At 42.5% G+C, this 144,179-nt stretch overlaps 1 protein-coding gene across 1 annotated transcript; it reads left to right on the top strand.

Annotated features, from left to right (window-relative positions):
* The first annotated feature begins 62,320 nt into the window (after window positions 1-62,320).
* Window positions 62,321-125,991, top strand: znf469 (zinc finger protein 469). Its single transcript, XM_079567065.1, has 2 exons — window positions 62,321-62,511; window positions 113,505-125,991. Exon 2 carries the CDS (start codon window positions 113,656-113,658, stop codon window positions 124,804-124,806), a length of 11,151 nt encoding a protein of 3,716 aa, XP_079423191.1. The 5' UTR covers window positions 62,321-62,511; window positions 113,505-113,655; the 3' UTR covers window positions 124,807-125,991.
* The last annotated feature ends 18,188 nt before the right edge of the window (window positions 125,992-144,179 follow it).

Raw genomic sequence — 144,179 nt, 5'->3', positions numbered from 1 at the left:
TGAACCCGGTGGCCTGGCCATTTTGTGACTGCTAAGTAATCCCAGTCCTGGTGAAAGTGGCTGATTCAAATGACATTAGCCCCGTTTAATCTAATTTTCAGCCGTTTGTTGAGGTTTGACTCAGGGTATGTGGAAAAGAAAATATTTGAAGTGATAACAGGTAGCTTGCTGTCTCTCCTCATTTTTCACTTAAATCTCACTGTGGGAAGAGCCAAGACACACAAGCATCCACCGCTCTGACTTTGACAGATAGAGAATTGCTCTTTAATGCACTAGTTAGGTTTGGCATATTTTAAATTTTCTTATCAAATAAAAAAGGTTTCACACACTGCCATATGGATGTGCATTGCATCGAAAAGTGTTCTCTAAATGCTATGCAAGAGGATGTCAGTTTATGAATCATGGTCATTTTAGCTCTTCCAGGGTGGAAACATTTACTTTTTAGAGCTTTTAAGCATGTCACAATGTTGTTCCTGTGTGACCGCAGCAGGAGCTTGGTTCGCACAGTAAGTCAGATCTGTTCCCAGAGCATGTTGGTCTCCGCCAGGGCTGCCCTTTGTCACCGGTTCTGTTCATTATCTTTATGGACAGACTTTCTAGGCGCAGCCAGGGGCTTGAGGGTGTCCGGTTTGGGAACCTTAGGATCTCATCTCTGCTGTTTGCAGATGATGCTGTTCTGTTAGCTTCAACAAATCAGGACCTTCAGCGTGCACTGGGGCGGTTTGCAGCCAAGTGAGAAGCGGCCGGGATGTGGATCAGCACCTCCAAATCCGAGGCCATGGTTTTCCACCAGAAAAAGGTGTTTTTTTTCAGGTCGGTGGAGAGTCCTTGCCTCAAGTGGAGGAGTTCAAGTATCTTGGGGTCGTGTTCACGAGTGAGGGACGGATGGAGATCGACAGACGGATCAGTGCGGCGTCAGCAGTGATACGGTCGCTGTTTCCGACTGTTGTTGTGAAGAGGGAGCTGAGTCTGGGGGCAAAGCTCTCGATATATCGATCGATCTACATTCCTTCCCTCACCTATGGTCATGAGATCTGGTTAATGACCGAAAGGACAAGATCGCAGATACAGGCGGCCGAAATGAGTTTCCTTCGCAGGGTGGCTGTGCGCACCCTTAGAGATCAGGCAAGGAGTTCAGTTACCTGGGAGGGGCTCGGAGTAGAGTTGCTGCTCCTTCACGTCAAAAGGAGCAGCTGAGGTGGCTCGGACATCTGTTTCAGATGCCTCCTGGCATGTGCTGTTGGGAGGAGGCCTTGTGGAAGACCCAGGAGCTGGAGGAGGTGTGCGTGTATCGGGCATCTCTACTGAAACTCCACGACTCGGCCCCGGATAAAGTGGAAGAAAGTGGATGGATGGATGGATGGATGAACAATGTTGTTCCCTTGTCAAAAACTTACACAACTGGAGTTGTGTTTTGAGCAATTTGCTCATGCTTGAGTAATCTTTGAATTTTCCCTGGTGCCCTGCCTAGCACCACGGCGGTAGAAGTAGGCAAATTCCAAATAATTATGGAGCTATTGTCGTAACTGATGAAAGGGAGTGTGGAAAATGGATATTACAAATACGATTTTGAAACTTTGCAACATGTGCTGTATATTATTACAAAAGCAACCGGTAGAATTGTGTCTGTGCTGTCAAGATTATTGTTGATTTATTGTAATGTGCAGTGCTAGAATAATGTATAACTTGGTTGAGGTTAGGTCCTTCCAGCTCCCACACTCTCATCTGAGGCGTGATGTGGTGAAATTGCACATTAGTGGCAGGAGGTCAGGTTTGTTATTTCAGCATGGATCGGCCTGGTGTTTCTGAGCTCCCCCTGATGTCTTTTATATAGTGCCGACAGCTCACCCTGGTTAGACCCTGGTTTTACAAGCGCCCAAGGCACCAGGACTTAACCCCACCTGAGCCACTAACCCCTGGCCCCAGGCTGTGATGCCCCACACACACACACACACACACACACGCATGCACACACACACACGCACACACATACACACATACACACATACACATATCGACCCCCGAGGGGCTGCCTATTCTCATCCTGAAGTACATTTCATGAGCCTGATCGCGGATGTTTAGAGTAGTGGACTCATATCTAACTAAGAGCATCACAGCTCGAAGGTCCCGGGTTCGATTCCCACCTGGACGGGGCCTGTCTGTGTGGAGTTTGCCTATTCTCCCCGTGTCTGCGTAGGTTAGTGGTAAAAACATGTGCAATAGGTGAATCCTCCAGCCAGGTGTTTCTGACCACCAGCCTGGCTCCACATCATGGAGATGGGTCATGAGCGCCAGCCCATGCTGGCAGCTCACTGCTCCTACAGGTCGCTCAGCGGCATTGAGAATGGGTCAAATGCAGAGAACATATTTTTCTGCAGAGATTAATAAAGTGATTTTCCTGGGCAAATAAATGAAATACACATTCTCAGTTCTTTCTTTGGATAAAAGTTCAAATGGAATAAATAATAAGATAAGATCTCAAACCTTGCCATAAAGCATTTCTGTGTATTTCTGACATTTTAACAGGAGGCTATAGAAAGATGACTCTGTCACAGTTCTTTTATTTTGAACAGTCTAGTTAGTGCTTTGTAAAATTTGAAGTGTATTGTATTTTCTTATTTTTATTTATTAATAGAGGGATGTTGACATGTAACACATTGCAATATTTAAAACCAAGGCTAATTTGCTTTGTCTGCCCCTATAGAAGCCTCTTCTCTTTAATTATATTAGGTATCTAATATGACTAGGATTTATTTATTGACATGTTTATTTTAACGTGGACAGTGCACATTGTTCACCATTCATTTATTGCTTAATAGTTAAGAAATGCCACACAAACCCCATTATTCTATGTTTTGTTTTTTCCTGCGAGTGAAACAAATGCAAAACAATGACTTACCGGACAGTTTTTCCTATACATTTTATAAACACCCTTTAAAGACATCCTCCCAGCTAAGACATGCTCATCACCTTTATGCACCTCATTGCGTTACCTCTCATGCACGAAATTCGTATCCCATAATAGTCATGGTTGCAAATTTGGGCCGCAGCTGTTTATTATACAGTGCAGAGAATGAGGCCGAGGTGGTAGTTGTGTGCTTGGCTTTGAGGTGGCCGCTGAAGCGCTGGAGTTGTGGGTGGGCTCGGCAGATTGTCGCGTTCGGCAGATGGTAATTTGGGGCTGAGTCTGTGGTTAGTATCGGGGTGAGGATGTAAGTTATGGCGGCTGTTGGTTTGGAGACGGGGAGGAAGTGAGCGGTGCATTACGGTAGCACTAGAAACCTCTTCCAGTTTATGGCTTTTTGCTTTTGTCTGGGTCAGTGTGTACAGTAGTGTGTGCGGCATGTGTCACATATAGTAGGAGTTATACCTTCTAAGTGGCTGCTGAAATCAAGTACCAGTCCTATAACAACAACAGCAATGTGTAAAATGGATGTTAACATTGCCAGAGCACATGGCTAATCTACATAATAAATGAGGTTTGTGGGCAGTCAGTTAAATACAAATGAAGAAGAATCTTTTCCTTTCATTATTTGATATAGCTCTGCTCCACAATCCACGTTTAAAGGCTGCTCTGTACGCTAAAGGTTCAATTAAGGGCCTATCTCACCGCAGGAGAGTTGCATCACCTCTGATTGTGCACATACAAAGGGCCTATCTCACTGGCCTGGAGACTAGTTGGAGACTGGAGTTGCTGCTGGTCACAGAGATAAGGCGAGTCTCCAGATTCTCTCGATGAAAACAAACATGTTTGATTTCAGCTGAGACTTTTTCAAGTCTCTGCATGGTCTCCGAGAGCTTTCCACAAGCAGTTGTGGCAACGTTGCAAACACTGTTTGTTGTCCTCAACCTGTGACGTTTCTGTGACATCCCTGCAATGTATCTGAAACTGCATGGAGTCTTGAAAAAGTCTGTGCAGGGTCCGCTGAAATCATATCAATTTGTTTTCACTGAGACTCCCTGGAGACTCGCCTCCCCTTATCTCCAGGGGACGTCTCTGTGACTAGTGGCAACTAGAGTCTCCAACTAGTCTCCAGGCCGGTGAGATAGGCTGTTTAGCCATAAAGTAATGTCACACACACAAATTACTGAAGTGTCATGAATTGTTGAGTGGACAAACGCTGGTATACAGATTCCTGGTCAGCAATGCAGAGAATAGGTAAAATAGATTGTCTGGCTGCCTGATAGACTAGATATGTATTGATATGTAGGTTTGAGAGGAACAGGTGTGGAAATACAGTACTGAATGTATGCTTCATTGCTTCTACTGTATGTGAGCAATCTTCCGTTGGCTAACACTGAAGTACATTGTATTTACTATGCAGATTATGCATTGCACAGTACTTCATTCTCGAGAGTTTACATCAGAAAATTGAAACGCTTGCTTGTCTATTTTCACATTTCCTAGTGTCCTAACCAGGATAGGTAGTTGGTACAGTAGCAGGCATGAATGGTTTGGGTGCAGGAAGTCCCCCCTCTCACCCCTGAAGAGCGTTACAGTGTTTGAAGTTAAACAAAAAAAAAGTGGATGCGTATCCTCAGGAAGTGGCTGGTTCCTCGAAATCTATGCGCACACATGATTACGCGGCCCATCTATGTGTGCTCATGTGCTGCTCGGCTTACTACTGCCAGGCCTATACTTAAAGCGCACGAGCCCGGAGGGGGGTAAATAAAGAGGGCTTAGGGTTGAAATGAAGTGCTCAAAGCCCAGAGGTGTTTTTCTCCCTTCTCCCTGACTCTATAAATGAGCAGTAGATTAGGTGCTAACAAGGAGCACTTCATTGATTTTGGATAGCTACGCTTGTGCCGGAGCAGTAGTGGTTTCGGAGTCCTCGGGGTCGTATTAGATGTAATAATTTAAAGTGAATGTGAACCTGGCCAAGCATACTGAAAAGTCATGAATTTAATATAGTATAAAGAATGGTCTGAAGCACAAAAATTATATTGCATATGACACTTATAACAGGTAAAAATAGTGGCGACCCCGGCTGGGTTATCGTCAGGGCAACCCAGACTTCAACTTATTCTGACATCTGAAACAGGGCAAATATGGAAGTGGCCATGGTCCCTGTACATTTATGGGAAAGAGGATAATTAGATATCTTGTAAAAGTGCACAATAATTATGTGACTTTTGATACAGCAGTATAACGATTGACTGAGACTGTGGGGGTGTAAAGCTTGGCATTAGCATTCTCGTAATGACACATGCCGAGGAATCCCACGGCCTTCCCTCTCCAAACTCTCCCTACTCTGGCTGCCGATCTGCTCACTGAGGGGGCGTGGACGCACTCCCCGCTCGGCCCCAGTCTAGACTCTCTAACTACCCTGTTGTGGAACGCTTCATCAACCACGGCCCATGCAGCGGTGGGGAAAAAAAGGAAATCGTGAGGATAGAGGTCAAGCTGAAGGGAAAGTAGATAAACAAAACTTGTACCCGATTTTTTTTGTTTACAAACAACGGAAGAGCGACCGCTAACAACCCCATGCATGTTGGGGTTTCTTTACTGTCTTTTGGTTGCCCAGCCTTCTTAAAAATAAAGAAATAAAGCCATCACTTGCAATATCCCATTACATAGACTCTGCAACTATAGCTTTTTGATAGGATGTATTTATGCCTAACATAGATACTGAGTTTACTGTGAAGAAACAAAATGTGCCCTAAATATCTATCTTGGATTCATTATTGATTCACTGTACGAATTGAAAATAGGGATCCATGTGGTTTTGGGAATGATGGAAGTGCTGAAATGGTCAAGATGGTTCTTCAAGAGGACATTACTTTGAAACAAGCAGCAAATCATTTTATTCTCTCCGAGTCAGAGCGCCAGCCCTTTCAGCAGATGAGTTGATAAATATTCACTCGGCCACTTGCCAGTCACTCCGGCTCTCGTTCCCTTTTCAAATGTCTTTTCTTGGAGCTCTCATTCCAGCTTTTGGATATGTTTCAAACCCGTGATCCAATGCTTGAGTGATAAAATAAATGTATAAAGTCTAAAGTTTGAAACCACATCAGAAAGTTTCAAATACACATGCACTTAATCGTCAGGATATTTCATGTGTGATGTGTTTGAATGGGATTGGATGGATTATATGGATATCCTATAATAAGGCATTACTTCATGGCTCTTGAGTGACCTTGGAGGACCCTTTTACATGTCTTATTTCATGCATGACTTACCCAAGGATAGTAAAGATCTAGGACCAGGGATATGGGGTATAAATGGCCAACCTACAAACTACTGGATGAGCTATTGGCACCCTTTTCTGCTGCTGTTTTTCCTTAAGCATCTGATTAATGTATTAGTTATAATGCTTGTATTAACTTTCCATAATCATTGAATCTTTGAACTGCTGCTACATCAAATAAACATTGATAGTGCCCTGATAGCCAGTGCTTTACAAATGTGCATACCAATGTTCTCTGCGCTTATGCTCATGGTCATTCATAAAAAAAAAAAAACCTTTTCACTTACATTAAAAGGAACACTGATGACAGCTGACATTTTCCGTGGCTCTGAATGTCCGTAATGCATTTACTGTGTGTGTTGTCATTCAGGAAAGAACTACTCATCCTTGTGTGCCTTTGGAGATTCATCTGTTTAGTTATTTATCCGGCAGACACAGATCTTTGGCCTTTACTGTCTGCTGCTGAATGTGCCCTCTCAGCTGTTCAAAAGGACACTGTCTCCGGCCTTGGTTCTGGCCTTCTCACTCATGAGAACAGCTACTTGATGGATAGTGTTTTGAGTGTCAACCATGTGGTACAACAAAGCAAAATGTTTCAAGTTGTGTTTGGTTTGAGTAATTGCTGTTTTTACAGCTGTTCAGATGACCAACTAACAGCCAAGTATATTTATTATTAAAGCCCTTCTTATCATCTTTAATGTCCTACAACAATTTCACTGTCAAACTTTGCAAGCCATGTAGACAGTAGCAGAAGAACTTATTAAATCCATTCCTCCGTTTACACGCTCCGTTTTGATGGACACCATTCTTAACTGTCTGGACTTTTTACCCTGGAAAGACAAAGACAAATGAATTTGCTGTGATGAAAATTGGTGCCTAAACCCTTGTAGACAAAGTTTTTAATGATGCAATGAATAGAATTATAAAACGAAGTATCTATAAGACAGTGAACAGAATTAGAAGGAGAAGCTGAGGAGGCTCATGGTGCAGAGTTCTCCTGCATTGAAACAGCAGTGACATGGGGTGAGAGAGAGCGTCTATAGGAATGGCTTGAGAAATGATTGGTTGAGACACAAGGATGATGTGGTTAGCACTCTCACGTCACTGCAAGATGGTCCTGTGATCACTCTCTAGGCCTCTTGAGGAGTCTATGTTGTGTCATTTTAAAACAAATAGGTATCCTTGACCCATCCCACCTAAAGATCAGGTCAGCGACTGCTTCTCAAAAGTTGCACAAAGCGGCATCAAAGGATTGGTCAAATGGAGAAGTGTACCTTAGTCTTAATGTTACTCCATTTACAGCCTTCATGGTGTAATCTTGAAGATTCCCTGAGCCGTCCCAGACTGGTCCTGGTGAGTCAGATTCAGACTTTTTCCTTATTCATCAATACTAAGTTGTGACTACACTGTGGTTGTGTTGTACAGATGTTGCAGAGTGTGATTCATCATTGATCTCGGTCCTCGGTGGACAATGCGCTTGATTGGACAGACGAGGTGGGGGTCTCAGGTACAGCTGTTGTGTGGGTGGAAACAGCCTTTGCCAGGACCCACATGTTTTTGTGCTTGTTTATTTACCCAGCCTGTGACAAAATCTCCTTCTTTCATCTGCTGACTACATTGGTTTATTTGCTCATTTCTTTTCCACTTCTCTGTGTAACTTGAGAAGGCTTTTTAGATTTTTTGGAACATACATATAAAGAATTGCATGGACTCCAGAGGCCGTTGGTTACAGCAGTTGTTATTTCACTGAAACACGACGTAACACGTGCAACAGAGTCCGGACATCTTTGGAGCACATTGGCTTCATCTTCTGTACTGTACAGCGTGTTGTACAAGATACTTGCAGGGGTATCGTCAATGATTTTTCTCAGGTGGCACTTGGGTCAAGATTTGCGTATCCCTGTTTTTAAAACGTATTACCAGATTCCTTCCCTATTGGTGCCTTCATTGACAGATATCTGTTGCCTGTATTTTGTTAGCATTCATCCATCCATCCATCCATCCATCCATCCATCCATCCATCTATCCATCCATCCATCCATCCATCCATCCATCCATTTTCTTCCACTTTTCCATTTTCCACCATAGCACCATACCCTTTTGGCTCCTCCTGCAGGTGGTGGGTCCATGGAAGAACAGCCTCATGATTCAAACCGGGCCTGTTGGTCTCTCATAAGGGGTTTCTGAACCGCTCTTTGTCTGACCTGTCACCTAGGACCTGTTTGCCATGGGAGACCCTACCAGGGGCACGAAGCCCCCAACAACAGAGCTCCCAGGATCATTCGGGTGCTCAAACCCCTCCAGCACGTTAAGGTGGCGGTTCCAGGAGGGGTTTTTCATAAGCAGTACTAATTTTTGTTCATAATCGCTAAGTCGATTTATTTGCAGTTCTAAAAATATTTAGCATGATGTGAAAGTTCTGCTTACCTTTTCTGTTTTGGTTCACAAAACCAACTTTCAAGAAACTAAATAAGCGCCACACTTCGGGTTGAAGTAATACAGACTGTCAAAATCCCAGCAAATGTTTCCAATGAAGTCCAACTTTGAAATGAGTTGCCCACATGTAGTGAGACAAAGTTGGTACAACTTGTGTGTGTCTCAGTATGCAACATAAGGAAACCCAGATTTTAGTGCCCGTTTAAACTAGAGAGAGAGAGCATGCAATAAAGCCCCAAGGACAACCTCTCAGGAGCAGTGAGGCCCTTTTACAGATCTGAACGAAGGTCTTAGTGAGGTTTAGGATTAGCCCTTTGTGCATGTTGTAGCTTTTACCCAAACTGAAAACAAAGCCAAATCTTTTTTTTAAACAATGGCAGAAGGATGTTGATCACCTGCATGACTGGCCAAAGCACCAGTGACTCATCTCTCTGCTCTTGCTTGTAATCTCAGATGAAGACTAATGCCCAGTTCGACGTCTTAATCAAGCTTTGTGCATACTCGACAATCATGTATAGTGAGTGTTGCCTTACACATCCAGATAAGACCAGATTTCCTAAGAAATAGGAGTATAATATATAATCAAATATATAATCAAGCGTTAAAACCATGACGAACCGAGGTCAGTGTAACAGAATGGAGTGTTCCCATGAAATGAGTCATCCGTACAGCTGCATCTTGTATTTTTTCATCTCGCCTCTCGCGCCTGGACCCTGAACTCTGGCGATTTCCTGTTGCACTGTTTGGATTGAGTCGATTTGGCCTCTAGAATACGTCCGCGCTCCAGCCGGGATAGCCCTTCTGGATTCAGATGTTTACCCTAACACTCCGACATGCTGGGGTGGTCCCTCGCCATAGAATTAATGACCTTACCCTGCTATCGCTCAGCTGTGTGTATATTCACTCAAACAACACACAAAAGTGCATCCCGTGGGATTTTTTCTTTTTTTTACTCGTAAGATTCAAAAATGACCCAAAATTGCTTCTAAGTATGAGCTGCATTTGGAAGTGTGGTGCTCTACCTTCCACTGTGAAGGTTATAATTCAAATCAAGCTTTCCTGGAATGTGATACAATATGTGGCACAGATGTTCGCCGCGGCTCAAACATACAAACCCATTTCTTATGTCTCACTGTGCGTTAGTGTTTGGCTTGGATTTCAGAGAACACAGGCGGAGCTCTTTGGCCATTTGATGATTGAACTCTTTGTGCTGTTGGATATTTATTATTGTGAAGGTTATGTTGTATAGCTTTGTCTGTACGTCATTTACCAGAATCAGTTCAATCGGTTTGAACGACTGTGCTAAAGTCAAAAGTCATAATGCAGGCTTTAAAGAGGACATACCACATAAACCTGAAACTTTTGTCCTTGCTTTAACATTTCATCAAAAACTTACTTGTGGTAGTAGAGTATTTCTCTCCATTCATCCAGTTTTCTGTGATCATCTTTTGGTTGTTTCTTCTTCTATTGCTGAAGCTCTGATCAATATTTCCTGCATTTAAACTATCACTGAACCTAAGCAGTTACCAAAATTATAATATGTCCACTTTAAAGCGAAGAATGAAGAAATCAAATCTTTGAGCAGTATAGCATTGATTCAGAAATTCTTTTTTGTTTTGTTTTATTTGCTTGATGACCTCTCTGACATCACCAGTTCCAGAGAAACCTAAAAAGGGAACTAAATCAAAACTTGAACTCCCGAAAGTACCACTTTATGACACCTGTGCCCCCCCGGATGTGCCGTTGTTTGAGAGAGCCATGCTATTGTATCTGCTGGGTGCTTCTGCCTGCCCTGTGTTTGTTCAGGCTGGGTTAAACACACTGTCTGTGGATGGTGCTGTCTTGCATTTTTCTGGGCCTTTGAAGTCCTTTTCTCCGGCTCTTCTTCTTTTATTCTTTTAACTCCCCTCAGGTTGGAGCCACATGTGGAATAGTGCGCTGCTTTGAAAATGTGTATGGTAGGTTAAGCCTCTGTCTGCCCAGATCCATGTGAAATATGCCAGAGTTTGGGTCCTCACTGTCCACTCAAACAAATGTTTAGACAAACAATAATTTATTAATATCGTTGTCTCAACGGGCTGCTCTACTTGGGAGGGCCGACTTTACGGGTTGGTTGGTTTGTTAAACAGTTTCTTAAGTTAAAGCTGTAATGTTTGGAGTGCGCTCCATTCCACTGTTTTGCATGTGTTAACAGTGGCACGAATAAGGAGTCAGTAAGTCGAGCCTGTAATGTCATTGACATTTGGGGGGAGTCTCACTTTCCTTTTCTATGTAGTAGCTCATACTAATTCTTTATGGTAGCACTCAGAATTAATTATATAGATCGTTTTGAAATGAGACCACAATAAAGTGACTAAATATCAAAACTGCATTAAATGTATCTATTATTCTATTGTTAAGTTTTGCCTCAAGTTCATAAATGCATTGGTAACAAAGCAGTCAGGCATGTTTACATTGTAATATCTATAGGTTCATTGGTGTCGACAAGTGAAATTGAGCTGAACATGACAGAAACGTGGCTGCTAATCTGTGCCCATGGCCTCTCCAATTGATTGCCGAAGCACAATCACACTTTTACATGTATACAGGCAAAAGGAGTGATGGGATTTGAAACACCAGCCTTCCTGCTATAGGACTTGCTCATTGCCAGGGCATGGTTATCATGTTTAAAGGGACTAGATGCAAGCTGGTCATGTTTATACTCACTACTGCCACCTCAGGTCTTACGTGTAACGGCAGGTTCTCTATGAGGCTCGTGCATGACGGCACTTCGGACCTGAATTAACACCTTTTTGAGTTACAGTGCAGGATGTTAGAGGCATCCTGCACTGATGCCTCTAACATCCTGAATGAGGTCTGGTCTCATTCTGCACATTAGGACATTGCTGACTAATATCCGATACTGAACCGATGCTAGTTTTGGCTCTCAGCATTACTTTTACCACCTATATCTGAGTGAATATGGGCATATCATTGCATATCATTGGAAAGCTAAGAACCAGGAGAAATCAATCACTGAGTTAGTTTCAACCTCATTTTTGCTCGCCTCGCTAAGCATGCTAACGAAAACTAGTCAAGGCTGGGACAGAAACATAAAAATACTGAAGTAGCCTAATGAAATAAAATCGACCACTAGGTTCGTTTTGAGCGCATAGGGAGCGGCGGCACAGCTCATTGCTTAGGACAAGTAGTTTGTGTGTTTATGTTTTTACATTTTTCTACTGCATATTCGTATCAGGTCAAATCAGATCAGTTCTCCCGTGTACGATAGTGATCAGAAGGGGGGGTTGGTACTGAAACTGCTCCAAGAAAGTCAGATCAAAGGGTTTCTGTTGTGCGAAAACGCCTGTTATCACAAACCTCAACTCCATCCTCTGCCCTCTCTGACTCCTCTCGGTGCTGTCCGCTCGGCTTAAATGCCTCGCACATTTTTTAATGACATTTTCCAGCTCTCCTGTCCTCAGCAGTATTAGCAGTGGATTAGGCGGAGATCTGTTTTTCATGAGTGAGTTCTATTTTTTCAGAGGGTGAATCCAGGCCTTTAGAGAGAAAACACAATCAGACTAATAAACAATAAAAGAATTCGCAGCAGGAAGTCAGCGTTATGTCATGCTTTTTATTCCCATGTTCAATTGAGAGTGGAAAAGCTCTCCCAGATCAAAGGCAATCACAAAAAAATCTGAAAAAAGGAAAAACAAATCGTTCCGTCTTTGCAAAACAACCTCTGCAGTGGTTTTCCAGACCACAGGCTGATGTTCAAGAAGCGTGTTCGAACACAGATCCATTTCCTTTTCTCTTTTGGTTTTAGGTAACGATCGCCTTTGATTTCTCGGCCCGTTGGCATGAAGAGGCATCAATGGTAAGTCGATTAGATGCATTCTCACACTGTTCAGAGTAAATATAGTCCTCTTTCAGCTTTTAAAGTACTGATCCTTTAAAGTACATTCCTTTATCATATTCAGAATCAATTCAATCAATATAGATCCATCCTAATGCACCCACCTCGACATGAAGCTTCATTCATCTCACCTCTTGTCTTTGATTTGTTTATAAGAGTCTGCTTTTATTACATTTGCAGACTCAAACTAGTTCTGTTCTTTTTACATCTGTTCTTTTTAAACCCAGCACAGTGTCACAATAATCCACATGAATGTGCAAAACGTTGTCAGTATTCTCTAAATGCTAAAAAGATGTAAACATTTTTTTTGAAATGACGACAAATGTACACAGCACTTGTCAAAAGTCAAGTTGTTAGTATCGGCTTTTTTCTTTATTTTCCACACTATTTACATTGTGTGATTCTCATTGAAGACATTAAACTATGAATGAACACATGGGATTATGTAGGAAACAAAAAAAGGGTGAAATATTAAATTATGTTTTTTATATTTGAAATTCTTCAAAATTGTCACCCTTTATTCTTGGCATTTCCTGAATGAGCTTCATAAGGTCGACGCCTGAAACGGTTTTCAACAGTCTGTGCGGACAACGCCTCATTAAAGCTCATTGAGAAAATGTCAAAAGTGTGCAAAGCAGTAATCAAAGCAAAAAGCAGCTATTTCGTAGATTTTTTTTTTTTTTTAACATACGGTAGTTCATTATTCATCAAGTGAGAATCTACAATGTAAATAGTCTTAAAATAAAAAGGAAAAACCAAAACATAAAAAAGTGGGTGTGTTATTCATGTTTGACATGTTATTGGCACACATTAGCCAACAAAGGTGTAGAAGTTTCCCTGTAATCCCTGTACACAGAGCGCTTTTATCTGAAATTGACATTTTTATTAGGCACAGTTTTATATGCAAATTCTGCTACTGATTGTCCAATAATAGTGCTCCTGTTACTGCAGTGCGCCGCATGTCACTGTACAATGGCATTGGTTAAGAGTTGCCCACAATGATGAATTGTGCGATGCGTCCTGTGTTTCAGTCGACTTAAGTGAACCTTCTAGCTCTTTAAAGTGGCTTGGCATTAATGAGGTGACAGGGCGGCCTTTAGTGAATATCACCACTAATGAAACAGGTCATTGGAAAACAAATTTAGACAGACCATAAACAACTTTTTATACTTTACTATGAAGTGAATAGCACAGAGGACGCTGACTTGTCTCCTCCCTGGAATTTGACGTAAACATATAATGGTGTGTCTGTCTGTGCCGGTGACACCCACGGGCGACCGCAGCGGATAATGCATGGTTCACACTTGGCCACTCTGTGCATGGGTGAAATAAATCTTGTGTTTTTCTGAGCTGACCATCACGTTCCCAGGAAAAGGACAACAGTCCTTCAAATGACACCGTTGTAGACTTCCGATTACAGGCCTGTCACAGAGAGCGGGCGAGGAAGGGAGAGAGAGAGAGGGGAGGGAGGGAGAACCGCTGGGAGTGCGGCCTGCTGTGTTGGTCTGGCTTTGTTTTTTGCACCGCACGTCAGATCAGCATTTAGAACACAGCAAAGAAGGAAATTCCGCACGACTTGAAATAACTTGAATTCCAAACATAGATTTTGATTTATATAGTTCTTGTATCTTCATTTTCAGTGTTTAAATGATAAATCATCATACTAGTAGAGCCCGACCCTATGGTGGAGGTCACACTATGTGGAGCGATAACTTCGATGTGATAACACCAATGGTTGACCTACGAGTGACACCTTTATCTGTATTACGAGTCTCATTAGTTATTACCAAAGCAACAACTATCGGTCAAATGAAGACATGTGACTAATGAGTCCGCCGGAGATCGCCATTTCAGCTGTGTGTGTTGATTGATTTGGAGAGAAAGAAATCATTGTGCTCCACATCTGAGATCCAGGCTAATTGGCGTCCTTTGCTAATTGGTTCAACCTGCCCTCACTGGCATCTTTTCTACCTAGAAAACCAGAAACATAGGTTGGTCCGAATTGCACTCCGCATCCCACTAAGAAGAACACGGACAATGACGTCTCCCCTCCACAATGTCGCGCGCTCCTTGGCCGATTGTGCCGTCACAATTTTTTGACCGATTCGTCCTGAAGTGCACATAAAAAACAGAAATACATTCACAAGTCCAATATGTAAACAATTAAAGGTTAGTGAAGCACGATCATCATCATCATCAGTTTTTGTGTCACAAGTTTTGACGTAATATGTATATTCTGTTTAATTCTACATGAACACACTCAAATCAGTGGTTTACAAGTGGTATGGCTTTGGGACCCACCCATTACTCCATAGGATGACAAGCCACCACCCAAATAAAAAAGTAATTTGGCACATATTATATAAAATATTGGATTTTCCACAAAACAACAAGCAGTAGACATGCCTTTAAGACTGAATTTATGATCAAAACAACCCAATAACATCCATTTTTAACAAACTCCAGTAGTGTTTCCGTGCAGTTTCAGAAGGAAAATATTGAAAAGAAACCCACTGAAAATGGTCGTTGAGAATCAGTGATTTAAACAATATCAAACATGATGTTAACAAGCGCTTTTGAATTTGATATTCTATAACAAAGTTCTTCTTAAATAACCTCTTCAACTACCTTATCCTCCTTACTAATCTGTGTTCTATTGAGGCAGATTATTCCACGCAAATTTTTGGTAATGACTGCATAACTGCTTAATTATGTACAGTAATAAGGATGCAGGTACCATTGTACTACTAATGCATTATACACCACTGAACAAAGGACAATAATGTACTTTAAATATCCCATAAAGTGGGGCACCACCTCATGACATCAGCTCGTGCAACAGAGGGTTTTGAACTCAGGTTTTCCCATGAAGGAACAACGTGCAACATTTAATAGGACTTCTTTATTGTTTTTGGTTCAAAGTCCTGTCTGGGAAAACATTGCGCACAGTTCCAGTGGCTATACATTGAAAACAAAAACAGGCCGTTCTGGTGCTATAGTACAATAGCCTCTTTTTTTCCCCTCTTGTGGCCTGTGTGAAGGTTCATCTTGGCTTCTTGACCGAAAGTGTGATAATTTTAGCCCGGCCTCTCTCACATGGTCTGGAGCTGGGACGGCATTTGGAAATAAACGTGGAATTTAGCTTAATTGTAGTTTACAGATTTAGGAGGGGCTGCGTTCTCTCCTTTATATTCCTGCGTAAATAGAGAGGGCGCGCAGGCCACCGACATGAGGTTTCAAAGCCACAAGAGAAGCAGAGAGCACTGGGGACACGGTGCCAGTAAGGCCATTCTGTGAGGGACTGATCTGGGACAGTTTCTTGGTTATGTCATAAGCTCATTTCAACACAGAGATAATATAGTAGTGAGATGCAATGGCAATTTCAAATCCTATGTAAATAAATACTTTCTTGATTCCCCCTTTGTAATATTCAATAATCAAATACCATATTTTCTGGACTATAAGTCGCGCTTTTCATTGTTTGGCTGGGGTGCAACTTATACTCAGGTGCGACCTACAGTATATATCAAAATATATAATTTCACGTTTGTTATTTTCATACTAACAGCCGCTAGAGGGCGCTCTGCTACACCTGTAAGGTTGTACAATGAGATATAAAGCACTTACTTACTTATTGCTGCACTAATGACAATGTTAAAAACGGTAAAGTTTGGAGTGAGTGAGAAACTTGTAGGGGACTGGCGAAAAGTTGAGATTACTCTTATTGCAATGAAGAAAACGTGGGCTACTAGCTAGATGGCCACATATCTCAGTATGTAAAAATGGTGGCCTATTCCTTTAAACATGTTTTGGCTGGTGCAACTTATAGTCAAGAAAACACGGTATATGTTTTTTACAATTACTACCTCTTGTACATAATATGACCTCCATGTCCCATTTGTCTAGCTGCTGTTTTCAATAACTCTTCAAGCGTGTTCACAAGTGGAGTCAGTAACCTTACTACACCTCACACGAGCGGAGCAGGTTGGAGTGGCAGGTGAGTGGCAGGCAAACGGGGCGGGTGCGGAGGGCCAGACCTGAGGGGCGCAGCCGAGCTTCAAGAGCGGACATGTACGAAAACGATGCCTCCCTTTACATTTTTACTTTTTTCCATGGAAGAAGGAATAGGGTGTGGAATGGATGTAATGAATGACCTATCCTTTTAACTAGGTCAGAAAGTATAAATCGTTGAATATAGCAATAACCCATTCCTGAGTGAACATTTAAACATATACAGGCTTTTTAAAATCATTTTGGACAACTTTTAGCTGCGCAATTCATGTTTTTGTCACAGAAAAGTCTGTGTATGTGAAAAACGTAAACTCATCATTAAGAGCCTGTACAGTAATACGGTAGACCTGCTCCATTCAAGGCTTGGTCTCACCGTGAATCTAAAGCTGTTATTTGGACATAAATCTTGCTTTCTAATATAGCCTCTAACTATAAACAAAGCTCAGCCTGAGCCCCAGGGTTGACCCTTGCATATACTGCCCTTTATGTCACCCTGGTCATTATTCACGGCAAAAAAGATAAGCCATGCATGCTACTCTTTTTACGTGTGAAGGGTTAAGCCCCAGTCATAAACTCAAACAGGTAAATTATATGTCACTGAAATTATAGAGTTTTGAAGCTTTCATTTTACGAACTGCACGATGACCACAATGAGTGAGATGCACAGAATTCAGACTCAACATTACGGCAGTGGCTGTGGCTGTTTGTTGTTCAGTTATTGGTAAATATAATCGAATTACTTTTTTGTGATATTTTACTAATTCTCCTTTAAGTTTGTGCCAGAACATTTTTTTTCTTCTTTGATGGAGGCACAGCGGCTCAAATTGTGCTCTTCCCAGTTAGCCCCACAATCCGATCTACACACTGCAGCCGTTGGTATCCAGACAGTGTTGTTTTTGGCAGCCCTTTTAGTCTTTGTCTTTTGGACAAAAATGCTTGTTTAGACACATGTTAGTAATTTCTAAATGTGATAGTTGTAGTCACGTTTTAGTCAGAAGAAAACTCAAAAAGTCAAGTTGCAGTCTTATTAGTTTCATTATAAAAAGTAATTACGTATTAGTATTTAAACTAATTTCGATAAGTGTTGGAAATTGGGGTGAAGGTTGACAAGCTGTACTAACCTTTTCATAGTAAATAATAATAAGCTCTTGGATTTATATAGCTTTTGATGAACAGATTACACCACAATAGGCACTGGCAGAAGTGTCATTTCCCAAAAGCGCCCACTCTCCTCGTCCTCTGATCATCGCTTCAGATTTTTTTTTAATCAACAGTGCCCTCTGCACATTTGTTCATCAACAGGCTTTCTGGGTTCATACTCTGCGGTATTTAAAACTGTCCTGAGAAAAGATAAAGTCCCTCCATGGAGGACGTATCAGCACTGATTGTAGCGGTGCACAGGGGGAAAGAGGGGCGCAGCCTGCAGCATGTGAGCCCACGTGAGCTGACAGGGTCTCTCGGTGTCACATGTACCGAGTGTGTTCTCCCGCTCCGCACACAACAGCCAATACAACCACTCTGTAATGTCTCCTCTTTGTCAAGCACACCACTGATGATAAAGCGGAAATCTCACTCTCCAGCCTTAACAAAAACGGAAATAAAAATGGTGTGACTAGCTCAACCCTTTCTGCCCCTCTCTGCAGTATTAGTTACCTGACCTTGACCTGTCTCTTCTCTTCTTGCTGGGCTGTCAGTCACCTCCTATGACGTGATCTCACGGATAGCATCTCACCGCAGGCTGGGGCTTGTCCTTCTAGCCATCCTTCTTTATAAATCACTTTTTTTACCCATGCACTTTCCCTGCTAGCTGCGAGCTAAATGATATCACCACATTAGGAAGGCAGAATCAGGCCGAGAGATGTGCATAGCCGTCTTCCACTTTTCCACTGCGCTGACAAATGCACTGCGGGAAACGATGCTTACCTTCTGTCGACCTTTCAGTGGGCTGTGATCTTGTGACAGATCATCAATATAAGAATTTCACAGTTACTAGGTTTACTTGTTACATCGATGTACTGTACCATGTTCTGTACTGTTGCTGGGATTACATGGAAACACATTTTATTTATGCGCACAAAAACAACTGCATTAAGCCATTTCTAAACTCATTAAACTACTGGTAGCTTTTTCTGCAAGCAAGTAGAACATTTTGCAGTGTTAACATTTTTATATGATTTCAATATTGAAGCATTTAGCAGTTTAACAATCCAGACAGTGCGCTGCGGGATGTCTTAAGGGTTAGGTCCTCTCCATGGATGCTGGCTCCGGAGTTGAGAGATTGAGCTCCATGCGGATTCTGACAGATTTAGACAGTGTCAGTCCTGTGCACTTCTGAGGTTGTGACCTCTGTGCCATTACATAAGACCAGATGTGGGCATGGCGCCTCTGCTCATCTGGAGCATGTGGGGCGTTGAAACAGCGCAGCAGGCTTTGATCCGCGGTCTCCTCACAGCGAGCTCCTCCAGGCTGGGTGCACTGAGCTGGATCTCCTTTAGACAGGAATGAGTCGAGTAAGAAATTATTAAAACATGATGCCATAGAAAGGAGCAGTAGCAGCTACCCAGTGAATGGGTATTTTAATGGGGGCATGAATATAAGCCCCTTATGAGAGACCAACAGGCCCGGTTAGAACCGTGAGGACGCCCTTCTGTGAACCCACCACCTGCAGGAGGAGCCATAGGGGGCTGGTGCAATGTGATTCCCATGACATAAGCATAAAAACGCATTAAGTCAGCCAAGTCAATGCAAAGACATATTCCCTATAACCAGTGCATTCCCCCAATTTTTAGTTTTTCAGGGTAAAAGATGCAGAAAATATTTAGGAGGATCTGGCTAAAAATGTATCTGATATAATGGTGTTTAATGAGAGTGTTCCTGCAAATGTTTTGGCCTGTTCCCCGAATCCATCACATCAGACCAAAAGTGTTCCTGAAAATACAAATTTACAAATGAAGTACTGCCTATAACCTTAATCCTAACCGTTTTATTGCCTTAATGTTTGGTGCAGCCCTGTGAGACAACTTCTGTTGTGATATTGGGCTATACAAAACCATTAAACTTAAACTTAAACCGTAAGTATAGTGAATTTTGCTTAAGGCGTCTTATTGAGAATCATTTAAATAAATGTTGCAGAAAAGGGTAGAGAGAACGTCATTTCCTGTGGAGATGTGGAGCTCCACTGCCCACGTGACTGTCCATCGGCAGCATTCAGACCCTCTTGATTTGTTCAGTAGAAACGGAAAGCGGCACTCTTAGCTAACGTTAGCATATGTAGCATGAAGCTAACATTAGATTCCTGGTTCGCATTGTCTGGTTTATGTATTTATGGGCTGTTGAACCACTTTGCTCCTGTCTATGCCTCAGCATCTTTACTTAGTAGAAAAAAATTATCATAATTTGGCATTTGTTAAAGTTATGGTGGAGAATGTTAGAAAGTTCAGTTTTGTCCCTTTATTTTTGTTTCCTCCTCTGGCTGCTTCGAACATGACCATATATGGGTATGGGCAAATCCAAAGATGCCGTCTGTGTCTATAGGTGTCTTTCCCAAAGTCTACATTAGCTACATTCATTTTGTAATTTTATTAAGTGCACAGTCATGGAGGTCGCGTTTGTTCCATCATCAGTATAGATTTCCCCAAAAGTCCCGAAAATCTTCTTGCCTGGAGACTGGTTATGCACATTATGTTAATATAGGAGGAAGCGATGTGAGCGTCTCAAGTTAAGCTGCTATCAACACCAGCCTCCTTTGATCCAAGCCACAACAACAACAACATCAGGGAATGGCAAGGTCTTGCTAATGAGCCTTGAATGACACAGTGACCCTCAGTCTCTCCTCATTTCACGACAATAGGTCATTTTGAAAGCCGACACTTGGCTCGGGTAAACAACAGGCCAGGGCTGATGTGTTGAAGCCTGAAGAAGAACACTGATGACGTTTTTGGATGAGAGACAAAACATCTTTTCGAAACAGCCCTGTCGATGGCAATAAAACCCATTCTGATTCATTCCAGATCATTTCTTAAGTTTTCCTCTAAACATTGAGATAGTAGCCAATGAACAAATCTTAATGTGAGGGAACTACCTTTTGACCCAAAGCTACTGCTGCCCCCAAATGAATAAATGGACCAATAAAATAGTGATACGTTTTTATAGTCTAATTTGTAAAATGCCGTCTTTTCAAGCTTTGTAACTCCGTGTGATTCTCTCACGTTGAAGAGACGTGCGCCTTCACGTGCCTGCTGCTTGACAAAGTGCACACTTTATGTTTTAGTGATCACTGCAGCCTCAAGGCAGCCTTTAAACACAGGCCATTTATGTGATGCACTTAGTTGAGTTGAAAGATGTTTACTCTAAGTATTTGTTTGTATGGCCTAATAAATAAAGTAGTAAACCCTGCACTGCCTCATAGCTCCCTGCAAATGTCTGTTAAATGCAAAGCAAAGTATCACAAATGACTAACCATACCATTATTATAAAATAGCAATATTTCATTGAACTTAAACAGATCAGACAAAAGGATGGATGGAAATTAGCCTTGAGCTAAATCCAGCATATTTGCAGCACTAGTTGTCTGTTAATTAATATGCACTGTCCCATTCAAATAAATTAATAAATGAAATGAAATGAGAGTGTGGTGCAATGAATAGTTTATTGAATTCATTGCCACTTGGACCCCGACAGGTTCAGACGGTGATGAAGCAGCTGACGGAGGACAATGAATTTGCAGCCAGAGGGGTAGTAACCAGCCTGAGGGGTGTTTGCAAGCCTGAGGCGTAGTAACTGGCCCGAGCGGTGGTATCCTGCCAGAGAAGCTGTGTGCTTATATTCATGACCTCCTCTGGCACAAGAAAACAGGGGCAAAGTAGAGGTGATGGAGAGACTGAGAACATTGACGGCTCTGTTGCTGCAGAATTAATTGTAACCATTTCATGCATAAACGAAAGATTAACAACAGCTATGCATTGATTGAATATGAAATTATGAGGACAGAACGTGTGTGTGCGTGAGAGGTTTGTGTAACGTGACTTCTATGGCCAACATTAGGGAAGAAAGAAGGTTCCAAATCTGTTTCTATGGCCCCTGCAACTCCCACCAAACACAGTATCTATTTTGCGCCATCATACATAAAGAAAGGAGTGGACAAGGACGGCTGGTATCAATGGGCTAGGTCAGGGGTCGGCAACCTTTAACACCGAAAGAGCCATTTGATCCGGTTTCCACGGAAAAGAAAACACTGGGAGCCGCAAATACTTTTTGACATCTAATGCTGGGTTTACACATAACGACGACAAGTCACGAATGCCACGAATCCACATTCGTGGCACAGGATCACGGATGTGGGTGATTCGGGGTAGAGGTTTCACGCGCCGCCGCGAACTGTTGCGACCTGTTACTGCGTGTTACGATTAATGGCACGAATTATTACGCACGGTCACGAATATGCGCCCGCACTGCTGCGCGCTGCTGCGCGCTGCTGCGAGCTGCTGCGCGCTGTTGCGTTCTGCTGCGAGTTATTGGGAATTGTCGCGTTCTGTCAAAAATCTGTCAAGAATTGGGCGAATGTGGACAAGATCGCTGCCGCGCACACCGGGTTGGAGGCGGAGCAGAGAGATCTCGCTCCGCCGTGCGCCCCTGACTCGTTGGGCTCTCGCCAAATCGGGTTAAACAAAAAGCAAATACACCAGCTCCGGCCTGTCAATATACTGGAGAATAGCAATAGTTTTTCAGTCTATGGGACAGCCACACCAGTTCAACCCCGCTCCTGTCAACGTGTAACACGGGCAAACGCATCAACAAACGCACGCGCTTCATGTCAGATAAGTCCGTGCAACAGCCGCACAATTTGGGCTGACTTTACTTCACAGAAAAGCATAAAAACACTACACTCACTGTGCACCTGATCTTCTGAGGATCCGTCGAACTCGCTGCTCTTAAACCTCTTTATCCATGATTCTCACTCGTCTGGTCAGTCCTCAGCTCCAGCTGAAAAAACTTTATAATCCACAAAAACAGGCCTGTCTCCACCTGCCCCGCGCCCACCGCCGTTTGTTTTACATGTTTAAGGTTGTAAATAAGCCTTAACTTCTCCATGGTGTAGCTGCTGGAACCACGCGCTGTTGTTTTGGTGCGAGGGAGATGCATTCAGGGACCGCGGGAAAGACGCTTCTTACTGTCCCTTTTTCCCCACAAACGCGGGGAAAATCGGGACAAATATACAACAGTGGGGTTCTCCAGCGGGGGGGCAATAGGGGTGGCAGGGACTGGCTCCCAAACATCAGGAGGAACGACCGCAGGAGGAGGAAAAGGCAGCGTTTTGGCGGGTATACCGGCTTTCACGAGTATGACGTTTATTTTGAGCGACGAAAAACAATAAAATATATTTATTCTAACATGTCAAGAACACAATAATCTTCCAATTTAGTAATTAACTATTCACTAAAATATTAAAGAACTAACACAAATAAAACACACTTCAATTAAATATTTAGTGTTTTTTTTTTTTTTGCAATTTATTTTCCCAAGCCACTCAGAGCCGCAGTGTAAGGATGAAAGAGCCGCATGCGGCTCCGGAGCCGCGGGTTGCCGACCCCTGGGCTAGGTGAAAGAATATGTTGCAGTTTTCATTTATTTTTGTTAATTTTATATCACAACTAATTGCCTAATGTCACTGCTGTGTATAATCGTTGTAGATCACGATTTTTACCATAGATGGCAGTGCCGCTGGTCCCGCCTCCAGCACATACACACACACATACACTTGGCTCTGGACCCTATCACAGAGCACGCACACCACGCTGAAGACTCCTCATTGGTTACTTTCACTTATGTTGCACGCGCTCTCTGCAAACACTGAGACAGTAGCTAATAAAGCCGGTGGATTATACAAATATTCTTGATTAAGTGAGGAAGCTGCCGCGTGTTTATGGAGTACAGAGGACGTGATGCTCCTCAGCGCTGCGGGTGAGTCCATGTTACACCACAGTTCACATCTGTCCGGGTTCTGTGCTGTTGTTAACTTTAGCAGGACATAAACAGCTCTTTCATGCTCTCATATCATTGTGCTGAGGGAAACTGTTAGGCAATCTGCTGTTTGACTGCCATCTATTAAGTAAACCTTTGCCTTGTTGTTGGTCTGATGCTCTGGGATAAGAAAAATATATATTTTTTTCACTGGCATCTTTGTGTTCAGCTTTTACCTTTTTTTTGCCAAATACAATCAATAATTTATACCGTTTGGACCGTGGATCTGCCTGTTGTGTGTCTGCGCACATGTGATCCGGGGGCACACGCAGAGCAGTGAAATACGGTGCTGGCTGCGCTGTGCTGCTCCGGTCAGGACTCTCACACAGGAGGTTAGCCTGGCTCACTCTTGTTTTGGATAATTGTACGCTGCTGAGCTCTGTGGTCCTCTCCCTGTCTCCCTGTGGCTGTCTCATCCGTCCTCTGTGCCACAGCCACTCAACACTACGGAGGGCCATGCACAAAGAAAGGTGTCTCTCTGCTTAAGTGAAAACGGTACGGCTGCAGAATCAATTTCCTTCAGTGGGACAATAAAGGTACTTGGACTTTTCTCGTCACAGATCTTGCAGTAGTTGACTCTGGGCCCGTAAGCCCCGCTCCTCCTTAGGGTCACTCATCGTACATTTTTTATTACCACTACAGCTGCCCCGTGGAATTCCCTTATCTGTCAGGGAATACGGGGGCTCATGTGCTTTTGACATTATCAGCAGATTCATGTCACTCCATTCTTGTGCAGACTTCTTTGATCCTAAGATGGAAAACTAAGAAAATAGGCTTTGTTCTCCGGCTAATGACTGCTGTTTTGAAATACATGTGTTCGACATGGCTCTTCCCCGTGTTACTCTGACAGACTGTTGGCTACTGTCTCCTGTAAACAAATATGCATGATGATTAATGGACAGCCTTCCTCGAAAGAAAGGTATGAGCTTCAGGGAAAGGTGTGCGAGACGGGCAGCGTGAACTATTGTAATGTCTGAGGCGTTGAAGTAGAAGTTGTGTCATATAAATTTGAATAAATGGACAAGAGTAGGCTCGATGTGGGAAAAAGCAAGTTTGTTGGGCTATGCTTCAACTTCCAGCATTAGATCAGGGTTTCCGCCGGGGATTGAAAAGCATTAAAAGTCAATAAAAAGCATTAAATTGGATTCAAACAGGCATTAAATCTAAATTTCTTACAAAAAATATATTTTTTCCTGAGAGACAGAACCCACAACAATGACATTGCTCAACGGTTTTTACTGCACGCATTTGTCAAATTCATACAATTCAGCTGCAGATGCTCAAAAGTTTCCCGTTGTGTCCAATTTGGTTATTTCCCCGTGTTCCCCTGGTTGATTGAATGTTGACATATTTCATTGTTACGAAATTACATATATCAAGATGTTTTGCATTTGTGGCATTAAAATATAGGCATTAAAGCCTTAATAACTTAATAAATCTTTTTTGTAGTCCCTGTGGGGGTAATACAAGTGTTTATGGAATGATTGGAGGGTCTTTCATCTCCCCCGGTGTCTCTGGCCAGAAAACCATGTTTGCAACTTGACTGCCACCGGACCGGAGCAACCAATACACACTAATAGAATCACGAAGAAGAAGCTAGCATGCTAACGGGCAAAGCTAACTGTGGGCTAGCGTCACTTTAAACAGTATTTACAGCCAAGTTTGAGTGAAAAAAATGATTTCCATTGTATAATTGGATGTACAATTTCCCTCTCTCCCTTCGCCTTTTCTGTCAGCGTAGTATTTACTCTCAACGACAATTAATAAGTTAAAAAATCGTAACTTGCTACGACACCTGCAGTTGCGCTTATGACCTCCAGGGGCAAGAGTTACTTAGTACTGCTTTAAAATGGCATTGACCTCATACATACACACTTTTGTTTATTTATTTGTTTGATTCGGTCTGCCTTCTGGAATAATAACATGCCTTTCTTTCTCTGGATTCCAAGGAGCAGCCTGCATCAACCTGCTCACCTGTCTCCCCCGGCTGTGTGCGCTGCAGCAGGTGTTGTGGAGGTGAAGATTCCACTGGTCCGAGTCCCATCTAGCTCTGTGCCCTTCTCTCCTTCTTTCTCTCTTTCCTCCCTCTCTTTCCCTTTTCTTCATCTCATTTGCACGTTTCTGAACACTCTGCTGCCCGTGCTTTTGGTAAAGATTTACGACCGCTGCGCTCCTTCCCATTATTGAGTGAAATCATCCATGTTGAGGACAGGGAGCGGAGCCAAGGGCCTATACAGCTTTCTTTACCTATAGATAGAGTCTGTCATTTATCATTGACCTAGATGTGCTTCGCATGCGGCCGAGTTGTTTGCAACGACCTTGAATGGAACAACCTCAAATCTTCTTGACAAAGCTGAACTTTACGCCAACTTTCAACCTTCCTGGGTTAAATGTTCATGTCCATGTGTTGCTTTGGATTGTCTTACTGTCGAAAGACATGTTCATGTGACGGCAGTGTTTCCCAACCGGGGTAAAGGAACCCTCAGGAGTGTCAAGCATAAAAAGTGAAGGAGTGCTGTGTTGATCTGCACATAAAGATTTAAAAGTTTTAAGGCGCTCCATTGTTTCTGTTGGCTATTTAAAACATTTACTTTGTTGTCTTTGGGAATATTTACGTAAAAGTCATTTCTACACATCTGAACCCAAAAGACTTTACTGCTTTCACTTTTTATCAAGAGTAATCACGTCTTAAATTATGATAAATGGTGTTCTCTTTAATAAGCTTTTGCGATGTACAAAAAGTATGTTTAAGCCACACGCTATGTGTTTATTGTGTAAAATATTATGAATATATAATTATCATTTCGGTCTTTCAATCTAGAGTTTCCAGAGAGCTAGAACAGACGCGAAGGCATAACTGTTATCCTAACCTTTGTCCCCTTCGCTTACTAATGTTCATACAATTTCACCAAACCTCTCTGGATTTCTGCCCCTTGCTCACTATATTTTACTGGTAGTGACTAAGTCGTTCTTGTGATTGTTTCCTAACCTCATCCCCGTTTTCCAGTCAACACCGTGTACTTTTCTGTGTTTTCTGTCATGCCACCTCTAGATGCTTGTAAGTGGGGCTCCTAACTGGAATATCGATGAACATTTTCCACTGAGCGTCTTGAATATGTGTTGTTCAGCGTGTGATCCCCCCCTCTATCCTTCCCCCGAGATCACAAAATGGTTAGGTACATTGACCCTCTGGGCAGAGACCAATCTAAACATGCTGCGTATTCATGTTTCTGGGAAAAGATGCTATTGTTTGTACAGTACATTCAAGGAATGAAACTTGCATTTACAAATTATGTATCAATAACTTAATTAGTTTGTGTGATCAGCCATACTAGACTTTTCCCATTCTGTGCAAATTAGTCTTATCCACCTTAGTTACCATAGTTACCACAAGAGAATTTCTTACCTGCCCGCAGCCTCAATTTTTGGTCAAAGGCTTCGTAGGACATTGTGATGTCACGTGAAAGCAACTTATTGATCGTTTATAAAAGTTCAGGGGGGTCATGTGGGCAAAATTTTATGGGCTAACTTTGAAAACTAAATATAAAGCCCCCTATAGCCGACTATTTGAGCGAGCACAACCAAACCATTGTTTAGTATCCTTCTCCTAAACTTCACTCAGAGTTAGAGCTCACAGTTACTTCTGTATATGTTAATATTTGTGATGTAAAATTTAGCTTTTTCTACTCCTGTTTTCAATTTGGTGTGTCCCTCAATGCAAACTACTTTACTTTAAATCCAGTAATCTATAGACAATCTAAACACAGGCAGTTCCATCATACAAAGATGGACATGAAAAGGTCAATAATAGTATCAGTGTCTATGGGCCATTTCTCACCAACGCAATAATCACCAGTTGGGAGTGGTCGGGACTTGTGTTTGGTGTGGACAGCACCGTCAGTCATAGACGGCAGTCTGTGGAGATCGGTGAAGCCAGTTTTGGCTGATTGTGTTTGTCAAATCGGTGTCTGCCTGTTGCTGCATTAGGAGTGCTGTGATTGGCCGAGTGTTACTAGCAGGTCAATGAATTAGATGGATATTAGAAGGAAATCTTTTCTCCTGTGTTTTTGAGTTATGGAACTCACTAAATGTGGCTTTCTCGCTAATTCTGCCATACGTGCTACACCCTGTTTTATCAACGAGACAGAAAAAATTTAAAATTTCTTTGTGACAAAAAACAGACATAAAAAGGCGATAGAGATAGCAGTTGTCCATGCAACTTATGCTTGATCCAATTAACATTCAGCTTGATTTCCAGCGTATTACACTGGACAGTGTCCCACAGATTTCCAGCGTATTACACTGGAAAGTGTCCCACAGATTTCCAGCGTGTTACACTGGAAAGTGTACTTAGTTTTGCATAATAAATAAATATGTAAATAAAATAAATATGTGTAATTTATATCTTTCATAGCATTCTTGAAAACTGTATCTGAATTTGGGAGAGGAATATTGATTTAACTGTGAGCTTACCATTTGGGATTTTTTTTTTACAAGACATGGCTATTGAATTTGGAGTGAAACAAGCAACGGGAGCATCATGACTCAGGGGTCAGGGATTTGTATGTGTAAACAGGAATTTTCTCATGAATTGCTAGTGAATCACCCTGCGTTCTCAAGCCCCATTGATTTGTGCACAGTAGGTTCAGAAAGTTTTCAGACATTGTTGAATCATTAATTTTTTCCCCTATTCTTACTGCATGGGGCTGGAAAACTAATCACAATTGAAATACAGCTGCACATTTCAAATTCGTAGTCACTTCCATATATTGCTCTTGATACAGAAAAATACAGCCTATACATAGCCTTAGAGCAATTGCAAACTTAGTAAGAGGAAGTACAGAGGGGTATGACTATTTCCTGAACCCATTTTTTGAGGAGTAGTAACAAACTCCAAAGTGTCTTCTATCCACAGTAATGGAGTTTCAAACAAGTACTCCCATAGGGCCGGGGTGAGTGGTGAAAGATGAGCAAAGATGTAAAGGTCGGGGTTAGGACGGCTCTGCTGTATCTCCTGATCAGGTGCAGAGAGGCTGGAGAGGATCATGGGTTGACCCCTCCTGTCACTCCAGCTCTGGAGAGGTGCTTTGAGCTCTCTATTAAAGCTCTTCAGGGGTTGTCAACCTGCTATGGCCAGATTATTCTTTTTTGCTCACTGTCATGTGTGGGACAACGTGGATCTTCTAACCATTCCTGTTTCATCTGCATTAGGGTTGGGCGATGTCCCCTTAATTGGCCGTTGACGATGTTTACAGTGAACCATCGTGATGGACGATGATATCGTCCATTTCTCATTATAAGCATTTTTTTTAAAGACATTTGCATAGCCTATATATGCTGCATATTACTATGTATGCTAGGAAAATGTGAGATTGCAGCATAAATGGATCTAAACTAAACATGATTTGAACAGAGTCACGGACACGACTTTTGCAAAAGAAATGTGTTAAAACTTGTGCGCAAAGTCTGAGAGGAGAACGACTTATTCAGAGCGTGAACTCCAAGGCTCTTCTCCACTAATACAAATGTAAATCGGAGCTAATTATTTGCATTTGCTCAATTTTAACGTAATGTTTAAGAAACAGTGGGTGAACGGGACAATATTTTGAAGTTTGCGTCGTAGCTACATTTTTGAAGCCGCTCCACGCGCCGCCCGGTCCGTGAGCTCTAACCTCTTAACTCCTGCTGCACCGCGCCTTTCTCTCTCCTCTCTCTTTCTTCTCTCGGTCCTTCGTGAGAATAGTCCACGCGCTCAGCTAGCTCCGATGTGAGAGCCATCTCATTTTAAAACGGTTTAAGTTTCAATACGCAGCAAAGCAAAACAAAACCACGCGCTGTTAAACTCTGAGCTGCAGAGAGAGAGAGAGAGAGAGAGAGAGAGAGAGAGCCCCGCGCGTCATAAACAGAGCAGCTGCGTCTTTACGTTAATAATTACGGCTAACACATCGTGGCTTCTGGCAGGCTACTGACGCTAGCGCGCATATTAGTTACATCAGTGATTTAATTTACAGTGCAATCCCTGCAAAGTTTGTAGGTTTGCAAGGCCTACAGAAGACCAGTGCGTGTTTTTGACGGGAGGGGGCGTGGCATCACGATGGTGGCTCTCCATCGTGATGTTGCTCATCCATCGCCGATGGACGATGACATCGTCCATCGGCACAACCCTAATCTGCATGCATTCTAAGCATATCTTAATCCCTTCTATAATATCTATGTTCCTTTTCTCCTCCTTCTATTGCAGCTTCCATCAACAGTCTTTGTGTGTCTCCAGCTCTGTGTATCCAAATAATAACTTCCTTTGTTGGACTAACTTTGCCAATAATCTGTTATAAATTACTTCTGTATGGCAATACTTTGCAATTTAGTCACAATTTAGACCTGTTCATTCCTGATTTTGTCCTCTTTTGTCCACCAGTTGTGGTGACTTCGCCCCGATGTCTTGCTTTAAAGCAGGGCTGCACGATTTTGACAAAAAAACAAATTGTGATTTTTCGGAAGTGCGATTGCGATTTGATTTGTGTGAAGAAAGTCACTATTAGTTGAACAACATAGTCTTGCTCAGATTCCCCCGCATTAGAACAATCTACTTACAAAAATATTAGATTTTATGTGAACAGTGCCCTCTTCTGATGGAGTTTCCCCTACATTCAGCGTACCCCTGGGGGAAAGCCATGTGACTAAAACAAGTCCGCGATGGAATCACTTAGCATCTACCTAAGAACGTCATGTGTGAATCTGTGAATCTGCTTCATGGAAACTCAGACCTTTCATCTGTTGCAGCTGAACCTGAGATCGTAATCCTCCACAGTTCTGATTAGTGAACACCTGTCACTCAAACTCAAACTCAAACTCACAGAAGAAGAAAAAAAACTCAGCCTCTTGATACTAGGTTATTGCAGTAGCCGAAACCTTGATTGAAGTTTGATATCGATAAGCCCTACCTTAAAGTGTAGGGCTTCAACAAAACTTCACCCTAATCCACAGTCCAAAAAGAAGCCATGCACACAGTCCATCAACAGGAATATAGCTGATTTAAAATACCTGATTTATTCCCAATTATTTAGTGAATTCATCCTTATACTGAGCTTCGGTTTGTAAGATCATAGTACATGTAGCAGTACTATATAGTGTATAGTGTCTTAATATGGGGATGTGTACTTCTACCTGCCATGGCTCCACTTCCTAAATGACTGCTGATGGCTTGTCTTAAGTAATCAGAATCGTAGTAGGCAATATTTACATCCTCAGGGAGTTTGTGATCCCCGCGGAGCTCCTGTGTCAGTCGGCCGTATAGCGCGGTGGAGCTGAGTGCATTCTTCACATACTGGAAACACAGAGTCAAGGCTGTTAAACCCTCACAGTCAGAGGAGCATATGAGTCTGCCGCCCCTGGAAGCAGATTACACTATGGCTCGTGCAGTGGTCAGTCAAGAGAGAGGCACGCCTATTTAAAATGACCTGTGTCCATTTATAAACAAAGACCATATTTTGCTAAATGGATTTTTTCAGGTTTAAATATTCCCTTATAAAAATCCTACGTGAAATTATTTTGCTTATTTCTTCTGCTTATTTGTCAATAATCACATGTTGCGTATTGTTTATGAATAGACCACCTAAGTAAACTTTTATGGGGAAAAGCTGCAAACTTTGGCTGCCTTTAGTTAGAGCTGTGCAATGATTGATAGCATCCCCCCCTCAGACCAATAGCTGTAATAATGAGTGCTGGGACAAAATAGAGCTGGGCGATATGGCCTAAAATCACGATATTAAAAATCACGATAAATTTGACTATATAATTGACAATGGACGCATGACTTCAAAATCCCAGCCTTCCACCTATTGGGAAGATTGATTCAGTGATATATTTTTATTTTTTTAACGGCATGCTAATTTCCTCACAAATATGATCTACTCAAGCATCTACATCCTTCATTTCATTTAACTTTTTAAGCACCTGTCCCCGTGTTCTACAGTCAGTGTTTTTTGCTGCTCTGATGGAGCTGAGCATAACATCAATCGATATCCAAAATTACAACGATATCAAAAAATTATATCGCGATAACGATAAATGTAGTTTTGCAATATATCGCAATACTTCTTTGTTGTGATATGTGTATCGTATCGGAAACCAAGCATCGCAATACTTATAATCAACTTAGTTACAGAAAAATATATATACATATACTAATGTTTTTGACTCAAAGATAGTTTTGTTAAATCCAGATTTGGTGCTGATTGGTTTAAACAAAAGAGACAGACTTTTAAAATTCAATTTCAATGTAAATCAATATCAGATTAGTTTATATTTAATTCATACACACAACTTTCTTATTTGATCAAATTATTAATTATTCATGTTATTATATTCACAGTTTAATACTAAGCATTGTAATATATTGTAAAACAATACGTGTCGTGATACGTATTGGAGTAAGTCTATCGTCCCAGCCCTATATAATGCTGGGTGTTTTCCTTAATCAGGTTCAATTTCAATTTATTTTTATGAGTGCATGAAAACAAGAATAATGATTTTGTTATTGATTAATCTTGTAAAATCCATGTTAAATGAACCACATCTGATTAATATTTATTCATTAATGTTGAATTGTAGCACGGATTTGTTTTGTTTCTTGTAGCAGTTCATTATTCTCTAAGCTAGAGTCACGTGATCTGTGTAATGGGAAAAAGTAGTGATAGTAATAGTGCACTAAATAGTCTACTATAGTGCAGGACTAGAGTGAATGAGGGGTCAGGGACTTGGGTGGACTTTTGGACACATCCCTGGTCATTCCTGTGTTCAAAATGCCTTCCTTACAAAACATGTCTAGCTAATAACGTTCAGCTTAATAGTCTTACTGAATAAATCTCTTTTCAACTGCACTACTGAAATCGTTCTTTCTCCAAAAATATCCAGCCCTAAACCCTAACCATCTTACCTATATTTATCCAGAAAGAATTCCTCCAGGTCCTCATCAGAATGTGCGGTGCATACGGTGAAGCCGAGCATTTCACGGTGTTGCCTCCTCCATTCCTTGAGCTGAAGTGAGATTTATAGGCAGCGCATTCCAGACGGGTGCCCTGAACAGCCCAGCGAGCAATCGACCTCTGCTGCCTCTGCCCCTCACACGTGCACCCGCGGGAGCAGGTGTGTAACCCAGCTGTGCACCAGAGCACGGGGAAGGCTACGCTACATCCACACATCACTCGGGTTTGTGCGCTAATTTAGAATTCAGGGGACAAGTAGAACTGCCTATACATTTACATGACACACAGGGTTTGGGAATAGGTTCAACTAGTTCTGACTAGTGAATATTTGACAGATAAATTAGAGAGAAATAAGATAGCCTAATGCAGTTTCTATCAGCAAAACAGCTCCCCTTTTTCTCTTAAGAAATTCAAGAGGTTGAGTTACCAATGACAGAAACGATAAGCAGTGCATGGCTTTTCTCATGTTCACTATGTATAACCAAAGAGGCAAACATGCACATTGAAACCAGTCAGAAAAAACAACAGCAAAACAGCACAATAATACCTCACCATTGCGAGTTCACTTCCCAGCTTTGACACTCTGCTTGATGCCTAAAAAAGTAAAAAAAAAAAAAAAAAAAAATTTAATTTAATTTTTCAACCTGAAAAGACCCACAGAGACAGAATGTTTTATTAACGAACATGAACATGAGTCATTGATGAAGGATAGCCAGTATCGTCCCCGGAGTCTGGACCCTGGCGGTGGTAGAAGAGGAGACCTGGGTTGGCCATTCGATGACGAGCGGAGTCGAGGAGAGGCCAGGCTGAGAAAGGGGTGGAGGAGGGTTGTAGCACGGCTGGGAAACAGCTGAGTAATTGACCAGGGAGCTTAAAAAGGGGGTCCCGAGCGACGCGCGGCTGGAGCAGGGATGAGCAGCTTCAGTGATTGGCTGTCGTGAAGGTGCTGCTTGAGCAGGGTCTGGAGAGAGCTGCCGGTGATGAGGTAAATGAATGCAGCAGGTTGAATTTGCACAGAAGCTTCATTAGCCCTAGAATAATCTTGGCTCTGGCCCAGTTTATTGCTTCGTGCCTGCTTGATTTTGTTCCAATTTCTTCCTCAAAGCCCATGTGTTTGTTTATTTGTCCTCACAACAATAATTTACCTGCTCTCTCATTCATTGTTTGTACGTGACCTTTAATGTATTGCTCATTTTTGTATTACCCTTATCGAAACCAGTCGAGCAACTTGAATTCGTCTCATTTTGTTTAAATGTAGGAGGTAATTTAAACTGAGGAGACCTTCGCTACTGGCACAGACTGGCACCTCAGGAGCAATTTTATGGAAGGACTATTAAAAGCAAGTGGAACAGTGGTGAGAAAGTATTTGCTTGAAAGCTATCTCAGCTTAACTTTCCCTGGGGCTCTTTGGAAGCCTCTCTCCCCATCACCATCAGCCAGGGCAAGGCAGAGGTAGGGGCAGGTGGGTTGGTCCCTTCAGCCCTTCCTTCCTCCCTCCCTCCCTCTCTCGCTCCGTCCTAGCTCCGTTCAGAGCAGTAGACTGGAACTAGAGAGATACACACATCCAAGAGAGCAAGTCTGGAAGTCTATGGAGTGAGTGTGCAGCGAGAGGTGAGAGGTGCAATTCCCCTTCCACTCTGCATGACTGTGTGCGCGCGTTGGCATCGGCGTGCATGTGTACTTCTTGTGCCGTGGGTAAACACGCTGGATTACGACTGAATTAGGGCATTGAGCGAGTGGCTGCACGTCTGTTTTGGAGGCACTGAAGGCTGCTATTCATAAAGTAGTGTGCGGATCAGACTGGAGAAGATTTGCAGAAGGTGCAGAGGAAGTCGACGCGTCTTTAGGGCTGGACAATTAATTGAAATGGCAAGTTTAGTGTTTACTGAATATCCTGTCTCCATCGGATCTTGTGGCTAAGCCTTGTACTTAAGACCTGTCCAAGTTGATATTGCAATTTGAATGGTGCGGCTGCAGATATTTGTAATATAACGTCCTCTGCAAACACATTAAATGTTCCTGCATCTGCACTGTGTCTGATTTATGGGATTTCTGTTACAGTTTATCTTTAGTTTTTACTTTTCTCTCAAATGTTAATGGGTTTGGACATGTTTTAAATGTGCAATGTGGAATGAATCTTGATTTCCCCCAGAATAAACCACAAATACAATCACCATTGCAACTCTTGTAAACAAAATTATGTTGAATTGTTTTCAAAATGTGGCCTTATCTTCAAACCCTGTGATTGTTGTGTGTGTTGAGCAGTCCTCTCCGAAGTTGCACTTTATATTTAATTTAATATTTTTATTTCTTTATTATTTCCTTAATTAGTTCAGTCCTTCTAATCTCAAACAATAGGTATTCCTCTGTTTGGTTGCTAAGGCCTGTGCATGTAGCAGTGAGCGGTCATGCTAAGTCAGCAGCGCGCTTTGGTAACGGAGATTCAAAGGCTCATCTGGACACAATATGCGGCGTCTGCCCATGGTGCATCCACGTTTATAAAAGTCAGATTTTTTTCCTCTAAAGCCCCAGACATCAGCTGTTATGGTTCTGTTCTGGCGGTGACAAGAAGCAGAGAGGCAACGGGTTCAGTTGACGTTATTTGTGTGTGGTGTTTTAGATTTGTTTGCGACTCGTTTGGTCGCTGTTACATCTGGTTTAGGCCATGTGCAGACTCTGGTCCTGGTTCAGCCCTGGCTCAAGCCTTGTTTTAGTCAAGTTCTGGCTGAGTTCTGGCTGAGTTCTGGCTGAGTTCTGGCTGAGTTCTGGCTGAGTTCTGGCTGAGTTCTGGCTGAGTTCTGGCTGAGTTCTGGCTGAGTTCTGGCTGAGTTCTGGCTTCTGGCGCAATGGTGTTTTAGACCGGCGTCATTTCAGCTTTCGTCCGGATTTGCATAGAACTTTGGACTTGGTTGGATGCTGATAGGGATAATGGGTCACTTTGTCGACTGAAACGTAATGTTTCATCGCAGTTTTGTCATGGTCATATACAAATTCATCATTACAGTTTGGTCATTAGTTCCCAAAGCCATGCAATTTGAGCAAATCTATTTCTAGCATATTTGATGACTGTGTTTTAGTTTGAGTTGACTAAATCTGCATGAAATGTGTTGAATGAAATATTTAAAAAACAGAAAATACATTACAATCAAAGGACTATAACTAAAAGTAAATCAAAAGCTGTCAAAATTAACACTGGGTTATGGATCAGTCATGGAGTAATTCTGGCTTAATCCTGGATAAATACTTGTTTTATGCTAATTTAATCCTTGTTCAGCCCAAACTTAGTCTCGGTTTAGTTTTTTGTATCAAGATGGCCTAGAGGCAAGTTTTCTAGGCGGAGGGCCAATTTTCTTCATTGTAAATAGACTGAAGCCGCTGATTATTAGCCCAAAGTAAAGCACAACACTGGAAAAAATGACCATCTTAAATGAGATAAATGACTTAAAATTGCTTGAAAAAAAGTTCTTTATGTTGAATTTGAGTCGGTTTGAACTAATCCTAGACACAAATGCCATCGCCAATGGAACAAGAGTAAAACCCACTTGGAATCAGACAAATGAACTTTTACTTAGAAAAAAAAGAAACGTTTTTTCACTTGAAATGATACAATTATCAATTGAATTAAGAGAATAACTACTATTAGAGGTTTTATCTGATTTAAGACCAGACCAAATCTACTCCTGATGTTGTCTACCCTAGGTGATTTGTATGCAACACATGCTGGACACTTGGCCAGGCTCAGCATTGTCACTCTTCAACCCTTTTCATGCTCTTCCTTCCTGTCTATCAATGTCTACAGGCCAACAACTCTTAACAAACCATAGTTCCGATTTAGAGTGATCTCTTTTACACTTGGCTTAGATCTTAATCAGTCCTCTTTAGGCCGAACATAGTCATGGTTTCGCACGGGCAGTAGCAGTCTCTTATCTTAACGGCACAGAAGTTATCCTTGACTCCTCTCAGACTGAACTCTTCCTTTCAGGGTGATTTGTGGGTGTTGTGGTGTGCAGCCCCGCCCCCCGCTGACAGAGGAGTGTTAAGAGCTCAAGGCGTGGTGCAACAAGCATGGGTGGGGCCAGGTAGACAGAGGTCACTGTCAAATGTCTGGCATTCCTTTACGTCAGCCTGTGCCGGCAACACACCCATTTATGGCACTGCAAAAAGGGATTATACAAGAGGTGAAATTATTGGATTAAGAATGTTAATATTGTTTTGAAAGATCTCACGATGTTTCATTCAGGGCACATAAATAACCCAATGCACATTGGATTAGAGTTATTGCAATTCTTTTGTTTGTATGGCTATGGTAGTTTATTTTTTGATAATTATAATGTTATGCATTTCAAGCAACAACAAATCTACTAGTGTAAAAAATATATTTCTACACAGGCAATACAAAGTGCAACAAATAGAAAGTAGGATACAATCACTCTAAAGTGTGCTCATGTCACACTCTTGGAAGGGGAACCAGTATTATTGTATGGAAAACACAACAAATTGTATAATTACTGTATGTTGTTAACTTTATGCCTGTCCCATCACATCTGAACACTGCAGGGCTGACAGAATTCTTTGATGTCATCTGAAAGGAAAGAAGTCAGTTTGGAATAAAGTTGGTCAAATAATCCAATAAATCTGAACGAGTCGAGACACCTCACAAAGGAGCTATCACATCCATGTTCCTTTTTTTTTTTTTTTGCAGTACACCTTCTTTCACCTCCCAGTGTGCCCCCTCTCCTCCCTGCGCTCTCCCCCCCTCCCTCTGTGGGCCTGCTCAGTCCTGCCAGGCTGACTCCCTGTGCCAGCCCAACACCTCTGTGCTTATTTAAAAGGTGGAAAATCATGGCGGGCGCTGCCAGGTGTGGCATTCCCCCGACTGTGCCAGGTGGTCTGCCAGTGTCTGCTGCAGGAGACAGTCACAGTTCCACTTATGTGCACACATTCATCATGTGCAGGCTACTCAGTGCTTCCTTTTTTAACTGGTGTCATCCTTGGCCTTCTGGTCAGACACTTGTATCCTGACACCAACATCGAGTCTGTACAAAGTGAATCATTTATGTATTTGAGAAATAACCACTTGCACACACACATTTAGATCAATGAATCAAAATTGAAATAAAGCCATTTGCGAAACTCAATGTTATTTCAGAGAAAAACATCGTAAAAACAAATGATTTACATCGTCAAACAGTATATAGCAATAAATAAAAGTTAAAATTAAGTGTGGAAAAAGCCAGTCTGAATAAATAGGATTTTAGGCCAAAGTCTTTTTATCGAGTTTTTATCTGGTTCATGGGACGTCCAGCATCCAACGTAGAAACAATAGAAATCAAAAACATTTGTAAAAGTTTAAATGTGTGATAAATTCAGGTTCAGACTATTTTTTATATTGAACATCATGAATTATTCCCCCCCACACTTTCAACAACGTGCTATTGTCATCCAGAATCACTATCTGGCCACTGTCAGGGGGGTAACCAGGTAGTCCTTTGAATATTTTACTGGGAAAATGAGTGATTTATGAGTATGGAGGTGGCTCAGGTCTTGGAATGCAGGTGTAGTGTTCTGACGCTACTGAAAGTGCCAGAGAGATAATCCATAGAGACAACTAAAGCTTTTTGGCAAGATCATTCTGCGATGTAAATGTGAAGAAACTTGCATATACAGCATTAACAAAACCAATCACAACAAAGGTACGTTTTTGATAACATTTTACAATGATTAAAAGGTGAAAAACATGTTAATGCTTTACCGATCTGGGGATGGGCCCCCAGGCATTGAATTATGGTTCAAACGCAGACAAACAAACATCTCTACAGGGACAGTAAAGCAGGCCTTAGCCTCACTTGTCCCAATACAAGTTGAAATCCTGTGCCAAGTGACGAGAGTTTAGGAGAGTGACAGATGATGGAGACAGCCCGGAGTATGACCACAGAATTGGCCCTGTAAACTCAAATTAAAACCATCTCTACTCCCCATAGCAGCAGCCTTTACCTCACTTCACCTCTGCAGCGCTTATGACTCCCCATTGCTGGCCTGTTCTATATGCTTTTCATTAGGCATCTATAAACTAAAGTTGGCTGCATCTCGGCATCCAGTCAGGCTGCATTTAAAATTTCACCCATGACAGAAGCAGTGACCTGCTCTAATTAGTTACATATGAACAATCTGAGTGATTAAACGCCATTGTCAGATTATATCGGGATTGCTCTGTAAACTAAACATATTGGAAAAATGTGGTGGTCATTAAAATGTGAGGTAAGATAAGGTTGACTTCATTGTCCCCATAGAGAACTTTGTCCTCAGCGTCTGACTTGTAATTCTTTACTCCTGAAGCAGCAGGCAACCAGTCTGCAGTTCTTCAGTCTTTCCCAGGTCTTTACCAAAGTTCTTGATCAGGAGTAACAAGCTGAAGGATTGAATTGAGCATTTGTTTTATATGTAGGGCAGAACCCATCCAAACTTCACTTACAGGGCTTGAAAACTGACAGGACTGTCTTGATGTGAGGCCAACCCTGTTCCTATAGACCACAATGCATTGCCAGAGTCATAGGAAAACAACGGACAGGTCTTTGAACTGAACTGAACTTGGATGAATGAACCAATTTAAAGATGCTTTTTTTTAACTGCAGCAACAATGAAAACGGAAAGACAGGACAGCATGGTGGCTGAGTGGTTAGTGCTCTTGCCTTTCAGCTAGAAGATCCCAGGTTCAATCCCTGGCCAGGGCCTTTCTGTGTGCAGTTTGCATGTTCTCCTCATGTGTGCGTAGGTTTCCTGTGGGTACTCAGGTTGGCCCACAGTGGCGGCTCAGGACTAACCCAACATCTGATATGTGCAATTACGTTGTACAATTGTATAATTACAATAAAGTTCTTCTCTTTTCTCTAAAGAACTAACTATCACCCACTGAAAGCGTGCTGATGAAGTATATTGCAGGACTGTATTGTTATTGAGAAATACAGCTAGAATAATTTGTATTAAATTGTTAATTGCTATGGCAACAGCCCTAACATTTCATCACTCGAAACCCGTAAATATGCAGATGACGTTGTTCTCCGGGTCTGCTCGCTAGCACATGTCCTGGGACAGTATTCACCTGACATAAATTATACATCCAAAGCAGCCGGAGGGAACATTTGAGATCCTTCACCTCAGTGTGACTGCAGATAGAGCTAAGGCAACAGCTTTAAGGCATTTGGTCTTGGTCCAGCTCAACTATTGAAACATTGAGTTTTCTGTGATCGTCTGTGTTTTCCACTCTGACAGACATCACTGCTTTATAAGTGCTGGTGGACCAAATAATGTGGCAGTCTATTGAATTGCAGAAAATAGGAAACAAATGGTGTTGCAGATCAGAGGGAAAGTCCGGTTGGCATAGAGCTTTGCAATCACTAAACAGTAAATACTTATCCAGCTAAGTACTTCCCTGCCTTGAGTCAGGTTGTTCTTCCTTACGGCGCAAGAGGCACAGCAGATGTGGCTGAGCCAGTGCCAAACACTTTCGAATAATTTGGCCTTGTTTTGGTTCTTTTTCATCTGATTAGGCTCACAGTGTGCTCTCAATCCCTCTGCTACACTCCTCATTACAGCTGTTGGGTGTTAGTCTATAGCTAAGGTTTATTTAGACTCCAGCCTGGATGTGCTAAGTTTATAGGCATGTTGTCAAATATTTAAAGGTGACATATTGTAATCATTTTAACCACGGTGTAGTGTTAAATAAAAGGCTTTACTTTTCACGCCTGGTTTAGCAATCCTTCTGATGAATGGATTTACATCCATTCATCAGGCTTAGTTTTTGTCCAGGCAATCCACCTTCACCACATTCAATCTGAGCATTTTATTGCTTAAATTCTATTATTTAGCATCTGTTCGTGTCAAATTAACAATATCAATGCTGCTAATTTGTCTTTTCAAAATGCTGCAGTTGCAATGGTTGCTGACAGAGGGCATCATACACCTAATTCAATATTCAAAAGGAAAGTAAAAGTGAGGCAAATGTTGTATAAAAGTCTGTATAATATTTTTTTTTTTAAGAATATATTGCAATAGGCTTCATTTGGTGTTTGAAAGAATGAAAGAATATTGTCCGACGGTTCACATAGCATAGCAAAATGTGTTCTGGGAAACTTGTGTAACAGCTTTACAGTAGCAGTGAAGCTGGGGGCCATAGCAGTAAGTGGCGACCTTAGACGTTTTATCTGTGAGAGCTGTGAGAACAGTGGGCTGGGGTCAAGAGGTCACTACACCGCCCTTTGGTTCTGATGTGTTGTAGCCTTATTCACAGTCATAATGAAATGTTTATATTTGGGTGTGTTGTATAGTGGAGGACGTGAGACTTCAGAGCATCAGTCTGCAGAGGTGTTTGCTTACCAGTTAACCCATGGATTGATGGTTCAGTCCTCAAACCATTGCATACCGGCCTTGTGCCTTTGGGCTAGACATGTCACTCCTCTTGTTGGTAGTAACGTATAGTGACAAAGTGATTTGTGCTGTTTGGACAAGCACCATTACAAGCTGTTGCAACTACACAGGCCACGATCTTTCCATTATATAGTCATTGTCATAACCACCTATTAAAGCAGTACTAAGCAACTTGTTTACCGTAATAAATGCTTTTCGTAGTCCCTCTGGGGGTAATACAAGTGTTAATGGGATGATTAGGGGGTCTTTCATCTCCCCCTGGTGCCTCTGGCCAGGAAACCACACTTGCAACTTTCCCTGCACTGGGTCGGAGTCACCAATACACACTAATGGAACCACAAAAAAGAAGCTAACAGGCTAATGGGCAAAGCTAACTGCGGGTTAGCGCCACTTAATTATTGACAGCCAAGTTTGAGGGAAAAAAATTATCCACATTATGAAATTTGATGTACAATATTCCCCTCTCTCCCTTTGTCTTTTCTGTCAGTGTAGAATTTCTTTTATTACTCTCACAGACAATTAATGAGTAAAAAAAACGCAACATGCTACGACACCTGCAGTGCCGCTTATTGCCTCTAGCTGCATGAGTTACTTAGCTCTGCTTTAAGCTTTATTTTGAAATTTAAATGAACATAACTCACTATCAATTGATTATTATATTATAATACTGACTGAATAACTTGAGATTGAGACATAGGTGGTTCATGATGTAAATGAGGAGGATCAAACAAACCACAAAACCACAATCAATGTCTCATAGTTGTCTCATATCTGCCCTGATTGCTTCTTCATCGCAATAGCAAAGCAATCGCGGGCCCCTGGATGAACTGTCCTGCTAATGCTAACAACAGCTCACCTGGAGTGGCTGCACGTGGCACAGTGCCCAGTGTGTCACTAACCACAGCTGTGCATTCCCAGACTCTGAGGGAGGGGCAGGAGGGCAGGAAGGGGGAGAGATTAGCAGCGGAACACTTGACTCGCATTGCCGGCCCATGCTTGTGTCATTCTCTGATTACATTTGGGTAAACACGCCTGTGAAACCGTTGCCAGCACAAGGTGTGTGGAAAGGAGAAGGGACATTGTGAACTGGCTGCGTTTCATTCACTGGACGAGGTGTGTTTCCTTGTAAGCTCTCGCCTTTCAAAATGGTTTTAATTCAGAGAAGATTTGAATGCTGGATGCGATTATGTTCCTCTAAGAGCATCTCCGATTTTCTTTTTCCTTGTCCAATAGAGCGTGCCAAAATATCTCACCAATTATTCAAAGGTGTGTGAATCTGCATCAGCCTGTTTTCAGATAAAGAGCTGGTGTTTTTAATTCTGTCTTCTCTGATGGTTAAGCACATTGAGTTGCTGTCATAAAATGTGCTCTGTTGTTGTTTGTTATCAAGGCATTCTGCCATTATCAGCTTGTTTTGTACAATAGTATGTTACAGCATGCATTAGGGTTAGAGTTAATAGACAAAGAACAGTGTCCAAATCTTGGAATCCATTCCCTAACCCTGATACTGTGTGTAGTGGCCGTGAACCCCTACTACAAACCACTAGACTGAAATAATAATCAAATCACATTATAACAAAGCACACTTGCCACTCATTTGGCTCTGTTGTTATCTGCATACCTGTTAATGCACTATTTCAAACTACAAATATTCTGAAGCTTTATTAAAATAGCAAAAGGTAGGGCTGGACTATATGGCAAAAAAAAAAAAAAAAAAATTTATACGAACCTCAGCTCAAACAAAAACAAATCGTTTTCTTCAGTATCGTTTAATCTCTCAACCCCCACCAGAACCGAGCACATTTTCTTCAGTTTGGGATTACCCAAATATAAAACATATCAAAATATCTCTCTATCAAAATAGAGACGAAAACGTGGATGAATATGCAACCAAAAAGTGACAGAAAAGCGACAAAAAAGCCTCAGAGGGGCGACAAAAGAGTCACAAAAATGTGCTGAAAAAAAAAAAAAACCTACAAAAGCACTTAAAAAATGTAACATCAATGTGACAATACAGTTATACAATCAGTTTTGTAGGTCTTAGCTTTTAAATGAGGTGTTACATTGGCCTAGAGATATGCACTCCCTTAGAGGAGTAGATGCGTACCTGTCTGGTCTTTGTGCGTGCACTCAGTTACACAAATAGACCAACAAAGATGTTGTTAGCATTTAGCCTCTCCTCCTCTCCTCTATGGGGCCAAACGGGGTGAACTTAGAAGCGACCAAGCTCTTCCACGGTTACGCAATCCAAGTATAGTAACACAAAATTAAACATGTCGATTTCCTAAGCAGATAAACAAGGGCACTATATTGTAAGCCATAATAATACCTTAGGAGCAACTCCGTCAGGAGTAAAGGATCAACTTTACTGCACGGACGTCGAAGTGCTCCTAAGGTATTTTTACGCCTTACAATGTAGTTCCCCCTTTTATCCGCTTAAAAAATCGTCATGTTTAACCCCTTAACTCCCACCTGAACCGAGCACATTTTCTCCAGTTTGGCTTTACCCCAGTCCAAAAGCTTCTGGAAAAAAGCTGTGAAAATAGCAACAAAACTGAGATGAAAACAATGATGGAAATGTGACAAAAAAGTAAGAAAACATTGACAAAAAAGTGACGAAAAAAAATTGACGAAAAATTGATGAAAAAGTGGCAAAAATGTCACAAAAAAATCACAAAAATTTTATACAAAATTTTTTATCACAAAAATGTGATAAAAATTTGACAAAAAAATAACAAAAAATTGACAAAATGTTATTTTGTGTTCAGGACCCCCTTGAAAAAGAGATGGTTCATCTCAACGGGGCTATCCTTGAAATAAAATGAAATGAAATGGAAAAAAATGAAATAAATGTGATTTAAAAAATTGATGAAAAATGTGACAAAAAGTGGCCAAAAAAATGGCAAAAAAGTTACAAAAATGAGTTGAATACCCAACAAAAAAAATGGTTCGGGCGGGAGTTAAGAGGTTAATTTTGTGTGACTATACTTGGATCGTGTTAACGTGTTTTTGCGTGACTGAGCGCAAGCGTTGAGCCCAGACATGTACGCATCAACTCGTCTAAGCTAAGCTAACATATCTCAGTCTGGAAAAACGGTGGCCTATTCCTTTAAGCTTTTAAGATTCAGGTAATGCCGAAATGGAGAAAATGCGTTTGGTTATGGCAGAGGTTAAGAGGTTAATGCACAAAATTGTCTTATCTAAAACTAGATTCTGTTTCTGCCAAAGTCAATTATAGACCCATGACAATTATTGAGATTGACCAAAGTAGAGATTGCAATGTCGAAGCTGATAATTTAATAGTTCAAAGTGTCTCCACCAGAGTCACCGCAAGTTTAGGATCACAAATAAGACTCTCAAATGAGCCATCTAATAATTATTAATGTGAACACATTAACAACCATTAGATGGCTAATTTGAGATCCTAAATGTTAACAAATGAGGAACACTTTTGGCATTCAGACACAGCCCATGTCTTGAAGACTTTCTTTGTCAGACCTTTTATGACCTCACAGTTGACTGACAGGGCTGCCACTAATTTGCTAAGTATTTACTTTGTTCATCCAATCATTCCCATACCAAAACAATCTGTTAAGAAATGTTCTCCTGACTAGTTCCTTTGCCAGAGGGAGATAGGCCTACTCCTACAGGCCTTAACAGAAACCATGAGGGTGCTTGAGGTCTTATAAGTGCGCACAAAGACAAGAGCAAACAGACGAGTGAAAGTGTGCGCTGTTGAAAGCTTAATTATCAGGAGTTAGTGCTGATTACTGCGGCAGAACCATGTGTTGAAGACAAGAGTGATAGAGGAGCTGCGCTGGCACAGGAGACGCTTCTCGAAGTTACTCACGTAAATATGCATCGGGAGGACTACCCACCTCTGCGATCGTGTATGCAGCGATGTGCTTAGACCAAAGAGATGCCACCATCTGCTAACCACATGCACACCCCACAGCAGTCACATAAATCCTCAGAGCAGGGCCTAACGCGCATTCCGCCAGGGCTAACGTGCACTGGCTAGCTACCTCCGTCGTATAAATCTGCCTCCGCCGACCACAGCCCTGCATCTATAGACCATATTGTGGCAAGAAGACTGTCATCAGCAGAGGTGGGTAAGAGCGAGATGTACTGACTTGGTTTGTTGGTCTGAATTATTTTTGGAAGATTATGAAGTTGCCATTTTTTCTGAAGAATTTTGCTCTTGTTTTAATGTACATTGCAATTTGATCCATTTAGACCAATCAAATGACCATTTCCGATAACTATTCTGTTCCGCTTGGTCAAAAACCCATCAAATATATATATATTTTTTTCATTATATAATGGGGAAAATGCCATGACAATACAGAAAAAGCTTCCAAGAGATATGACTAAAAATCTGACCTGTGACCTCCAGCGAAAGGCTCCTCCCTCTCCATAAACTGAGCCAAATGGCGCCGTAAAACCGATCATTTTCTCCCCTTGTTTTTGCTAGTTGTGTGTGTTCCTCTTAAAAAAAACGAAATGTCCGTGTCATGTATGATTGATGATTCAAAATACACTTAGGAGACTTTGACATACAGTGGTACTTTCGGTAAACTTATAGGTAATGCATTTTAAAGTCCTGCAGTCTTGTAATAATGACTACTTTTCTGACAGAAAGCTTTATGCTGACAATTGAGAATACTTTCAACATGATGTGAGGGGGAAAGGAGCAATATTTGCCCTAAATGATACCAGATCACGAAGGCCATTTTAAGTAAGCAAGTAAAGTTTATTTATAAAGCGCTTCTCACAGATAAACATATAGCATAAAAAAACAACAACTACAAAATTGAAAAATCAAAAAAGCCAAAAGCTGTCCTAAATAATAAAGTCAATTGCTTTTTAAAAGAGTCCACAAAGTCAAGCTCACAGAGGGAGGCAAGTCATTCCAGAGTCTGGGGGCAACAGCCTGAAACACCAGATCTCCCTGTGTTTTATATACGTTTTTGGGATCTTCAGGAGACCCTGGCCCGAAGGAGGAGTAGGGGCACAACAAGTCAACAATATACTGAGAGGCGTGACCATGTACCACCTGGAAAGTCAAGACTGCGAAATTTGACTGGAAGCCAATGAAGACTTGGTAGAATGGGGGTGACGTGAGCCGTTCTGGGTGCACCTGTCTGGCAGCAGCATTTTGCACAAGTCTGTTAATTAGAGTCGTCTTGTTGAAACAAGTGAAAACAGAATGACAGTAATCAATGCGAGACGAGATGAAAGCGTGGATGATCATTTCAAGATCCGATTTTGACAACTGACGAGATTGACCCTCCAAAGACACAGCCTGATCAAACACAATCCCAAGGTTTCAGAGGCTGGCTTTAACAGACGTTCCCACAGCACCAACATAGTATAACACAGGACATTTCAATGCTTTTCATCAAAACAAGGCTTTAAAAACAGTCATCAGGACCAACACATGGTCCAGATGTCGATATACGTATAGTGCAATCCTACTTACACATTTTTTATGTATTTTTTCATAACAATAAGTTGGCTTCCTTTTATATGACACTTTTCTGGGCTCACCTTCAGTGCAGAGAGTTTCTGGTTTAACCCTCTGAGTAGCGTCATCCCCATTACCCTCGTCCATTACAGTAATGTAGCTGGTTTTTTCCCCAAAACCTTTTCACCCCGTTTGACTTCCCGGACTGTCAGGCTGCACAACAAAGAACCAGAAGCGCCTCCCCATTTCAAATAGTTTTGGCTTTTTGGGCCTCATTCGGTGGATGGGGAGATTGATTGGAGTCTTTTGTCGGTGGAGAAATGATAATGACATGTTAGCGAGCAATGAGTCACCACTAATTTTACGTTTTCTTTACATATGTGCTGTGCCGTGCAAGCTCTGCGGGCAAGCCAATCAGAGAGCCCGGGGATGACATCATAGGCATGCCTTCAGTTAGTTATGTGGTCCACAGAATGTTTTAAAATTAGACAATTTAAAAGCTTGCTCATGTTGCAGAAAATAACTCCAAAACTTCTAAAGAGGAAAACCCCAAAAAAGTTACAATGCATCTCTAAAGCCCCACACAGTGATGGGAGATTTGAGAGTGCATGGGGGCCTCAGCAGTTGATGGAGCGTTGATCTTATAACTGGAGGGTTCGTGGTTCAAATCCTGCCCAGGCCTGTTCATACTGCCCTTCTGTTCTTGAGCAACGCACTCATTCTGTCACTATGAATCCGTCAGTGACCATTAAAAAAAATCTCCACCTACGTTTAACTAACTGTTCTGATCTGGGGTTGCTGCAGTTGGTCAGGTTCAGGGACTCTATTTGCCCAAAGAATCAGCTGGCCAGGCAACTCCATCAATGGATTTCTTCACCTGATGGCACAGGTGTATTCCGAGATGACATTGTGAAAGATTGGATTCATGACTCATTATTTTCACCCATTGATTGTCCGCCACAGAGTCCAGGTCTTAACCCCATGGAGTATCTTTGGGATGTGCTGGAGACGGCTTAACACAGTGGATATTTTGACATTGCAGAAGCCTATTGGAACAATGTCACAGCGAATGTGTGCTTTTACCATTTGGGGTGAGCAAGCAAATTCTCACCGTCTTCTACTATGCTTTTGTCAAGATTGTGATCGTTTTTTCATTCACGTGCTGGTTCAACTCCATCACACTGCCATAGAGCATCGTAATGTCTGCTCTAGGATTATCGAAACAACCAGTCCGCTCGCTCGCCGTCCTCTGTGATCAGCACACTCTCAAAAAAGGCTCAGCTGATCGCACAAGAACCCTCCCATGTTCTGTACAAGGAGTTTGAATGGCTCCGGGTCCCAGCCAGTAGCAAACAGAGTAGGAAGACCACCTTTGTGCCCAGAGCTGCCCAGCTCTTGAAGTCTGAACAGAAGTGATGAGGACTGTGTTGTCAGCTTACTGCTGGACTGCTGCAATTGTTTTATGTTGCAATTGATGTTGTATTTTTATGGCGTACAGTGTGTGCTGTTGAATGATTGTTCTAAGCTACTTCTGCCCTGTTAAATGGCCCCCCTGGTTATAATTAAAGTTATTTGGACTTTTATTTTGTTCAGGCAGTATATGTGCTGTTTTTTTTTTGAGTGTGCTTCCCAAGAAGATATTTTACTTATTTTACCTGATAGTTTAACCAAAAATGCAAGTCTCTGCATCTCTAAACGTGAAGCTGAAGAAAATGTGTCGTTTCATTGACCAGAAACTACAAACTACGCCAGGTATGTACTGAAGTGAAAAAAAAAATATTGATTTGATGACCTCAATGTGCACTTGAGGAAAACAAAAAACAACATCATTATCAATCTTGCACAGTCCCAGATAATGCGCAGATGTGTGACGTGCCATTCCTATAACTGTTTTTGACACAATGAGCCTCCGCTTTTCCGAGTACATTAGCGAAATGGCCACTTGATGAAAAGTTTGGTATGCAAGGTTCTTGTTTCTCCAACTGGCTTTGCTCCAATCGTTAAGCCTGCCAGTTGCGTTTTTGCCAGCGCATCTATGGCTTTAGCATTTCCTTTTGCAAATCTGTTTCACCGGCATCAGCTCATTTATTAAGATGCATGTTTTGTTTTTATTCTGTGGAAATGTGTATGTATACTCAGGGCTTATTGTCAAACCAGGCTCCTTCAGCAGCTGCAGCCCATGCAAAGACAGCTGTGACTTCCTAAATACCACATTCTCACACTGCTGCCAAGCCAAGACTAATCCCCACAGTAAACCCATTATGCTGTGATATGATAATGCCTTACATATAAAAACAAAACAAAAAAAAAACCCAGACACATTTTATTATCCCTGTTTTTATATAGAATGAACTCGAGGTAGCGGCGCATCGTTGCTTGGACGATTGCCAAATACATTACAGTTCAGCGCGTCTGCCTCTTAGCGAAACGGTGCTGCAGGATGCCGCAAAGCTGATTGAAGAATTCGAGATTTAAAGCGCGTTGCTCTGTCGCATGAAAGTGAGGAGTATATGAGCTGGGAGCGTAAATCCATCAGCTTTTATTGTCAGCGTAACCACCAGGGAAGAATCCAACGCATAAAGCACGTTGTTTGTTTGTTTGTCATAGGCCAGCCAAACGTTTTACGGCGTGCAGCAGGAGCATCCAAAGTCGCAAGGCACAGTGCTAGTTTGTAAAGAGATAACTGCCACACACTGTAAAGAACTTGTTGATCTCTCTCTCTCGCTCTTCTTTATGCGTCTCTTGACTCTCTCTCATCGCCCGCCAGATATTTTTTTTGGACATGCAAGATTTACTACAAAAAAATCAGATGGAAGGAGGAAAAAAAAAAAACGAGAGGACAGTTCTAAAAAGGGAATATGGCTTGGATTAATCGTGGAGAAACGTTGCTTTACCTCATCTGAACCGAATTACTTTGCTGAACTCAGTGTCCTCAGTGCGCGGGCACGGTGCCACCCATGGGTGTAGATGGGAGCGGAGCGGCGTGGGGCTGTCACAGCGGTGGTGGATAAACAGTATGGACCCCCCAGCTGTTCAGGCATCACATCAAAAAACGGTTTCTTATGCTGGTTCATGTTTCAAGGCAAGGTCTCCTCTGTGTGCTATTATTATACTGTCCTCTTTCCTGCCAGCCTCATGACTTCTGGCTTCCTAGACAGAAAAAAACAAGTGAAATCGGATGATAAGTTCACTGAATGGGTGAACTTTGGTGCTTAGAACCAGTAGTTTGAGATGTGATTGATGCAATGAAGGGATAGAATGATTGTTTTTCTCCACCCAGATGAAGAAAAGCCAGTGGATTGACATAGGCAGAGGAGTCTGATGGTTCTGCTGCTGCGGCGGAGGAGGCTAGCAGCCCACGGTTGAAACAGCAGGAAAAAGCAGGGATAGAGTGGTTTTATGGGAATATCTTGAGTCGTGATTGGTCAAAAGGCAAAGGTATATGATTGGAAAGGCTATGATTGGCTGATGGTGACACCGACACCTAGGCTCATGTTCGGTGCCAATACCGAGTCCCAGTCTGATACCACAGAAACGACAACAGTGTGGCCTGTGAAAAGATGCTAAAACACATCGGTAGTGCATGATAAACCATGTCCATGTGCTGAAAGTCACTATGCTGGTCATTTCTACCAAAGTTCCCCTCTAAAGTCTAAGGTAGGGCATTCGAGAGGTAACATAACTCTTATCTTTATGGTTTCTCCAGTGTCTGCAAAGCCTCCATTGCCAGTACTAGTAATGCTCTGGGCATTAACAAGATTTTTATCTGAAATGTCCAGCACTTATGTCTACCACTATTTAGCTTGTCAGGCTAGTGATGCTGAAATAAAGGGTGCAATAAATTCTTATTACAGTATTGAAGAACTTGAAAGTATGCCTTCACAAGTGCCCTAAACACTCTGATGCCTATTTGCAGCTCTTCTTTATGAGGTCATGCAAAGTACCCACTTAATGTGAAAATTATACATTTTGAAAATCACATAGATCCATCCAGTTTATGAGCACATTTGAACCATTCCCAAAATGATTTAATGCCACAATCAGAGTTGTTGTTGCATATGAGATCCATGTGCACGCAGCTCCAGGCCATGAAATCTATAGTTAAGTGACTCTAACTGGCTGGAGCGTGCCAAGACTTGTGGTTCCAACTGGTGAGGAGCAGATGTAGGCACAAGTGCACTGCTACCCCTCGCACGGCTTTCCAGGACATTTAAAGGTTCTACAATATCTGAATTAGACTGGTTTGAGCTTTTAACCATGTTTCAGTGTTGTTCCATTATGAAAAACACACCTGGAGCATTTGTGCCCTTCTCCTTTCTCAATTATTGTTGGAAAAAAAGTGTGCATCTGTTCACACCTGCATCAACTAACTATCTCCAACAATAATAGCTGCACACAAATGCTCTGCACCTGTTCATGTCATGCGTGGTATTATCCTTCTTTTCCTTCATGATTTTAAATCTACAACTTCACTGAACTTGTTTTGATTTTTTCATTGCTACAATTACATCCTCTACAAAGCATTAATAACAAAGAGCTTTATTTGTTTGTTTTTTTACCTTAAAACTGCCAGTGCTAAAACCACTCTTCCAAAGGTGTTTAAAAGCCTGCCTATTACATAATTTTGGTCCTTTAAAGGTGTGTTGATGTATAGGTGCTAGCCCTAAGCGCTGATGCTTCTTTGCACACTTGTATAGTCAAGCTGATAGGCCTTAGAGCGACATATATTGATATATGGCTCTTATGCAATGTCAATGCCCAGTGGCACCAAGCCGCACAGAGCCTGGTGTTACTATGCAAGCTCGTAACTGCAGTCAGGGTTCATGCTCGGAAGAATTTTACAGCCTGGAATGTTCTCCCAACCGGACATGAGATTGTGCCATGTATGTTTGTCGCATAGTTTAAGAAAACAGGGTTTTTATTTTAATCTGGCACAAACTGAGAAAGGATGGTCTGATCCATTTCCATGGGATTGTCTGTAATAGGAATCACAAATGATTGAGCACATGTCCCTGACAGCGGTCTCTAACAGCAACCAGAAGGAATGCCACGGTGCATAGCAGTGACAATAGGTGAACAGCACGTTTCATGCACGGTGTTGTTGTCAGGCGCTTCCACCTCTGACCTGCTCAATATTTGAACTGAACTGCTGCCATTTGTCTTTGAGGTGAAAGGTGTTTGTTCCTCAAGTGGAATTTCAATGAATGGACAGAAATGCTTTGGCCAGAAAATGACAGTGAACCATACCTGAAAACCTTCAGAGAAGTTTACCTTGTACAGTATGAGCCATAGTGTATTGATGATGCCTCCGTCTCGTATCGCCTGGTTATCTGTTGCAACCATAGCTTGTCCTGAGGGAACACGTCCCTGTGGGAGCATAGCGCAGAGCAGAGCCACTCGTGGGCGGCAGAGTGGTTTTATACACAGACTGGCATTATCTCCATCTCCTGCTCCACTCAAAGGACAGCGCCACTAAATATACCCTCTGAGGCCTTCCCAGGCTCCTCTGGGCTGGAGAGATGCGGCCGCACTTGGGCCAAGGGCCAACGGCATGGCGGCCGACCTCCACTTAAAGTATTTTTAAGGTCAATTACAGGGTACAGTGCCTTTAGACGACCCACTGGTGCTGAGGAGCCTTATATTAAAGGTTTATGTGGAGAAGGACGAGATTCTGACTCAGCTCACCCCTGTTCCCATTGTTAGCCCTCATTCATGGGGTCAGGAGGCATCTGGACGCACGTGTGCTGTCACTTCTGACAACACAACTACAGAAGTTATTTCATCTTAAGATGACACATACGACACACGCAGTTACAGCCAGTGCCATGAATGAATGTGCATGATGTCTGTGGTCATTGATCCTAGCATTGCCTAATGCAGGCCTGTCTGAGTGTGGTGCCCCGGAGAGAGCCTGCTGAGTGTACAGTGGACACATTGACCTCTGTGAGTGCGGGATGGACTGTGGGAGTCTGGTGGCTTTGGTCTCCTGAAGAGTGGAGTGTTGATGCGACAGAGGGCTGAAGCACTGAAAGAGCGGCTTGTCCAGATGCGGCCTGAGTGCATCACTGTTTACCTTTCTGTGGCTGAGGGCGTCTTGAATGGATGCACTATTCTCCAACTGAAACTTGAAATATTTGTATCTTTATATTCTTCAGCATATGAAATTTCCCATCCCAAACTGAGCATAATCCGGCTGTCAAATTTAATGAAGTCAAATAGATTTACATGCATACTGAAGTGTCAATTTCAGTCACTAATTGTTTCCTTATTGCAAATCCTCTATCATAGCACACATTTCCATGGCAACCTGATCAGTCTTGCTCCTCTCTGCTTTAATCTATCCGGTACCGTTATGTCAATACATCCATTTAAGATACACCTTTTTGCCTGTGATCAGTGAAGGGAAAGTACGCATGCCCAAGAACTAAAAACTAAAATGCAAAGAATGAAGTTATAGTGGAGAAGCAGACTCCACAGCAGACACTGGGCTGGGCTGCTCATGACCTCATTTGACCCTGGCAGAGTATTTCCAACCAAACAAAGCCTCTGTTTTTTGAAAAGTTTACAGCGCCAGAGTCTTATATGACACTCTTTGCACGCATCTGAACACAGTTATGGGAATACGCTGGCTAATTTCTCATATTATTAAAAAGAGTGACTGTTTTTGTAGCTATTTTTATCCCGAGCTCTGCCGCTGTTCAGTGGGTCAGCTAAACATTTCAACACGGTTCTTGTTTAAATTCGTTTTTTTGAACCAGGTGCTACTTCCTTTTGTATATTCCCTCCGGACTTATTAACTTTTTTTTAAATTTTTTTTTACATCATTTACATAGCTATTTTTTTCAGCCTTTTTAAACCTTGGACTGTTTTTGGACACTGGCAGACTGAGGGAGAGAGTGTGTGTCGAGGGCTGCAGTGGCCAGTGTGAACGGAAACAGTGTGTTTAGACTCCAGCTCCAGTCAAGTCACTGCTGTCCTAATGGCACAAGGCTGGGGCACAGGGAGACAATTTCCATATTCACGACAGCACAGAGAAGGGACTGACATGGATACGGCTTGTAAAGGTTTTCTGTCACCACTATACAGAAAGGACCTTCTTATTCATGATATAGAGTCAGATTATAGTCCATCAGTTTTAGTGAGGCTGGCACTATTGGAGATCATGTCATTTTGAAGCAGATTGTAGCTATGTTTCCAATCAGTTTGATTGGCCAATTCAGCGATACTATTACAGCTAATGATCTGAGTGGCTTATTTTGACTGTGACATTGACTGTGGAGCCACTGCAATCTAACTTGAAGCTCTCTTTTTACCTCTCTGGTGTCTTTACTTAGTGTTCAAGAGGAGGCAGAACTTTGGCAGAAGAGCGCAGTGAGAGTGTGACTGACTGTGCTAATACGAACCTTGTGTCTTGTTGGATTGTTGGCCCTTTTCCCCTATGAGGCAGGACAATGCAGTGAAGAACAGGGAGAGACCTTCAGCATGTTTGTATATGTGCCAAGCGGCCTTACCCATTAGGCTATCAGGGTGCAGGCTTTGCTTATTATTGATACACATTGACACCGGACATTTGAGACCAGATATACATGTTGGATTGTTTTATTGTTGATCATAAGTATTGTGTTGAACCACCCCAGAGTTATTACCGTATTTTCTGGACTGTAACTTGCACTTTTTTTTCATAGTTTGACTTGGGGTGCGTCTTATACTCAGGTGCGACTTATATATCAACGTTTATAATTTCACATTTTTGTTATTTTCACCCTGACAGTTGCTAGAGGGCACTCTAGACTTGTGTACCATTATCTGTTACTCCTGTGCCACTGAAAAAAAAAGGTAATCGAGCAGCAGAAAAAAAAGTTTAGAGTGAGTGAGAAACTTTTGAGGGACTGGCGAAAAGCGGAGGTTAATGGCGGGCTTAAAGCTAGATGGCCACAGCTAGAGGACCGAGTACACAAATGGATGCTTGAACAACGTTCTGCCGGGAGAGGCTTGTCAACGGTGCAGTTGCGACTCCGTGCCCAGGTAGTTGCCAAAGCTGGTGCGACTTATACTCCGGAGCGACTTAAATATGTATTTTTATTCTTCATTATGCATTTTTTGGCTGGTGCGACTTATACTCCGGAGCGACCTATAGTCAAGAAATACAGTTATCAATATTGGGCCTGCTTAGTTCCTGTATGGGAGAATGTGAGTGAATACTTGGAAAACTGTGTCAGTGAGTGGTTTGTGGTGATCGTAGGGTCTGTTGGCGCAGATGTATGCAGCCGTGTTTCTGTCAGTCATCAGTAAATCTACATCGCAGTACATCTGTAGCTTACCACCACTGAGTATGGAGTGAATGAAAACCTCCCCTCTTTATGTGAAGAGCTTTGGGTGACTTGTATCATGTGGAAAGACCATACAAATTAGATTCCCTTCCCTCAAAGCTGATACTTTTCAAAGTCAACGATTCCATGTAATTGATGGCTGCAAGTCACTATCCCTTTGAACACTTGGATTAACGTGTGCTTTCTCTCTTGTCAGATAAAGGTAAAATAGAGCACTTTGAGCAGCAACAGTGGGAGTGAACCCAGAATGAAATAACAAAACCACACAAGTATTTCTGGCAATTTTAGCAAGATTTAAGTTTTGTTCAGCACAGTTCTAAGTTTAGTGTTTTAATTTAATTTTATGAACTTGGATTCCATCTCCGCCACTACACAGTCCTCTCTTGGTATTTCGCTCTTCTTTGAATCTGTTCTATCCCAGGATGTTTACAAGCCTGGTCTAAATAATATACTTGAAATTATCGTGCCAGGACAATTTTATACACAGTTACAGCGCCGTGTGACGTGATCATGACTATAACATGCATTTAAAGGCCGCATTTCCCCGCCATCTTATCTTTTGTTTGCCATAAACTTTGCTCCGAGAAGCATTCCACTGTCCGACATTTGGTTTGCAGACTTGATAGGCCCCGAGCCAGAGAGGCATAAATAATCATGGCTTTTTACATGTGTGGGAATGTGGACTTTCACTGTGTGGAAATCCTAGCACGACACTGCCCCTAGTGGTTCTTAAGTATGCGCTTCTCAAACTCCTCACACCGACTAACGCCTAAGGAAATATTTTGCTCCCTGAGTACCACCAGGTCTATAACAGGACTAAACCAGCACTAAAATAGAACTAAACAAGTGGCTCTAAACAAGACCTAACCACAAAAGGGTGAGCATAATTGCCAAAGTGACGCAAAGGCTATGAGAAGAAGTCCTTGTGCACGAGTGCTGCACCGTACCACAGTTTGTGAACCTATGATCTTCACAGGTTTAGAATAACAAATAGTTTGTATATTTCTTTTATTTTTCTTCTTTTATTATTTCCTTGCGCGCAAATGTGTAGACTCAGCTCTCTTCTAGTTCCAATTGGCAATGATATGGTAATTTGGTGCCTAAACAAGAAAACAAAATAGTGTCATATAACATAACATTTGCTTTCATCTTTTGAGTAAAATGTTAAACACTTTTCTAGTACAGTAGCTACGATGAATAAATGCCTATGCTATTATGCACTGCTCTAGTCCGCCCCTAGTGGGTCAAAGGAGTACTGTAACTTTCTGTTCTGTAATTCCCAATCTCTTTTTGTGACTGACAGCCTTTATACTGTATAATTACTGGCAATTCCACCCTATTACACGGCCACTTTGCGTTATTTTTATCTATTTACAATTGTTATCGTAATGGGCAGGTTTACTTTATAGTGAACAGTAAACAAAAAGCAGTTTCAGATGTCGGATTAGCTTTTTATCTCCGCCGGTCTGGGACATAAAACGAAACAGAGGGGTAGTCCATGCGTCTGGATTTAGAAGGATTAGTATTTCCAAACATTAAAAGTGCACTGAAATGAGTTCTTTTGTTAGCCCGTTTCTGTTTTCCTTTTTGGTTTGTTTTTTTCACGACCTACAATGAAGGCAGCCCATAACTTTAAGTGGTGTTTTGTGGACCGGTGTAAATTTGACACCATCATGCCACAGTGAGGGTCTGTGGAGGTGTTAATGCTAGTGTGGGAGATTGCCAGAGATCTAGAGAGTCCCTAAGCACCTAATCAAGTGCAACCAAGTCGAAACCCCAGTGACGCAACATGCACTTTCTGGAAACTTTTATATACTTTAGCCTGGAGTTGTTGTGAAGCAGAAAGTTTGGAGAAGCAAAGACAAATGACAATGGAAGTGTTATGCATGGCTGCTAATGGGTTCAGTCAGTATTTAAAGTTCTTTATTATGCTTCATTCTGCACACTCTTAACGTTTACTATGGCTGAATGTATAACTTCGAAAACACGTAAAAGAACTGCATTTCAGCAAATGCGTCAGCAACCTTAGACTCCTCCTTTACTGGCACAGAGGGGAAAGTGGTATATTGTAGGTAAAGCTAAAAACAATGACTGCCAGTTATTAGCAAGAATTTATTCGTAGTGGAGTGTAGACAAATTTAGCGCTGAAATGATCAGACAAGTCGGGTGAAGCCACATAAAGACAGAGAGGGGACCACGTCATGACATCAGCAGGAGTTTGGCCATGTCTTTTCAGTACCTTTGCAATCAACTGAATGCCTCACTACTGAAAACAGTTCAGAAAATTGCATTTGATCCATCGCTTAATGCAGTTTGGGCATTCTTTCAGGAGCAGCGGTTGACCAGCTTGTCAGGAGCACATAGCTGTATATACTGCAGGGAAAACACTGGGAAAATCAATCTAGTCACAAAAGGAACATGCATGCTGACATTTCCTAAATGGTGCGAGTGAACTTTGGGCCTTCTATTCACCGTTTTCAGGAAGTGGTGATTGCGCTGCCATCTTCATGGCCAAACTGCAGGACGAGCTTGAGATGACATTGGATTTTATTTCTGTTTTTGGTGTAGCATGTAACATTTCAGATAGGTAAATACACTGATCCGCTTCGGTTCTGTACATTTCGTCAAACCGTCTCAACGCAGAGTGGCACCCGAAAGTAAGAAAAATATTGCTAAATGTAATATAAGGTCACTTTTTTTCGTTTATTTCAAACATTTTTCCTTTGAGCTTTTTTGTGAGTTTCTGTTTATTTCCATTTTACTTTCTTCGCTCTCTTCCATTGGCAACAGTGGAAATTCCCTCTCACAGGAAGTGCTTAAACAAAGAGGAAACGTGTGCACCAGAAAAGTGGGCGGGGCTGAAAAAGGTGAACGTTTGTTTGGCTTGTTTACTGCTGGGTTATTAAAATCACGCTGAAGGAATGGCATTCCAGACCAATTCCAATTACTTTTCAAGTTATAGTTCTTGTATAGATGACATCAGACATTCTATAGGTTTGTATTGACAGATGAGATGGGGGCAAACAAAGGTGCAGTTATTAAAGGACTGATTTTGATCTGAGAGTGTCACGGTGCAGAGCGGAGGTCCTTTTTATGGCCTTACTGTTCAACTATGTCTGCAGCAAAGGCAAAAGAGACATTATGCCAATGTATTTTTACTTCCTTAAGTGCTCTTATAGATAGTGTAATAATAACAATATTCATGATTTTATTTTGTTTTGATCTGCTCCCTCTGGCACAAGAACTTTCTTTGGGATTAATAAGGTGTTATCTTATCTTGTCTATGCTCGTGCACAACCTGATGAAGGTCCTTTTGATCATTTCATATAATAAAAACAGAAATATTGTCCCTCTTTGGAAGTCTGACATGGGCATATTCTGTAATCCAGATACAGTACATAGTCGTTCGATTTACAGGCACGTTTATATTATATTCTTAACCTTTGATGATAACGGCTGGCTCATTCAAAATTCCTTAAAACATGGATTTGACATTTCTATGGCAATAATCCCTAAACAGGAACAAGGCACACTGCCAATGTTTATCTTGAAATCCGATTCCTACTTTTTCAAGCGGCTACCTTTTTTGAAATCCTATGTGAACTGCTAACAATTGGTCTTTCATGTGCGCCCGCGTCACTGTTAGTCACTTGGGTTGCCTTGTGGTGGCACGTGGGGGCAGGGAGCTCCGAGTGACTGGGTTTGTGTGTACCCAGCCCCTCATAATTACAGACAGTAAAGAGCTACTGCCAATTTTCCTTGTCTGAAGAGAGAGAGAGAGAGAGAGTAGACTTTCGTACCAGAAGAAAAAGGTGCATTTTTTTAGAGCAGAATGTTTGTATTGAATTTTTCGCTCAAAGACCATGCACACAATACAACCACACATCTACTGAAGACAGCAACTTACAAAAACATGTTTTTGAATGTTAAAATGTTGCATCTTCAAAACATACCTGGAGCTTCAGTAATGCAGCATATAGTCTCATCTGAAAATGCTTAACTGCACATATGTCAGATGGCTGTAATATTTCATGATTTTATAGTCTGGCATCAATCACATGAACTAATGGCTACCTTTGTATTTGGCTTGTTTTTAAGCATTATTTCTTGCCACCCGGGGTCAGCCCTATGTTCCCCGGTGCCTTTTCCCCAGGTTAAAGGAACAGGCCACTGTTTTTCCATACTGAGATATGTTCTTACCTGAGCTTAGACGAGTTGATGCGTACCTGTCTTGGATATTACTGCGCCGACGTCAAAGTGCTCCTAAATTGTTCTTACGCCTTACAATATAGTACCCCTTTTTATCCGCTTAGAATCGACATGTTTAATTTTGTGTAGCTATACTTGGATCGTGTATCTACTCCCGTAACTGTATTTAAATAGGGAAAACGTGGAATAGCTTGGTCGCTTCTAACTTCACCCCGTTTGGCCCCATAAAGGAGAGGAGGAGAGGCTAAATGCTACATCTTTGGTCTTTTTGTGTGACTGAGCGTACGCATAAAGATCTGACAGGTACGCATAAACTCGTCTAAGCTCAGGTGAGAACATATCTCAGTATGGAAAAACGGTGGCCTGTTCCTTTAAGGTTAGAAGTTAAAGTTACAGTTTAGATAAGGGTTAGGATTGGGGTTAAGGTTAGGGTATGCTTGAGGTTGAGAGTGGCATGGTGTCAGAGCAGTCAGTTGAGGTGGGAACATGCATTGGCACATGTCTGTGTAAGCTCTATGAAGGTTCTTGAGTCATCATCTGTACATTGGAACATCTGAAGGGTTAATCTTTTTGTAATTATGACTTTGTTTGATGACCTGCAGTAAGTAATAATCACAGTCTTACTTCAGCAAAGCACACATTTAATGAAGAAAAGTTGGAAAAAAAGTTATTTTTATTATTTATTATTATTATATTTTTAAGTTAGTAACATTTCCCATTGGTATAACATGGTTGGCTCAGGCACCAGTTTGAAATGGTTTACCTCTACGTATGTCACTTCCTGTCGGTGTCCAATAAGGAAGTGCAATAATAAGCATCACAAGTTCAAAAAGTCAAACTCAAGACAACTTGGTAAATTGTTTTGCATGATGTATAATTGTGTTTTATGCACTTTAAGGCTAAGGTATGTACTTAATAGTCAACTTGTAAGGAATGGTGGGTAGACGCATGGCAGCGCTCACGGACCTCATATTCCGATCCTGCGCTAGGGTCGTGGTCAGAATCCCCTTGATAAAGGATAAGCCTCTTGTGCATGATTTGGGTTGATGGGGGAAAGTGGAAAGTAGAAGTATCCAGGACTAAGTATGTTCCCCGGTACCTACAGTCTGTTCTCTGATCTATACAAATCAGGGGACATAGGTACAACTTGCTGCCATCTACAGTTCAAAATAGCTTAACTTTCTAGACACATACATTGAAAGTATGTAACTTTTGTTTTGATAATGCCTCTCATTGTACATTGAATCCAAAAACTGAAACTGAAGAGAAGATGCCCACACACACTTGAGACTCTGAGAACCTCTGCCTCAGTCTGTCTACTACTAAACATCTCCAGCTCCATTTCAAATAAAATATCAGATGTACATATATATTTAGCAAATCAAGAAAAATGAATAGTTTGCAGCTGTAGTGAAATTGTGGCCCTTGAAGGAGGAAGAGGCGAGCGACAGACACAGACAGTCAGGCAGACGGAAAGAAAAACACAGGCGCATCGAGACACGGGGAAGAGGGAGCACTGAGCGCGATCACTTTGACAGTTATGGAGAGAAAAAAATAAAACGAAACATTTAACACAAGCTAACGTCTAATTACGGCAAGAAGATTTACATCAAAAGCCAGCCTGCTAAATGATCATGTGTGGTGACGGGGGTGGGGGAAGTCTGTCTGAGTCTATAAACCTGGGAGAGAGAGGAAACAAACTTTTCGGCTCCTGAGACTGTCATGAAAAAGAAAGTTGGGACTTTTTGGAGACTTTCGCAAACAGGAACATTCTTTACCTCCACACATAAACACTGACCCGGCTAATAACCATCATGGATGGCAGTAGCTGCTGGTTTTAGTCTCATTTACTCTGCCTCACCTTAGTGCCAGTCAAGTGCTGTTTCTATACTGTTATGTCTCTTTTACACCACTTTGGACACATAAGCCTTGGTAATGTCAGTACCTGCACAGGGAACATTAGCAATTGCCTTGACATGGTGCTCCAAAATATACTGAATTGTTGTGTTTGATCAAATACACAGAATAAACTTTGAGCTGATAGATCTTCGTGCGTAATCTGTGTGATTGGGTTGTTTATTTTTTTTTGGTTGGCACAATGCATGTTCATGAACACACATGAGACTCATGCATGTAAACACGCCTCGCCGGATGGTAGCCATGGGCTAAATAGAGAGTAGAGAATGGCTTACGCTTGTATTGTGCTTTACAAGCCTGAGATGACAAGCTGCTCAAAGCGCTACACTAGTCATCATTCATTTATTTCCATAGTGGGGGCAAGCTACTATTATAGCCATGTAATGAGGTAGACTGACGGAAGTGAGGCTGCCAATCTGCTCCATCGACCTCCCTGACCAACGCCAACCACTGGCTCACACACTACATTCACCTGGGCAAAGTGAGTCCTCAATTCCTCAGTTACATTACACGACCCGTTTAACCATCTGAACAAGTGAACATTAGCATTTGCCTCGGAAAGTTGCTTCTTTTTACTCAAGCTCAATGCTACATGCTAATAGTAGCACTGAGACTGAACGCTAATCATGCACAAAGTGAAGAGAAGAACTGTGGCAGTGTCATTGTAGCCCATTGGTTGCCAGCTTTTTTCTCCCAGTCACTCCTCTAACCTGACAAACCAAAGAAAATTTAAGTCAATTGTGTAAATTTCAGTGGATAATGAATAAATTATGACATTTATTGTATATTGATTATTTACAAAAGGCCATTGTTCCTCAAAAACAACATCTTTTTTCAGATGCTCTGGGGACTCTTGTGGAGCTTTGGAGACCCCAATTTGGGGTCCTGACCTTAGGGTTATGAACACTGTGGTGCGTTATGCCCACAATAATACTCTCAGAATTGCACCATGTATTGGAAGTTTTTACTATTGTCTTGTTACTGTACCATAACATTCGCCACCGTGTTGTTGATATTTTATATTTATATCAGGCACATTTAAATACACCAAATACACTCGCTACACATGCTTTTTGCTTTCATTCAATCATTCATTTGGTTTGTTTACTTTTTAAACTGTTACTGTATTTTAAATAAACAATACTCTTACTTGAGTACAACTTTTGGGCTACTCTCCCCACCTCCGCCTGTGTGGGATGAAAGTTTTTCTTGCTTTAACCCCCTCTTCTCTTCCTGAGCTGCAGTGGGACGTCCCGAGTTCGCTGCTACTGGCTGGAAGTGTGTGTGGAAGTCAGCTCAGACCCAAAGCACGGGGAGAGCACAGGGAGGGGGTTTTAGGGAGGGGAGAGAGAGTGCGTGCGTGTGTGTGTGTATGTATGCAGAGGGGTGGAGGCGTGTCCTGCTCTGGCAATGAAGTCTTCTCTTTTCATCCCCAGACGGCAGAGCGTGAGTGGAAGGGTCCCGGGGCTGTGCTGTTGCCGCTGCTCCTCTGTCCTCAGCGCGTGTGAAGTGCGGCGTCCCGCGAGCTAGACGCACTGTCCCGCTGCGCGCCAGAGAGAGAGGAGAGAGAGGGACGTTCTCGTCATGAAGGCTAACCCGGTCCCATCGCCGCGGCAGTAAGACAGAGGTAAGAAGAACTCACGTGCATTCAGCTCTCTCTCTCTCTCTCTCTCTCTCTCTCTCTCTCTCTCTCTCTCTCTCTCTCTCTTTCTGCCTCCGTCTTTCTCGCTTTGAGTTCTCTGAGACTGGCACTGTTGTTGTGATGGGAGGGGGGGCACACTAGGCCCCGCCCACTTCAGCGTGCACATGGGTATGTGTGCAGGTACAGCAAGTCAAGGTGTGTTTATGGTCATTCATGCTAATGGCGTTGTTTATGTGGAAATGGACTCTTAAACAATGGCAAGTAAAGTAGAAGTACTTCAGTGTCATGCTGCTAATCAGACCTGTGTAGAGTTATTTGAAAGTACAGATAGAGTATCCACATGTAGAGTATGCATAGATGTTTTTATGGTCATTCATACTTTGAAAGCAACAAAACTGCTTCAAAGTTCAAGCCTGTGTGTACCAGCGAATGCCTTTTTGTGGGAAATATGTGTTACTACAGAATGTCAAGGAATATACATTTCTACTGTCTTTCTACTGGCTTAAATGTTAGCAAAAAAAAGGGTGACTTCTTTACTATATATATTTTCTTTCTCCCATACAAAAGCACTGGATAGATCAAGCCCTGGTCTGATGTTAATGTTAAAATTGTTGTTCATTACTAAGTGAACCACAATTACTTCTTTTTTGTCTGCAAAGTTTTCTATCAGCTGAGGTTCTCCATCCCCCTACTGGCCTGGCAGCCAAGCTACAGCTACCTCCACAGCTGTCATTGTGCTGCCAGCTAGCATTTGCATTTCACAGCTGTTTAAATAGCCATGCATGTTACATACCATTATCCAACCAAACCGCTTCGCAATGTGTCTTCCGATGCCAAACCAACACCGTTACGAGCAGGATGCTACATATTTCGACATTTTTTATGGCAGCACGCGTCCTAGCCTTGCAACTGCATTTGTTCCCACAAATATTGGCTGCGTTTAATGATGATTATGCAGAAAAATGGTTCCGTATGTCAGGCGATGCAAAGGTCATTTTGGGGTAACTTAGATTTTGAATACAGCACCATAGATCTGGCATCCGTTAGACCTTGACAAAATGCACATTAATATAAAGAACATGTGCATACATTGGACACGCATGCATATGGATAAGTGTGCACAGGCATGGGGGAGTTTTTTTATTTGCATTGCTGACTGCTGTTTAAAGACGTGGAGAGCTGTGAGGGATCATCTGTGTAAATAAAGGGTCAGGAGCTGCAGCCCTGTGGCACGACGCCTGGATGTGATAATACTGGACTCCACATCTCCACCACTAAAAATACATCCCTGACTTGTTTTTGTTTTGTTTTTCATTTGCAACTTGGAGTTTGAGGAGCTGTTGTAGTAGTAGTAATAGTAGTTTACACAACTTTTTTTTAACACAAATCCATGATTGTGTTTCTTTCACTGAGACTTTGCGGTGAAAGTGTTAGTAGTAGGAGCACTTACAGTTGTTGTCATTAGGAGCAGCTAGTCTAGTCGTCGTTATTATAGTTATTGATAGAACATTACACTCATGGGTGTTGCAAGCACTGCACTGGGGGTCCTAAGATGATTTTAATACAATAAAACAGCATAGATCTGTGAATTGAGGTAAAACAACAGATGCATATTGTATAACCTGATTTTAAATGTTTTTGTCTGATATCTGAACGGTATGGAAGGAGTTCCTTTCCCTATTTTTTCTAGAATTGCAATGATCGCTATAGAGCTAGTGGTTGTCCATGTATTTGTAGTAGCAATCGATCCACATACTCTGTCTGGATATTCTGACTGTATCATTTGTTTTGACTTGATTACATGACATTATTACTGTGTTACTACATAAAATAGTTTGTTGTTCATTAAAGTAAACGTGTTAAGCATTAGTTACTGTAGTAGTAATGGCAGTAGTAATAGAGGGAGGATAACAGTGAAAGCAGGGTCATACTGATATCACTAACAGCATCAGTAGTAGTTGTTGTGGTGGTAATACTAGTAATAGATCTCTGTTGTACTCTCAAAAGTGCTCTGTTGTAGATTTACTTCAGTACACAGTCATTTGAGTAGTTATTCCCATCTCTTTTGGCGTCCAATCGTAGCTCCTGTTTGCGGACTCCCCGCGGTGTGGCCCCATCCACCTTCTATCAGCACTTCCCGTCTCTTTAGCCCCTAATTTTATTCTCCATCCACACTAGGATGACACGCTTCCAGGGAACGGGTCTTTCCGATACTTCTGCCCCGAGAAAAAAAGAAAAAAAAAAAGTTAAGCGACTTTCCATTAGTTTTCTGCTGGGCCCAGAGAATTATGGTTTCCCAAATGAATAGTGTACAGGAGCCGTGCCTAATTGAAAAAACACAACAGTGGTCTGCCGTGGACGAGACGCTCCTTGTGTCACTAAATGGACTTTCCAGAGCGAGCCAGTTGAAACGCAGAGAGAGCGAGTGAAGAGCAAAATATTTGGACGCAAAAGTCAGACAGAAGGCAGTGAGATTATGAAATGAAAAGCGCCAGGCGAAAACAGTGCGGCTTTCTGCTATACGACTGTGTTTGCATGTAAGTCAAACAAAACCGGCAGCAGTGTAATTGTTTGGCTGTGGCGTAGAAAAGGCAGTTTAGGGACTTTGAATTTGACAGTAACTGTGTTTAAAATGACATTTAGGGGCATTCAAATGTCTGCGGTCATCCACGTCAAGTGCATAACAAAAGTAAGTTGGTTGTTTTGCAGTCACTTGAGACACTATAAACAAATAATTTGGCTTTGTTGTTGTTGTTGTTGTTGTTGTTGTTGTTGTTGTTGTTGTTGTTGTTTTTTTACTTTACATGCAATTACATACAAAATGGTGTATGTAATTGTCATATTGTCTTGGTTCCCTGTCAGGAAATTGTTATTACTATTATGCTAATTTACTCACTCACCTACTTACCTACCTACCTACATGCCTGCCTACTTACTTATTATGCACAGCAGCACAGCGGTTCGTGCTTCACAGCTAGAAGGTCCCAGGTTTGATTCACACCTGGATGGGGCCTTTTTGTGCGGAGTTTGCGGAGTTTTCCTCAGGGTACTCCGGGTTCCCCTACCACTAAAAACATGTACAATAGGCTACAATACGGCGTTACATGTTTACATGTATGATCGATGTGTGCTCATGAACATGCACTGTCCCAACCAAATAAACAAATACAATACAATACATACTTACTTACTTTCCTACCTACCTTCCTGCCTACCTTCCTACCTACCAATTACTTACTTACTTACCTACATACCTACTTACCTAACTACCTACCTACTTACTTACCTACATACCTACCAGCTTACTTACCTACTTACTTACTTACTTATTTACTTACTTACTTACTTACTTACTTACTTACTTACCTACATAGTGTACAGTACCTACCAGCTTACTTACCTACTTACTTACTTACTTACTTACTTACTTACTTACTTACTTACTTACTTACTTACTTACTTACTTACCTACATACCTGCCTGCCTGCCTGCCTACCTTCCTACTACTTACTTACAGTATCTACCTATCTGCCTTCCTACCTACCTACTTGCTTACCTACATACGTACTTACTTGCTTATTTACTTACCTACCTTCCTACCTACCTACATACCTGCTTACTTACTTACTTACTTACTTACTTACTTACTTACTTACTTACTTACTTACTTACTTACTTACTTACTTACTTACTTACTTACTTACTTATTTACTTACCAAACCAAGCCTATGAATTAAAAAAATATTTTCTCTCCACATATTAGCTTGTAGTTCAGTCATCCATAAATTTCTCATCGGGCGGTGTTTTCAAAGTTGTCAACGGGACTGGGCTGTTTGATTGATCGACAGGAAGCCTTTGAGAGGAGAGGTCAAACGTCCTTAACTCAAACGACCCAGTCCAGTTGGCGTCTTGGAAAACCTCTTCTCAGTGATCTGCTGGTACATGTACTTTGTTTATTGCAATAGCTCATTTGCCAACTAACCTGATGGCTGACGGGGCTGCATTGCGCTCTGACCGTGTGCTGTTGGGCAAGACACTTTGCCTTATCCTGCCTGCATGAATGAGCTTGAGCTTAGAGATTAGCGGCATGTGAGGAGTGGATAAACAGTCTGCAAAATGTATCTATATTTTGAGCACTCAGGCTATACTTGGGTCTTGCAACCTCCCAGCTGTCATATTTGCATTATAAGTGATAACCAGACAGGCTTGCTAACATGCTACTACCTTGTGAGTCGGGTGTCAATGTGTCAGTGCTTAGCCCTCCCCCTGTGGCTCTTGTTTGTGTGCCGTGTTTGTACGGTGGCCCCACATATGGTGACGACTGAGAGGTATCCATAGGCCCGGCTAGCGCACATGTTTGCTGTTGTTGCTCGGACTTTGCGAGCGGCAGGGGGTAGCATCCCTCGCTGGGCTCCCTCACTTGGGTGGCTCATTTGTTTACTGGGCTAGCATCACCTTTGACCCCTAGGTACAACCTCCCCCTGCGTGCTCATCCTGGTTGTGACGTAATTTATGTAGTTTACTCCAAATGCAGTGGTTGTATAAGGAAGTTTTCCATTCGTTACTTTGTCTGGTTGGACTTAAAGAAGCTTTTCTTGTAATCAGCAGGAAGAACTTCAAACAAGCTCTATATAATGGAAGAAGTAGTACTAAGACTACTTAAGCTGGGAATTTACTACACTTTCTGGAGACCATAGTACTTATCAACAGCCTGAAACAGAAGGCTGTACTACAGAATGTCTGGAAGGTCAGCTGGGCGACATTACTATAGCCCCATAGCACAAATCAACAGTGCGTAGCAAGTGCAATTGGGCTCGCTGGTGGAAATGTGAGGCCATTCTTCCAGTATTTGAACTTGGGGAATATTTATCATTAGCCCCCAAACAGTTCGCGTCATCAGGAGACCACGCTACATTCACTTAATGTGTCATTCCCAGGCTACGGACATTAGAATGGGGCTGCATGCCTGAAGTATGATTGGCATAGCAGATTCTCCCCGGCCCATTGCTAAGGTTACATAACATACAACATAGCTCCTTATTCATGGCGTAATTCCCACGTCGAGTGATGAGGTCGTGGCCTTTGACTCACAGTCTCCTCACTGCTGACAGACTTTACCTGGCTCTTAATGAACTTCAGAACGCTCACAGGCGACCACACCCCAAAGACATATTAGCAGTATGAGCAGAAGCAATAACAACTTAATTCTAAACACTAATCCATGCCTCAGTGTTTCTCCGCTTACTTCCACTTTACTTAGCCTTTTTAAAATAATAATATTTTTGTGCTAGAGTGCTACTTTGCAAAATAAGATCATCATAATTCTAAATGGAGCACCAGGAAAGGGAATGAAATGAATCTATGACTCAAAAAAGAAAATGTTTTGGCTGCCAAATTACATAATTATATTTTGACTAACACTAAATTGCACAAAAGAAAAACTCCAGTGTCATTGTCGTTCATGAATTGCAATTTTGGGGTCCTTCCTTAAAATGATGTTTCATGTTAACTTTCAATCCATTGCATTATTTTTGACTTAACCTAAATATGAATACGTCTTTAGGGGGTTAAAACTCCACCTGCTGTGGATGGCTCCCAGATATGTTAAAATGTAAAATATCGCACTGATGTCACTGTCTGCAGATTGCCGGTTCAAAGGAAAGTTCCCCACTTGTATGCGCATAATCACATTTGGACGCAGAACGCCACATTGCTCTTGCTTTTATTTGACCCAATTTGGTCATGATTCTAACTTTTCCCCGTCCCGCACAGAACTTGACTGTTGTGAAGACGCTGCAGCCAAGCGCCGTAAGCTGCTGATGTGAAATACATGACTGATGGGACAGTTTAATCCCTCGGCTTCCATCTATTCATTTATTCCTCCTGCTCTGTTTCTTTCCTATCACTGTCCTCCTTTAAACAGGACACTTCCAACATACTTTCCACTCTTGCGTATGTCTATTTTTCAGGTCACACCTTCTATCTCAAAGGGCCATAAGCTCTCATTTATATCGTCTTTTTGCATTTGATTAAAAATAGCAGATGTGGCTGGCAGTTGGAATTGCTTCTGACAATGACACAATAAACACCCCTGATAAACTGTTTGACCCCTGACCTCAAAGAACTCATTTTGTCCATTTAAAGGCTGACTTTACCGGTAAGGTTTTGTGCAAAAGATCCACATTGTAATCCGTTCTTTTCCTATATTTACCCACGGTGCCAATAGTAGAGGAAGGCACTTTTACAATCAATAACAGATCCTTAAGCTTGTGAACCATGTGTGACCGAAGTTTCCCAGTCTTGAAGAGAAGACATGAAGGATTCCACGAGGAGAGCAGCAGTGAGTTGGCTGGCCTTTCATGTGAGCATTTGTTGTGGTGACATCAGGCTCCTGGTTGGAGGAGCGGGCGGGGTGCGGGGGTCTAAAGAAGGGAATCACCAGTAAATTATAGCTCATGCACATCCCCCAGACGCCTTGGCTTCAATCCTGAAGTGAAGAAGCTTTAGGGACCGCTTTCCCTTTTCGAGACATAAAACAGGATTATACATTCGTTCAACATTCATAGTCTGGATTTTGGGAGTTTTGAGTTGATTTTGTACTTGCTTTTAAATCCAATAAATTTCACCACAAAACTTCTTCAAAGACTGGGTTCGTGACTGTGTGCCAAAAGATACAATTGTGGACGGTTAAATCTGACAGGGACGGAGGGAAATTTCCACATGCAGAAAAACAATCACTAAAGCTGAAACATCCAGGTATATTAATGCTAGGTCCAAATAAGCTTTGCTCTATTTTCTAGTTTGAAGTGGCATATTTAAGAGCTTTGGCTTCTACTGTTGAGTCCTCCTTGGACAAGAAACTCTACCCAACTTCCCTACTTTCCAGTATAAATGTGTTAGTATCGCTGTTTCATTTTTGCGGCTGTTGACTCATAATAGGAACCTCCAGTCCAGAAAATATTCTTATTTGTTGAAATCAGAAACATACTACAAGTGCAGCCTATCTGTGGTGTTCAATTGTATATATTGTAATTAAGATACCACAGATTTTCCTGGTATCGGTGAGAACCTAAACCCAAAACCCCTAAACCTATGCGATACAAATTTTTTGGCCGATGCAGACAATTAAACCCCAAATAAACACAATGTATTACCTTCTTTTTTTTTTTGGACCACGTAGACTCAAGTAGCATAAGTCACAGTGCACATGATAATAAGTCATGTGCTATAGGTTTTGGCATATTTTTTACAGGCTTTGTTATTGCTTTTATTCACTTGCTTGCATCGGACTGAAACTCACTTTGAACCCAAGTATTGATATCGGATCGGGTGGGATGAACTGGTATCGGAACAACACTAACTCAAATGCATGTTCTATGGTTCAAAAACGTAATGAATGGGTAGCTAATAGTTCACCAATTGTTTATTCAACAAACAAGCAAAAATATCATGTTTATTTAAAGGCACACTGCGTAACATTTCGGACTATACTGTTGCCATCAACACAAAACATGCTCCTTATGACCAGCTCAACACAGAAAATGCTGACCTATTTAAATCTCAAATTCTGCTGACTTTAGTCGACATCTCCATGGAGACGAGCTGGAGACGTACCCGCTCCCGGTAAAGTTGCAGTCATGTTTTAGGAGAGCTGAGCCGCTCACAGCAAAAGCTCATGTTTGTTTGTACATTTTTCAATGATGAAAATATCTGTCATAAAATAAATGTATTGGGTAAAATTACTTACAAGTGACATTGCGGACTTGTTGTGAGTCAAAAGGAACAATCTGTTGATTTTTGCTGACAAAGGAGTTCCTGATGCTTGTGCCAGTTTTTTTTTTTATTGTTGATAAGACCATAAATGAAAGAGATAAAACCCACACACTGAAATTCCAACACCCCAATGTTAAACTGTAGGCTCAATAGATTGTGATGAGTGAAAGCAACCTTTTTACATTCCCCACTCTTTTCCTGCACATGCCCTCACGCCTCCCTGGAGTGTAACGTCGCGCTCTAGATGCAACATTGTTTGGAGACGCGTTGTTTGGGGCGGGGTGCAGGCGGATTGGACCTGCGCGCTGCCCTGATGTCATGCTCTATTTAAAGGGAACGCCATGAGAACCGCCGCGCTTGTGGTCCGACTTCAAACGCTCCCGCTGCTCCCAACGCCAGTGTAATCTGTGTCACGGACAGATGACCACATTCATTTCGCGTGCTGACAGACGTGTCATTTGGGAAGGTTCAGAGGAGGAGAAAGAGGCAGTCCAGCTTTAGTCCAGCTTTCAATCTTTTTTTTTTTTTTTGTATCGCGCTATAAGCTGACTAATGTTAGCTGGTGGTTTCATTATTTCGACTACATACTTTGGGATGGCTAATTGGAGGGCAGGCAGCTGACAGTAGCTTGCGCCAGTCACCACTTTGGTGCATAGTAGACAGACGCTCTTGAAGATGGCTCTTTCTTAAATGCAGTCAACTCTACAATGCAGGATATAGTCTTGCAAATCGAAAAGGTCCTATGAGCTTTATTATGGCTATTGAAAGTACTTTGGAGACCTCAGCCTAGGTGTTTCTGGTATAATTTCACAATAATTGACAATGTAATATAAAACTCTAAGCCCTGTTAGTTCTCACCTTTTCCCTAATACCTTTGTGACCCTTTTTTCCCTCAAATTTAAAATATCTCCCAGGCATATGAAGAAACAATGGGGGTTTCATATGATTTTTTGTGCTTCACCAAGCATGCCCTGATAGTATGGTGTATACGTATGAGTGAAATGAAAGATGTCCTGAATTAAACCTGCTAACATGACAGCCAGTCACACGCCGCTGAGCCTTGATGCCTCTTTAATTGCCTCTGTCAGTTACAAACCTGGCACCTCCCGTCACACAAGAATGGGAGAATGAAAAGCTGAGTTGGTCATGCTTTCCAGGACAGGAGTTTTTTTTTTGGGAGTGTGTGTGTATGTGAATATATTAAAAGTTTGGAAAGCTAAGGCGGTAGCGGTACAGTGTCGCAGCTGTTAGTGCACTCGCCCCACAACCAGACTGCCCCGGGCTCGATCCAGGGCTGGATGAGGCCTTTCGGTGGATCGGTGCGGTTCTCCTCATGTGTGTGTAGGCATCCTCTGGGTTTCACATACCACTAAAACTGAAAAAAGTACAATAGGTTCTCCTTTGGGCCAAGGACTCCCCATTAATTTGAAATATCACTGGAACATTCCTGATTAAAGATGCACTATGCAACTTTGTATGTCAAAAAGAAGTGTATGGTAGTTTGCAATTAACCTTTCAGTGGTCCAGCGGCTGCATGGGTGGTTAGTTTAAAGCCTTTACTTTCCATCTATCGGATTTTTTAGGGTTTCTGGTAGGTTTTCGGAATTGGAATGTTTATGTAAGCATGGATGCGGTTCAATCAGCAGTGAAAACCGGAAAAAACAATTGATTCTGGAGCGTCCTACAGGCCATGGGGATGTTAAGTAAAGGCGCTATGCTAACTACCCAAGCATCCGCTGGGTCACTGAAAGGTCAAATATATATTAATATCAACTTCTTTTTTTTTACACAAAAATTGCATATGAGGAACTGTAGAAATAGTAGATTGACAACTTGCCAACTGGCCTCACGTTATGTTTTTGTTATCTCTCTGATACATATTTCATTTTTGCCCCAAACATCCCGACCTATCCCTTCCGAGGAACTCCACACCTCCGTTGCTAAGTAATTGTATTAAACTACACTCTGCCCATGAAGGGAGCTCTCTTCTGTTGGGTATGACTGAGCTTATTGTTGCCAAAGCGTGGAGAATGGAACCGGGGCCTACTCTGGCTCTACTGTCAGATTCCCCATGTGAGCTCCGCCATCTCCAGTGTTTAGCGTTCAAACACTGCTCTGTTTGCCGGGCCGCTCCGGTTCAAACAGCCGCCGTGCCGAGCCACGCCGAATATTTCCGGTTCAAATGGCCATGTTTGCTCAGGGAGTTCACAGTGGCTTTTCTTCAGGCCCCACTGCAGCTGAGAAAGGCTGGAATGACATGAAGAGCAGATGGAGGTATGAGGATCTTTCCATTCCGTCATGAGCAAAAAAGAGGGCAAATTTGAATGGAGAGTATGGAGACTTATAGCGGATTTAAACAAGGGCTGAGGGATGTAGGATTTTTTTTAATTTTTTATGAGAATACATTTTGAAACAGCAAGTGTAAAGAATATTCCACATACATTTAATTTACATTTCCCATACGGTGATTATTGACTCAACAGGAAAACGTGTTCTCTGCATTTGATCCATTCTTTAACCAGTGCTTCAGTGTTCAGTGGGGACAGGAGTTAAATGTGTGACCGCAGTGCAGCGTTCGGGGGCCCATCTCCAGAGCTCAGCCTGGATAATGAACAGGGAGTACCTAGCTGGAGGATTACCTTGTTGTGCGTGTTTTGGGTTGATGAGAGACTGGAGCAGTACTACAACCACACAGCGACAGCGATCTAGCAACTTATAACCCCTAAAATAAGTTAATGATAACAATGGCTTACGCTTGTACTGCACTTACCAAGTTTCTCAAACCGCCACACTGTAGTTATTATTCATTCACTCCATACTCGGTGGTGGCAGCCACAGCTGCCCCTTGGGGTAGACTGATGGAAGCAAGGCAACCAGTCTGTGCCATCGGCCCCTCCGAGCACCACCAGCCAATCACACTACATTCATTATGGAATACCAGGAGGTCCATCCTGTCAGATCTCAGAAGCTAAGCAGGTAGGGCCGGGTTGGTACAGGAGATCGTTTGGGAAACATCAGGAAGCCTGGGTGAATGTAGTGCGTGAGTGAGTGGTTGGTGATGGTCAGTCTACCCCAGGGTAGCTGTGGCTACAACAGTAGCTTACAACCACCAAGTAGGGAGTGAGTGAATAATGCAATGTAAAGCATCTTTGAGTGTCCTGATTACACAGGGAGAACATGCAAACGACAGACCCCCTCCTGCCAGGGACCTTCTCGCTGTCCTTGGGCAGGATGTGTCAAAAATCTGACCTGTGTATATGTGCTGGTGTGTGTAGTGGTTGTCAGAGACACTGCAGCCATGTCTGAGTTGGTCAGCCCCCAAGGCAGCTGTGGTCAGATGTGGGCCATATGCAACATGTGGCACATACATATCAAAATCTTATCATTTTTTGGTGGATTCATGTACAATTGTTGTTATCTATATGCAATGGAAAAATGGCCTAAAAAGAATGCTTTTAGGACGTTGTATTATATTGTGCTCCCATTGGCTGCGTATCTGCAAGAGTATCCTTTATATGTAGCATCTAGCATCAGGAATACTAAAATACAGTACTTCAAAAATGTGTCACTCCATTATTTCTTTGTTTGAACCCTGTGCTCCCAAGCCAGTGAAAGTTTTTTTCTTTTCTTTTTTCAAAGGGGGCAAGCTAGAGCTCTAGAGTAAACACAGCCTAGTCTCCGTGCGTGGCCTGCTAATGACCCGACAGTGTGGCAGAGCGGATTTAAGAAACGCCGTATTCCAAGGCCTATACGCCACTGATCCAGGGCTTTTCAATGTAACGCTGTCATCTTGTGAAAACACCCTGTTTTCATAAGACGTGCACTTGCCTCACCTACGTGGTATGATAGCGCCAAGAATCCATTTGTTTTCTGAAGCTGTTTGAACTAGGGCTAAGGCTGTCACAGGCAACTAGGCCGGTGATTTTATTTTATTTCTTTCCTTCTGGCAGCGAAGAGTGAGTTTTTGTATTTTGGGAGCAGTTATATATAAAAATGCAGATGGTTGAGTCTCCAAAATGTGGGTCTTTGTGGCCATTTGGCTGGAGTTCCCTGCCGCTGTGGTCAACTTCAAAGCGCCGGAGCCGGGCTGTTTACACTTTTGCATGCACAGACACACAAACAGACTGGTGGGTCATTTAGACTTATGCCCGTAAAGGCGGCCTGGGAGAGGGAAGGGTTATGCTGAATGTAGTTCTCAGGGTTTCTGAAATAAGGCATTGTTAGGACTGCAAGACTATGTGGACAAGTTTGCTTTTCGACTCACTAGATACTGATGAGGTTGCAGATGATAAAATGCAGATTCAGATTCAAACCCAATTTTTTTTCAAAGGGACTATGCAGAGTTTAAAAATGTGGTGTAGATTGAGCCCAGACCTATATTCACCACAACTGCCTCTAATATCCTGCCTGCACTGTCACTCAAAAAGTTGTTAATTCGGGTCCAAAGTGCCGTCATGCACAAGCTTAATATAGAACCTGCAGTTAAGCGTAAGACCTGAAGTGGCAGTAGTGAGTGTAAAATGACCAACTTGCATTTCGTCCCTTTAATATATTTAGTGAGGGAAAAAAAGCTTTTCACTGCTTTCAGGGAGTAGAGTGACCTGGTAATGATTGCCATTTGAACTGTTTTCAGTAGGACTGAACGATATTGAAGTAACATGCGATACGGCAGTGCAATATCACGATAACGATTGTATTGCGATATTTCACTAAACCATTTCAACACGATATGTACCATTCTAATGAAACACAAATTGTAGGTAATCAGTTTTTCAGCAAATTGTGCCAAAACAAGACTAAAACTGAACTCCCACATTTATAAGTGTTTGTTTTTGGCTGGGTTTGCAAAAACAAAATGAATGATGACGGCTCCAGTGATGTTGCGATACTGGAAATTGCATCACCGAATATCGCGATGCAATATTTTGTTTCGATATTTTGTGCAGCCCTAGTTTTCAGCATCGGCGCTACTTCCGGGTTTGCAAAATATGCTGCAGATGTCACGCTGTGGTACCTTTTTTCTCCGCACGAATGTCTATAAATACAAAATACTGCAAGGGGGAAAAACAGTATACAGCTTGAAACTGCCAATTTCGCATAATCTGTCGCCTTTTGAAATCAGAGAACAACCAAAACCAGTATATTGATAAGCAATTCAATATATATATCTGCCTTCTCTTATTAAACAGGTCTCTCCAGTCCATTTCTAAAAGCATGACTGGAGCCAGACTACTTTCTTCAACACCCATTTTCATTCAGTTTTTATTCATGGACATAATTCAGCGCCTAGCTACTCCCCAATGGCTGTTTTCAATCTATTTTAAACAACACTTATTATACACCGCGTATTTCATTTGTTTAGACAATTCCAAACAGATGACACATCGCGGTCTTCAAGTCCAAAAACTCAACTGGCAGCCATACTTGCTCACCGCTCTCCTCTCGCGTATACTTTTGGGTGACTGAAGCTGGACGAAGGGGGTCCTGACTCTGAGGCTCGAGTGCAAAGATAATCCACAGGGCCCCAGTGACAGCGGGCCGGGCAGACTCATCTTTGGTAATCAGTGCTTCCCCTCCTCACAGTGTTTATGGGTCAGAGTATACACACAGCATGCCGACTGTCAGGCACTGTGTACACCCCACACCCAGCGCAGGAGCGAGCACAGCTGGGACACTCAAACATTCACAGAGGCTGGACGAGGGGGAGAGGAAGAGCAGGGCATGGCGGACAGTGGATTATGTTGGGGTTTTTTTTAATGGTAATGCTTCGTGGGTTGTTTAAGGCTAAGATGTACTTGTTGACTCTTTAGGGCAGGGGTCTCCAATCTTTTTTTTTATCTGGCGAGCTACTCAAACGGAACAAAAACGTCAGCGAGCAACTTGTGCTTCAAAGACAGTTGTGTAAGATGCAGCTTAGGTGAAATTGTAGCCAAGATGACATTTCAACTTGAGCTATGTCCTTATACTTTACTTTATTGACCCGAATGCTTGCAGATTGTGTTCAGCATGTTCAGAACAAAAATGTGAGTCATCAAGTGGAAGTGTAAATGGAGAAAGTGTTTGGCGGCGACCTAGAAAGGGCTCAAGAGCTACTGTTAGCTCTCAAGCTACTGGTTGGAGATCCCTCTACTTTTGGGAAAAATATTGTCTGCATCTGACCCATTTGACCTTGTTGTTGTTGTATGATGACAAAAAAGAAAAATCCTAGTTGACCACTTGGATTGGAGATTTATATCACCAACCGCTGAAATATCAAGGGCTGCTAATTTGGACATATTAAAAAACAAATCTTGATATTTTTCATAAATGGAGTGTTTGAATGACGAGGTCTTGAATACAGAGGATACAGCATTTCTGTATTGTACTGTACCGTACTCTACAACAGGTGTAAACAAAACAAAATAGAGTTCCAGATGTAAAAAATAATGAGAATGTGACTGTTCCAAACGTTTATTCTGCATAATAAGACCCTTTGAGTTCTAGAATGTGCACACAACACTGGATTTTTTTTTTTTCTTAGTCTCAATGTTCACAAAAGCTTATATACAAACTCCCAAAACGAGCCGCATGCAGTGAGTGAGCAGGAGATGCAGGTGGGACGGGTGGGGGGTAATGACAATCCTGCCTCTGAATTACACTTAATCATAATCATTTGGAGGGTGTGTCAGACTGTTTGAATTGCGCTTTAATTTGCTCGCTACAATCCCGTTTTTTTGATGCCTTACCCAAGCTGTGGCATCGCAATAGCCTCTCTTTGCAAGACTGTACGGACTCAGTTACAGCTGCCCGATTGTAATGGAGCTTATTTGTACTTTCAGCGCGTTTTATGGGATCAAAACGGTTTGGTTTGGGATTCGAAGGGTGTGAGCATTCGTCTGTGTGCTCACTTTGCGAAATCGGGTGCTTTTACAGTGTAGAGAATTTGCGTTGTGTTTTGTCAAATTCAGATCCACCGAAATGTGTTTTTTTGGTCCTGTGAGTTTCCATGAACCTACTTTTGTGTCCACGCAGTAAGTCAGATTTGTTCAACATCCTGCCTTGCCCTTAACCTTTTACCCCCCGCCCTAAAGCCGAGCTAAGTAACTCATGCCCCTAGAGGCCATAAGTGCCACTGCAGGTGTCGTAGCATGTTACGTTTTTTTACTCATTAATTGTCTGTGAGAGTAAATACTACACTGACAGAAAAGACAAAAGGAGAGAGGGATATTGTACACCCAATTACACAATGGAGATCATTTTTTTCACTCAAACTTGGCTATGAATACTGATTAAGTGGCACTAGCCCGCAGTTAGCTTTGCCCATTAGCTTCTTCTTCATGATTCCATTAGTGTGTATTGGGGCCTCCGAACCGGAGGCAGTGAAATTGCAATTGTTGTTTTCTGGCCAGAGACACCAGGGGAGATTAACACTTGTATTACCCCCAGAGGGACTACGAAAAGGATTTATTAAGGTAAACAAGTTACTTAGTACTCCTTTAACCAAGAGCATTTTCTCGAGTTCGGCTTTAACCAAATTTAAAAGCTTCTCGACAGGAGTTCGCAGCACATAGGCCAGAGTAATGCCTCATTTGAAAGCTATGACCCACAAAACTGATCGTGACTTTAGTATTGTGTTGTCACTGTCCCATCGTCCCTTTTTTCGTCATGTTTTTGTCGCTTTGTTATTGTGTTCTTGTTGCTTTTCAGGCACGGTTTTGTTGCTCTTTTGTGGCTTTTTTGGTGTATTTAAAAAAAAAAAAAAAAAAAATCATCCTTGTTTTCTGTCGCTGTTTTGACACTTTTTGTCAAGAAGCTTTTAGATTTCGGTAAAGCCGAAGTGGAGAATAAGTGCTCTGTTACGGTGGGGGTTAGGAGTTTAATATGAGGTTACGGTTGTGCCGGTTGTTGTATGTTGTATACAGTGTGTCATGGGTTGATTGCGAATATCCAGTTACTCAAAGAAAACCCACAGGATACTGTTACACACAGTCGGGGAATCGAACCCGAGACCCGAGGTGTGAGGCATCAATATCAACAGTTGTGGCAAAGTGTCTCATCTCTTGTATGCAACCACTGTTTTTAATAATATACCGACCACAAAAACAGGATCCAATGAGTGCGGGACATATAAGTCTATTTTCGTTGGCGCTCGGTCTGTTTGAGATTTCAGACATGGTTTTCTGGTGAGACAGACAGCTGTGATAGTTACGGTTTTGGGGCCTTGGTGGTACAGCGATCCTTTATATGAGCTTTCTGACAGTGAAACAAATACGCCAGCGCATGTGTTTCTGTTTAGATGGGCTCTGCGGGTTCCCAGAGCTATCTCTACGGCACATCTCGGCAGCGGGACAGTGCCCACCCCGGGAGCTCCGTGCCGCCGGGGCCTCAGCGCAGCAGCGGCGGGCCAGATCTCATTTTGGAGTTTGCATGTCGCCCTGAAAAGAAAAGGGCCCGGCAAATATGTGAACCATGTGTGCCCGCTGACGCACAGGGAAGAGCTTTAGGGCCGCCTGTGGTGATATTAGTAATAATGTGTTACTTTTGTGTTCCCGACACCCAGACATTCAAAATGTTACATTAATACAGAAAAGGTGGGGAAAATGTCTTGCCCAAGAACATGACTTTGACCCAAACAGTAGCTGATCGCGAAAATCAAACTAAAAAGCAGCTAAAATGAACAATGATCAAGATAGTTGGCAACAATGTCATGCCTGATCCATATTTACCATTTTCATATGACTCTGTGAGTGAAAGTTTTCCTTTTTATTTTGGTGTCTTGGTATTTTATATTCTGTGTATTCTTTTGCCTGCGGGCTTTATTGAGCAGAATATTTCAGCAGGGAAAGACTTTCAGCAAACTGTCAACACTAAGACTCGAACCCACTGCACTAAAAAAGGCAGTGGCTGTTTTATCTTTCTTTCAAGACAATGGAAGTTCGTTGAAAGTAGACTTGGTGAATGACTTTCATTTTGTAACTATTGCACTGACATCTCTACTAGGGCTGGGCAATAGAGCAAAAAAATAAATAAAGGACTTAGACATACCTTTTATACAAATCTCCGCTCAAACAAGAACTAATGCTTTTTCCCTAACTTTCCCTAAAATCTCCCAATCATCTTATCCAAACTCCCAAACTATCTGCTGTTTCTGGCTGCAAACTTGACAATTATTAAGTCCCATGACGATTATGATACAAAGTAGATTGCAATTTATATTACATTTCGATTAATTGCCCTAATCTTCCTTATCTCTGCTGTCAAGGAAAATGTCAGTGGCTAATCTGAGCTACTGTTTTCCAGCAAACATAGACCAAGCCCAGCTCCATTGAAAAAGCAAATAGTCGATTGACTCTCCATGAAAGCACATCGAATATTGATTAGTGCCTGTTAGATAAACGACAGAGCAGTGAAGTGGCTGCTCCAGCACTGCCTACATGTCTGCTCACACCATACACATGCTATATAAAAATGAAAAATAAAACATTAGTATTCGACAATGCTGCTATACTAGGTTGTTGTTCTTTTGCGTTGGTCTATTTCTTAAGTCAATGTTCGTGTGTTTTGTCCCAAAGGCTTTATTGAACCAGACAGCTCTGCGTGAAAGGGGGCGGAAAACTCTGCGGCTAGAATTGCCAGCATATGTGCTTATCTACATACACACATCTATGATCTTTGGCCTATATATAATTATCAGTATCTTGAAATAGCCACTTGGCGACGGGGCTGTGTAGGATGTCAGACGGGGCAGAGCGATGATGGAACAAATGCACAGTTTTAAATCCCGTGTGATAGCAAAAGCATATTATCAAAACATTGCAATTCCATACCTCCGACCTATTTGAGCTGCTGAGAGAAAGAGGAGTCCGTTTCGCGGGAGCTGCTTGGCGAGTTCATGCGGATGGAATAAAGCCTCGGAGGTATTATAGGAAAATACCTCAGCTTTAAGATGGTGATAGCTCGGAGATCCTTAGCATTCGTGCTTCACAGTGGGCTAACAGTAGCGACAGATCCATTTGCTGACACTGCCATGCATGATGTTTATGTAGCCATAGGAAGGCTGGCCTCACATGTTAGCGCCGTATTCAAGCCTCCCAGCATTATCATAAGGGCATATTGACTCTGGAAAGGCTATGTACAGTGCAGAAAGTGGCTTGTTTTTTCAGCAGACAGTGGACTCCTGTAGCCACACTGTTTATCAGTGGTTGGAGATGTGTGTATGGTTGAGTTAATGCTCACTCAGTGGAAAAAGTGTAATGATAGGATGTGTTTTTACAGATATCATTTCATAATTTTTCTTCTCTGTTTGCATTAAACGACTGATATGGTAAAGTCACTTTTAACCGAGATTGTACAGTACAGATATTCCTTATTAAAATCATACCTGGACTGAAGTAGTGCCTTGTTCCATTCATGCAAGCTTGAGTTTTCCTGCATATTTGGACGAGTCTAATTCTCTACGATTTCTTTGAATAATTTCAGTGCTCAAAACTAAGATTGAAACACTGATTTTGTTTCGATGAGCTGCACAGTTTCTATACTTATGCGAATGTAAGTGCATGATTGACAGTGGCAGAAGTATCAATAATGTACTGGTGTAAAGCGTCTAAATCCATGTATTACTATAACTGTTATTACTGTTACTTATTGTTAACAAGGGATGTCTTAACCTTTTGTAATAAGGTGTCACTTGTGATTCACCACCTCTTCACTGCACTCGAACCTGTCATTCTCTGAAAAGCCCAAATCCTAAAGAGTCTCCGCTCAGTGCGTGGTAATAGGCTAATGCACTTTGTGGAGCGGGAGAGGCTTGCTCAGCTGCCGCTCTGAAAAGGGAAACCGCCAGCTCCCAAATTCATCCTAACAATAGCGCGCTAAATGGGCAGATCATCGCTCGGACCACAATTGGCTCTTTATGTGAGCTACCTTTATTTGAGAAGCTTAGGCATGTCTGCGGAGCTTAGGTGTCTTGTATAAACAGGCGTGCTACACCGAGGGGAGCGGGGTTAGGGATTCCCCCAGACTCTGTGAGACAATCACGCTGGGGGATGAGATGTTATCAGGTGCGCTCAAGCCGGCCAGCTCCTGTCCACGTCTCCTTTATCTGCAGATAAACGCCGAGAAGGACACCTCAGCTCAAGGATTGGCAGCAGAGTGGTCTAAATTCAACAGGTGGCTTAGTGAGAGCCCAGGGTTAGCAAGAAAACACATACCTGGAGTTGCGGTTTGCTTTGTTTCATTCATATTTGAGTAATCCTGCGTATGCCGTCAATCTTCTTCTTAAACGCTCAAAACACCTCAAACTGCTGATGAGGTGGTTTGTATCTGTGTTGACTGTTCAGTTCAGCCCTCAAATTGCCTCAACTTCAATCATTTCAAAGTGAACGCCTTGTAGCTTTTGTTTTTAGCCTTTTTTAAAATCTCCAGGCGTTTTGTGTGCTCAGCTTGTTTTCCAAATAAGTGCATCAATGTTGGTTTTCTCCTTCGATAATCTTTGATTTAAACTCAAGGGAGACATACAGACAGAGTGGGGGCGCTTTCATCTTGCTGAAGGACACATTGTCAGAGTGAAACCAGATTGTAGACAAACATTAGATAGAAATGATGCCCGAGAGTAGCTTTTATGATCAACAATTGGCAAGAAAAGAGCCGTGTCAATGTCTTTTTTTTTTTTTTTTTAAAGTAGCAATGGATCATCACAGTTTTACACGAACTACAAAATCTGTGTCAAATACTTCAACCATTATAGCTCACAAGTGCATTTGAAAGTGACTACACCGCTATTCTTAAGCCTCTGAAGTGTCGTAAATGCTGTACTAAACGTCACGGAGATATTAGGGCGCATGCGACGGTTATTGCTTCTGAAGTAGGCCCTATCAGAGGAGCCTTGATGTCCCCGACTGTGATTGCGCCTCTTTGGTCTGCCTTTATCACTTTCTTCACTCGTGTCGTTTACGACCCCCGCCGCCCCCTCTCTCCCTCTGTTCTGGGTTTGTGAGGATGAGGATATCAAAGTTCAGGGGCACAGCCATCTTTGAAGACGCTCCTTCAAACATGGCCGCCAGAGGAGTGCTTGCCTTTTACCCACATTTTAAAGACCGTCACCACCGCTTCCAAGATGGATTTGTCAGGTTTTTACAGGGGCATGAAAGAGACGTCAGAATGCACTTGTTTCAATTATAGTTTCCGAAGGTCCTGTATTTACGCTAAACTGACTTTTTGGACGTGTGATGTTGTAATGATGAAATGGAAATAGGCCTACTTTATGAATTATACAAAGTTAATATGTAGCTTCAAAGCAATACTAAGTAACTTGTTTAATGGGATGATTGGAGAGTCTTTCATCTTCCCCTGGTGTCTCTGGCCAGAAAACCACACTTGCAACCTGACTGCCACCGGACCGGAGCAACCAATACACACTAATTGAATCACGAAGAAGAAGCTAACAGGCTAACGGGCGATGCTAACTGTGGGCTCCACTTTAAACGATATTTACAGCCAAGTTTGAGTGAAAGAAATTATTAATTGGATGTACAATATCCCTCTCTCCCTTCACCTTTTCTGTCAGCGTATTTACTCTCACGGACAATTAATAAGTTAAAAAATCTTAACTTGCTACGACACCTGCAGTTGCGCTTATGGCCTCTAGGGGCAAGAGTTGCTTAGTACTGCTTTAATAGTAAAATCCAAACCTTTGTGAAATGTTTGATTAAAAACTTCCAGCAGAGGGCACTAGTTCCCGTTTGCGTGTAAAGCAAAGAAAGTGAAACCTTTTGAAACAAAAAACAGAATAGGTTTGGTGAAAGTACACGGGATTTCAAATGGAACTTCAGATTTCTCACCATGCCGATGTGGAAGCACATTTCAGCGGTGGAAGAGGGGCACAAAAACAATATGCAGAATCAATTCCAGGTTTGTTTTTCATGAGGGAAGCATAATAACATGATCAAAAGCTAGAAAAAGTGACATCTTCATCATCTAGAATTGCAAAGTGCCTCAGGACCTCCAAAGCAGACACTCATCTTTAACTTGACAAGCATAAGTGGATTCATAAGTGTGTCGAATGCACGATTCTGAGCACCTAAATATCCTTAAAATGTGCTCTTGTAACCAACTTCCCAACAGTAGTCTCGCTCTGTGTCCGTCACATTTTAATGAAAGATTTCCTGCGCCGCTCGCAGCCAGCCTGTCTACCACGCCATGTCACTCCCTCAAATGAAGTGTGAGAGGAAAAAACTCACCCTCCCTTTTTTTGAACGGGAAATGCCCTCAACCAACCCAGTGGTAGCTAGCATCCTATATAGCCACACGGGTCAGTTAGCTCAGGGCTAGTAAAACTTACAGGGGCATGGCGCTTCTTTCAGCCACAGCAAGAACTTGTGGTGATGCCCGGAGATGATGAACAAGACTGGGGAGTGGATTTGCCCACTTTGTAGGGCCGTCTTTGACAAAGGGACAAAGTAAATGAATAAGATAGTTCTAAATATCTTAAATTAACGCCTTAACCCCCGCCTGAACCAAGCACGTTTTCTCCAGTTTTACCCAACAAACCTAGAAAAGTATTTTAAGCTTTAGTCATTTTTTTAATATTTTTTTTATTGCTTTTTTGTCACATTTTCATTGCTCTTTTGTCACGTTTTTTGTTGTTGTTTTTTATAGTGTTTTGGTCGCATTTCGGAGGGTTTTTTGTGTGTAATGTAGCTGTGATCAAGCCACAATAATGTGACCAGACACGTGTCGAAAAAAGCAACAAGAACGTGATGAAAACACAGTGAGTCTTAGCTTTCAAATGAGGTGTTGCATTGGCCCATAGGCTGTGAGCTCCAGTTGAGAAGCTTTTCGATTTGGGAAAAGACAAACTGGAGAGAATTTGCTCGGTGAAGGTGGGGGTCAAGAGGTTAATGACTAAAGCTGCTATTGTTCTCATAATTTTGAAAAATATGTTCAAACTGACTCCTTATTTTAAGTCATATTCCTACTTTCTAACGTCAGGGGGATAGTTACTGACAGTGACAGTGGCTCAGTTGGTTGGAGCGTTGGTCAGCAGTTCGGTTTTGGGGATAAAACAAAAGTGAATGTGCCCAACACTGCAAAACAATGTTACCAGTCCCCAGCGGTTTTAGCAGGCGTGCCGAAAATAGAATAGACAGCTTTTTGACACCAGACTTTGTTGTCAGTCCAGTACAGGAAAGAAGTGAAGTCAGTTCCCCCGTCACCTCCCAAAAGGCCTAAAAAAAAGTGCTAATTGCTTCTCCGCCATAAGCTTTTAGCACCTTTTCAGGGTCGGACAAGGCGAAGGGGAAGAGGATGATGTGTACTACATTCTCTCCACTGGGATTTTTGAGTGTATGCAAGGTGTTACATAAAGTATTTCTTTAAGTCAAACCCTTGTTTTTGCTTTTGCTTTATTTAGAGACAGTTCTGGTTTATCTCTTGTTTGCTGCTGGTTTCTACCTTTAGTCACTAGGCCTGGTTGAAATCGATATTAAGACTTGACGATCTTTATTGATTTGCAAGGGACATTTAGTTCTGTGTAGTTCATGAGCTGTGCAAATGAAACCCTGGAAGAGTAACCGGTTTCACTTTAGTCCTGCTTTGTTTAGTTCAGTTCTTAGTTTTAACATTCTGACATTCTGTTCTGATAAAGACTTGCTTTCAACCTCTTGAATTTAGATGTTCTTAATTTACCTTATAGTTCAGTCTGGATGAAGTTCAAGTTCTAGTACATTCAGTGGTTTCCCTTTCCTCTATTCAACACATTTGTTTAGTCCCGCAGTTTAGTCCTGGTTTGGCCCTGCTCTAGCGCTTGTATAGTCTGCATTATCTCTTGTTATAGTCAGTCACAGCGAAGCCTATGATGTCAGTGTTTGGAGAGGATCTTCAGTGGTTATGGGGTCAGATGAGTCAAAGCGTAGGGGGGGAGTCCAGAGAGTGATCCCCCACCAGGATGTTAAAACGCCATTACCAAAAGATCAGGAGGGGAAAAAAAGTTTAATCTGTAAGCATCTAAAAATAGGCTTCCCTGTCTGTCTACTGCCCACTGGGACAGACTTGTTAAAGTGTCTGTCTCCAGTGAGAGCGAGTGGGAGGCGGAAGAACTAAAAGTCAAAACTACAAAAAGTGCTGGGAAAAAATGTGGATGAATCTTCCTCGCACTGCAAAATATTGACATAATGTTAAATGTACTTGATTTTTTTGGATGTTTATTGCTGGACTTTAAATGCAAAACGTTTCAGAGCTCAATATGGAGGGGGGTATATTTTTCCCAAATTTGCTTGTGGGAAAATGAGGTAGTAGCACAATCCAACTTTTTTTCTTCCAATGCCGATACTGGGGGTTTGAGTATCTGCCGATATCCAATATTAACCGATGCCAAGAGACTTTCTTAGTAGTTGCTGGGAGTGACTGTTGTGAGATCGATAAAGACTTTTTTTCCTTGCAAACAAGATTATCTCGATTATCATTTATAGGCTATATCTATTAATAAAGTGTAATTGAAAACCATTAATAAGAAATAAGAAAGCCTTTTCTACACTAAAAATATGATCCGCTATTCAGGTTACATTTAACAACACACATAAATGGATCTGATCAATACAATGTGTGCACAACTAATATGTTGTCAGTTATTCTTTTAACGGAATTTCCTAAACTAAAATACAAACACTTCACACACCAGTCTGCCCGTGGCTGATTATACTTTTACTTAAGTGATCCAATCATATTTTTTGTCCCAGCCTTGATTAGTTTCCGCTAGCATTAGCACGCGGAATGTAGCGTAGCAAAAAGTTGAAGCGATTGCATTTTCTATGTTCCCTGCTTCAAAATGACAGCATGACCACGTTCACTTAGATTTAATTGGTGAAAGTTGTGTTTTTAAAGCAGTGAGAGACGAAACTGGTATCGGTTCAGTATTGCATATTTGTAGTCAATGAAATCAGGAAGCTTTTGTTTTTGCTCAAAACTTCTCTGCTCTCCTTTCTCAAATTAAGAAGGTGAATTCACTCATTAAAGCAGTACTAAGTAACATATGTGGTCCCTCTGGGGGAAATACAAGTGTTAATGGGATGATTGGAGGGTCTTTCATCTCCCCCTGGTGTCTCTGGCCAGAAAGGCACAATTTCAACTTCTCTCCGGGTAGGGGCCACCAATACACACTAATGGAGTCATGAAGAAGAAGGCAACAGGCTAACGGGCAAAGCTAACTGCAGGCTAGCGCCACTTAAACAGTTTTTACTGCCAAGTTTGAGTGAAACAAAAACTATCTCCATTGTGTAATTGGATGTACAATCTCCCTTTGTCTTTTCTGTCAGTGTAGTATTTACTCTCACAGACAATTAATGAGTAAAAAAAAAGCAACATGCTACGACACTTGCAGTGGCGCTTTTGGCCTCTAGGGGCATGAGTTACTTAGTACTGCTTTAACTCTTTTTTTTTTTCAACAGTGTATTGTGAGTCCAACTGTTCCTCATAAGCAATGCCATTACTCATCAATTTGGCTTTTGCGAGTCTTGGGGCCGCAATAAAAACGAGTCAGCAATCGGAAAAGTGGGGGAGAAAACTCTAGAGGCTTTACGAGTCCTGGTGGTAGCGGGTTGTTGAATCACGCACCCCACATAGACACCCATTCCGCAGATACTTCCTTTGGCTTTGACTCATCCCCCAGTACTGCTCACTCTGCTGCTGGTGCTGCTGGTGTGTGGTTGTTTCCTTTACACTTACAGGAAAATGGATGGAGGTGGACAGTGCTGGTTTGTTTTTCGTGACGTCTGGGATCTGGGGAATTAGGTCAGACTTGTATGAGTAACAAAAGGAATGGTGGCTAAAATAAGCAAAGTGGCGAGACTGGGAAGCCCTCTTTGGAAACTGCAACCATGGTTACATCTATACAACCTTTTTAAATATAGTAACAGTGTGAACATTTATGGTTTTCAAAGTATTTAAGGGACGGGAATGACTAAATCGGGACCAAAGAAGGTTTAAGACATAACAGGCTCAGAACTAGGACTAGTATTGAACTTTACTGTCCATTTCATTGAACCATCCTTCAGTGCTATTTGTAATCTTTCTGTACATCTGTAGCTACTGTAATAATCAAGAATGCATTGCTCTTTTGAATGTGGGGGAGCAGAAAACGCAACCAGACTCAGAGAGCGTGTATGAAGCTGCACACGAAGGTTTTCCATAGTTCAAGAATTAAACCTGGAAACTTCACAGGCCCCAAAGACACCACATGCATCAACTTTTCAAAGCACAACTTGAAAGGCTCTTTGCCAAACCTGTGTTATTGTGACACTAACCATTCTGCCAACATGCTTGTTTGCTAAATGCTAGCTTTATGGTCTGCACAAATGCAAAAAATAGGAATTGAAGTAGACAAAAGTAGTTCCATTTCAGACAGAGGCAACTCAAGCTGCTTAGTCATCTTTCTCCTTCTGGCAAACCATGACTGCCAGAAGGACATATTGTTCACCAACTGGCACGGACAGCATACGTCTAAACCGTTTGGCTGCCAAGAGCATAATTTCATCCGTGCAATTACCCAAAATCTCACTTCTAGATTGCTCAAACTGTGATGCAGTCACGTTTTAGTTTGTCAAGCATATATTTCAACCAAGACAGGGTGAAACAGACGATGCACTATTTAATCTTCATTAGAGAAATCGTGTGATGAAGGGAGAGTATGAAGATTATGCTTGGATCCTAGCAAAGAAAGGCTAAATTTGGGAAATTAGGACTAAAACAGACATTTTAGGCACGTTTTGTAGTTGCTATGTGTTTATGTTTTGGCCGTGTATAGCTGTTCTCCACAGACTCACTGATGTCTTCAATCCTACATCCAGATCCAAACACTGGATGTACTGTAGTTCTCCACGTCCTCCTGCGTGGACGCCAATCGGATCCCGATTGACCCCGGTGAACATAGGAACCTCAGTGATTTTGCCATGTGTTGTGATATGATGTGTATCCTTATATTGTACCTTAGATAATACGCATGGAAGTCATTTTAATGAGAGGTTGCTTTTTCGTAAACACATGCGTTGATGCTTGGATTCACCGCAAATCCAGCTCTTGAATCAAACTATGCGTTGACAAGCTTCTTTCACTGTGAGGTCATTTTCCCCTAAGTGTCCCGAGACTTTTAATATTATTTTTACAACGGAACAACAGACTGGAGGCTGCGAGGGGAGATTGCATCACTGGTAGCTAGAGTAACACAGACAGTTCAGCGTGACCAATCACACGTCACTCAAAGCTTTCTCCAAGATTCGCGCCAAGTCCAGAGTAGCGGCGACTAAATTTGGGGTCGTGCTGACACAATGTTGTCCATGAGTGAAAGTCAGCTGGCTCTCGCTCCCCCCAGACGCTTTGGTTTGCTACAAATAGGACTTCATTAACTGCTTTTTCCATTGACTTCTCTCCGGGTTAGCCTTTACTGATCCTTCCAAACACCACAACAGACACTTGGGGTTTTCTCTTGCCGAGATTGGTCAGAGCTTTTACCATTTTATGTTCCCTCAAGTCTTTACGACTGAATACATCATTTTAACTGCTTTCACTTAACAATAGTGAGGTGGACAGTGGATGCCTTAGCAGTGAAAACATCTGAAAGTGAAAAACAGGCTTTTGTTAAACAATATTTTTTGTGCAAAGTTTAATTTCTTACCATTCACACTCTTACTTGGAAGATTTTTACACTGGAGGCCCTTTTTTGATGCAACCAGACGCTTTTTTGTGCAATGAGGTGAAGTATCTCATGCAGTGTGTGCTTTGGCTTGATGCAAACTGGCTACAATCTGTTTCTTTGGGAAATATTGCACCACAACTACCTTCAACAAAATATACTGGGAGGAAAAAGTGTGTATACCATGTGGAATTTCTTACATTAAAGCCTAAATTGGTCGTAAAATGTGGTCTGATCTTTATTAAAATCACAAGAATCATTAAACAGTGTCTGCTTGAACTAATACCACTCAAACATTTACATTTTCTCATATTTTTATTGGCCATAACATGTAAACATTCACAGGAGAGGGAGGAATAAGTGAGTACACCGCCTGAATCTCGCTGAACTGCAGCAGTTTTGTAATAAGGAATGGTCTAGGATTCGTTTATTAAATAGCTGGCTTTCTTTTGTAGCAATAACTTGTTGTTCTACAGTGGGAAGAAAAAGTAAGTACACCATTTGGACTTTCTCACATTTCTGCCTAAATTGATCAGACCACATTTTATGACCAATTTAGGCAGAAATGCAGAAAATTCCACTTTTTCCTCCCACTTTAAGTGTTTCAAACAACAGTAAAAGTGCAAGCTGGAAAATTTGAGGTAAAGTAACCGTCCACAATCATGTGTTGAGACTACAATATCGTTCCACCCCTTCAATTTATTCTATTCAGGCCGACGGTATGTTGAGCTCAGTGGTTAATAGCTTTCCTTTTGAAGAGTGCCAATGCAAACGCTCGTGCACACGCTGCAGCCGTGACAAATTGAAGAGAGGGCAAAAGGACAAAGGGCCACCTACTCACAGAAGCAGGTTAGCTCAACACGCTACAGTTTTGAGAGCTTGCGTTTGAAGGCGAGATGACGCTAAGGAAAAATACCATAAAATGGCATGCGAAGTTGAATGATTTTCTATTTAGATGTGCAATGAATGGACAACAAGTGAAATATTCCAGATTTTAGGATGTGAGGACTAATTTGGATTGTTGAAAGTTGACCAAGATTGTAAAGGAATGATTACAATAAATATACACATCCAGGTATCCCACGGCATACTTCATGTGAGTCCAGAGTACTACTGTGTCTCCAATCACCCCGTTATTATTTCCGAACATTTGCCGCAGCTTTTAATAATTCCCATGTTTTATTTGGCTTTGAACGTCACTTCTGGAGAGTATCACCACTGAAGTCCTCGATTTTTTTCTTCCTCTTCTTCCAACGCTATTTTGGGGGTCCCGTTATAAAGCGACTCCACTTTCTGCGGTTCGGAACGCCATTACTCACGTTTAGATAAGATTGTTACGTGCCATTTTAGCACATGCACTTACCAATGCTCGAATGCTCCTGCGTCTGGGGGTCGGCGCGGAGTCACTGGCGCTTGATTAGGCAGAAAGGGCGAGAATGGCGGGATGGCTGTGAGAAAGTGCGTCTCGCTTGTCCGTACTGGTCGCGGGGAGTGAAAGCGATTGAGCAGATCCAACTTTTCAACAGCTGTAAAAATAGGGAAAGGCCAAGGAAAGTATGATTCATGTGCGATGGAGGAGAGGGTGAGAGGTAGCTATTCGGATGCAAAACGGCGCACATGAAGAGGATCGACAAAATGATGCCCTTATCAGCCTTATCAGACGACTCCCACAGTCTGTGCAAAAGTGCAGGGGATCACGGGAAAAGGTTGTCTTTTAAGATCTGAAAATGTTGTTATGGCAGCCAGGGTGTGGGGGTTGCTCCCTCACTATAGTGCCTATGAAACTTCCCTCACCGCAGATACTTCCTCCAGCTCCTACAATAGAACTCCAAAACTAAGAGACAGTCCCCCCCCCCAGTGTGTCCTAGGTCTTCCCCCGGTGTCTATATGCCCGAGAGTAAACATTTCCTTAGGCTGTTTTGGTCATTTCTTCTTCCTCTTCTGCTGAAATGCTCTGATGTGTATTTCCTGGATTCTGTTATGTCACTGAGGGAACATGAAACTGTCCTCCATATTTTGAAACCCCGTAATCTATTATCGGCTCTGTGCAGAAAGCGTGTTCATCATGACCATGCCAAGGATTTATTAGCATGCTGTTAGTTGGAAGTGAAAGCCTGTTTTCAAACGGGTCTTTCCCACCACTACCAGGCCAAATCCAAATCCTGACCAGCCTAATCTCACTCCTAATCTTTACATAAACATCATTCTGAATTTCAAAATGTAACCTTTTCACAGAGGAATGTTTTGGCCTCATTTATTCAGGAAATGTCCAATTAAAGCAATGCACTGCCAAGTTCACCAGACTAGTATCTGGTTGAGGGATAAGTTTTTTGTTTTTTTTTACTTTTATCCCTATGGAAACCCACCCAGACACACGGTTAACCTGCTCTTATAGTCACTGCTGAGCTGAGGTCAAACTAAGTCCATCTAAACTTGCTCCAGATCTGACCTGGGGTGGAGCTGCACACCTGCACTGCATTTTTCACCTTGCATAAACATAACAGATTAGGTCACTCCGCCTCTGGCTATAGCTTGTTTGTCATTTGTTTTGGTCTGGCCATAACATATTGCTCTCTCTGTGACAACACTTGACCAAAGAGCTCGGATAGGATTGCACCACCGGTAGTAGCCAAGTATGATCTCACAGCCAAACTGCACGATATTTCACTTAATGGACAGAATAAAATACAAGCATACATTTGTTTGTGTCTCCATGAGTTTTAGGAGATTGTTTGACGTCTCTGGCATCACCTGGAATTTTAGGCAGTGTGGCTTTAAAGTGGTTTGGGTTTAAAGTGATATTTAGTGATGATCGGCATTGAATTATAAGATTGTTGGTATAATGCATGGATATTTTATAAACAATATGAATAAAGGTGAATTGTGGATTTTACTAGTTTTCTTTGTTCACAGTCTCAATAATTTAGATCAATTGCAATGTTTCTTCTCGCAATAATTGTTCCACCAAACATCAACTTTGCGACATCCTTATTTGAACAGCTTGTTTGTCAGTTTCTAATTGACTTATACACTCTAACTTCCCCCTGAACGGACAGATTGCTCAGTAGAAATCTTCTAAAGTACACAAGCTTCTCTTTGGGTTGGCCCTCTCAGGCTCCTCACACAGAGACTTGACTCTGGGCACGCTGGATGCACAGAAGCCACTTTCTCTCCAGCCGCGGCCTCCATAGCTGGTCTCTAGTGAGTGGGACTTGCCCCCCTCCACCCTGTCAACCACCAGCCATAATAAGCCCTCCTGTTCTGCATGGCAAAGAGCGGAAAAAATGCACAGTATTCCAGGTTGTCAGAGTTTGTTGATCAAGAGCAGATTAGTCTTGTAAGTAAACAGTGGTTTGGGTCCACACTGTAGCCCAGTGAGGAACAACAACAGGCCCTGGAGCATCCTGGAATGAACAGTGGGACCTGCTACAGATTGGCTGCAACGGCAGAGTGGTTTTATAGCCTTACGTCAAGAAGGTTCTGGGGCCAGATCAGACGATATGGGGCTATATAGTGTTAAGCTTGCATGCGCTTCCTGTATGGGTTTCTTCTCGATACTCCACTTTTCCTCACCAACATGCTCAAGTTCTTGGGACCAAAATGCAGTCCTTGCGGACGTCTCCTGCCACGTGGCCTCTGTGAAGCTAATGCAGATAACACAATCCTCTAAACAGAAGCTCTGATGTCTATACAGTAAAATGTACAGCCTTAAAGACTTTCTTCTGGCAAACCAAATTCAAGGACTCACCTCATCATTTTGACCAACACTAGGGATACATTTATGTTTGTGTCTTGACATTCTTGAACCTTCAGAATCCTAGCTCAGTTGCCTAAGTTACTGTATATTCTAAGCTTTTTGTGAACTCAGAAAAAAACACACATGGAAATCCACTTAGAGATGACCTAGGCAGAAGATGTTTGTTGTAATAAGCCTTGCAGCAGTGTTTGAAGAGTAGAATAAAATACAGATCAAAATATTACATGGGAGGCTAACAATGACCATCACAGTATAATGAAGCCATCCTTTTGAGTCCACTCTGTCTGCTCTTTTCCCAAATCTTGTACCATTGTCTGTCATATCGTCAGTGCCATCCAGTGCCGTATGGATCACATCAATAGCTGTGTTGTGCCATGTCGAGATAGTATGGATCGCCCATGAATGACTCCATGCAGCGGGCCTTACAGAGCGTCATTCTTCTCCCCCTTCATCTGAGGCATGACATCCGCGGGGGAAGCCCAGGGAACCGGCAGGCTAAATGTTTTTCTATGCCCCCCTCCCTCGGTGGAGGACTGCGAGTATCGGGTGCTGTTTTAATGCGTTTAAAGCAAACAGGGGACAGTAGTGAAGATAGGCCCCGCGGCTGCTGCATTTGGCCCCCCCCTCTCCCCTCCCGCGCACCACCACCACATCCACGGGGAGCGGCCGTGACAGACGCATCATTAATGCACTGTTTGTCTTGAAAGTTATTTGCCCACTCTGCCATTTCCCCAAGAATCTTAAATACCCCTGCCCTCTTGGCCCTCGCTCACTGGCTGTCTGCATAAATAGTCACACTCATGGTCCCGAATCCAAACCCTCTACCCCCCACCACCACCGCCACCACCCCGCCCCGCTCCAGACTTTTGCTATTCCTCAATATGGGTGAGCATTCCAGAAATAGCAACACCCCAACCTTGACCGCCAATAGCTTTCACTGAACCCAAATTTTTTAATAGAGGCTATAGTTACCTCCACGGGTCACTTAGCAAATCATAAGCTCCTTAGTGTGGATTGACTCTTATATGACGGTACCATAAGTTTAAAAGACTGTATTGTGCACCGTTCTGGCTTTTTCTGGTAAGGCATATAGCATTGGAGTCTTTGTGCAGGTATTTTATGATACCACAAGGTCCTCTACCTCATTTTTGGAGGGGTTTAAAAACAGTTCCTTTCTTTCCATTCCTAACTTTCGGAAATCACGACTTTTCAGGGGGATGGGTTTATAAAGGTTTTATAATGAGATGAGCAGTGTACAAAGGTCTTTGATAAATGCTTGATTTAAAAAGAAAACAATTATTCCACTTCTCGGGAAAAAAAAATGTATATAGAGCCTTCAAAGTACAGTGTATGATTTGATAAAAATTCAGATTTTAATGGTTGCAGGGAAGGGGTTATGGACATTGTCTTGATTTTACCTGCAATCTGCTTGCAATAGTGGGGAGTGAAACAAAAGCAGCATAATCTTTGTCTCTTCCTCTTAGATGCTTTGTAGTGAAAGCAACTTGAGCATAGGAATAATCAAAGCTGCACTATAAAGGACACTAAGTGAAAGGTGAAATAGCATGAGACTTGGCTGAAAACACAAAGTTAGCTTAGCTTTTAGTTTAGCATAATATTGGACCTCTAAGCCAGACGACCTTGTTAGTTGGGACAATGTTAGCATTCCACGAATAGCAACCACCCCCCCCCCCCCCCCCCCCCATAAGTGCCTTCACCACCTCTAGCCATGACTGTAACTTTTAATAGGGCTTTTGGTCACCCATGCAACCTGCTTATAACCCCGCTGCTGTCCTTTTAAAACCTGCCTCTATTTTTTTTTTCTTATGTAACTAGGAAGGTACCAGCAGAGTGGCAGACAGACACTTGCATTTTACAAATAGTTGACACCGAGCTGCTTCACCCCTGGAGTCTGGGGGGCAGCCGCAATCACACAACACCATTCACCGGCAGCAATGGAAGAAGAAGTGGGCTTTCTGACGGTTTCAAAGGGGTGATATTTGTGAACATTTTAAAATAAGCAGTGGACGGCGAGGGGTGAATAGGGTTCTGTGGAGTGCTGTGTCGGACTGGACCGGTCTGTTTCTTTTCGTTTGCTCGCACACTGGCCTTGGCTGTGCTGAGTGTAGAAATTACACCATTGTTATGTTGGTGTTTGGCTGAATGGGATTTGCGGTTTTCTCAAAGATGCGATACTTCAGAAAGGCAACACTGATTCTTGGGGTTTTTCCACTAGATATGACAGAACAGAGGTGAGATGCAGATTGCTTTACCTGTATTCATTAGCTCATTTAACTTTGGAAGCTTTTTGGTCGGTCAATTTACTATATTGGCAAATCATCTCTTATATTGCAAATAACCACAATATATTGCAAAATCGCTGAGATTTACATATTTTGTCAAACACAGCCTCAAACTGTAATACACAGTAACATAAAAGTGTGTTTTAGTCATGATTTTTCCAATTTAGTTCAATTTTAGCCTTGTTTTGGTAATGAAATTGTCTTTTTTGACACAATTTGCTGAAATAAGTAATTGTCTACGAGTTTTGTTTAAATATACTGGAACTTACTGTGTTGAAATGGTTTAAATGTAACAATAATTGTTCAAGGAAATCATTGAATATCTCTTTTTTTGAATGGTACAGCGCTATTACCATTCATACTTACTCTTACCACACTAAGTAGGTCCTGGTGTGGTATGGAACCACGTGGGGCCCTTCTTAGAGTTTGCATTTTCTCCTCAGGATGGGCTTCCTCTAGGTACTAATATTGTTTGTACTGTCCCACAGTACACATAATAAGTCCAATCCTCTAACAAGGTCCTCCCGACCAAGTCCTTGCATGGTTCAACATCTGCAGAAGAGTCTCCAATCTTTCTTTTTTTTTTCCCCTCTCACATCTTCAAAGGGGACACATTTGTGATTTTTTTCAAAATAAGCAAAGGAGGGCCAGGATGAATAGGGTCCTGTGCTGGACTGAACCACTCTGTTTGGGCACTTTTTTCGTCCCGCGCACACTGGCCCGACTGTGAGGAGCGCGGGGTCGGAAGCAGGAAGTGGTCGTGTAAGGCGATCTGCACATGTAGCACAGAGCCCCTTTTCAAGAGCCCAGAGAAGACCGCTGGGTTCCCTTTGGGCGCATGCGGCGACACATCAGGTAGGAACCGCAGTAGGTCCTTTAGCGCGAGCGCAGGCCACGCCCACGCGGGACAGATGAGAGGAAGAGGGAGAGGAAGTGCAGAGGATGCTATGTAGGAATGTGGGGATATAATGGGTCACTGTCACTACAAAGCTTTGTGCAGGTGAGATGTTTAGATAAGTTGTGCACAAGGCCTGGTATTGAAATGAAGTTGTTTTTTTCTCCCCCATTCAGTTTATGAGAACAAAAAATACATGAAACTTTTTTGGCTGCTTATTGCCAGTTTTAAAATTACATTGTCTAAATACATCTAAATTCCTATGTGTTATCTGGGTAAACCATGACTAAATCAGAAAAAAGACCTTATTTGCATGCATTACTGAAGCATAAATGAAATGATCACAAATTGAAATGAATGAAGTCAAAATTGGCAGATCCAGAGAACCACTTTTTAACATTTTGTTCTCATGCTCCATTTTTATCGTGCATATCCACCACTAAACAGTCAATTTAGACCACCGTACTAAAGCCGCCCCCCTTACCCTCCCATATATTCTGACAATAGTTCTTTTAAAAGCTACATTTCTGTTTACAGACGTCATAAAAGTCTTTTGACCTTCCTCTTATCCACATCTGGGACAATTAGCGGACCCAGTTACAGTATGTATCATGCTACAATTACATTTCTGCTGGAAGTGCCTCGAACAGTGTCGCCTAATTATACATTCACTTAAACGAACATGCGCTCATTGTTTTGTGTAATGAGCATGTGCGCAACCATGGCAGCGACATACACAATAATGGCGGTGGCAGAGGAGGAGGTGCCGACTACAAATTACAAAGTTTATAGCGGTTTTCATCGCTTCTGTCTGCCGTCTGCGGAGCTAAAGTAACATCCTAAAGGTGTAGGTGTAGTGTGTCGTCGAGTGCGGCCGTGTTTCTTGCAACATCCGCTGGCAAAAGCGAAACGAGTCTGTGGTGTGTGCTTTGTGCCATGCCAGCTTTGACTGATCTGTTTCGGGATTGTGTCGTGAACTGCTGAGATTTTGGGGATTCCTGGTGCGCTCCATAATAATAAACAAATGGATTTTAAAATCTATTGTATAATTGTGTGCTTTTTATATTGTTTTTAGCTATTATGTTTACTTGGACCCCCTGTATTGGTGGATTTCTATTGTAGCTTTCAATTGATACTGTCTCGTCCTCCAAGCATTGTTATCTTATTATTTGGAAGTGTGGTTGAACACTTCTGCCAGACAGTCCCAAGGCTAATGTAGCTGCATAAGATATAGATATAGAAGCTATACCACAATCTCTATGACTCGGGGGGCTAATGATAAATTCACCAAATCGTAAAGCGACTCGGAGAGACACAATAAGCTGTTGTTACTTTCCTCATCCTTAAGCTCCTCTGCCTCGCCTCAGGGCCCTCGATTTCCCTCATGACATCATTGTTGTAGGTGCTGAGGTGGGTCACTGCCCGGAGCACCTAACCACCCCCCCCCCCCCCTCCCCAACTGAGGTATTTATAGATAGTTCGCAGCTGCAAATAAAAATAGGGCCCGCTCACAAAGGCTGTCTACTGACCAAGCACTTAGCTCAAAATGGTTTAAACACCCAACAGGAATGCCAGGAACTCCAGCGAGGCCACGATTCTCTCCTAATGCTGCTTTAATTGTAATGAAAATATACCCAAAACGTGCCAGAGTTTAAACAGGATGCAGCACTCTGCCCTCACGAGAAGTAAGGAATAAAAGTTGTTGTTGGCGTGTTGTTTGACGATCAAGAATGTGCTGCTTTCTTGCCACAGTGAGATACAGTGAAAGAGAATTGTTTATTTCATTACGATTGTCTTTATTGGTGGAAAAAGCCATAAGAAAATGTGTGTGTACTGACTGACGCAAACATTTTCCATAGACCAACATTAGCTAAAAACAATATAAAAAGTAGAGGAATTAATGTGAACAATAATGCCAGTATTTTACCTTTTAAAATCTCCATTAGTTTATTATTGCTGCAATAATGTCATGAATCTCATGATGCTTAGCGATATGACATCACAAGCCTCTTCCTAATGTTATTGTTTGACAACCCACGGCAAAAAATAGCATTGTCTGGGTCTAGCTGAATGTATAGCCATGTGTATTCTAGAATAATCAGTGTGACTTCAACTTAAAGGTGCATTATGCAACTTTTTATCTAAAAAAATGTTTAAATATGTGTGCATTTGACCTTGTACTGACCCAGCGGCTGTACGAGTGGTCAGCATGGCACCTGTACTTTCCATCACAATGATCTCTACAATGCTCCAGGATCAATTGTTTTGTAGGTTTACTGGTGAGAGGGTCCGTCAGCAGAGGAAATTGGAGCATCGTAGAGACCACTGTGACGGAAAGTAAAGGCACCATGCTGAACACTCATATAGCCGCTAGGTCAAATACACACAAATATCAACTTTGTTTCCACATAAAAAGTTGCATAATGCATCTTCAACACACACATGATGGAAAAAATATGATTGCAGCCATAGCAATTAACAATGCTTAACAAAATATACTTTGTTTGAAAAGCCAAAGCAATCAAAATGTCAACCATAACCAGATGAAGCATTTTGACTGTGGGATTGTGTTGTCTAAACCCATAAGGTTTTTGGGATTCCTGGCACATTCTTTAATCAGAAACCAATGGAGTTTTAACTATGTAAAATACTAGAGTAATCATTCACATAGTGTGCTCACAGAGTTATTCTACTTTGGTGCATTGTTTGTTTCTTATGTAATTCTAGGGATAATGGTTTGTTAGTTCCCCCTCTATAATAACGTCCAATGTATCAGCTCTTTATCTGAGGAGAGGGTTTCTAGAACTACTGTATGTTGCATTAAAGGATGGGTGAGATGCAGAGGACACATTTCCTCACTGGCACACTGCAGCTTTAATCTTACATTCTTACTTTTCCCTTCCATTTTCCTTCCACACTTTGCACAATAGTCTTCTTCAGGTTGGGAGCGGCGAGACAGACAGACAGACTGGCCAGTGTTATTGTCGTGGAGCTAAACAGTGGTCATGTGTGCCCGTGTGCCACCGCAGTGCTGCTCCCTTCTGCCGGCTGTATATTTTTAAAGTGTGGCTCACGCATCTCCACAGCCCCGCTCCTAGGAAAGGCTGACTCGTAATTAGGTCATTTGGACGTTTCCTCTGACTATTTAAAGGGAAGCGAGCTTGAAGGTCGAAGTCGGAAAATGCATTCATTCAGTCGGTGAGTCTGGGTTGGAATTCCCTTTTTGTTAGTAAATACTGGGGAAATACTGATTTTGGCGCTGAAAAGATGAAATAGTTAAAGGCTTTGGCATTTTAAAAGCAGTGGTGTCCAACTGGTGGGTCAGGGCCCAGAAGTGGGTCACGAAAACACATTTTTGTGTCTCTGCCAAAAATGACTTTTGATAAATTGCTTTCGTAGGTTATGATAGTAAGCCTAATAATGAATGCTTAAAATGAAAAAGGATCAACTTTTTTTTGTTCATATTTACTCTAACAGGCTCAAAAGGGCAAGATATTAATTTTATCAAGCTGGATATGATCATTTTATTTGGGTTATGGTTAGTTTTGAGCTACACTACCATGTTTTTAGTACTTATGGATATCAATGGGTGGCACGGTGGTGCAGTGGTTGGCTTCACAGCTAGAAGGTCCCGGGTTCGATCCCGAGCCTGTTCTCCCCATGTCATGCACATTAGGCTAATGGTGTGTATGTGAGTGGTGGTCAGTGGTGTCTTAATAAAGGTAGAGAATGTCACAGCGTGACAACAGGAGTAAAATGAGTGTCAGTGTTGAGTTATGAAATGTTTTTTTGTTTTGACCTTCGGAACATAAACCATTCTGTTTGAATGAACATTATGTAAGTTCATACCCTCTATGCACTAAACTGGACTTATTACCTGCAGGCATATGGCGTAGTAGACTTTTATGAAAGCAAAAGCTGTCACGATTTGCACTTACAATAACAATTAGCAATTTGCAGTTTGCGTGCTGAAATGGACAGGATTACTTTAAAAACCAGGGATCACCTCATGACATCAGCAAGTGCTTTGATGTCTTGAGAAGGAATGTGCTGGACACAGATCTGGGCCCTTTTTTCATGAGGGAACAAAGTTATAAAATGCTTAAAAGCCTGAATAAAAGTTTAGGTTATCACAATAGGACTCTTTTGGGACGGTGTAACTGACTTCTCCTTTCAATACGCACATCTCAGGTTTTGTTATTGTGGCTATCGCTGTCAATCATCCGCTCATTCTGCCGGCGCTGACCTTTTCCGAATCGCCACCCCCCCCAGCCCCATGTGAACTTCCTGTGATGATGTAATGGCACAAGTCGCGGCTGGTGTTCGCTTACATGTGTTTAGGTAATATTATTGAGAGGGATTCAACAAAGTAAGAGAGGCCCCGTGGCACTGGGGGCAGAGGTGGTAGTTTACATCTCTTTGCTCTTTATATAGTACCACATGGGTTTGGGAGGGAGCGAAAAGGGGGAGTGGAGAATGTGTCACTTCCAGTATCGTCAACAATTTGGATTATTGAATGCTTTTTTTTATGTTGACCCAAACTATGGCTAAATCTCCAGATATATTTGTTGAAACAATATAAAAATGACGTGGAGGATCTACAAGGATAAAGATCCAGGCTTGCAATAGAACAAGCTGAATTTAATTTCTTACTTTTCAATGTTGTCCAAGCAGCTATAGTTCAACATACCAGGAACAAGTTGTATTCTTTTTACATTATACAAGTGCATTTTCTCCAGTTCAGTTTTACCCAAATCTAAAAACTTCAGCCTATAGACCAGAGTAATGCCTCATTTGAAAGAGACAACAAAAAGACCAACAGAACTTTGTTTTTTTATGACATTTTTGAAGGGTTTTTTGTCGTGTTTTTGTTGCTTTTTCATTTTTGTTGTGGTTTTGCCACATTTTTGTCGCTATTTTATTGCTTCTTTGTAGCTTTTTTGTGGGCTTTTTTGTTACGTTTTCCGTTGCATTTTCCTCACTCTGGTCAGCTAAATCATATAGATATGAGTGGCTCAATATTTATCGTTTGTCTAATGTATTACTTTTTTTTTTAACCCTAAGTGTGTTGTGTCTCTGTCCCAGCTAAAAGGTTATTCTGTGGCATTATAAAGTCTTCAATAATATCGTTCATCACGATAGTTTCCTGCCTCAATATATTGAACTTGTGCTTAACCCACTTCTGCCGCATAACCTATTTAATCTTCAAGTAATGTGCCTTTATAGAAAACCCATCGTCTGCACCTGAACTTTCTCTTGTAGTTGACCATTATGAAATACAGTAGCCCTTGAGGGACATGATCCTGGACAAACCAATTGAGATAATTGATGGTACGGAGCATCAGAGGTGAGTCTTTTCTTCCAGCAGTGAAAGTCATCAGGGGTCAGGGGTCATTGGGTCATTAGGTCCAGTCTGGGCAGTTGTAGAAACAGGAAGAGGAAGTAATAGGGCTACAATGGCTTTTCCATGTTGTAATGTTCCCTCAGTAAAAAGCATAAATAGAGTCTGAATGAGCTGTTTTACATTTATCAATTTTCTGAAAATGCAACACAGTAAAACCCTGGTTAGAACTACGACGAAATAGAAGGATATCATCAGAAGAAATAAGCACTCATACACTGTAACAAAGCGCAATATAGACCTGTCAAACCCGAGAGCTGTCTTCCTTAATTGAGCACACGAACTAAAGTCCCAGGTTCATTCATAAATAGCGCTTTTGTGTATCCGCGGGCAGAATATGTTTGATGAAAATGAGCGTGTTTCATTTGGCATTCAGATGTGGTACTGTTAATGAGCGCACTCTGCCCAGGCCTGAGGAAAGCCCCGCTCCCTCGCACTCACGTGTTGGAACTTGGCGGTGTCTGAAGTCTGCCGGAGATATATACGCGCGGACAGCTCCTCCCGCTCCTGCAGCCGGGTGTCAAAGGTGATGCCCTGGCCTTCAGCTAAACTCACTTCACAAACAAACTTTCTCCGAACGCCCTAAGAGAGAGGCCCGTCGCTCCAGACAACAACTCGGCTCATGTCTTAGCACAAAGTCTAAGTTCCTACTGACAAACGTGCTTCTGTTCAGCCTCCGGAGAATCACCACAGAGAGCAGCAGGGCTAGGGACAGACCTCCACAGTACAGTGCCCAGGCCTTAACCTGATACACTTTGTACTGTACTCGTGCCACTTATTTAGAACACATCAGATACCACAGATGTTAGGATATTTGCTCTCTTTGCACAGAAATATAGAATTTCCTGACTGCTGAAAACATTAGCCTTTTACGGAGAGCCGCCTGCGAAAGTAATCACTGAACTTTTCTCCTGTCAGAAGGAAGCATGTCTGATTCAGGCTAAACGCTTGTGCCTAATAACATTAGAGTAAGTATAAGCCAGAGTGAGCTTTGATGAGAAGTATGTGGGATTAGTGACATAAGCAGAGAGCAGAGGGCAGCCTGCCCCTGCACGCTCCCCTCATGAGGCGGCCCGCAGACAAACGGCCGTGAGGTGAGGGTCAGCAGTGAGGGGCTGAGCCTCAGGGTGCTGGTGTTCAGACATGCTCAGTCTCATCTCTGGACTCACAGCAGGTATGCGCATCAGCTTACATACATACAATATATCTCTGTACATATCAATGGGACAGATGTTTTCATAAATCAGCGAGATGGGACGGGGGCACAATGGGTTGTATCCCTGCCTCTTAATGAAAAGGTTTTATTTTATTCTTCTGATATACAGTAGCCGTCAAAAGTTTGGAAACACTTTTTATGTATCCGCTTTTCTTCATTTCCATCACTAGGAATGAACACATGGGATTATCTAGGAAACAAAAAGAATGAAATAACCTCAGAAAAACTCCAGGGCACTCCAATGATTTAAAATTAAAAAGCCTTTATTTTCACATGGCTTATTTGAATTAAAAATGCACCATAAATCAAAATATGTTTGATATTCTTCAAAACACCTTCAGTGAGAATCTACAATGTTGACCACTTACACCCCACGAGTGCATTGTCTCCAGTTCAGCTTTACCCAAATCTAAAGGCTTGTGGACAGTTCACAGCCTATAGGCCAGTGCTATTTTGTTACTTTTTTGTTCTGTTTTTGTTGCTCTTTCATCAATAGTTTTGTCATCAGTTTTATCGCCTGATTTGTCATCTGTTTTGTTGCGTTTTTGCTGTGCTTTCATCCTCATACACGTCTCGTTTTTGTCGCTACTTTGATGCTTTTTTCAAGAAGCTTTTAGATCCGAATGCAAATCCAAATGCTATGGAAAAATGGAAAAATCTCTCTACAGTGATATAGAAGTGCACCTTGTCTTAAACTAAGTCAATCCACTATGCGCCGATAATCCTATACTCTTCTTGGACAGCATGTGTTTTTTGAGACGGTTTGTGTTTTTAGACAATGTTGTTTTTGCTCCTCGAACTCTCCTGAGCAATTTGAAGCACAGTTGAATGAGAGATTTATTATTTCCTCCCTGCTCTGAGTCCGGACCACTGTGGCTCTGTCTGTGCCATTTGTTTGTTTGTGTTTTGGACGCAGTCTCCATAACCACCTTCAGTCCTCCTCAGTGAGCACCTCCACATGGAACAGAGCCACCGACTTCACCTTCAGAACAGCTATTTCTGTTCTCAGCCGACAGTCAGTGAAAGGTCCCATAGTGTGTGTTTTATTTGGGCTTTTGGATGGACTTGTGTTTTTATAATGTCTAATCTGAAACAAAGCAAATAACATGAAATATCTATAACAAAATGCTTGCAAAAGGTGCTTGGATTCCCTCGTCTGGCGCATAGTGGAGTGAACCGGTTTGAGCTATAATCTAAGGCAGTGGTTCTCAACTGGTGGATTGGGACCCAAAAGTGGGTCACGTTACCATTTGCAGTGGCTCGTGAGCCTTTCCCAGAAAAATATGTATCTACACAAAAAGTATAGAATCACTTCTTGAGTCTGTTATTGGGCTGTTTTATCATAGTTTTTGTTTTTTTTTGGCTTATTTAATGCTTAATCAACAAATTTTTTGAGGAAAAGACAATATTTTACATCATATTTTACAAGTCTAAGTCATATTTAGGTCATGGAGTGAATGTGAGTCCTGACCAGGGCCGGCCCAGCCTATACACAGATGAAGCAACTACTTGGGGCCCGAGGCAACCAGGGGCCCCCGAGAGTGACAACGTTTTTATTGCAGAACATATTCTAAATGTAGTGAAAACTGCATAACTCAACTGCATAACTTCAAATAATAACAACACCGCCCAAGAAGTGACTTCCTGTTAATATCCAGCACACCAAAATAAAAGCACCATCTTATTCATTAGTTTAGCAGTTGATTAGTTAAACTTTCTTTCTGCATAACGATTATCAGACAAAAGAAACAAACAAAACATTAAAATGTGCATATTCAATTATGTTCTTGTAATGTAAAGTACCTGCTCCACTAAAGAATGAGACGATCTGTGTGCTTTTATTTTGGGAATGCTGGATTGAAACAGGAAGTCACTTCTTGGGCGGCGTTGTTATGATTTGCAGTTATGCACAAGTCAATTCTGTTTGTTTTGCAGAGCCTAGCTAGATTTATGTTGCCTACATTTATATTTTTAGCTGTAAATGTGCACATTTTTTAACATTGTCTCAAAGGACCCTTCCCTTCAAGAAGTAAGTAAGATAAGTTAAACATAACTTAATCACAGGACAATCTTTAATAGTGAGTCCAATCAGCACACGTTTAATGAGGGGCCCCAAGTGAAATAATGGTTAGGGCCCCATGAAGGCCTGGGTCGGCCCTCGTCCTTGGCGATACCAGTTGAAAACCACTGATCTAGAACATCCAAATCAATGCTTGCTACTGTTAGTGTTGATGAAAGGGGCAGTGAAAGCACTGAAATTCTGCAAACAAAAAACATAGTTTCATGGATTACCCTAAAATGGTGTATACCAGCGAGTATTTGTAAAGCTGAAAGGAACTTTATGTTGAGGATCACTTAAACAGGCATAAATGAAACAAAACACAACTCTGGGTATGTGTTCCTCAAGAGAACAATCTTATTGTATGGTTAAAAGCAAGAAAATCAGATCAAATAAAGTAATTTCGGACTTTAAAGTGTTTTCTCTCCGTGTGCTAGTACAGCGAGTCACAGCGGATTGGCAGACTGAACACTTATCTGTTCCCAGCACAAAGTCTCTTTTACAGTTAATAATTTTGAGTCATTCTGTCGAGCAACTAAATACCATGGCCTTTCAGGAGAGGGGACAGGCAAATATTTATATGCTGAAAGAGGAATGCCGGGGAATTAAAACCTAATTTGGGATTTAGTTCATTTAGGTTCATTAAGGTTATCATGGTGTGAGTCAGGACATTTGGTCTAGCTTGGCTCCACACCAACATCCTGTTCGCCTTAACTACTATTATCACTACTGTGCGGATTTTCTCCCCTACCACACAGGTAAAGAGTATCTTAACAGAAATAAGGTCAAAAAAGAAGAAAAAATAACCCTTTAAACGCACTAAAACAAAGATTCCATCATGTTTGTGGAATGCTGTGGTGAGCAATATGGAAACAGACTGAGTCCAGGACCATGTGGTTAGAAAAAAATAAATAGCAAGGAAAAAAAAAAAGGTTGTCTGAGAAAGAGGAAAAAGTTGGGAGGGGGTTGGTTTTGCCTCTGGAATTACACAGCCAGCCTCACACACATGCACACACAGGGAGACAGGCAGACGTCCCTCCGCGCTCCCCACCGCGCTGCCGGCTAACCACACGAGGTATGGAGGCTCCGGCATAACAGGGCCCATATAGTATCCTAAACTACGGATTCTCAAACTCTGCTGCTTACAACCGGTATAGACCTAGCTTAGTCCTAGTATTGACCAGGTTTAGACAGTCTTTAGGCCAAGTTTTGTCCAATGTCTAATCCCTGGGTTAATCACAATAATAGCTATTCTGTCAGTTCACTAATATGTTGGGCAGGGTACCCTTAAACGATACCAGTACACTGTCGGAAAGAGGTTTTAGTAAGTATCAAAAGAAAAAAAAAGTTCTGATGCTGTTGGTCCAGGGACAGCATTAAAGGAAGTGACTTGGTTGTTTCAGCTCAAATAAATGACCTTTTCCCATTTTTTCCCCCCATTTTTGCACAATTCCACCTTTGTTTTGAATTATTTTGCCAAAGGTCTGCCCCATTTGTCCCTTTTCTTCCCCCTCCCCCCCTCATTTTAGCTCATTTTGTATTACTAATATTTTCCATAACTCTCATTTTGCACTATTTTTTCCCCATTTATTTTCCTCACAATTTTTGCCACAATTTCTCCCAATGTTTCCCAAATTATTCCCGATCTTTCACACATTTCTTGACATTGGGGATGAGCCCAATATTGTACATTTGCATATCATCCACATATTATTGTCATGTTTTATGGTTCTATATGACATGTATTTTTGTATAGGCATCGTGCAAAGTATCGTACAGGTATCGGTATCGGAAACCAAGTATCGTTAAAGTACCAGTATCGAGAAATATGTAGCGGTACCCAGCCCTACTTATATGGCTTGCATTCTAAGACAAAACCCAACAGAACATTTTATCTACATCATCCAATTGAGAGCCACTGCTGTGCTTTAGAGATCACTTGACTTGGATAGTTATTGCTTTTTTCTTTCACCACTAAGTACAGCTGTTTTACTCTGCCGACAAATGAAAAGGACGAATATGTTTTTAAGATCGACAGTCAATTCATGTCTTTTCTTTGATGTTTTATGTTCATTCCTCGCACTTCCAGACGTTACTTGAAAATAGCGAGGCCTGAGAATGTATCATCATAGAAACCAAGATCTTGTTTTATCACACTTGACGAACTGCATTTCTCGCCATGTAAACAGAGAGCTTGCACAGATCTTCAACTCCGATGATGCCTTGCATAATGGCTGTTTCCAAAAATACAGCGGAGCATTAGGTACACTGACCACGGCTTGGCGACGTGCCCCAGTGTGCTCGGGCTCGGGGCCAGCCTGCCTCCCTGCAGCCGAGGTGTGAGCTGAGCCGGCTGACAGTCCATTATTCTGCCACTGGAGTATTATGCCCGATTACACAGTCTGCTGGCCCGCACCATGGACGCACATCCTGATGCTTTTCCTCATGTATAGTATGAACAATTAGTGCTGGCTGAGATGGCTTTCAGTGCGCAGAGTTTAAAGAGATGACTATATGTTGTTTGTGGTGCGGGGGAACTGAATCATGCCAACGCCACATAGAAAGACCCAGGATATAAACCAGGGCCTTCTTCTTCGTCATCAGCACCTGAAGAAAATCCAGCCGGACACAGATGTAGATATTGAATATGTACTTTGTTCAGATTTTTGTTTATGTACAGCCATTAAAAAAACTAGATTAGATGACTGTAAACTAGATTTTTGAGGGAGGCGCTCTGTGAGTTCTGCAGCTTCATACCTGGCACAGTAAGTGGGCTGGACAGAATCCCATGGCGATGTTATGCACAGCAGTGATCCCTGTCCAACCTTTACCTCCTTCAGACTGTACTAGACTGTAAAATTTTCCGCTACTATGGGTGGCAGGGGGTGTGGGCGGCGCAAGTACTGGTGTTTTGATCAATTTTCTGCAGCATGGAGTTTGCCCCACGCTATTCGGGAGATGTGTTTAACTCACAGTGGGAGAAATAGTTTGTATAAAAAGATGCATGGGGCTGCACACGATGTTCATGTAAAGAGGAAAGCAAAGAGGAAGCAGCAAGCGCTCATTGTAGTCAGCGCTGTTTGTAGCACACTACGCCTTAGCCGACCCCTTTTTTCTCTAAGCGACGCCCTCAGGCTACCGGCAAAAACACTGGCGCACCATTGTTTGTACGCAAGATTCCAACTTTGTCTTGAGCAACGCTGTTGTTGCTCCAGGCGGAAGATCGGGCCCAATATCTCTAGACAGATCCGAAGGGTTGCACATGTTGCATTTGCTGTGAAACACGGGGATCCCAGACACGTTACGTTGAGCATGGTATCGGCCATTCAGGAAAGGCTTACTCAGCGTATTGTATCAGTCACAATGAATCACCCCGTTGCGCAGACAGGCCCGCTCTCCTCTCTGACCACCCCTGCTCCCGTCAAAACCACCTCTCCTACACACTCATCTGATCTGAGCTCATCCTCCTCCCCAAAACCACAGGGTAAAGTCATTTCAGCACCGAGACATCTGGAAAACTGCTAATACCTGCTAATGCCATGTTATTGATATCCATTTTGGTAAAGAGGGCTATTGTTTGTGAGAGTGGTTGACTAGGCCCGCGGGAGTCGTCAAATTCACGCGATCTGTGAGGTCACTGAACTCAAGGTCACCTGTTGAGTTCGTCTGTTTTGGTCATTTATTTGATCAAGCTTTGATGTATTAGGTGTTAATGTTTTTTTGCCACTAGCTTATTTGTTATAATGATGTTCCACCATGAAAAACATCACAATAGTTTTGGAAAGTTTCAGCGATATGTCCCCTTTAATACGTGCTCCAGTCCAAGCGACCTCTGCTGGCAACAATGACTTTTTGGGTTTGCACAGGAATTAGACTGAACTGACTGAATTGTCTGTTATTGATACATTATTTCACTTGGCAGTATTTACAAGCAGCCAAATAATGACCTTTAACACAATTGTCTTAGCGTTCTGACCAAAAGAGATGTTTAGTCTGGCATGTTGTAGGGTTAACTGACTTTGAATGATATGCAGGCTTATGAGGAGGCTTTGGCCATCACGGAAAATGTGAAACTGCAAAAGCAATTACGGGCTTAAAAGAGTGATTTGACAGAGATTTTCGCAATGCAACCCATGTATTTCAACTGAAGCCAGCACCACATCTATCAAATACTAGAATGCCATGGAAAGAGCGTTCAGGAAATTGACTTTTTGGTCGTGAAACCTTTTACCAACAATGTATAGCCACGACGTGTCATAAATCAGAGAGAATTTCTACCTTTCGCTTTTATGGGAAAGCGTCTTTGTTAAATGAACTCCTCTGCATACTTCGGTAACGTTTTGAATACACTGAGTAGTTTTTGCATTCCATACTTTTTCTTGTACTTGAATGCCATCATAGTATGTGAATTATTTGAAAAGTGGATAAACTGTCTTGAATGGACAAAATGATCTCTTGTCGAGGATTGGGCGAACATTGTCCCACTAAACCAGAGTAGTACATGAATTTGCAGTTACAGTTACAGTTACTCAATAGTACATTCGGCATGATTATTGTGATTACTACTTTTTACGTTTTTTTCCACATTAGTTGTTCGTAAGAGTAATACTACGCTGACAAAGGGAGAGAGGGATATTGTACATCTAATTACACAATGGAGATCATTTTTTTCACTCAAACTTGGCTGTAAATACTGTTTAAGTGGTGCTAGCTTTGTCCGTTAGCCTGTTAGCTTCTTCTTCGTGATTCCATTGGTGTCTATTGGTGACTCCGACCCGGTGGCAGGGAAGTTGCAATTGTGGTTTTCTGGCCAGAGACACCAGGGGGAGATGAAAGACCTCTCAATCATCCCATTAACACTTGTATTACCCCCAGAGGGACTACAAAAAAGATGTATTAAGGTAAACAAGTTCCTTAGTACTGCTTTAAGGCTGGGCGATATGGAAAGATCACAATGAAGGCCGGCCACGTTTTTTCATTTGTTTTATTTTGTTTTTGTACAAATGTATGAGATAGAAGTTTCAACATAAACCTCTGCTTAAACAACAAATTAATGCTTTCCACTCTAGGCCCATTTAACAAAACAGTTTTTCACCATCAATGACCTGTTGATGAGAAAAGCAATGCCAATTTTTATTACAAAGAAAGAAAGAGGAAGTCACTAGTTCCGGTCAAAACTCATTCCTAACTTTCCTAACATATTTGTAGCATCACAATTCTTCCTACGGGCGAGTTTATATCCACATTTCACAACTTGCAGGGTCACTTTTCAGGGCCACTTTCACAAAATTTGAAGAATACTAACTTACAAGTTCGTGCTATTGATACAAATGCTTTATAAATACTCGCACACTTCTAGAAAGAAAAAAGAAAAGGTATAGTGCCTTTAAGATTGTCCATATATTTAATCACGATTCATTTAATAGCACAGCCCTAAGCCTCCAACACTGTTTTATAGCTACTCTTACTTAAGCACAGTTCTTTGTCTTACACCCCTCTGTTACCGTGTTGCTTATGCGCAGACATGCACCTTTACCACAATCGGCCCGTTCTTCACCACTCAGCAGCCGTCTCCAGCGTCGGGCACTTGTGGTATAGCCATATGGGGCGCCACAGCACTGGGAAGCTTAGTGACTCGACTCGCAGCCTAAAGAACACACACACAAGCCTTAATTGACTTGTAAAACGCCTCTAAAACACACTTTATGGAACAAATTTGAGCCCAGTATAGGCACGGTTTGATAAGTTGTGCCCAGCTTGCAATTCTTTATACACTATCCAAGTGTGTGAGATAAAACTGGAAAGTACCACCGAGCTCTAAACTACTGCGAAACTGGTGCTTTCACATGCGAGAGGCGTGTGAACTCATACTGACTCACTCGCAGAAGTTCAATTAATGTTTTTTTTTAGGATGCAGAAATAGTAGGCCTGTAATTTATATGGTAATAAGTCGAGTTGTTATGAAAGGCGAGGCACTGAGCTTAAGTGAAGCACACAGCTAATTTTGGAAAATGACTTTTAATATGCCTTGACATTTGCTTAACCATATTATTCCTTTGTTTAGCATTTTGCTGCGTCAGTCACATTATGTTAGCGGTAGCTTGTTGCATGTCATTAGCAAAGCAGCATCAGGTGATTCATGCATTTGTTATTATAGCACTCTCAACCTGCAACTCTAGCTTTGGCCAGAGTTAGCTCGTTGTAGCTGCATTAGCATAAAGGTAGTTTCAGAAAATAAATAAATCTGTTGTAGTAATGAGGTTGACTTCCTGTAGTGATTGTGAGTTTGCCCATTACCCTAAAAGCTGGAGGTACAATCTCAAATCCTTGAGCAAGACACTTCTCATATCTTGGCTATTTGTGATTGTAGTTAGTGAGTGACTAATGATGATGATGGTTGGAGGGGTTTTACTTACTCCAAAGCACATGGGGCCTCTGTGTCTTTAGAAAAATGACTTATGCATCAATATTTTTGCTCTGTGGTCTAAACTTTGATAGCTATATGCTCCCGATCCTGCAGGAGATCGGAGTAAAGGAATCATCTGTTAATCGCACGTGTTAGTGAGGACACCCGAGTCTTTGTAAATCGAGTTTTGTCAAACTTCTCTGCTATTTCTGCTCGGGCCCTGTGATCCTCATAGTGCGGCTTTTGTTGGAGAAATCCACCCAGAGCCCCACGCCTCGTCCCGAACGCACTCGCGCCGGTGGTGTGTGAGTTTGACTGTTGACTGCGGCGCACTAGATCAAGCCGTGCCCAGTGCAGAGGGCCCCGGCTTGACAGCAGGGACGCGGAGCTGAAGAGGGCATGCGAATTTTCACAACCAGGTCCAACTGTGTGCGTCTCTGGGACTCCGACCAGAGGATGAGACAGGGAAAAACCTGCCAGACCTCTCAATTATCAAGAGAATGAACACTACAGTTTTATTTTGTACCTATTTAAGTCAACCACATCATTGAATCACATGTTGTTGCTTCCATAATCAATACAGTTGTGGTGACCGTGCTATGGGCCTTACCTTTTTGCGTGATATTGTTGTGTGTGTGACTCGGACATTTAACCTCGATTGCGTACTCTAGTCATAATAATGTGGCTACTCTTGATTGGTAGGGCGTCTGGCATGAAAGATGCTAATGCAAGAATATATAAAAATCCGGACTTTCCATACAGTATACTGAATGTTGTCTGGATACTATGAGTCTGTAGAGATGTTTAGAATTTAGTGCTACCATTATTGTAAGGAATGATTGTCACGATTACGGTCTGACACCGTAAAAAAAAAAGTGAAAGCTTTCCTAACAGTCTCCCAGGCCAAACATCGCGACCTCTTCATGGTTTAAACGGTCTTGATTTATAAGCGCCAGATAAATTAACTGTATGGCCACCTGTCTGGGGAACTGGCCCCTGGAGGCTACTCGCGCTAACTGTCTGCGTCTATGAGCTATTATTTACACAGTAAAGCCGTCGGCACAGCATGCTGCATGAGACCCGTATTATTGTACAACCACTGCAGCAACAAGACAGGGTAATGAACTGGCTTTTACTATGTGACTAACAGGACTTGCCTTCATAAAATATTCTATTGTTAGATACCAGGGCTTGATGCTTTGTCCAACTGGCCAAAATATTGCAGGATTTCTGTGTGAGCTTGTCAAGTTTGTGCTTGTTGAATTGTATGCAAGCTACCTGAGGCTCTTATGATATCATTTGGATGAGAATGTACAGAAAGATCAATTAAATGCTATAAAGACATGTCCACTGTCACCACTCTTTTGAAACTAGCCTCAGCAGCAAGTGAGCAACAAAGCAGCATCTAAACCCTGGCTCCCATCCCATATTACTCTAATCAATGGCAGTTCATCCTCAAAATGAAAGAAACGCGTGTGGGAGAACATGTTCTGTGACTGCTTTCGATTTTGGCATATTGACTTAACTACAAAAGCACACGTCTGCAGTCATCCTGTTTGCATTTGCCGCATTTTTCACACTCACATTTGCATCCAATCACACCGCTCCGGGCTGCTACTTCCAGGTTGAGACCTTCCTAATTAATATGAGGCCTTGTTAAACTGGCAGGAATTTAGTATTTTTTTGCTGAAGGGCGTCATTGAGTGACTTGGCTGGTCTCCAAATCGCATGCTTTTTTTTTCTGCACAGATCTGAGCCCTCTTTGCATGCAGCCCTAAAGGGGACCAAGAGCAGAAAGCGCTGGCTCGGGTTAGCATCTTTAGTAGTGACATTTTGGTGCTAGCCGCGTCTCCTTGTCAGACTTCTAAAGACACTGCGCCACCCTTAATGGGCCAAAGAAAACTCTGTGACTGTGATGCAACAAATGTCAGTTCGCTCTCCAAGGTTTGACTGGCTAATCCTATATATTCCCAGGCCGGTCACATTCGAACACTGTTGCATTGTGTTTCTGTCCATTTAAGAAGCTGGTGATTCATCTACTGGCTCCGCTTATTGGACTCTGTCGCTGTATTTTGTCTGTGCTTCTCCATTCTCAGACCTAGCTTCATAGGGTTGTTTGTAGTCCGTTGTCTTTTGTACAGCCGCAGCCATTGTTTCACTCCGATATGTAGCTATGTTTATTTCAACAAATGTCTGCTTATTTCAGTGTTAGCGGCATCTTCAAGTGGAATAAGAGTTTTGGCAGTTGGGAGATTTCCTGCTGATTACACAGGGTCTTTGTGCTGTGTGAGTGGCTCTGTTAGACATGGCAATAGTGCTCTCTGCTGGCAATTAGCAGCAACACTGTCATTTCACATCTGACTCCTATTCTCCATATTCTGTGTAATTTAAGTGTTCTTTTTCCCCTCTTTCTCTAATGTTATAATAAGATACATTTTGTGCTACATTCATAGATTACTATTATGTACTGTTGTGTATTACATTATCTCTTTTGTGTGTTTCCGCAGGTCCCTGTACTGTGCTGCCAGATGAATGATCCACAATGCGAGTGAAGAGATGAGCCCTATCCCTGCAGTCCCTGCCACTGGAGATGAACTGATGTCCTTGTCCCACAGACTGCCCCTCTGAGGACCAGGCCTTCGCCGCACACTGTGCACCATGGCAGGAGAGACTCAGCACAAGCATGCTGTCAAACAACTGGATGCGGAGTCCACACTGCGGGATGAGGGAACGGCGCTGGAGCAGCAGAAAGACAAAACCACAGCGGATTATTCTGAGCACTTTTCAAACAGCAGCACTGAAGCCAGAGCCGGCAGAGGGCTCACGGCTGACAAAGCAGAGAAGGAGCGGGACGGGCCGCAGCAGCGCGAGGCGGTGATCAGGCCACAGCAGGCAGGGAAGATCGACTTCAGCTCTTTACAGCACAGGTCCAAGTTCTCTGACAGGACCTGGCCCAGTAGCAAAGCCAGCCCCCAGTCTCCCAGTGGAAAGGGACGCAGCCGAGAGAAGGGCAGGCGCTCTGGAAAGTCTGAGCGCGGCAGCCCACAGCAGCTGTACAGACTGAGCATTAACCACCCGCGCTCCAATCCCACCATTGGGATTGCCTACCCACAGCAGAAGGTTTCCCCACCCAAGAAGCTGGAGGCCAGTCGTGGCCCTGTGTCGGGCAGCTACCGGTTCCAGGTCCCCAGTTTACCGGAACGAGACTCTGAGCTACAGCAGGACGAGCTCAGCTACACTCGGTGCTTTCAGGAGAGCTCCCAAGGCCTCTCATCCCAAACCTATACCTCACAGCCCCCCGCCCACCAACAGCAACCAGCCTCCATGGAAAACAACAGTGGACCAGCTGGCAGCCAGCTCCTATTGACTGACTTTCAGATGAGCGGATCTAATACATGGCAGTCTTCAGACAGAACTTTCACTGGTGCTAACTTTGGAGTTTCCTCACAAAAGACTGCTCCTCTCACAGACAGTAGTAAATCAAGTGCCTTTGTGTCTGGCCCGTTTCAGTATGGATATCATATGCTGGAGGAGTCTGCCTCCGACTCCTTTTCCTGTGAACAAAGCGCACCTTCCCAGGACTTCACAGACTCTCTGAGCACAGTGCATGTCTCTCACTCCTTTCCATTTGCCTCTGGACAAGCACAGAGTGTTGGTCAGAACAGCACACAGTTCAGTAACGATGCACAGTTTGTTTCAGCAGTGGGCTCCTCTATACAGTGCCCCAGCAGCAGCAGCAGTCTGAGTGAGGACTCTGCCAGCAGTGACAGCTCAGGCTCTGGCTCCAGCTCGCAGCAGTCGGAGCAGGGAAAGCCTGGGATGCCAGAGAGCAAAGATTCTATTGGACAGACAGACACGTTAGGGAGCAAGAGAAACGGTCACGCCAAAGACACAGCTGCCAACCAAAGAACACTCCTACAGGGAAGTGTGCACTATGCAAGAAGCCTTCCACAGGGGCCAACCTCTCAAATGCACTTTCCGAATAAAACATTTAACACTAACCCCACAATCAACAACATTCATAGGAGTTCTGTCAGTTATGACAAAAACATGAATAATAAAATTGTAAACAGATTACCACCCAACTGGGAGAGCAACAACAAATCATATCAACCTAATGATCAAAACACACAGTATAATGAAATCAATGACAAGTTTCATTTCCAGAATCAGCCTGTTCATGATCAAAGATCTAACTCTAAAAACAGCCGGATGTCCTGGCAGCAGATACGGCCAAACACTGCCGTGCATAACCAAAACCGAATGGAGTTATCTCGGCAAATAAGCAACCAGAAATTGGCTTACATGGTGTCCCCTTCAGACTGGCAGGAGGACAATAAGTCTCTTAAACAGGGCACACTGAAGAACACGTTTCAGAACAGTAGACAAGAGCCTGTCAAACATGGCACTGGTGCAGTCTCTACTTTTAAAGTAGAAATGAGCCATACACAAGTGTGTGAGTCCAAAAATAAGACTGTGTACTTCAACCAGCCCCTAACAACAGCATCACAGAGAAACTACAGCTACCCGCCATTACAAGTGCCACCCATGGGACTCATGATGGTGTCTCCCTACGAGTCCCCGCTGCCCTCCCCTGTCCATAACCAGGCCTCCAGTAGCACCTGCTCCTCTTTGTCCCCTGCCTCCACCAGCCCGGTTAACTTCAGCTCAGAAGACAGTCAGATGTCTAAGCCAGCGCCCCCTCACCCCTTTTACCACCAGACTCAAGCCAAAAGCACCTCTGATCACATGAGCACTCACACCCACCAGTTTCACTCCGAAAGAGCACTCCCATACACAGCAGACAGGAGCAAAGACGACATGATGGGCTACTTACAAAATAATGTGCACAGCAAAGGTTCTATGGACGGGAGCAAAACCTACATAGACAGTTTTGGTGTCGAGCACCACCAACCCCCGCCACCGTACTCCGCCCACCAGCTGCTAGCCACCTCGCTAGCCACTGCTAATCTCGACCAGTTGGACGTGCTCCTCACATGCAAGCAGTGTGATCAGAATTTCACCAACCTGGCTTCCTTTTTAGGGCATAAGCAATACTGCTCCCAGCATGCATTTGCACAGAATGAACTCAAGGAAATATCAAAAATGGATGACGGTAAAAAGTTTAATACTGAACCAGCAAAAACCATTTCAGCGTGTTCAAATGTCTCTCTGTCTCACTGTCCATCTGAACTCCACCTCTCACTGCTTGGGTTGAACAAAAATGGAGAGCTGATTCCTGACAGTGAGGCTAAAGGAGAAAACAAAGATGATGCCATGAAACTCAATCTGTTTACTGGCTCTGGGAATCTCCCTGTTCCTCTGCCCGAGCTGGAAATTGAGGACGCCAAATTAGACAGCTTAATTACAGAGGCTTTGAACGGAATGGGTTATCAATCTGACAATCCTGAGATAGACAGTAGCTTCATTGATGCATTTGGTGATGATGAGCTAAACAATGTCAAAACAACATCGAGCAAACAATGTCTGAAAACAAAAGAATGTGAGAAGAAAAATAAAGCCAAAGCCGAATCCGACAGATCTTTCACACAGGGAAAATATTTTTACGACTCAGAAGAGGAAAGCCCTGACAGTGAGAAACCGTACACAGAATGCAAAGTGGGGAAAATCTCTTTGAATTTAGAACAAGATGAGAAAATTAACATTAAAAAAGAAGTTTCTCATAAAAATTCAAGAGGCGCCCCGAGGGAGAAGACACGGGAGCAGGATGGGAAAGCGAAAGAGACCCGCAAACTGTGCAAAAGCGAGGACAAAAACTCTCAGCGACTTGTGCTATCCAGCAAGTTCTCAGAGCGCTGTGAAGTGAAGGGCTTCCAGGAAAAAGCCGCACTGCCTGGGTCTGCTCCCTCTGCACAGGCCTCCCTATCGCCAACCTCCAAAGCAGCCGTGAAAGAGAGCAAACGGAAAAACACCACGGGGGGATCCTGGAGCAAAGAACTCATTCATAAAATAGTGCAACAGAAAAATAAGCTCCACAAGCTTCATGTCAAAGGCACGAAAAATCTGCAGTTTTCCCTCGTGATGGAGAGACTCACGCCTACTGTGCAGAACCCAGCTTTCGGGGAGTATGATTATGTATCCGACTCGGACGATGAATGTGAACCCGTGAAAATCGCGAGCCAAGGCCGGTTGAACCAAAGTAGCAGGTGCAAATACACTTACACAAAAGAGTGCAAGTGGCGAGCGAGGAGCGACCGAGACCAGGCCGCGTGGAGGCACGAGTCCAAAGAATGTTTTGAGGTGAAAAAGAGTGAGGAGCTCTCCCTGTTCCCGGAAAAGCCAAAATTGAAAAGGAGGAGCAGCAGGTCGTCCACGAGTAGCGAACTCAGCACATCCGTGAGCGCGTCCAGTGACGGCACCACCAGTCCCAAAAGCACTGACCGCACTGACTCTGACTGTGAGAAGAAGACAGACGTCAAAAAGAAGGAGCCACGAGAGCACCGGACATACGAGAGGTCTTCCCCTTACAAGTTGTGCCAAGAGTCGAGCAAACTAGCACTGACATTCACCAAGTCTGTCAAGAAATACAACACTGACAAATCTATTGTTTCGGAGACAAAAGAGGCAGCAGAAAGTCCAAAGAAATGTCAATCACAAGTTGCGGATACACAGAAAGCAACAGAGACTAGTTTGAAAAGTCCGGGAAAGCGGAAAAGCTCTCCCTCAAAGACAAAAGAGAAGCATGTGTTGCACGGCAAAGAATCAAAAGGCGATGTGGACAAAAATAGCCAAAGTGAAGCCATCAATGCATGTGCTGCGCAAGATGACAAACAAAGCAACAAGCCACTACACAGCGATACCCATTCTCTGAGCATCCACAAAAAGGCTGACTCCAGCGTTGAGAGGAGCAGAAAGTGCAAAAAAGGAGGGGAGCACGGTATCGCCCCGGCCGATTTATCTGTCGCAGGGGCATTTGAAAAACAGAGTGACAGTGCACTGAAAGAGCCTATTACTTTAGTCAATGACCTAGACACACACAAGGCCTCATCCCTTTGTGGCTCTCTGATGGATGGCGTCTGTCTGTCCCCGGCTGAACCAGCGGACTCTCTGATTCCAAAAGACACTCTTCACCTCATGCCCTACAGTCTAGAGCCGGAGCAGGGCCTCATGAAATCCCCTCTCTCCTTCGACACCTCATCAATGTTTGGAGAGCTGGCGGGATTTGACAGTGGGATTTACTCGGATATGCCCATGCAGAAAGAGCCCTTCCACGCCATAGAGAACACCCCGGACAAAAAAGAAGAATTTGTCTCAAGCTTCTCCCCATTTTTGGAACAAAGGGACTGGAGCATGATTGTTGGCCCCGTGCTACCAGACGAGATAGCGCAGTATAAAGCAGAAAAGTCCAGCGAAAAGAAAACAGATTACAATCACGTTTCCTTGTCTCTACCGGAGAAGATTATCGACTACAGCGCCAACCTGAACGTTTCTGACGACGAGCTGGAGATAAAGAGAATAGTGAATGAACTGGAAACACAGCTACAGACAACTAAGTTGGAAAGCCCGCCGCTGCTCGTGCCGGACTCCCCTAAGCCTCTGCAGATGAGCAAATTCTCACCATTGCGTCTAAGTGATGAGAGCGAGAACGACAGCTCCAGTCTGGACATGAGCTGCCCAGTGGAGGCTATAAATGCACCAGTAGACAGCTTGCCCACTGAGCACTACACTGAGTCAGCACTGCCCTGGTCCAGTCCCTTCCAATTTGAGCTCATAGGGGGACACACGAGCCCCCACACTCCACTCCCCAGTGAAGCAGTGGTCCTTGAACCTCTGGCTGAAAAAGAGAACAATGGACAGACTTTAATTGCCACAGCGGCAGAGGAAGAAAAGGTGGAGGGAGACGTGCTCACTGAAACAAAAGAGGAGGCTTTGGAGCAGAGGAGATACGCAGAAAACCTCATGAAAAGCCTGGAGGTGATTTCTGATTCTATATTCAAAGAAGAAGCTATTATCTCTGAACAGAAAGAGCCCAGTGTCACTTCTCTCATGAGTCAACAACATCAAGAAATTGAATGTCAGACAACCGATGTGTTTGAGACAGAAGATCACAGTGAAAAGGAAGCAATTACCAAGCAGGAGAATATATTATCACCTCCAAATATCAATGAGCGGAAGGATGAGATTGAATTCATTTTGAATGAGTCACACTCATCTCTCTCGGAAAGCAATGACCCCGCAGTCTGTGGAATCGAGCCAATTTCGTCTGAAGCAGACGGGCCCACAGAAAACAATAGGAGGGAGGAGGCGGGAGATAAAGTGCTATCGAAGGATTGTATCAGTGAAAATAGTGATTGTATCAAGCGTGATGATGGCCCCGGAGACGTGACCGCTGACCCCCATGTGGTGGAGGAGGCTCATGGGAGCAGCTGTACAGAGGAAAATCTACAGTTATTACCAAAAACCTGTGCCAGCCCAGAACATATGAGCATGAGGCACGAGGATGCAGAGGCAGTGAAAGGCATCATTGGTCAGTGTGACGACAATCCTCTTAGCCCCGCTCTGCTGGACGCCTCTGTGGACTCTGATGATAAAGAAGAAGAAGGTATTACAGAAATATTGACAGATCAAACCACTGCTGAAGATACCATTTCAACCCAAACTGAAATGAACAACAATGAATATTCACAATGTGTGCCCACTGATAATCTTTCTAATCTTGAAAGCGACATGTCATTAGAAATCATCTCCGCGTATAAACCCTGCAGTCCAATACTCGCTGAAACAAATGAACAAAGCATTGATCGGTGCTCACCTTTCCCCAGTGCTCAGGCCACAGAGGCAACAGACAGTCTTTTAATCCTCTCCCCCACACAAAGTCTGATGGACACAGGCTGCTGCAAAGTCAATCCATTTAACCACCCATTACAACATGACACACACCTACAGTTTGACAGCATCCAGGAACAGGAGGAGATTCTGAATGTCCAGGATATCAAAGAGCAACTGCCTGTGGATTTTATGGCCAGCCAACAAAACTCCCCATGCAGAGAAATGGAAGAAAATCACTGTCTCTTTATGCAAGTCACCCAGCCAAGCATTTCACTTTTATCCCCCTCAAATCAAGCACACGTAACACAATGTGACAATGAGGAGGATACCCATCAGCCCAGCACAAGCAGTAATCAGCTCACTGAGATGAAATCACCCCTGGACAAAGATGGCAATCACAATGAGCTGTTAGCAGCAGCTGAGATTGAGTATTCTAAGATAAGCCCACCTCAGCCGGACTTGGGTGAAATTATCGAGTGCAAAGCCAGCTTCCCCTCTCCTTTATCTGCAACCGGGCCCGCAGACGTATCGGAAGAATCAGAAAGTCTGGAAAAGACAAATCCTATGTATGGTTTGAAGCTCAGCCCTCTAAACTACAGCAGCCTTTCCGATGAGCCTCCAAAGCTGCATCAATATGATTATATTCCAATTTCGCCAGTGCAGCAGTCTGACGATAACACAGACCAAAGAGAAGACCTCGAGCTCAACATTAATACTGCACAGATTTTTAATAATAAACCCGACTTGACCCCTCAGCAGACTCCATCCCACAGCAGCGTGCCAATTAATGAAACTGAACAGCTCACATGTTTTTCATTGGTTGTCCCCTCTGAAAATATGTCTTCTGGAGTAAAAAGTAATTTAGAAGATTGCCATAATGCAGCTGAGATGACAATGGATGAATCAGAGAAACCCAGCTCTCATGAGGCATCTGTAGAAGACGACATACTTAAACCACAAAAAGGCATTTCAGATGGTCCGCCCCCTCCAAAAATCATCTGCGAAAATGAAATTCCACTTCTCCCAGAACCTTCCGACAAGCAACTAACAATAGAGACTGGCCAGGGTTCAACTTTACACAAGCAAGAAATGGCGAAGAATGTGTTGAACGCTCAGCAGGGGAAAGTTCTGTGTGAAATCTGCTTCTTGTGCTTCAGGACTGTCCCGGGGTTAAAAAGGCATAAGGCCATGAAGCATTCGATACGAGCGGAGAAAAACGCTTGCATGCAGAGTGTGGTACCGATCCAGCAAAGAACTGCTCCTATTTACGAACCAGGAGAGAAGGCACATAAAGATGATTTACATACCTGCTTGGATGCCCTTTCAGAGACTATTGTAATTTCCAAAGCAGGGGAGACTGGCTTGGAGGAAACGCAGAATGAAACGAGTGCAATTACAGCAGATGAAATAGACACACAAACCCCCAAAGTAAAGAAGACTAGCAAAACTAAAAGGAGCAAAAACGCAGAGCTCCCAGCTGAGCCTTTCTCTGATGAGCAGCTGAATATATTAAAGACAGACATACTGCAAGCTATCACTCCTGAATTTCAAAACAATGCATTACAAGCGCGGTCTAAATCACCAGAGAACCAAGCGCACATCACTGAGCAAGTGGCAAGTGGAATGGAAGAATTCCCTCACGGTGTTTTGGTAAATTTCGAGAATGCACCTCAATCAGTTTCAAAAGAGGCAGAAAAACTAAACACAGCCACGGAAGGCAATGAAGAAGAGAGCGCGATGGCAAGTAGCGAAGGGGGCACAAAGAAAGACATGGACAACCCGATATGTGTAGACAGTGATTTAATGGGACAGAGTGTTGGGGAGAGAACAAAGACGAACTCGGATGGAGCTGAAAACATGGCAGAAGAAATTTGTGAAAATGTGGCAAAGGAAATCAAAAGTGAGAACAATAGTGACCCAAATGATGCGAGCGCTCTGCCCAGCTGCCCTCCTCTCGACCCCCCTGACGTGAGCCCCGATCTGAACACAATATTTGATGATGACACTACATTTTCACAGCTTTTTCCCAGAGACGAAGAGGCGAAAAGGAAAAAATGCCCGCGGGTGTACACAAAGCGTAACAAAAAGCAAAAAACTGACCCAAATCCTTCCACCAGCAACATAACAGAGCAAATTGTCGAAAAGCAACCAGAGCAGCCCGCGGCCTTCAGCGACCGTTCGGCCTCACGCTGTCAATATGAGACAATCTCTATCGACGATGCCATTATGCTAAATATGTGCCACAACAGTGCACTCAAGGCCGACGCACTGCCGCAGACAGAAAGTAAACAAAATCAAGCGGACAACGTAGAAGAGATTGGAAGCAGTCTCTTGAACGGGCTCGAGAGTGCCATCGATAAGTCCTTGTTTGGATTTAATGCAGAGACGAGCGCAAGCTCCGACCCCAGCACTTGCAAAACAGAGGAGACGAGCGAGCCGCATCCCCAACCCCTCCCTGCTGACCCCATAGAACCAAGAGTGTCCGAGAGCAGCGTACAAAACCACAGCATTGACATTCAGAACATTAATACGACTTTCCAGCTGCCCGACATTCAGTTCTTCGATTCGGCAAAGGACATAACGCTCGCACCTCCCGCTGAGGTCACAGAAGTCGAGAAAAAGGAGGAGGATAAGAGCAGCAAGCCCCAAGAACGGCGGGGTCGCAAGCGGCAAGACGGCGGCATGAAAGTCAAAGACAAGCAGTACAAGTGCAAAGTGTGCTTCAGTTGGTTCCTCACACTGGGCGAGCTGAACTTCCACAAGCTGTCGCACAACCCGTCCCCTCCCCCCACCTGCTACATGTGTGTCCAGCGCAAGTTCAGTTCCAGAGAGCAGCTCCGTGACCATCTGTGGGAGAAGCACGCCAAGAACAAGAGCGGGATATGGACCTGCGGGATGTGCTTGAAGGAGATCTCGGACGTGTGGATGTACAACGAGCACTTGCGAGAGCACGCCACGCAGTTTGCCCGCAGGGGTCAGACGCAAGGCTCCATGTTGGGCATCTCCGGAATAATGCAAGAGACAGCTGTGAAGAATTTTATTACCTCCATCATGCAGCATCGGCCCAGCAAAGTCAGCAGGGAATCCAGCAAAGCGCAGAAAGAAACGGAGAAAAGTGGAGGTTCCGAGTGCGCGACAGAAGAGGTAAAGATTGTTAAAGTTAAAAGCGGAAGTGGATCCAGTGGAAGGCCGAGCATTTTGACCCCACTGGAGGTGCTACATAAAGTCGACACACCTAAAAATGTGGAGATGCATCCTAACTGCAAAGACCCCTCTAGAGACTGCCACCACTGTGGGAAACAGTTCCCCAAGCCCTTCAAACTGCAGCGGCATTTAGTTGTGCACAATTTAGAAAAGATCTTCCTCTGCCCCAAGTGCCCCGTTTCCTACCAGGAGGCCAGCGAGCTAAAAGAGCACCTGAGAAAAGCGCACGAAGAGGCGGATGAGCTGGATTCCAAGCACACCACGCTCTACACGTGCGAGCTCTGCGCCGACGTCATGCACGTCATCAAAAAGTCTTTCATCTGCAGCACTTGCAACTACACTTTCTCCAAAAAAGAGCAATTTGACCGGCACATGGAGAAGCACCTGCTGGGAGGAAATAAAATCTTCAAATTCAGAGGCGTTCTGAGGCCTGTCAAAGCATCCATCACAACAGACAATGAGTGCGACTCTCCTGCAAGTAAGAAGAGGAGGCTTCTCTCTGACAGTTTGCCTGAAAACAGCTCCGACAGCGGAATCGCCAGTGTCAGCCCGCTGCACCAAAACTCAGAAACTCACCCCGCCAAGTCATGCGTATCCACGACCGACGACTCCACTCAGACCACTGTGAGTGAGTACCACGATGACGCAAGCAGCACCAACGTGAAGACGGAGGACGAGGCTGAGGAGTATTCTGAGCTACTTATCGAGCTGGAGAAATGCATTCACATGAGCAGCGCCGAGTCCGCTGTGCCCAAAGAGGAAATCGAGCCTGTGCTTTCGCCTAATCCTGATGAAGAGGGTAATAGAAAATTGATTAGCGAAGCGTGTGACGTGAAAGAGGAGAATGAGTCAGTATGCATCCGAGCAGAGACGAGCTCACGGTCAGAGTCCAAAGAAGGCTGTGAAGTGGAGGAGATTGTTAATGCCAAAGATGATGATTTATCTGGTAATATCACGGGGAAAAAAGAAGCTATCCCTCCTCTTTGTAATGGTAAAGAAAATGTATCAACTTCAAAGACACCTGAGCCAGCGGTACCTCTATTAACTTGCAACATGTCAGAGAAACAAAGGGATGACGAGCAGTCTCCGAAGGCATCAAAGGCCTCCGGTAGCGATAACAAACAGCAAAATGGAGTTGCCAGCGCGGAGCCGGACAACAGCGGACTGATCAAAGAGAAAATCATTCAACCCAAAACTGCAGATCACCCCAAAGGCCCCCCCGTAACGCAACCCAGAGTCTCGCTCGGTGTGAATGAAGACAAAGAACCTCCTAAACTGCAGAAAAAAAGGAAAGACATCAAATCATCTCACAGCTCGCAAAGAGTGTCCCCGCCGGCCACGCAGGAAAACTTTGACATCGAGATCCAGGCCAAAAAGAAATTCAGACCCGGCAAGTGCGCCACCCTGCAGAGGAAGTCGGACGGACCAAACGACTACTCCGTGCTGTCCTCTGTGCACAGCGACATCGTGGGCAACAAGATGATTTCCAAATGCAAGACGTCTAATAACATGCAGTCCAAGAAGAGTTTACTTGAAAGCTGCACGCCAAAGAAGAGTGACAACGTCAGTCCGCTGAACGGGGACTACAAAGCCAAGAAAGGGACTTTGGGGCGACCGCTGCACTCGCCCATCTCCAAGGTCCCGATGAACAATTCTCTGAACAAATCAAGGACGAAGATGGGCGTGAGGACAATGGACAATCACTCGTATCGGACAGCCGAGTCGCAGAACCACCTCTTGAGCCAGCTGTTTGGACAAAAGCTCACCAGCTTCAAGATCCCGCTGAGAAAGGACACATCCGAATCCATAAACTAATGTAATTATGGGACGTGTGCGAACATGGGACTCGACAATGGTTGTTAATACTGGTGGAAGAGATTGCACAGCTTTTTCTGTGAAATGCTATCTTCAAACACTTAACGTAGTCACTTTATGTCTTCTTTGATTTTGTATTAAACAAATGTGAGGACTTATAGCAGATGAAATGAAATTTTAGTGGGGAAACCATTACTGCCTTTTTCATCGTCGAATAGTATCGCTCATAGAGATTATATTTCATAAAGGGAAGTTTTAAATATAAATACTTGAAAAGAAAAGTAAAATATTGTCTGTCCTTAAAAGATGCATGTTCATTTTGCATTGCCATATGTGTTTTATAAGTGTCAGAACGGAGCAAAGGATACCATAGCTGACCTGGACTATTGTCTGCGCACCTTTTCGTACATGCTTAACCCCAGCCGTGTATGTATACTGTTCAACTTTACTGTATTGCATTGACATTCATCCTATTACCATCATTACCTGGTGCTATCTCGTGTCTTTTTGTAATGTGAATGCCCAAGGGAAGAGGTTCTGTAGCAGTACAAGGCAATTTTTTTTTTTTATACTGGTTTTCTGTAGTTCCTTCAAAATACTGTGTAAACGATGCTCCTCCGTATGTAGGCTGGTACAATCAAGTGTCCTTATGTACTGTATTCTCAGGTGCATCCAAGGACATGACCGCAACAAAGACCTGTACTCGTGCACTGAAACCACCACACACACCCACCAAAGATACTCAAAATTTGTCTGTAACTCCCAAGTGTTTATTATGAATAGTATTTTCTAGAACAGCCAAAGGTGCTTTATTTTTTTTGTTCATACGTGTTCATACCTTTTTGTATTATATTGTAGGTATAGAGAATTGTTGGTGTAATGCTTCATGTTGACAAAGTTTTATTTTAATAATGTGCAAAAAAGAGTAAGAAGAAAAGGGAAAGTGAGGTGCCCCTTGCGAATTGTTAAGTGGTCCACTAAGTGCCTTTTATTGTTGTTATTAAAGATATGTATTGCAATCTAAAGCGTTCGTCCTGGAGTTGTGTTTTTTTTTTTTTTGTCTCTTCTTTTCCCAGTGATATGTGAGTCCCTTTGCTGTCAGCATATGCTTCAAACAGTCAGAACGAACTGTGCCCAGAGGCAAGAAAAACAGGTGTACACACAGCTCAAGCCTCGCTGGAGTTTAGCGTCTTCAGATTGGCAGCGCAGCCACTCGGCGTGTAAATGAACGCACTTCTGGGTCTTCCGTTCGGAGCTGTCTTACCACTTGTAACATGGCTTCCATCCCTACGCGAACATATGTCACCGTCACATAGGAATAAAAAGCCATAGTACACAATGGCACACTGTAAACCAAACAGCTGGTCCAGGGGCGGGCCTTAAATCTTGACTGACGGATCGTGAAACCTGGGAGAAGAGACAGAGAGAGAGAAGAGGGAGAAGATACAAAACAGGTTATTTTCCTTACAGCGGCCCGAGGCGTCAACATCAACAACTGTGAAATGAAATAAAAGGGAATGTGGCAGCCATTTTTTAAAACTCTCTTGTCATGTTGAGGTAGATCGTGCGCGGGGTGTTATTATTCAACGGCTTTGCGGCAGTGATTTCCAAATGGTTGTGCAGTGACAAAAAAAAAAGTAGGTCACAGGCAGACTGTATATAGCTACTTTGTGACGAGGTGAAACAGTAACATCTGCATGAAAAAGCCTGATTACAATCTCAATCTTTTAATTCAAGTACGTGTTATTGCCCTGCTATAAATAGGGCACCCCACTTTTAGCATTACCCATCAGGTACACATACATATGAATTCATTTAATAAGCTCTGCTCGTTGAATTTACAATGCTTCTATCAGTGTAGCTTTTCGGAGGCAATTTTCATAAAGGATGCCTTATTTTATGCAAATAATTACTATATGATGGGACTTAATGCAAACCGTAGCAACAGTCAGGTTGTTGGTATGGTATATAATCTAAACAGGTTATTTTTAGGTCAGTGACAATTTTATAGAAAGTCTAAAATGTAAATGTCTTATTATCATTTTGGTTAATGATCTGATAGTAATTGTAGTACGTAGTTTATTGAGTCATTCTTTTAAACATTAAGCAAACATTTCCATTATTCCATGTACTGAAAGGGTTTAGGCTGAAGTTAACACTTATTATGCCTAACTCTGTACACAATTGTCCAACAGAAAAGAAATATGTTTATGTGTATTACGTGTATTTATTATCATTATTTTTATCAACATCTTTATCAATATCCCTATTTACATATATATATATACACATACTTTTTTTTTAGTAAACTAAATAATTTCATCATTTAATTAATTCCATCCATTATAGATCATTAGATTGAGTTCACGTGACATCACTACATAACGAGCCTATTCTATGGCGGTAACTGTGGTAACTGTCAAAATGCAGATTTCTAGTCTTAATTTATTGCTAATTTCTCTGCAATTCCTGGGCCAATTCACATGAAACCAAATCTGTCACAAAGTTCGAAGTCCTCTCTTCCAGCACACATGAGCTATGGTCTAATTATTTCCTCATAAAGGCGTCCAAAAGTGGTGACAGTATTCAAAAACATGAGCGTGGTGTTGTCCAGTAGAGCCATAAGAATAGTGTGGTCATCCTGAGCCCTATATCTTTGAGTAGTAGATTTGTACTGTACATCTTGTTGAAAGCATGGACTGTTTTGGATGGTTTTAATTGATCTTTCATATCGTTCTGCAGATTAACATTAATCTACTTTTTAAAATGTGTTTTTACTTGAAATATAGAAATATGATGATTACAGGCTTCTACCCAATCAACTATGTTTCTATTGTACCGTTAATAAAGAAGTATTAGTCTATTTTCTTCCAGTTTAGCATCGTAACAATAAAGAAAAATCGGGTGAAACCCCAGAAAGTTGATTAAAAGCCAAAAGAAATGAGGCACAAAATGAAATGAGCAAATAATATAAGAGCCAGTGCATTCCTGTGGTTTAAAATACTGCATTACATATATTATTATATTTATAAGTTTCATCAGTTTAGGGCTTCCTTGCGTCAACATCTTTATTTTCCCAGTTGTTTAGGCTGAGGATAATCTCGAAATAAACTTTACACCCGTGCTCATACGACGATTTAGCATGAACAGAGAATTTTAATTATGAATGTATTTGTTTACTCGGTTCGACACCAGATTTGTGTTTGAAAGCTTCAGAGGGCCTGGCAGCCACCGAGAGGGACGTGTGAAGGAAACAAAGGCGGCGTTAATTAGCAGCTTAGCTATAATAGACTCAGCGAGGATATTGTTGGCAGAAGCAGCATTACACACAAACATATGCATTTTTCTATTTATAGTCCTTGTGAAGAAGTGGCTTACAGGCCAGATGTGCAAGAGTTAGTTTCTTTAAAACAAATTAAGAGTAAGAGTTGTCATGCAAATCATCACTAAAGTAAGAGCAGAAAGTAAATGTTTTCATCTAATTTATGTTACATTGTGCCATATAATCTGATTAAGGGAGCACATTTTCTCCAGCTCGGTTTTACCCCAATCTAAAAGCTTCTTCGCTGGAGAGTTAAAGCCAACAGGCCAGTGTAACGGCTCATTTGAAAGCTAAGACCAACAAAACGGATCTAAGAATAAGATTTCCTTGCGTTGTTGCCATGTTGTCACTTCTCTGTCATATTTTTCTTACGCTTTTTCATCACTTTTTTGTTGCTTTTTCATCCTCGTTTACCTCTCTTATAGTTTGACGCTTTTTTCAAGAAGCTTTTAGATTTGGGTAATGCCGAACTGGAGAAAACATGGTCGGCTAATGTGGGCGTTAAGAGATTTAAAGGGTGGGAACTCATAAATTATTAGGGTTTTCAAGTCTGTTATCATGTTTTTATATTATTTGTAGTACGAAACACTGGTACGTTGTAACAAATGTACATAATGATGCAAATGTATATGTACAGTTAAACATATGATGCAGCACTTCTGATATTTCCCATTATTAATACGCAAGTCAGGATAAATTATTCCTAATTAATAGTAAAAGACATTTTAATTATAGATTTACGCTCAGTGAGAGGAGAAGCACAAGTAAGAAAAGGAAAGGGGGAAGGGAATCTTATTAGTATAGCTTTTTATGGCACAAGTCAGAGGATTTTTGATATGATCCTGTATTAGTCAAGTACAAGTAAAAAGTCCTGTGTTCTTAGAAGTGCAGTTTCTTCAAAATGTCACCCAAGTAGGCTAAAAATACTTGAGTAAATGTGTTTAAAGGTTAATCATTCATTCGTGTGCGTCCCTTGTTTTCCACGAGGCCGTCTGCATTACATGTCCCTGTTCTCCCAGGAACTTAAGCGAGCGTCAGCGTCGTATTTTTCTATTATGTTAATGGGAGCACCTTGAAGTGTTTTGTATGGAAATCACCAAAACCTCAAGTTCACTTTTAATTCTTACACGTTACAGCTGATTTATCCGAAGTGTCTGGAAACCTTAAGAAGCCCGTTGAGATTCAAGTCGGTCTCTTTCTAATTTATGCTGTTAAAAAGCATAATAGGTCAATGTGACTTTTGTAGAAAGTGGGAATAAAATCTAGAACGAGATGACAAAAGACAAGGGATATCCAACTGCAGCCTCAAAGACAATACAAGTGAACTGAGTATGTCCTTATGGATGCAAAGTGCTGTGTAAAATATCTCCAGCAACTCATTGAACTGTCTGAATATCCTGATCAAGTTCAACATTTGTCCAGTTTAGATATTTCTTTTGACCCGTTCCTTCAGTGCTGCTGGAGCAATTTGACAACAGCTCTCCAGATCTTGAGCAAGATTTTGTCAGGATTATACCCAGGAAGAGGATTTAGCTTGTTGCTTATGCGGGAAAGCAAAGCCCTCAGAGGAAATCCACCCAAAACGCTTAAAACTCCACCACACTATCCGGGAATCAAACCTTAGACCCTTTTGCTACAAGGCAAGAGCGCTAACAATTCAACCAATTAGATAAAGATTAAAAAACATGAACCTTTACCAAGCTGAGGTTTAATTGCTTGAATCTGTCCTGTTTACGATGCAGAGCGATCAATTCAGCGCTGGCATAAACAACAGTGAAGTTAGCTGCAGGTGCTGCATTAATGAGTCCCCTCGTAATTAGTCCAACATCACCTAATCGCGTGCAACACCTACCGCTGCTTCACGCTCATTTATCCCGATGTGCTGTCACATACAGCAGGCTTCCTCTCATTTCTGAAAAATACTGTGGGCTCTCGCAGTATTTTAAAATTTATCTCATTCCGAATCTTTATTCAGTAACTTTATTTTAGGGCAAAATCTGATGCCGTGTGCTTCATTTGGAAATGGCTACGGTTTAAAATGTTTGCACCGAGGGTTTGAGTTCGGGAAATTCCACAGTTACCATGGAGATCCGCCATCTTGTACATTTCCATTGACTAACATTAGCTAAAAAACAGTATAAAAAGTGGAGAAAAAAAGCCGTGGAACAACTCCGTTAGCTGCTGAGTTACTGCTGGTAAATACATCTAACTCACTGTGGTGTCCAAGTGTTTTAATGTGAACAATAACTCCCGTATTTTAACTTTTAAAATCTCCATTAGTTTATAATTGCTGCTAATCCCATAGCGATATGACATCACATTCCCGAACTCTATATGCTACACATATACAATTGACAAAGATGGAAATAGTAAGTGTAGCGCCATGGTATTAATGGGAATTATGCATTTATTTTATGGTAATATGATCATGGTCATTCCTCCGGCTGGGTTCCGTTAGACAATTGAAAAAAATCGTATCAAAAGTAGGTACCCGAAAAAAATATTTCAACACATTTAAAATAAATAGTCTTTTAATGGAATTATTTCACATTATTGTTCTGCTTTATGGTTCTAGATGATAAATATTTATATTTAAGTATAGGCACCGAAAAAAGTAGTGTTCAGGTAGGGCTGAGCGAAAACTAGGTGCTGTTTCTGCCAAAGAAAGGGCTTTAAACCCGGCGATTATAAAGTCCCATGACGATTATTGAGCTTAACCAAATTAGAGATTGAGATTTTGATTAAATTGCAATTAATTGCCCAGCTCTACGTTCAGGTATCTGTAACAAATACCTGGTATAAAGTACCGATATCGAAATCAATTTAACCAGCCCTAGTCATTAGCCAAACCCGACTGTAAACACTTCTCTCATTTTCCCTTATTACCACACTATCAATTCAATTCATCTTTTTCATTTGAGCGTCTGAGTTCCTACATTGGAACAGAGTGCATCACAGTAATCAAAGCCAAAGAGAGTTAGGTGAATAAGTAAAAAATAAATAATGTGGATGTGATGCAGAAGCTTGTTAGCGCCTATACGCCCTTTTGTACTTGAGAAAAAGATACATTTATTTACTCTGCATAATCATTCCCATGTTTGCCATATTATGACTGTACTGTTAAGTAAACCCAGTGTCAAGACTTTAGAAATGTTGTTATGTTTAAATGAATCAATAGTAGAAGGTCATGAGCGTAATCACTGCACAAGCGCCTCCTCCTGCACAAATGTCGCAGCCCATAAAGAAGTTGAACTACCCCGGCTTGACGCATTGGGGGTGGAGGAGGGCGCTTTGTGGAGATCCGCCATATGCCTCGTGTGTCCCAGATGTAAATAGATGCCACTGATTGCGTGGGGCACAGGTATCAACATTGATTATCGCAGACATGAGGACTCAACTCCCCCAACACGCGCAGGTTTGTTTTTATAACATTCAGCGCGGCTAATAGGACGTGATTGATGGATCGCACGGTATTATGTGATTGTAAGCTCAACACGAGAACCTCCCGGGGGTCGAATGTTCCCCCTGCCACAACAGGATGCTATATTTGAAGGCAGGAGGCTCAGGCTGAAATGTCACTTGAAGATGACAGCGGGGTTTGTGAACATATTTCAGAGGCTGGTATAAATGTATGTGCATTCTTCTGTGTAAAAAATATCTGTGTGTATTCTAGATGCTTCTTTTCGTGGAGATGTGAGGCCTGTGTGATCATTTCAGACTCTTCAAAGACAACAACAGTTTGACTTATTTTGTCCCGGCCCAAAACATTGGATAATGATCTTTTTCAATATGATTATGTATAACTGTGTGAATGCAGGGCTGGTTACCGGTTACCTGGTTATCAACGATGCTTGTTTTTCGGTAACAATACCTGAACAATACGTTTTTCGATACCTTTACTAAAATATGTCGTCTAGAGCCAGAAAACTGAACAATAATGTGCGGAAGAGCTGAAAATGTACAACAATGGGTTCATCTCCAATGTTAGGAAATGTGTGAAAAATTGGGAATCGTTTTCCCAAAGAAAGTAGGCGGGGGACATGTTGAATAAATTGGGGGGAAATAGGAACAAAAAATATTAGTAGTAAAAAAAAATTGCAAAAATTAATTGGGAAAACGAGAAGAAATTGGGGAAAAAATAAGAAAAAAAATGTGCAAAGCAAATTGTGTTGTCCCTGGACCAACAGCTTCAAAACTTGGATCTAAAGATTAAAGGCACACTGTGTAACATTTTGGACTATACTGTTGCCATCAGCACAAAACACTCCTAATGACCAGCTCAACACAGAAAATTATATTTCTGCAATGGGTAATCAAAGAATGGATTTGGAAAAGAATCTAACCTGTTTAAATCTCAAATTGTGCTGACTTTAGTCACATCTCCATGGAAACGAGCTGGAGACGTACCCACTCCCGGTAAAGTTACAGCCATGTATTATTATTAGGAGAGCTGAGCCGCTCACATCAAAAGCCCATGTTTGTTTGTACATTTTTCAATGATGAAAATATCTGTCATAAAATAAATGCTTGTACTTCAATTTTATTTATAGCGTAACTTTTATACTGACACCATACTGGTATTGTTTATTGGTGCACAGCCCGATGTGTGAATTAACAAGTTTGACAGTAAAATTGCTTTTGGCTTCACACCGTGTTTGTCCCTAAGCAACATCTTGCAGGAAAAAGGAAACTGTAAAAGTGTCTGTGTCGCTAGAGTAAAGTGTGATTCATTTCGATTCATATTTTTAATTTAAACCTTATGTAATTGATTAGTTATGCGGAACTAAAAAGGTCCCAGCCTTTGTGTAAATATGTTGTTTTAGTTATTTTTTCTTACTGCTAACCTGTCCAGTATTCCTTAAAACCAAATATGTTGGTTGAAAATGTAAATAGTCTGATAAGGAAAGTGCAGTATAGTGCAGCAGACTGGTGGCATGGCACAAAGTGGTTAGAGCTCACTCAAAGCAGCAAAAGGTCCTGGGGTTGATTCAGACTTAAGTGGAGTTTGCATGTTTACCATCTTGTCTGGGTGGATGTCTCGATGGGTTATGCTCCGGTTTCCTTTGTCGATGAAAAGAAAAAATGCTTACAGCTTCTACAGCCAGAGTTACTGCTGTCTATAAACTCGAGATTAACATGTTCGCTTTAATGCAGCGGTTCCCAACCATCTTTTGAGGCATTCATTGATACTCTGACTACTCCCTAACTCCCTATCCTGCCAAAATGTTAAAGGGACTAAACGGAGTTTAAAAATGTTAAAATTAAGTATTTTCCTCCCCCTACATGCTCCAGCAATGTCCTAATGTGTAGAATGACCTGTTCACCACAACTGCCTCTAAAATCCTGCACTGTCACTCAAAAGGTTGTTAATTCGGGTCTGAATTGCCGTCATGCACAAGCTTAATATAGAAGCTGCAGTTACACGTAAGACCTGAGGTGGCAGTAGTGAGTATAAAATGGCTAAGTTGCATCTAGCCCCTTTAAGTGAGCAACTAAACATAGATTTCACAGTATTTAGTAGAGTGCTATGTTCAAAATAATGCTAAACTATTCTCAAAGTCAAACCTTTTGCTGAAAAACATCATTAAAAGTAACTTTTCTTTGAGCGTAATATTGAAATTCTACTCAGTTTCACCTTTTTTTTCTAATCTGAGATCATTCCAAGTACCCCCTGCCAAGTGCTCAAGTACCCCCAGGGGTCCCCGTACACCTGGTTGGGAAACTCTGGCTTAATGGATAAGACTGCTGCACATATGCCAGACAATTTGCCGATCTCAACATCATGTGATTGACAATTATTTTGTGCTATAAAGATGAATAAGTATGAAACTGTATGATCACTGTAGCCAATAATCCTGCATCATTTACATGCCCATAAATAAATGCTGGAAACTGTAAATATTAGAGGCCCCTTTGTCCCAAATTAATATTATTCATTACAAAACCACACACAAAAAGTAGGCAAAGGCAGGAATTACAACATAAAAACGTTGTAATTCCCGGTGGTTCAGACGCTAATACGTGTTTACTCCGCGCGAGCTGATTTTCTCCAATATTTACAGTGACATAAAGTCGTCTCTAGTGTGCAGCTGTGAGGAGATTCATCACTCTGCGGGGTCCTGGCCACGTTTCAGCTCCTGATGATGGATGACTGAGGAGCCAACGCGGCGACAAATCAAGTGTAATTAATATGCCACACATTTCAGCACCGCAGACGCGCAGGCGGAGGGGAGTACTCGGATACTTTTACTCCAGCGTGTGCTTCCGAGAGCGGTTTTCGCATTGTACGCCGTAACACTTAAAGCGAACAATAGTTATTAAACATTGAGTTAACTTGAGAAGCTTCTTGGATCACGTTCATTCACTCCTGAGCCACGGCTGCCCTGAGACTGACAGATGGATTCTTGACAAACAATGGCCTGAGCCCCAATCACTCAGGACCCACTTAAGCATTGTGGGTCGAGTGTCTTGCTTAAGGGGAGGCACCACAGGTAAAATATTATTCATTATTATTATTCATTTTCCCTTTCTCATGTTTTGGTAATGCTTTATATTAAGGTGTTCTTGTTAAATATTAATAAAGTATTCATAAGCATTAATAATATGCTTGTAAAGTATTAACACACTGCTTAATGTACTTTTATTTGTTAGTTAATAATAAGCTAACCCTGACCCCTAACCCTAAAATGATTATTAATACTTAATGAGCACACCTTAATCTAAAGCGATACCCATGTTTTAAGCCACACTGGTCTCTTAACATATAAACTTAAACCTGGAAACAAAATAATACCTAATCTAAAACTGCCTCTAAAATCCTGCACTGTCACTCAAAAAGTTGTTGATTCGGGTCCGAAGTGCTGCCATGCACGAGCTTAATATAGAAGCTGCAGTTACGCGTAAGACCTGAGGTGGCAGTAGTGAGAGTAAAATTACCAACTTGCATGTAGTTACTTTAAGCAGCACATACAGACTTTAAACTTTCCAGCCTTGGACTGAACAGTCTTTTTGAAAGTTTATCCAAAGGGATTTTTAAAGGGACTAGATACAAGTTAGCCATTTTTGCTCACTACTGCCGCCTCAGGTCTTAGGCGTAACTGCAGCTTCTATATGAAGCTCGTGCATGACGGCACTTCGGACCCGAAGTAACAACTTTTTGAGTGACAGTGCAGGATTTTAGAGGCAGTTGTGGTGAACAGGTCTGAGTTCACACTACAGATTAGGACATGGCTGGAACATGTAGGGGCAGGAAAATACATAGTTTTAACATTTTTAAACTCCGTATAGTCCCTTTAAATGTCTAATTCCAAGCCTGATTTATTGAGTTTATAAATCAGGCAGAATTTACATTTTTATAGATTTTTCCACAAAACTTAACATCTCCTCTGAAAAAGCCTTTGTAACTAAGATATCAACAAAATAAAACCATACATTTAAATCTGGCTTGATCCATTTCCCAGAAAATATGGGAAATATTAGGCATAAAAGGCCTTATTTTTATATGACAACATAAAATGACAGAAAACTTGCAATACATTTTTTCCTCGTACTTATGCCAGTAATCATAAGCAAAACTGATACCTCTGCATTTAAAAAGTTTCCCTATTCACCTGCAGTGTCTCGCCTTCAGGAAACAAACAATGGGAACTGATTATTGCTGGATTCAAACAAAATTCCGGTTTTAACACCTCTGCCAATGGTTTGTGTTTTATCTGCCCATACATTCAAAAAGAACGAAAGGATCTTGGTTTCATAATATTTATCTTTTAATAGTTATAGGACAAATCTTTTCTTTTATTGAACCATGTTTGGATGGGTTTTTTTCATCATTTTGTACTTAATCATTTGAATCACTGCTTATCCCTCCCTCCGTATCATTGTTTATCATTTTACCTGAACCTTTCCCGCGCCGTGGCTCCTGCTCCTCCGCCCGTCTCCCGCGGCGCCGCAGGTTGCCCCGGCGATGCGCTGATGAAGACACAAAGGGCAGAGCTCAGTTATTTAGTCACAGTCTTTGGCTCCTTCTGTGCAGGAGGCTGTGGGAAAGGCCCGCCCTCCTGTCAGCGCCGTATCGTTTCATCATCAACCGGATCTGGCACAGGAGCGGCGCAGGAGCGGCGGCACGGCACTTTGAAGCAGAGTGACATTATCTGTGAGCGCCGTCTCAAAATAGCATCACTCAGGGCTTCTCCGAGCTCCCAGTTTCATCAAGGTTCCTTTTTTTTTATTTCCTTTTTCCCCACTACATCTGGCAACAACCGTGTTTACCCTTTTCTTAATCGGTTACTCAAAATTTGATTGTTAATCTTGATTTGACTACTTTTGATTAGCACGGAGATTTTCTCTTAAGCGCCATTATCTTGCTCTACGGGGAGATCAATGAGTTTGGGAGGAAACTGTCAGAAATAAACTCTTCCTGTGAGTAAATGTTCTTTTAGAGGCACTAACACATCACATTAGTTTGAGCGTCGTAACCACATATTATGACGACAGCCGCAGAATGTGCTTGGGAGATAAAGGTTCTCCAATCGTCATCTGCACTTGGTTGTTTTGTTGTTTCGCCGCTAATCACAAGAGGCTTCATCAGCAACTAATGATCTCTGACTGATGTTGTCACTCTTGCCTTAAGTGCCCTCTGCCTCAAGCTATTAGGGATCGGATTGTTCTGTCTGCGTCTAAGGTTAAAGGTTCGAAGATGATTCACGGAGTCTGGGGCATCAACGTCCAGTCTGCCACTTGAGATCAGTAGTTGCCGACGAAGCCCATTGAGGTGAGCGTCACTGTTAAAATAACCCATAACTCTACATCAAGCAGCTTAATGGTTCTCAACTGCTTTGGCTTCAGGATCTAAGGTTAAATCGCAGATGATTCCCGGAGTCTTGGGCATCAACGTCCAGTCTGCCGCTTGAGATCAGGAGTTGCCGACGAAGCCCCTCGAGGTGAGAGGTGTCCTCACTGTTAAAATAACCCATAACTGTACATCAAGCAGCGTAATGGTTCTCAACTGCTTTGGCTTCAGGATCTAAGGTTAAATCGAAGATGATTCCCAGAGTCTTGGGCGTCAACGTCCAGTCTGCCGCTAGAGATCAGTAGTTGCCGACAAAGCCCATTGAGGTGAGCATTACTGTTAAAATAACCCATAACTGTACATCAGGCAGCTTTATGGTTCTCAACTGCTTTGGCTTTAGGATCTAAGGTTAAATCGAAGATGATTCCCGGAGTCTGGGGCATCAACATCCAGTCTGCCGCTAGAGATCAGTAGTTGCCGATGAAGCCCATTGAGGTGAGCGTCACTGCTAAAATAACCCATAACTGTACATCAGTCTTAGTGGTTCTCAACTGCTTTGGCTTTTTCATAACTCTATTGACTGAAGCATTATTCGTAAGGCTGACAAAAACAGTCCAACAACTGATTCATGTTACATGTTGGGTCCCGCCCCCCCTGTTTCAGCTAAAACCTTCCTCTCACCCAGCTCCACCGCAGCTGTAGAGCCATCAGCCTCCTCAATGTCCCTCTTCTTCACAGCCATTAGTGCAGGTTTTGGAGTTTTCTTACAAATCCATCAAACTCCTCCTCCCCTGCTTCACTAGTATTTCTCCCTTCACTGCACCTCGCTCCAATTTGAAATCTTGTTTAGGCGAAGGTGTAGGTTTGGTCTTGAAGCTAATAACACACAGGGTTCCGGTTTTATCTCCGTTGACCGAGCTGCATCCTGCGTCTCATTTCCTGACGCTATTTCCCCATTCCTTCATCCGCCTGACTTCCCCTGTTTGATCCTGTTGCTCCCTCATCTCTCCCGTCTTGGATTTTATGCAGAGCTTCGGCACGAGTCCCGATGGGCGTTTCGATACCACAATGTCGAAACGCTGCGACGCAAGCACGAAAAGAAGAGATTCTCTTAAATGTTGATTTTTTTAGTCTGAAAACAAGAATGTGGTTAAGTCTTTAGTTTCACTAAACAGAGGGAAGCTGGTTTAAACATTGTCCAAGGCCATGCTGTTCTTGTGTTCCTGGGCAACCCCTGATGAAAAGTCTATTGAGTTCTATTGGTTATTGGTTTTTCAGTAACTATTTTCCAATTAATTCTGGGCTGTAAGTTCACAAATGACCAGAGAATCGCAGCATGTTAATTCAAAAAAAGCCTTTGGTCGTGATGTCGTATGATGTCTTTATCATGCTAACACTTGAAGCACACACATTTAACACAATAGTAACACTTTATAATAACTACACCTTATATAGCCTTAATAAATTCATCATGAACAATTCATTAGTTAAATGTGACTAACACGTAATAACTACTGAACTATTGAATAGTTCTTCACACACTTCACTTATTCATTGTTAAGTGTTAGTCACATTAGTCAGTCACACAACTAATGAGTTGTTCATGGTTAATTAAGTGTTAACTCATCATTTATTAAGGCTAAATAAGGTGTAGTTATTATAAAGTGGTACCGAAGTGATGTTTGTAGTTTCATTTCCTCATTGGACACTGACAGGAAGTGACAAAGATAGAGGCAAAAAACTTTGAACAGTTGCCGTGCCAACCATGTTAAGTCAATGAGAAATGCTATGGAACTTAATTATCTAATTATGTCACTTCTTGTTAGTAGCTTTAAAAATTCTAATAGAAATAACTTTCCTGCCTAATTAAAGTTGCTGCTTCACTGAAATAAAATGATAATTATTACTTATGTTATTAGTACTTTTAACTGCACCTACATTTCCAAACCATCACTGTACTGAATTCCCTACATTGTTATAAAATGTTGTTGTCAAGCCACCCCTGGTATAGGTCAGTGATCCGGGTCGCCCTCTAATAGAAACGCGCCGGCCGTCGCTTAATGTCATGAGCGGCGTCTTGGGGTCACTGGGGTCAACTCTGTGGAGAATTAGCTCTGGCTGCGCAGTTCTGCAGATATATAGATAGCAGATCGGGAGGGCTCGGGCTCACAGCGGGCCTCGCCCGTGATGAATTGCACTAGTGGGATTAAATCATTTGTTTTGCGCAGTGAGGATGAATAATTTAACATAAACATGACCCCCCCTGTGCGAACAAAGAGGCTGCTGGAATCTTTGAAATGATGACATCAAACCCAATTTCACCCGACAACCGTAAAAAAAAGAAATAAAATCTCTTCGCTAAAATCTTCAGAAGGAAAAGAGGGGGGGGTGGAGAAAAAACATCGGCGCAGTCCCCGGGGAGCGGCACCTGTAATAGGAGTCAGAGAACTAGGGCACTGTGGTGGAATAGGGAGACGGGCAGGAGGAGAATCTATAGGCATTGATGTGACAAGATTGTACTGTGGCTGTGGCTAATGAACAAGCTGGTGGTTTTCAGTTGACATCACAACATGCAGGCATGTAGTGTTTAGAAGAGATTGGTGCGGGTTAATGTGTTTTTTATACCATTAATAAAACTGGCAGTTATCAAATATTAACATTTTTCATATTGTGCTGCCCAAGCGAAGATAAAAAGATGCAGTGGGAGATTAAGGAACTAATAGAAATGATTGGCGTAGCTTTTGTTTGCCGCAATTCTGAATGTATGCACTTTTCAAACACTGAAAGAGGCATTCTCACTTTGTATAATCTGAAATCAGTCACTTGGGAAGCACTGCCTGACCACTGTCCACAACGGGTTAAAGAAAGGACAATTAGCTGGATGTGAGTGTGAGAATGTACAGTATAAGGCAGAGCAATTGATTGAATTTTAATTGAAAAATGAATACTATATCTTTCTTAGATCTCGACAGGTCTACAGCCAGCACTGTGCTGTAGGTTCATCGATCATCAGGGTAGAAATATTGATATTTGAGCGATACAATGGAAAATGTCAGTCTAATTTGGAACATGTTGGTAAAAGCCGTATTTATTTGCCTATTTGCACTAAGCAGAAAATATTAGCCAACATCAAAGGTCTTTCCTGCAATGGGACATTCACAGCCCCTGATCCTTTGCTTCTGTACATCCAAACATTCTCCCCACAGAGGAATTTCCCCTGGGAGAATTTTGTTCAATCCCTTAATGCCGCTGCAGGTAACCTCTCGGGAGCATTGGGCAACCGCAGTGCAGTCGCCGGGGACCCATCCAGAGGATTAGCCTATTCTGCATGTTTTGGGTTGATGGGGAAGACCAGAGCACACGAAGGCAACCCACCTGGATACAGAAGGAGCACGCAAACTCCACACTGAAAGGCCCACACTCATGATTCTACCGACTACTAACATTTATCCTTGAGTCGTTTAGTCCATTTTGAAACAATATTGATTGAAAAAAATGCGCCTGAGAATAATTTCTGCAGGAGGTTAAAATGTTAAGCTTGTCATTTCAGAATATTGAGGAAGGATTTTTTTTTTTTCTTGGCCCATCTACAGTCCCATAGATCCGCATGTTCGGACCTGTGGGCGGCCAAAGTTATTGCCTGGGGATTTCTTTTAAATCCAGATCTGAGGAAGGATCTTGAACAAACCTGGATGATTTGCCAATTTGCGCGTGTTGTGGGTAGATGGAGGAAACTGGCACCTGGACAAAACCCACCTGTGGTACCACACTATTCCATCAACGTTAAGTCTCAGAATTTCTTTTTTTTCCCCCCACATTGTTACCTTCCACAACGTGTTGTAGCCTCGTCCACATATCTGCAGACCCCAGCTCACTCCTTATCTCCCCTGCACTGCCCCTGCCCCCCCCCACCCCCCCACCCCCCCCCCCCCCCTCCTCCTCCTCCTCCTCGTCTGCCGTGGGGCTTTATCAGAGAGCATCTGAAGGATCTGCCTGGACATTTGATGTGGCACCAAATTGGATTTCCAGTGTGAATTTTCTCTCCCCCTCGGGCACCTCTGTGGGGAGAGTAATCCACGCTGGAATAAATTGAGTGGCTTGCCAACAAACAACCCCACGTCTGAATGATGTGAAGCCGGCCGTTTCCCCATGTTTTTTCTTTTCCTTTTCTATCCATTACACGTAGCAAAAGTCTATAGTAGCCAAAGACTCCCCCCTATACCCACTATGTCATTGTCGCCCCCCCCCCTCACAGTATTGAATGTGACCCTGCGTGCGCTTTTGTCTGGCCGGCGTCTGTGACATTCATAACCAATCCCAGGCAACTCTCCCAAAAAAAATCAATTCTCCTCTCTTTGTGCCACTGCGCGCGAACTTTTACGCAGAGAAAACATCAATTAGCGCCTCCTCAAGCCGTGACATTACTACCTATCGCTTTAGTAAATGCACATGACAAAACTGGGACGTGAAAATGGATGCCCCCCCCCCCCCCCCCCCCCCCCCCCCCCAATCCCCCCCACACACACGCACACACGCACAACGCACGCACACACACACGCACACGACAGATGTTGCGCGATGAGTCACCGTATACCTTACCTGTCTGACCACAAGCGTTAACACTTTACGCGCGCGGATTGAGGGAAAGGGGGGGGGGGGGGGGGGGAGAAAAAAAAAGGAAAAGAGGGAAAGCCGCGGGGAACAATGACGCAAATTAAATTGGCGTGTCTGGAGGTTATCTCAGCGGTGAATCCCTCTGCTCCTCCTCAGTCTAAAACCCTGTCATGCCCCTGTGCCTTTCTGAGCCGATTTGAAGATTTGAATAATACATAATGCATACACAGTTTAGCCCTAACATCTCCCGAGATATGGGATCAGTTTGTCCCGCGATCAAACTTTAACTTTTTTTCTGTTGCGGTTGTTGTTTTAACCTAAAAAAAATAAAAAAGCAAATGCACTTTTCAGATTAAGAAAACATCCACGCGTCTATTTTTGGCTTGGGCGCGTATACCTGCATGCAAAGAAAGAAGCAACACAGCAGGATTGAAGAAGGATGCGTGGGAACCTACCTGCTGCTCGGATGCCGGTGCGCCGGAGTCTCCCAGCGGCTGCGGAGCGAGGTCTGGTGGAAGGGCAGCCTCGCGGAGACTGCCTGTGTGCGCGCGTGCCCGCCTGCCTGCGTGGTGTGTGTATGTATGCGCGTGCGTGCGTGCGTGTGAGCGTTGAAGAGCGCGCTCGTGTGTGAGTTGGGCACCGGGGCTCAGCTGCAGAGACTGACATCATCCCTTTACAGAGACGAGGTTTTCCCTTCGCTTTCTGCGCCCTCTCCCTCTCTTCTCCCCCCGCTGTCTTGATCACCCCGCGCGCTCTCTCTTTCTCTCTCTCTCTCTCTCTCTATACATCTCCCCCACTCCCTTGATCACCCCTTTTCTCTCTCCCTCTGTTCTGTTACAGTTCTGCTTTTTTCCAATATTTCCTTCCCGGATTATTTGTATTGATTTGAGCTGTCTTCTCTGGCTGTAAGATCCATACTCCAGAACTGTCACAGCTATTGCCGAAAGACATAAATAAAACATCAGGCAGTATATTCAAAGAGAATATTATTCTGGCCGGGCTAATGCATAGATTATTCACAGAGGCTGTTACAAGTCGTGGCTTTTTGGGGGCACGTTCATCCAAACACAGGCAAATCGCAGGGGTTCTCAAAGGTAAAGGCCCGCTGGTGTTTCAGGTGCTACTCAGGCTCCACGTGTCTTTATGTAATGCATGTCATCAATGTCTTGTCATCTTTGTGTTAGTCCTTCTTAACCCCTGCCTAAACCAATTTTCTCCAGTTCAGCTTTACCCAAATGCAAAAGCTCACCACCAAGGTCAGCGTAACACCTCATTTGAAAGCTATGATCAGAAAAAAAAGAACCTCATCTAAAGGGATCTTTTCCCTCATGTTATCGTCACTTTTTTGACCTTTTTTCCTTTTTTTGTCAGATTTTCATCCCATTTTTGTGGCTATTTTGATGGGGGTTTTTTTTCAAGAAGCTTTTAGATTTGGGTAAAGCTAAACAGGAGAACATGTGCTCCGTTCAGGTGAGGGTTAAGATTAATACTTTGGTCACGGTTTTGCGTTTTAGGCCTGCTTTAGACCCAGTTCATGCCAAATTCCAAAGGGTAGGTTCAGACTTTTATCTCTCAGGTGGCCCATGGAGGAGGCACCAGGACCAGCTCATGTCTTTAAAGGAACAGGCCACCGTTTTTACAGACTGAGATATGTTCTTACCTTAGCTAAGACGAGTTGATGCGTACCTGTCTGGTCTTCACGCGTGCTCTCAGTCACAGTGACAGCACAGGCGGCGTTAGCATCTAGCCTCTCCTTCTCTTCACTATAGCTTTTGTGCAACTATATTTGGATCGTGTAACACTTCACGTAACCGTATTTAAATAGGGAAAACGTGGAAGAGCTTGGTAGCTTCTATCTTCACCTCATTTGGAGCTATAGAGGAGAGGAGGAGAGGCTAAATGCTAGCGCCGTCTGCGCTGTGTTTGCGTGACTGAGGGCACTCGTAAAGACCAGACAGGTACAAATGAACTCGTCTAAGCTCAGGCAAGAACATATCTCAGTATGTAAAAACAGTGGACTATTCCTTTAAGAAGAATCTTATTTAAAAACAGACCACTTTATTTGAATAATTTTGGTAAACCCATATACAGTATATCGATGCGTATTCATGGGGAATCATTGTTTTCCTTTTAGTGGACCTTGATGTGAAAAGTTTAGGAGCCACTACCACAGTTTGATCTAGTGAGTGAACAAACTTTGGGCGCTCAGACCCTCACAAGTATTGATGACGATGGCGATGTGATGAACGGAGTGGATGAGTTATTGGTGCTGGTGAAGTGAGGAGAGGCTGAGTGAGGAGGCATGCAGCTGCAGTGGAGTTGAAATGTAGTCGGAATGGCAGGAAAGTGGAGAGAAGATTGGGGCGTAATTACAAGAGCAGAAACAGTGAGATAAAACAGAAATCAAGAGGAGAGCTGAGGAAAAACATATTTCAGCAGGTGAATTCGGAAAGCACCGAACAGATGCAAAATAGAAGCATTCATGAAGTTTACTCTGAATTGGCTTGAGAACTCTCTGACCCAAAGACTTTTTAAACCGTTACGCAGCAGTGGTTCATGGACTCAGGTCAGGAACATCCTCCTTAAGTCCCTTTGTCCACTTTGACCAATGAACTTAAAACGCACTGTATCAACTCGAGATGTAATCAT

This window comes from Gobius niger (genome assembly GCF_951799975.1).
Source record: "Gobius niger genome assembly, chromosome: 12".
NCBI lineage: Eukaryota > Metazoa > Chordata > Actinopteri > Gobiiformes > Gobiidae > Gobius > Gobius niger.
Note: the sequence above shows the minus strand (reverse complement) of the source record. Positions and strands in the feature narration are given on the sequence as shown.

What these genes read in the sequence shown, in the direction of transcription:
- znf469 (XM_079567065.1), top strand. Translation starts at nt 113,656, where the DNA reads ATGGCAGGAGAGACTCAGCACAAGCATGCTGTCAAACAACTGGATGCG.